Here is a 121,896-nt window from a genome sequence, read left to right as displayed (position 1 = left end):
CACAGAGACCAGAGCTGCAGTTTCAGGCAGTCGTGAGCTGCCTGACTTGGCTTCAGGGAATCAAACCAGCCCTCTGCTAGAACAGCACAGGCTCTTGACCACAGAGCCAGGCCTCCTGCTCCAGAGCCCTTCTCACAGATCTGAGCCAATGCTTTGAACAAGAACCAAAACCATGGCTGATAAAGATCTGGAAGAGGTGGGGCCATGTTAATCTACATTTTAGGATAATGATTTTGACTAATAAAATTATATAAAGAGCATCTGGCTCTTTGTACTTTTCAATAATTCATTTAAGTTTCCATTCTAATGTAAAGAACTACAGTTTTAATCTATGCCTCATCAATAATAGGCTACTTTGATCAAATTAATTATACAATATTAAATGACAAAAATCCCTATGTAGCATTAATTTTTAGGATAAATTACCTGTTTTAAAAGAATATACTTGTCTACTGGTGTCTTCTGTGGTGTCTAAATCACCGGAATGCTTCTGTTGGAATGCAAAGGTACTTAAGATATCCTGTGATCTTTACTCGAGGATGATAGTCATGATAGTAGTAGGAACACACAAACCTGAAGAAGACTACTATGCTGTTAGAAGTACATGTTTCTAATATAGAGGGCAAGACAGCACATAAACATCCCAATGCTACAAGAGAAGGGTGGTGGGACAGAAGGAAGGACCAACACAACAGTGAAATATAGCAGGGAAAATGCTAAAAATCTCTAACTTCGTGTAGCATCATGGTGACATATTGAGAGCTCCTAGAGGCTTGTGCAGACCTGCCCTGCCACCATTTACAGTGTCACTGTCATGAACTGGCTCTGCTCATGCAAGCTTCTTTCACTGGCAAACATTCTATGTTCTCAGCATCTTTGTTTTCCTGGGGTACAGTTTAGAGGAAAGAGCCACGCTGCACCTCCAAAGCTTGATGGCTGCCTGAGTGCTTGATGCATTGCATGGAACAGAGGAATGTCAGCTCCCCAGAGGAGCTGGAGTGAAAACGGCTGAGCCAGTGTTCTTGATGCACTCATAATCCATCTGGGGAAAGCAGGAGACTAAGGGGGTCCACCAGATTACTGAGAAGTTTGGGACAAAGGTTTTGTCACTATTTGGTACTCAAGTTCTGAAACTGTAAAAGCTGGAATCAAACAGATCCTGGAGCCACACTGATTCTGGTTACTAGGGGCAAACCAATGCATGGCTCCTTTAAGAGATGGGTTCCTGATTCCTACTAGCTGAGCAGCAAGCTTTTCTAAGAGCAGCTCAGTACAGTAATTCCATCTTCACCCTAGGGCACCTCTCCTAGGGAAAGCTAACTGAAAGCGCCTCGGTGGCTGAGAGTGAAGCTTCAGAGATGCTTGTTTGAATTAAGTTGAGTTACTGCATCAAGGGGAGCTGCAACAAATTTTGGACTGCTCATATTTGGAGTTGTTTGTTTAAAAGTCATTACAACTTGGACTGCTCAAACGGACTTCAGGACGGCTGATGAGCTATCTTTTTATCTAAAAGTTTCTTATCCTTCTCTCCTAAAAAAATCTTTAAAAGGTGGGCGCTGGCCTTCCTCAAGCCACACTATTATCTACTCTCCCAAAAGAACTACCTACCCTTCAACTGTCTCAGGTACAGCTCTAAGGGATCAGAAGAGTAAAATACCCATATGACAGTTACATATAGTGCTAACTGGTTACAGCACTTGCTGTCATAAGCAGGCTTGTTTCATTGTGTGTCACCCCCACATACAGACATTTTCATAGTCTAGGCTATTATTAACATTTGCTAATAAAAGGAAAACTTACTCAATTACTTTTAGTTAGGAAATAGACAATTTTTCTGTTCACATAATCTAGTCTTTATTAAGTCAAGTGACCAGTATCACAAACTCTGAAACTCTTAATCGTGGAGATCTGAACAATTCACTTCCTAATTATACCAACCGAGGGCAAGGTACAGTAAAGGGATTAAACTTTATTCTTGACTCAAGAAGAAAAAAACCCAAACAAACCAAAAAACAAACAGATGGGGCTCATGGGTAATATGAAAGAATGTTGTACAATCTTATAAGTATAATAAAACACAGTATATAATATGTATCATAAATACTCTCTAGGGACTGCAATGGATATGTGGTGCATGGTCAGTATACATGGATACCGCATAATGGCTGCACTTCAAGTTGAAACTTATTTTCATTTAACAACAGGGTACACATAATATATAAACTCAATATGCCTGGAACACAATCTTTACCACCTAGGAAGAAAGAACTTGTTCTGCATACTCAAAAAAGAGGTAAGAGATGAAATCATATGAAAAACCTGTTTAAAAATCAGTATATTTTGTTCATTAACTGACTCTGAAAGACTTGTTGGCCCCTGTTTTCACTGGAGACAGGACTGACATAGTCTAGTAATCAAGTGAACACAAGAATGTAAGACACAGCACTAAAAACAGGGTTTCTGAACTGGTTCTACAGCTGAGGGTAAACCACCAGCCCTGAACTGTATCTTTCATATCCCTTCAGATCTCAGAGAATTGTACTGTGTTGTGTGTTTGGAAAACAAAACCCTCTTATGAGAACAGATTTGTTACAAACAACGTTAGTGAAAGCCTCCATCTTCTAATGAAAACAACTACTACTAATGCTAACTCTACCTGATGCTTTCTGACAATAGATGGGACTTGCAGCAAAAAAAACCCTTTTAATTAAAGCAAACTTTATTTGTATTACAAATTCTATTCTGACATACTGGACCAAGAATATATGAGACCGTGTGTCTGAAATACTATGAAATGAGTTTTGGTTTATGATTCATAATGAATTTCAAAACAGTCAAAAGTATCTTTCTTAAACATTTGCTCAACTGAATATTTCACTGCACACTAAAGTAACATATAAGTTGGTTCTATAGCTTTTAATATTGTGTTTCAAATAAATTGAGACATGAAAAAGAGATAAAATATTCACACTAAACAAACTGTTGAATTAGTTTGTTTGAATTTAAATTGAATTTAAGGAACCATACAATTCTCCTTTGTTGTAGTTAGAGACACTATTTGGAGATTTTCTGGGGCCACTTTATAGAGTTAAAACAATATGAAAACCAAGTAATACAGTCAGTCCCACAAACATGAGAAAACCAAGTAATACAGTTAGTCCCAAAAGCTATGAGAAAGTAGACAAAACAAAAAACAAAGAAAAAAAAAAAACAAAACAGTGCAGTAAACATCTTAACTATTCATACAAACTCCAGCTCAATGGGGACATGGCCACACTATGGTTTATCAGTATAGTTTAAAGTTTAGAAGTAGAGGACACCTGAAATGAACAACCACATAGTTCCATCAGCATGGGAAGAAATGCCCTCCTTTTCTTCTACATGCTGGCTAAAAACGGCAGTGCTGACTTGTGGCTGGACGTGTACTCAGGAGTCCTTTATAGTTTAAGCTTTTAAAAGCTACTTCATTGTCACCTGAAAAGAATTAGGCAGGGCAGCAATTGGGCGTACTTCTCAACATACTTTCCAGTTTTTTTGTCTTTTTTTTCTTGGTTCAATATTTCAAAGTTTAGATCTGTCACATGAAGAAAAGTAGTTTTTTGTTTCGTTTTGTTTTTAAATCTTCTTTCATCCATGGGTATAGTTTATGGAAAATAAAATCAAGTGCAGAAGATTAATAATTAGTTATAAAGACCAGCATCATATGATTATCAGGCATAAATAATATACTTGTACTTGTTATGGCAAATTCACTCAGGACCACACAGTAGATTACCACATGTGGATCCTGGCATCTCCATTTCCGCCTCCAACTTCTGGGTCCACTGTAGATTGGAAGGAGGTGAAGGACTTCTGGGGCAAGGCTGACTGCTGAGTTTCACTATCATCTGAAGATGATGGCCTGACTAGGACACTGTATCATCAGTTCCAACACTCCAACCGTTTGTGCACTGCACCAGCAGTTCATCTGTTCCCTGTGACCTCACTGTCACCACCGGTCTGCAATTATTAAAATAAGAAGAAAAACAAGAACATGTTACCAGCCAGGTGATGCATACTCTCCTATATAGAAGTTGCCTTAGGAAATTTGGGACAAATAATGTTTATGGTTAGAAAAGACTGGAGAGGAACAGCAACTCATAGCAGTCCTTGGAGTCACAGGGTGACAAAGTGTGAGGGTATGAAGAGTCATGCTCTCACATTAACATGTGGTCTGTAGTCAGTAAAGGTTACAGAACGTAATTACTGGGATGTTTCATAGAATTAAGGGTTTCTGTTTCAGAGATGAAAAAATTGTGACAATGCAAATGAATGAAAACAACATTGCAACTGTCTGTAAAAGCATTTTAAAGCTATTTTTCTTTTTATTGAAAATAGTATTTTTCATACAATATATTCTGATTACTATCCCCCCACTCCCATCTGAATCCACACCCTTTCTGGCTCTCCTTAGAAAAGAAGTGTCTAAAGGATAGTAATAAAAAAACAAAGATAAGCAAAGAGGAACAGGACAAAATAAGCAGAAGAAAAAAAGCCAAAGAAAAAGCACAAGAAACACAAAGACACACAAGACTCTCATAAAAATATACAACTGGAAGGCTAATATATTTGCAAAGAACTTGTAAGAAAACAATAAATGGCCATCTACTGTTGTAAGGTATCTACCAGAGAAGACTGCTCAGGTACAAGTTCAAGCCAATAGGTCTTTATTAGCCTGCTAGAGACTGCACTGGGTGTTCAGGACCAGCATTCAGTCCTGTGTAGTTGGGATTATCTCCAGTCCCGCTCAGACCCAAATAAACACACAGACACTTATATTATTTAAACTGTTTGGCTTAATGGCTCAGGCTTCTTGTTATCTAGTTCTTATATCTTAAATTAACCCATTTCTATTAATCTTTAAGTTGCCACATGGCTTATGGCTTACTGGTACATCTTGCTTTTCATGGCAGCGGCAGCTGGCAGCGTTTCCTCACTCAGCCTTCCACTTCGCTCTGTATAAATAAAATGCTGATTGGCCAGTAGCCAGGCAGGAAGTATAGGCTGGACAAGCAAAGAAGTGAATTGTGGGAACAGGAAGGCTGAGAAGGGAAGGCTGGCCTGCTGTCCAGGGAGCAACATGTAACAAGCACACAGGTAAAACCACAGAACACATGGCAACATATAGATGAACAAAAATGGGTTGAGTTTTTAAGTGTAAGAGCTAGTTAATGGTAGGCCTGAGCTAATGGCCAAGCAGTTTTAAATAATATTAGCCTGTGTGCATTTATTTGGGTCTGAGCAGCTGCAGGAGCCGGGTGGACACAGAAAACCTTCAGCTACAGTCCTGAGTCTTTCTAAGGGTGAGCTTTTAAGCACAAAACCACATCCTGAGTTGGCACACCCCAATTAGCCAGAAGCCAAGAAGCACAGTACATCTAGGAATTTTCCCAGCACTATGGACTTTGAGGGACTAAGTCTTTGCTCTCCTTCTGGCAGGTGTTGCTGCCTACCTGCTGGGTTCCAAGGTCTGAATGGTATTTCCAACAGGGCATCAGTTGTGCTAAGGTCTGGGGCATGTAACGTTACTGATGGGAATGGGGCCTGCCCATCAGTTACTTTTTTCAGTATTACCACAGAAAACTGTCACTAGCAAATAGACATGTAACAAAACACTTTCCTCACCAACAGGCAGTTTTTAAGGGCATAGCCACAGCATCTAGCAGTCTTCCATGCCTTATGTCTCTTCAGTCTGGCCAGCTCCACGATCTCTAGCTGTATGATCAACATCTATGACTGGGACACCATGCTGCCAGTGGAATGCTCCATGCGTCTGTTTGTGTTCTCACCGGGCTGCAGGAAACGACAACTCAGAAGACCACACCACTCAGGGTTTGCTGCTATTCTGTCTTTTGAAACAAACAAACAAACAAAACTCAGTAATGTTTTTCTGTTTAACAGTATGATCTGAAACACTCTCTAAGTGGCCTCAGCATTTAGATAAAAATTCATGGTCTGGTGGGTGAGAACTAAGGGCTAAATCTCTGCCAGTGAACATGGTATCTGAAGTCTTCAAATGTACGCACATCCGTACAGTCAGATATTACATTAAAAAAAATTTCAAATAAAACTTTCTATACGTCAAGTTTTTGTGGCTACAAAGATATTCATTTGGAGTGCTAATTTTTAAAGAATAGTGACATTAAAAAGTCAATACATATAAAATTGCTTAAGGGGTTGGGAATTTAACTCAGTGGTAGAGCACTTGCCTAGCAAGCACAAGGCCCTAGGTTCGGTTCTCAGCTCCAGGGGGGAAATTTGCTTAAATATACTGTTTATCTACACAAATAGGATTCTAAGGTTATACCAGAAATATACTATAAGAAAATATTTAAGGAAACAGAATTATGCTCACAATGTATTTTAAGTAAACAAAGCAGTGTAACATGAATCTTAAAAGGTTTTATTAATTAAAAAAATCCAGAGCTGGGTATTGGGGTGAATGCTGAAAAGAACAGAGATACAGAATCAGCAACAGCTAACCTCACCTCGCCAATTCCTCAGTTGATCTCATTTCCTCAAACTGGAAGCCTCTAGTCCTCATCTGAATGGATCTCAACTGAACTGCCATTCAAAAGCTCTAGTTCCTGGTCCTCACGCCTTATATACCTTTCTGCTTCCTGCCATCACTTCCTGGGATTAAAGGTGTGTGTCACCATACCTGGCTGTTTCCAGTGTAGCTTTGAACTCACAGAGATATGGATGGATCTCTGCTTCCAGAATGCTAGGATTAAAGGTGTGTGTGCCACCATTTTCTGGCCTCTGTATGTAGTGGCTGTTCTGTTCTCTGACCCCAGATAAGTTTATTAGTGTTCACAATATATTGGGGAACATAATATCACCACAAAGCAGTATGAAAATAATGTTCTCTTATCTGATTACTTTGTATAAAAATATTACATAAATGCCTTAAAAACATGAATTGAAGACTTCTTGACTAGAGCATGAGATGTCTGTTGTCTTCCCATTGAAACAACTACAACTGCCCAAAGTTTTATTTTTTTAAAAAGTTGTGTGTGCTGTGTACATACATGTGTGTAAATAGGTCATGTGTGACTGACTGCGTGTGTACATGCATTTAGAAGCCACGGGTCACTGTGAAGCATTTTCCTCTACTGCTGTCTGCCTTCTTCCCTGAGAAAAGATCTCTCACTAACCCTGAACTTGTTATGTGGCTGGCTGGGGCTGCCAGCGAGCCCTGGCATCTGCCCACTGCATCACGCTGCCTGTACTGGGTTACAGTGTATGCACCACATGCCTAGCTTTTATTTTGTTGCTGGGAATCTGAACTCAGGTTCTCATGTCTGTCTATGCAGGAAGCACTGTACTTACCAAGTCAAGTCTGCAACCCTTAAAGGTGTTCTTTTTTTAAAAAAAATAATTTATTTATATTTTATATACATTGGTGTTTTGCCTGCATGTGTCTGTGTGAGGATGCCAGATCCTCTGGAAAAAGAGTTACAGACAGTTGTGAGCTGCCATGTGGGTTCTGGGAATTGAACCCAGGTCCTTTGGAAGAGCAGCCAGTGCTCTTAACTACCGAGCCATCTCTCAAGCCCCATCTAGTTTTTAAGAACCCATTTTTACAAAATTTTATGAAAACAAAAATTTCAATGCCTTAAAATTTTTAAGGTCATATAGCAAAACCAAACCAACAAAACCAGGCAAACCCAGCTTAACTCTCTCCTAGCCTTCCTTCTAGGTCATCTCCATTCCTGTGTGTCAGCTGCCTATCCCTAGAAACACTTTAACAGGGACCCTCAGTAGTCACACTGGGCTGGGACTCAGGAGATTCTCACTATCCTTCCTGTCCTCCATTAAAGTCTCTCCTGACTTACTTAGTCCTGGAGCAGCCTGCTTTCAGGAGCCCCTCCTCCTACTCCAACACTACTCACTGGGACCACTTCTGGGTGTGGACCCAGGGCTCCCCTAGCCCTTTATCCCTGTCTTTGTCCTGCTGCAGCCTGAGTGCAGAAGCCCACCATCTGACCAAAGTTCCATTCCCTGGGGATTCAGCCTTTTGGTGCAGACCTCATGCCCCAGCATTAGCCCTAACCACGCTCAGCCTTCCCTCCTAGCCCATCTCCATGTCCTTTTGCCACCCACTGACCTGCAGCTCTCTATACTAGGGACCCCACAACCACCCAGCCTAGGATCCAGAGGGGACATATGTAATCACCACCAAAAGACAAAAAGCAGTTATCAACACCAAGAAAAACTTCAAACATCATTAACTCCAGAAGTGCAAAGAAACGCAAACACAAATAGCCAAGACAATACACCTCCACCAGAAGCCAGTAATTATATTACAGCAGATCCTGAGAACTGCAATATAGCTGAAGCACTAGGCAAAAAACCCTACTGTAACTGAAGTACTGACAAGACAAACACTGCATGCAAAAGCCAGTTTCCTTCAGAAGCTGAGACAGGAGTAGAGGAGGATGGGAAGTGGACTACCAATCACGGTGGGTGTGACATTAAACGGGCCCTCCGCACTAGACTCCGACTTCATTCTGCTGAAGATCATGCTCAGTGTCTGGTGTCACCCTGGCCATGCTCTGTGACGACTGCCAAGGTCCTTCCTAGAGATGATTAAGACAGAGACCAGCTCATTAGTATCCGATTTAAACGAAACAGTCCTATGCAGGGGCAAAGGAGAGCGGGTGAATAGAGGCCAGCATGTTTCAGAAAGATATCCAACTCCAAACAAAAGTGCTTTTCTAAGAGCACCTAGGTCAGCAACACCCTGTCACCAAGAATCTATCTTTAGAATTGGGCACTTTCTGGAGCAGAAGGGAGGCCCTAGGTTGATAATAGCACTGAAAAGAAGAAAACCAAAAGACATTTTTACAAGGCAGTGTAGGACTGTACCAGGGACCTTAAAGGGCACAATTTTGCAGCATGAACTAAGTAATCAAGGCGGGTAAGTTCTTTTTTAAGAAGATACTAGAGAGAGTTATGATAACAACTGCCAATTACTTGCATGCAGCAAATGCTGCTTCTTGTCAGTCCTAGTAAGGAGTCTCTAGTGCTTAGTGAATACAACCAATACACCAGGGACACAACTTTGATGACCTAATGGTAAACTACTAAAAATATCACTCAATGCTTTGCAAAGGACCTTTCCAAATTTACTGACTATGGAAACAATGCTGGTACTCTTAAAGGATGGCTTCTCACATAAACTAAGTCTTAAATGTGAGATCACACACACACACACACACACTGCCTAAATTAAGCTAAATAGCTTAATAAAAAAATCTTACTTAATGTAAAATAGTTAAGTGTTAGGCTGGGGCTTGGAGTGGTGGCACACGCCTTTAATCCCATCAGTTGGGAGGCAGAGGCAGGCGGCTCTCCATGAGTTTGAGACAAACCTGGTCTATGTAGCAAGTTTCAGGCCAACCAGAAGTATATAGTGAGACTGTCTCAATCATGATGCCACCCAAAAAAATGTTAAGTTGGAACAGACCAAGAGAATCAAAGTTTTTTTTAATGACTTTGAAAATAATTTCCATTTATTATGAGATTTAAAGTAGTCATGTATATTCTTTCTAAGCTGTCACTACACATGTGAAATATGAACTGAGTAAGTTAAAATAAAGTACCTTACTCTTGACAAGCAAATAATTCACTAAATACTACTCCTGATACCCTAGCTCTAATTTGCCTTGTTAATTCAAAACCATAAAATACGGAAGAGAGGAAAAGGAGAATGAAGTCATGCTAGCAAGTGACAATGATGGCACTAACAGCACTTTCTGCTGCTGAGCAAATCCCCATTGAAGGCACCTTTACAAATACGCACTTGCAACTCTCTTTTAAAAAGCATTGAATAAACATATATAGTAACTTGGATAAATGAAAAACCATGGGAGAAGCACAGCATTAAGGCTCAAAACTGTGACTCAATGAAAAATAAATTATCTCTACATTTTCTGAAATAAACATATTTCTCCCTACTATCTTGATTTCTATTTGAAAGATGGAATATGTGCATCAGAGACATATTGGGAATGCAATGACAATTAAATTTTTCTATGTGATTTGATAAATACTTACATGTATTCTTGGAAGGCACTTAAGTCATCCAACTGAGTGCCAATGATGAGCCATGCCAACTGAGAGTATGCCAAGGAAACAGTGAAGAACATAATGGCACATCATGACACGGTTGTAAGAGCTGGCTCATGGTCTTGTTAGAACATGAATTTCAAGAGCTGCTAAAGAGAAGGACAATATTAGCAGATGAATGGACAATACAATGTAGTCTAAGCACACACCTGAATATAACTCCACCATTAACAGGAAAGATGTGACTTTAATGTATGGTTCTAGATGATGCATTTAGATTTACTCAACTCACAGGAAATAATAGTGAGTACAGAGGCTGGCACAAGGAGAGGATGAAAAGCTATGGCTAGCATATATGATTTCATGTTAGGACTATGGGAAAGTATGGTAATGCACTGGTGATTGTTGACCACCACGATGAACGTAGTTAATGTCACCGAATGGCTTAAAATATGGACAATGTAAGTTTTGCTATATTTACTGTATTTATTTATATTTACTATAATAACAGAAGAGTTACAACATGCTTGCTTTCCTTATTCAACCCACCAACATCTATCCTCTTGCTCAAACAGTATTTTTTGAGTGGCTACCTTGTGCGAGGAACTGTTGCCATGTGAATTTCCCTCTGGCCTCTTCCCTAAAAGAAGGGATCCTTCCCCTACATTTCTAGGTACAGAATCTATTCCTTTCTTCAACTTCACATTTTCTTTCTTTTCTTTCTCTACATCCTTTTTCCTCACTTGCTCATTTTACTATGAAGTAAAATTCAGATGGTTCCCAGTGTTAGTCTAAGGCTCCAGGCTCAGAGAACATACTAATGGCCTCTTACTGCATGTGTTAAAATGTGTAGGGTTTTATCTAACAAGAATCCAAATAACAGAAGCTGCCACATTCATAGGAGAGGAATGGTCACAGCATACCTGATGTAAAATATGGAGCAGCTTTGCACTGCCACCTTCTGAGTGACTTGAAAAAGAAAAAAATATTGAATCATATATGTTACCTCAACCCAGAAAAAAAAATACAGTGATAGAAACTATATTGTATAAGTGTACTCTCAGTATGCCAGATGCACAAAGATGGGCAAAAAACTTCAATTACCCTGAAAAAAAAAAAAAAGTCCCTCCATCCTCAATATCTGGTATATATATTATTACATAGTTACTATTGTAAGTAGAGAATAAAAACATGAACTTTATTGAGTAGGACTCATTTTTCCCCACCACTGTATGAACTCTATAGTTGACCATGATACTCATCCAATAGCATTTATGAGAGTTAGTCACTCAAAAGGGAACTACTAAGCAGTAAAACAAATCTACTGGATGTGTACAAGGCTGTTTGTATGCATTTGTGCATGTATGTATGTGTGCCTGCATTCACAAGCACGGGAGGTGATTCTATAACAAACAAGTTCAAATGGGAAAGCATGCTGTCTTTGTCACCTTCATGCAGATCAATTTCTACTTATTTCCTTTTTTTTTTTTTAAAGATTAGCTTTAGTTTGTGTGTATGAGTGTTTTGTCTGCACATATGTCTGTGTGCAACATACATGCAGTAGCCAGAGGTCAGCGGAGGCACCAGAAGAACTGGAGTTACAGATGGTTTTAAGGTGCCATGTGGTACTGGAAATTGAACCTGGGTCCTCTGGAAGAGCAGCCAGTGCTCTTATCCACTGAGCCATCTCTCCAGCCCCTTCTATTTGCTAAATATCATCTTCATTTGTTTTTTTTTCTTTTTAAATTCTTATTTTTCTTTATTTTTCTGACTTTCACACATCTGCTCTTCTCTTACTTCACCAAATAAAGAGACAGTTATGTGTACAACCTAAATCACACTAGCTTCTGAAGAGTAAGCTGTTAGGATCATTATTGCTACTAATGCTGATGTAATGCAAGACATAGCCACAAAGTTCTCTTTCATGGCCTATGTGTTCATTCTCTCCCAGGTGGACAGTAAACTTACATCGTATTTTTAAGTATGTGTATGGAGAGGCCACAGCATGTGAGGCGGTAAGAGGACAACTTGTGGGAGCCCTTTCTGTTCTTCATCATGTGGGTCTGGGGATTAGACTCAGGCTGGGAGGCTTGGCAGAAAAAGCATCTACCCACTCAGACACCTCACCAACCTCATATTATCTGTGTCAAAAAGATTTAATGGAAAATTATTCATAATCTATTTACAGGGTCACATGAATTTTAGAAAGTGGGCGGAGGCAATAATCACTGTCAAGAGGACAGCAAATAGAAGAAAAAAATGTCAACAGAGTAATGCAGAATTTCCCACAATTTCAAGGGGTCATTTTTTAGGACAGGGAGCATGGACACAAAATAATATGTGGCAAGATACACAAACCAAATATTTAAGCAGTTAACAATCAGGCATACTTATACATCCAAATGTATAACATGGTGTAACAAAAGGTCTGAAATTATCAAAGAAAAGTTTATAAAAATTAGTCTTTCCACAAGACCTCTGGAAGGAAGTGAGTTAGGACAATGCTTAGTTAAGTGACTTAGCTGAGGGGAAAATAAGATGAATGTCTATCAGAAGCCAGAGATACAACATCTGAAAGATGTCTTTCCCTGACACCATCATTCTCCCTTATGCTTTCTTGCTTCTCATACAGAAATCCTTGATGGATCTAACAATTTCTGTTCCCTGTGACATTCTACACTATGTCTCCTATAAAAAATATTCCATGCTGTTTCTTCTTGCTCTAATTTTACACTTTTTCACTTAAATATTAATTTTTATTATCAGTTGAAGAAAAAATTAATTTTGTCTCATGTTAAGATAAATATGAGCTCATGAGTTATTCTCATGATCAGTATGGTTGAGAGGGTACTGTAAACACCATGCATGTCATACTCAGAAAGGTTTCTTGCAGTGGTATTGTGTTCCCCTATTGTGCACGCTAATAAACTGATCTGGGGTCACAGAACAGCCACAATAATAAACATAGAGGATAGGCAGTGGTAGCACACGCCTTTAATCTTAGCATTCCAGAGACAGAGATCTACCTGTATCTCTGTGTGTTCAAGGATACAGCCAAGCATGGTGACTCACGCCTTTAATCCCAAGAGGTGAGCCTTTAATCCCAGGGAGTGATGGCAGAAAGCAGAAAGATATATAAAAGGCATGAAAACCAGAAACTAGTAGTATTTGGCTGGTTAAGCTTTCAGGCTTTGGAGCAACAGTTCAGCTGAGAGCCATTCGGATGAGGACTCAGAAGCTTCCAGTCTGAGGAAACAGGATCAGCTGAGGAATTGGCAAGGTGAGGTTGCTGTGGTTTGTTCTGCTTCTCTGATCTTCCAGCAGTCACCCCAATACCTGGCCTCAGGTTTGATTTTATTAACAAGACTCTTTAAGATTCATGCAACAGTTTCTTACAAAAATGAGAGTACTCACAGAAGTTGAAATAACTGAAATTTTGAATATAAACATTCACAATGATGAACCAGAAACTGTAATTAACATGCTTTTATAATACAGTACAGCTTTAAGTATTGTTCTCCAACCTATCATGATGATCAAAATATCCAAGCAATTACATAAATTCCTGATAGTGTAGTTTGAGAATCTAAATTTTCAGTATGTCTTCCACCACATAGTGAAGGATAAAGAAACAGAAGAAAATCTCACAGACTGCCAAGAAGAAATCAAAAGCTGTGATGTAGCAGATCACTTACACCATGCTGCCTGGCAATTCAACCAATAATCTACATTAAAATTAAGCCACAACAATGCATAGGCAGAATCAGGAAAGCCAGTCCATCTATTGTCCTTCCACTACAAGGGAAAATAGATGAGATCTCCATAAGCAAAATGGGGTGAGGGGTGGGCAATGGAGGGTAGGGCAAGGGGGATGAGAACAGAAAGGAATGGGATGGTTGAGCTGGAACAGGGATGGAGTGGGAAAGCAACGAGAACAATACCATGATGGAGGGAGATACCATGGGGATAGAGAGAAACTCGGTGCTAGGGAAGATGCCAGGAATCCCCAAGGATGGCCCCAGCCTGGGCTACTAAATATAGTGGAGAAGGTGCCTGAACTGAACTGGCTTGCTCCAGTAATCAGACTGGTGAATACCCTAACTGTCATCACAGAGCTTTTCTCCAGTGACTGATGGAGGCAGATGCAGAGATCCACAGCCAAACACTAGGCAGACCTCCAGGAGTCCAGTTGGAGAGAAAAGAGGGATTTTATGAGCAAGTGCATCAGGATCATGATGGGGAAACCTGCAGAGATGACCAAACCAAACTAGTGGGAACTCATGAAAGTTGGATCAATGGCTGTGGAGCCTGCATGGGAATGGACTAGGCCCTCTGCATGGCAAGACAATTGTGTAGCTTGATTTGCTTGGGGGGCCCCCTGGTGGTAGAATCAGAATTCATCCCTGGAGCATGAGGGGGCTTTTTGGAGCCCACTACCTATGATGGGACATCTTGTGCAGCTTTGAGGCAGGGAGAAGGGCTTGGACTTGCCTCTACTGGATGTGCCTCCCCCTGGGAGGCCTTGCCTTCTTGTGGGGAGGAATGGGTTGGTCGGTTGGGGGGGAAGAGAGGGAGGAGGGAAGAGGGGGGATCTCTGATTGGTGTGTAAAATGAAAACAAAATTTTCTTAACAAAAAAAAAAAAAGAAAGAAAAGAAAAAAAGCAATAACAAAAACCTGCTACCACAAGTTACATCAACCTGTTAAAAAATAATGTTGATCATCATCACTAGTTCCATGTAGGAGCATGGGCTATGAAAGAAGACTTCATAAGACCATCTACCCCAAAGTATTATTTCCTTCTTAGGATATGCATAGAACCTAAGATAAACACATACACACACATATAAACATATGCATATATCTTAGATCATAAAATACACGTGTGTGTATATATTTAATTCTTTGATTACTGTATAATTTTTAAATAAAAAAATTCATCAACAAATAAGCCTTTCTAAGAGCTGGATGGCATTCTACACTATGAGAAAACACAAGCCTTGGACTGAAGAATAGCATATAAGGTATTAGGCTACACTGTGGCATCTCTGAACACTATCTTAGTAGATCCTCCTCCACCTTCATCTCCTGCAGCCCCTGCTTCCCTCGACCTTCCTTAATGCCCCAATTTCATGTCCCATGTGTGCTTCAGCAGCACTCCAACCCTCACTTCTTAGGGACTGGACCAGTCACTCAGTTACGTCACATCATATTACAAGTGCAGAGTTGGCCTTGGGATAGTTTTCTCCCCTTCCCAGGGCTTTACAGACCACAGTACTCAGAACCTGCTGTGGTCTGAAATACTGTTTACAGCCACACTGATGGCACTGATCTTGTGTGTTTACTATAACTAGAAGACTTTTCTTGACAAGTTCCCACTGGAGAGATGTCATACTGAGAAAGTGAAATGATACACTTAATGGCACCATCTTATTAGCAAAATAAAATGCCCAGCTGCATAATTTGAAAGTTTCTAAATTTAACAGTCAATATTACCACTGCCTCCATTTCTGGACAAGTGGCCACACCTGGAGGCTGTCCTTTCAGAATTCATGTAAGCTCTAACATCAGCAATCAAGACAAGAACTGTGGTTAAATGAGAATCCCTCTCCTTTGTCAAATCTTCCATTCTTTACTAGTTAACTTTTGAAGTGTATTTTCAACAGAGCAATACTGAAAATGCATTACCTTGTGACAGCCTCAGAGTGAACTCAAGAGAAGAAAGTGATCTATGCATCTTAAGATGTGGCTCTGAATCTGTCAACCGCATCCAGAAACCAAGAAAACTGTAAAGTCATGGAGGAACTGCCTTGATTATGTTCATCCTTAAAATCTTGGGAGTGAAAGATATACTCAAGACATTCTATTGACTTTTAATTGTCACTTACCTGCCTATCATTCTCCTGTCCTGTTTTTCACAGGAATCATTAGAAAAAGCTTGACAGTAATTACAATGCACTTTGATTCATCTTAGTTACAACTGGCCAGCGCTGAGTTTGTGAAATTAAAGCAGAACTGAATTTAATGTAGAAAATTATGACAAAGTATACATATATATTATGAGACTATATTGAATGGTAATATATGTGTAATCCATGTGACTGATCTTCCAGTGTTGCAACATGATACTCAGTGTGAACTGTGAACCTTCCTTGCTCTGCTTGACATTTTGATCTACGGTAGATGCACTGTTTATCTAAGGTACTACACAGTTTATTTTGTTTACTGTTCACCATCCATCTCATTCTTGCTTAAAGCAAGCTGTGTGGGTAAGGGTCTGTGTTTCCCACTGATATGTCCCAAGAGCCAAAAACAGTACCTGTACAAATACTTTGTCTGAGAAATACAGGATCAATGCATCAGCAAATAAGAGTTCCCAGAGAAGCTAGTGAAGTGTGTCTATTTCCTTACTGTTTCCCAGAGTGGTCATGGTAGCATCATCAAAGTTTTTGAAAGAACTTTGTGTCTTGGGAGATTCTTAAACATGGGCAAACAACTGGGAACCTACCAGGCCCCTGAATTCTCTGACTGATCTGAAAGTGTGGCTGTCAACTGTGAATGGAAAAAGGAGGGAAAGGAGAAAGGAGTCATGAAAAACAATGGTGAACATACTGATTACCCCAGTAATGGTTAAAGGCAGTTGCTGGGGGTAGGGGTGGGGGTTGGGAAGGGGTGCTTTTTCTAGAAAGCTTACAGAATTGGGATGAATTTACACTGGATTAAGGTTCTTTTGAGCATCTGTATGTTCATGTGTGTGGGTGCATGCACAAGCCAGAGGTCTATCTTGGATGTCACTCTTCAGTGCCCTCCCCACCCCCACCCCAGTGTTAGGATTACAAGTGTGTGCTACTATGCCTAGCTGTGACCCTGAACTTGGGTCAACATGCTTCCTCAGTAAGCACTTTACCAGCTGAACTAGCTCTCCTCTATTTAAAATGTTGTTGTTTTATTTTGTTTTGATTGATTGACTGGGACTGTTTCATGTAGACTGGGCTGGCCTTAGATATGCTAAGTAGCTGAGGACTGAGGATTATGCTAAACTTCTAATCTCCTGCCTTCACTTCCCAAGGATAGCATCACAGGCACAGACCACCATAACCCATTTAAGTGGTCCTGGGGAATCAAGCCAGGTTTTGTGCATGCTAGGCAAGCACTCTATCAACTGAGCTACATCTCCAGCACCCTGGAATTAAAGTCCTCTATAAATCATAATATTCTTCTATCCGTTTGTCAAATACTCTTATCCCATCAATCTGTAGCTTCAACTCTTACCTTGCTATCAGCCTGGACCCTTAGTATCCTTTGTCAATGTAGTGGCAGGAAGGGTATTTTTCCCTAGTCCATATTCAGAATAGGACATGTCTAGACAACTGGTTAGAAATAGGAAGGCCATAAGCCTGCAGTACACACCTGACCCACAGAACAGGTTGATGTTGGTGTTGTACAATGAAAAGTCACTAAAAGTTGACTAGGTTTCTTGATCCAGCCAGATGTTTTCCAAAGCCAGCAATGTGGGCAGCTGGTTCCTCCCTACTTCTTGACACATTCAGGTAATAAATAGCCTGCTCCACTGCAACTGTTCTCCAGAGGTAACTCTCGTTCTCTTCTTCCACTCTACACAATTCCACTTGTGTAGATCCAACTAATTTAAAAGGACAAACAACAAACACAACCCCCAAAACAAAAACAGGCAACAGAAACAATAAAATCATCAGAACATTTGTGTCTTGTGTCAATTACAGGCACTAGTTTCCTCGTAAAATAAGGTATTTAACATAAATTTTTTCACTCTGGGTAAACACACATGATGATTCTTACTGAATCCTCAGAGTTACTTCAGAAATGAAGGTCCTGAGATTTAGTATGTCAATTTAGTCCCTAAAAGTATGAAGAACCCACACAAGGATGTCTGTTCACAGAGCCTGTGCCACTGAATCTCAGTCCCAAGGCTGCCTTCCCTGGTGTGTGACTCAGGGACTAGATGACACAATGTCTCCAGTAAAAATTACAGAGAACAGAGAAAGGAGTTTCGTTTTCAGCCTTTGTGTTTTCATATGAAATATAATGGTACTCACCTTAGAGGCATTCTGTGAGGAAGAGGAGATACTCTATCTTTGAACAGGGTCTGGCACATAGTAGGAGCTGTACAAATTTCTCTTTATCAATGATGTGAGATGAAGTAGCACATTGGAAAAGGCACTGCAGATTGAGGACATGCTCATGCTCTATAGGAACTAGGAAAAGGAGTGTTAGAAGAATCAATACCATCATTAACATGGAGACTACAGCTTTTGAGATCATTTAGTACCTTTTCTCTAAAACTAACTTTTGCTAAATTTCTGTCTAAACAACACTAAACAGAGTGTATACTGGGTAGTTGACATAATCTGGTCATCAAAAATATGTATACTGTGATGTAATTCAGATAGTTTCCATAAAATAATCTAGATAACCTCACAGAATCAAGACACATGGTTAAAAAGAGGACTTTGGGGCGGGCGGTGGTGGCGCGCGCCTTTAAACACAGCACTTGGGAGGCAGAAGCAGGCGGATCTTTGTGAGTTCGAGGCCAGCCTGGACTACCAAGTGAGTTCCAGGAAAGGCGCAAAGCTACACAGAGAAACCCTGTCTCGAAAAAAAAAGAGGACTTTGGCCACAATGCTTGCTCAGGGCCAATATAGCAAGAGGATACCAGGAGGCCCACTCTGAAACAGCCTGAGTGTTCAAAACTTCTTTGGATTGTCTTCAGTAATTTTAAGAATACATACCTTCATCTAATGCACAAGGTATTTAAAGCATTGGTATCAAAATGGACAAGCTCCTGCAGATATGCCCATGTACAAATATATACTCATTATCATTAAGCTTTGATATCAGACAAGTCCTCACCAACTCACACTTTAAGTGATTTTAATAGAAACATGTTATAGAGGGAAGGTAGCAGATGAGAGCTACCCAGTGCAGTCCTTCAGACGAAGACTGACACAAAGGAGGATGACTACAGGGACAGGAGGGCAGTACAGAAAGAAAGAGTAGTACACAATTAAGACAGAATTTGGTAGTGAGAGGCACTTTGTATTTGTAGAAGAAAAAACATCCTATTTTGACACCTGGTGACAGGGTAGGTGGGGAAGAATCTTCCTCAATGGAGTCTTAGGCAAAAAAAAAAAAAAAAAAGAAAAGAAAAGAAAAGAAAGAAAACCCTGACAATAGCCAGACACAGAATCTGGGGCTGCAAAAACAGTTTATGAGAAGTGTGATCTCCACAGAGAGTAAACATCAAGAAGGTGTTCCCTGCACTTTCTAGCTTGTGAGCCAAGGTGGGGAACCATATCCAGAGGGTGTTTACCTCATCAAACTCTACGGCTGGAGCAGGGAAATCAGTGGTCCACCTATTTTTCTGCCCTAAGCCCCAAGTCAACTGGGTAAGAGACCACACTGAGAACCATAGGCCCAGGAACCTGGTTTTGATTTGAACTGGACACAGGTCCATGGGACAGACATAGTGGTATGAATGAAAATGTGGATCAAACTGAGAAACACTGCCAGACCTCTAAGAAGAGGAACAATCTAGCCACATGTGGGTAACATGCGAAGGCTCAGTGTGCATGGAGAGAAAATTGCTTTGGTTGATCACCTCACCCACTCACAGTGCTCAGAGTAATCTGATGGAAACAGAGCACTATTCAGCCATTCTCATACTCATGTGCATAAAGGGAGAGCACCTCTAGTGAGAGGGACACTCCAACTGTCTTATGAATTCTGTTGCCTGGAGTAGCTTGGAGGCCGCTCATGCAATCACTGCACTGTGGATCTGCTGGGGATCAGTGCCATACATTCAGCCCATGTTTTGACTCAAGCACTCTAAGTAGGTAAGGCAGGGCTGGACTCAGCCTTCATATAGTTCTGTCTGGGCCTGAGAGATAAAATGACCCAGGTCCCTCATTACATTTATTAAAATTTCAAACTGAGAAGACTATGAGGGGAAATCCTAGCTTTTATCTAGATTTTAAAGGAAACCTTGGAAGAATAGATGATCGGGGTTGGAATCCCTGCAAGCAGCCCCAAAGAGAGTGGCACAACATATAAAGCTGTGAGAGTATAGCTGAGGCTTCAACTGAAGGTCCAGAACTTGGACATGCCAGGAATGTGGACCACATGTTAAGAAAAGCTGTGGGCAATGTGGTCAATGAGCAGAGCCCACAGATGAGGCCACACGGGCTTTAAAGAACACTATTGTGAAGAAGGCATGCTATGACCTCCTCCAAGGTTCTACAATCTCACTACCACAGGGTGCACCATACTCCAGATGGTTCTGGTCTTACTCTGGTCCAGTCATTTTTGCTATTCTTCTACTATTCTCTTTTGTAATGGGATGTTTACTCTGTGCCATTCTATCATGGAAGAATGTAGCACATTTTTGAGTTTCACAGAGGTAAACCTTTGCTTTGAGTCTGAGGCTTTGGACTTTTGAACAGTACTTGAACTGGCACACTTGGAGATAACAATTTATTTTTGCATTATAACATTGGCACGAGTGTTTCGAGGGTCAGAGGTGGAATGCTGCAGTTGGGATATCAATGGTCTCCCCAAAGGACTCATATACTCAAGACTTGGTCACATACCTTATGCAGTGTTCAGAGGAGCTTTGGGAATGTGACTCAGTCAAGTGGTCTCTTTGCCTTTATCAATATATTAATCTATTAGATGAAAAAACATCTAAGTACCCCATGTAGCGAAACTTGTATTTGAAAGAGCAGACTTCAAGCCAAAATTATTCAGATGAGATTAAGGTTGGTAAACACGATTAAAGGTATCAATCCTTTCAAGATCTGGTGTACTATGTTAGGTTCTTTAATAACTAGGAAAAGGACTGAATTGAATTTACAACTAAAGATTCTAAAAGCTCTGCCAGGCACTGTTTTGAGAATTGGTGGTACATGCCATAATCTTATGCAAAAATGTAGTAATGAACTAACATAGAACAATCTGTCATTTTTATATCTCACATAGTAGGAGAGTTTCAGTCAATATTTGCTAAATCATTAAACAGAGTGAATAATAAAACAGAATACAGGAGACTGGCTGCCACAAACATACCCAAAACCCCTTTCTCTCATTCCCTACAGTTAACCACCCTGTATCTAGACTGCCTAACTTATAAACAGCATTGGTGCTCACCTTCCAAGTTTGCTATGGAGATTAAATAGGTAGTGAGTCTCTGGAAGACCTAAATAGTTGCAAGGCACCTGCCAGACTTCCTGTAACTGGGACTCTATCACCCTCTGAAGGTAGAGCAGTAATGTCCACAACTTACCATAGCCCATTTCTTATATACTGGTAAATGCACAGCAGGTCCTAAAAAAACATAGAAATGATACCTAAATTATTCTTAATCTTGTACATTGAATTTAACACACCAAATGAACAATTTTCAGGGGAAAATGAGTGCTTTCAAAGTCATTTTCAAATATCTTCCAGAAGTCCTCCATTGAAGAAAAGAGGATTTTTCCCCCTACGAAGATATAATTTTAAGTGGTATTAAAATGCAGTATTTGCTGTATTACAAAAATTATTATAAAACATGTTGACTCAATTATACTCTATAGTTCTTATATGAATGGTGATATAAATTCAACACACAATCATTAGTGCATGGTGCACAATTTCGATTTGTTTAATGTTCTCATTCAAATTTCAAATTAATATTCAAGGTAGTTAATTTTTATTGATGAAAATACTACACTCACATATTTCTTAAAACCAGAGTTAAATGGCCCTTAGAAAAACCTCACACTCACACGAAATACTGATCATTTGTGTACCATTTCTACATAGCAGTCATACTATATATAATCTTGGTGTCACCCACTGTAACTATGGCTACACTACTGTTTAAATTACAATTTTCATACTTAAAAATTACTATTCCTGTCCATCAATGAATGGATAAGCAAAGCATAAAGCCATAAAAAGGAATGGATTATTAGTACACATTAGACATGGAGGTATAAAAGAACCCATACACAAAAGCCACACTATTTCATGATTCCATTTATGTTATGCCACAAATTGGCAAACCCACAGGCAGAAACTCTATCAGCAGTTCCCAGAGGCTGGGGAAGAGTCATTTAAAAGTGGACACCAACACACCTGGGGCTTCTTCTGCAGATGAGAGAAATCTGAGACTAGACAGTGATTTCAGAATGTGATGAACATGCTAAAGATCACTGAACTCTGTACTCTAAAAGGGTGAATTAATCTCAATTTCAAATTAAAAAATAATGTTCCAGTAAAGATCACAGTGTCCATGACTGTGATTAGGAGCCTAAGAAGCAAGTTCTCTAAGATGAAGAGGTCATATCAGGAGAATTTCTGGGCAAGGGAAATTAAAACATGTTCATTATATTTAATTTAGTGTGTGTGTAGGTCAGAGAACAATCTGTGTGAACCAGAGTTCTCTCCCTCCATCATGGGGGTACCAGAGATCCAATTCAGTCTTTGGGCTTGGTGGCAAGTACCTTAACCCACTGGGCCATCCTACAGGCTTGCTAAGGGAAAATGGAATGACATATTTAAGAGCACACTGAAGGAAAACACTGCTGTTGTGATTTATACATGTAAGAAAGAGCTTTCCAACAAACAAATTAAAATTTTTGCAAGAAGCCAAAATTGTCAGGTAACAATCATTCCAATGTTGTATTTTACACACAAATGCAGCCTTCCCTATACCAAAGCATCCAGCCTAGGAAACAACCAACTTACCTTTATTAAGGGTGATCTAAGACTCAGCTGGTGAAAATTTCATAGATGCTGTTTCTGGGTGGTGGTGTTTCAAGAAAAAAATGTACGCACAGGGATCTTGCTGCAAGAAACTGCCCGGAGGTGAAAATAATGGTCTGAAAACCAGTGACTTTGCAATGTCTCAAGAGGATGGTGATGCATATTCATCTTCTGACTTAAAGCAGATTCTCATAAGATGGACAGCACCAAGAGCTCTTAATTAAAGAAGATATTGTTTTGAGAGTGACACAGAGCTCTGGCATCCTCTGCAGGGAAACCTTTAGCTCAGAGGCCTGCCCACACTCTTGGCTGAAAGTCTTCATTATCTGTGCTTGTCTGAGGACTTATGATGCTTCTTTTCTTCCTTATCTCCAGAACTGTCCCATTTCTCTTTCTTTTCTACCTTTTCTTTATCATGTCCAGACTCCTTTTTCCCACTGGATATTTTATCCATCTTTTCAGGTTTAAATGAATCACCTTTTTCTTTGCCTGAGGACTTTGACTTATTTTTTTCCTTGTCTTTCTCATTTGGATAAGGAGACTCACAGGGAATTTCACTTTTGTGTTTTGAAACCGCCAATATTCCATTTTCATCCTTCCGCCTTTTGATTAAGTCTAGGGGCACTTCCCGGTCATTGTTTGAATAATCCCTTTTCCGCTCTTTCCTGTCCTTTTCGTCTTTCTTCTCTCTTTCTCTGGATCTTTCCCTTGACTTGTCCAAATCTTTCTTGTCTGTTTCTCTCTCCTTACTCTTGCACAATGGCGGTAGAGTGTGGTTGATGTAGAGCTTTGCTGAAGACTCCTTGAGTTTGACCAGACTGTCCTTTATTGTGGAGGAATGGGATGGAGAAGGGTGGGAATCAACCTTTCGACGTTTTTCTCTTTCGGGCTCTGCAGTATCTGTTCGGGAAACAGGGGATTTCAAGGACCCAGAAACTGGTGTTTTTTCCCCTCCTTTAACAGTTTCTTTTGATTTCATTTCCTTTGCTAAGTCTCTTTCTCTTGATGGCTCTTTCTCTTTTTCTCTTTCTTGAGTGGATTTTGATTCTACATTGGGGACGATGATCCTAAACTTCTCATCTTTAGCTTTCTCCTCCTTCTTTAATTTTTCCTTATCTTTGTCAGATTTAGGCATTCTTTCCTTGGTATCTCTTATTTTCTCATCTTTACTTGGCTGCTCTTCCTTGGGTTTTTCTTTATTGTCTTTACCAAGTACCCTAGCCTCTGGAATAACAGCTGGGGTCTTCTCTTTTTTCTCTTTTTCTTTCTCTTTCCCCTTTTCTTTGTCATTTTCCTTAACAGCTTTGGTGTTAGAGCCACTAATTCCATTGTTTGAATTCCCTTTTGGTATGGTGCTAGAAGCTTTATTAACAGCTTTCACACCACACTGAGACCTTTCCCGTGACTTGTCAGCCTCTTCAATACTGCTCTCATCTGACTTAGATGTACTTCCTATGGATGATGGCAGGCCACTACAAGGCCCATTTTGTACACTTGTAGCAGCATTTCTTGGAGGAGGATCTTTGTGATGAAATTCATTTTCAGGTATCATGTATGTCTTTCTGCTTTTCAGCTGCCCAGAGTAGACCATCGCTAGTGCATACAGGTCTGGCTTCTTTTCTTTCTCTTCTTGGCAGATCTTATGCACTCTTCTTTCCAAAGCCTGACCCAGATTTAAAACTTTGGGGTACCATGGCAGTATTTTTGTTAGCACAATCAAGATATTCCTGATATGAGTATATTCACCCGTCTCAAGGCAATGTACCGATGCCTTGGTTAGTTTATAATGCCATTTATGTACAACATGTCGAAAATTCTCATAATCTAACTGATCAGCTTTATTTCCACCATCAAATCCAGTTGCTCGTAATATAGTAAGGAATCCTGGATAGTTTCCACATTCCTTCTCATAGGTGGATCTGTCGCTATGCCACCGAGTCACAGTCTCTAACATGCAGCAAAGAAATCTCCCGTATCGACTAGCTTCATTTTCAGTAAAGCTAGCAACCATGTAAATTATGTCAGAAAAAACTCGGTCATAGCAGAGAAGTGTGGAGAAATTTGGAGTCTTTTGTTGATGAACCAACTCAACAAAATGAGCACAGTAAACAGAATCAATTGCTGAAAAAATACATCGAGGAAATATACACAACTGGAGAAACTTTGTGATGGTCTCATTTTTAGTGGATTTTGCTAAGAGCCAGTTGTCCTTTTCCAATTTCAGTCTCTGTAGCACTCGCTGTACATGCTCCATCTGTTTCTTTTCTTCTTCAAGAAGCTTGTCCTGGAGGGCAGTACAGCGCTCTTTCTCTTTTTTCTTTTTATTCAGAGGCATTTCTTGATTGTCGTCAATTGCTTTCATCTGGATCTTGAGTTTATTGACTTCTCGTTCATAGCTGGTGTGTGGAACTGCAAGGTCATACATTGTGAGAGACCAGAATGTGGTATAGAACTGAGGGCTGATGTCTTCCCAGACTTTGGAAACGTGTAAGGAGACCACTGCTTCATGGACAGGAGCCATCACCATCTCACATGATGTAATGTACTTATGAACTTTATGTTGCTGTTTACTTCCCTTTTCTGATTTCTTAAGTTCATCATACTTTGATGAAATATGGTGTGCATACATTGGCCGAGACAGAAAAAATGCTGCATCATGGGGTGTATGAAATTCATTACAAAGCACATCAATTGAAGGTACTCTCTTTATGTAGTCATCTGTGCTTAAATTTGATGCTAAAAATCCACCAAACTGTACCAAAGTATCATGACACTGGTCATACAGCTTTCCTACAAGTTTCAAATGTTTCTCTCCGCCTTCCTGAAAGATCACCCCATTCCTCTGCTGAGCCATAAGCAAACAAAGAGGAAGGGCAAGATCATGGTCCAGTAGTGCATCCTTCAATCTCTGAGAGGATTTTTTAGTGTTTCTTATCTGGCCAAAATATCCACCCTCCGCTTTCAGCTGCTCCCCACCAGTCATAGCCTCTAGCTGCTCCATTGTCATTTCTTCTGTAACTTCTATTCCTGCCATCTTTTGAACCACTTCTTTCAATATAAGCAGGTCAAAACTTTTGCCTGCCTTTAATTGATTGGCTACATACTGAAGAAGACCAGCAAGATCAATTGGGTATTTACGAAAAACCGCACCACAGAAACTAGCCAGACTCTGAAGCCAGCTTGAGATGGTTGTGTCGTCATGTTTCATTCTTTCTTTTTCTGGATTAGCTAATGCCTCGATGATACAGTAGGCCAAAACATCATAATTCAACGCAGTGAGATACTTCAATGAGTCTACCACAGGTGTTATTAAGTTATCATACTTCTGTATTTGTGACAAGACATAATCAAACAAAATGGTTGGATTGCTGTGGCTCAGTTTCCCAATCTGCCTTCCTGAAGGCTTCACGTTTTCCTTGGTTAGACGCTTCATGATGTACTTGGCTCTGTCTACTGTATGGGCTTTAACTTTTACTAAAAGTGGGTGACTGTGGTAAGTCTCATTCTTCCACTGGCCATATAAGCGGTATCTATGCTGATAAGGAAATGTTTTAAACATTCCCCATAGTTCCTCTGACATACACGCATTGCAGTCCATCAAAGAAAGAGATGGAAGCAGTACCTGATCAGTAACACTAAGCAAACAACTAAAGATAACTTCCATTTTCTCTTTATTTTCTTGTTTCCCATCAGACTGAAATTCCTTCATAAATGACTTGCCTATGCGCACAACCTTTGCAAATAAGATGGGATCATGGGAAAGGTGAGGACCAAGATAACAGAACATACTGAATATGTCTCTCCTTAAGTCCTCAAAGCTCTCTGCCTGCTTTGGTGACTTCTTGCTTTGTAAAGCATTGACAGGTGAGCCTTTAGCACCTTTAGGAACACCAACTCTTCGGTAAAGAGGCTCAATAGTTACGTGTATAAGATTGCAAATAGCAAGGGCTATTACTTTATGTGATGCTGCATAGTACGGAGGCATCCGATCCATAATACTCTGTGCATGCTGCCAATCACCAATAGTTAACAAGGCTTCCAACAAACCAAGTTTTTGATTGTCAGGTGCCTTCTCTACTTTATCATCTTTTTTCTTTTCTTTCTCTCGTTCATCACTTTTGTCAGAAGGCAACACAACCATAGTAAGTTTTCTAACAATGTGCTTAGCTTCCACAATTTCTCGTTTGTATTCATTCATAATGCAACTATCAGCTGGAAGAAGGTGTACATAAAGATCATCCAAATCAATAAGATTAAACTGCAGAAGTACTGCTGCAACTGTATACAAAGATGATGGAGTCTCACCATTTGGCTCCTGGTAAAACTTGAATTTGAATCCAAGAATATGACACAGTGTTTGTGGTTCACACATATTCATGTAGGCTTCTAATAAAGATATAAAGAAGTCATGGTGTTCTGGCCTACACTCAAACACTTCTAAAATGATATCCAAAACTCGATTGGGATCCAGATTAAAGCATCCTATTAAAGATTTGAGAATTTCTAAGATTAAATCACTAGTAATATTTCCAGATAAATCTTGCCCCAATTCAACAATAAGCTTGGCATAACCTTCATTTTCTTCTCTTAACAAATTGAACTTCTGTTGTTTATAAAAGAGTTTTGTCTTGATTTTAACTGACTTTTGATTGAACTGCTGTGATTGCTTAATAAGGCCTAATGATTCCAATGTTTCTGGATCCAAGCGTTCCTTTAGAACTGTGTCTGAAACTAAATATAAACATGCTAATACCAATTGTGTAAAGTGATCTCTCTTGCTTTTTTCTTCTAAACAATTCGTCTCAATGTCTAATATGCAGAATATATCAGCAAGAATAAGCGGGATATCTTCACGAAATTCACTGATGTCACTGAGAACATTTGATGCCTGTTCAGGCTTTAAAGTTCCTTTAATGACATGGTATGACAATTCATAGAGAGCTTGTTGGAAATCTCTACAAGCCAAAGTGTCACGGCTTTTACTTTCACTGAGAATCCGGCATAAACGCAAAAACTCGCCTCTCCCAGATTTCTCCCAGTTCTTGATCCACTCTGTGGGAACCACCACAGTTGCTGAGGCCATCGCCATCTTCTCTTCCCTAGTAACAGAGTCCCGGATGTGCAGTCCGCACTCACACTTGCTGAAGGTCTAAGGAGAGCTCGGCCCACAGAGAATGCTGGAAGCTGAGCGTTCTGAAGAAAGGGTTTTAGGGTTGAATTACTTTTCTGATTCAGGGACTGGAAGCTGGGAGTGCTGGAGGCACAGTGTCACAGTCTGCTGTCCGGGCGACTTTGTGCCCGCTGGCACACACACTGTAGGTCACTGCAACGAAGAAAGAGCCAAATAAACTTCCAAAGGCACGGCTCATAAGTTCCCTGCGCCAAATAACTCCATCCGGGAGCTGTCCTTAGTGAAGGACTGAGTACCGACCCAGGTTTTCTCTTAGCCTTACCTTCTTTCTGCATCATTTTTCTAGGTATCACAATCTCATTGGCTTATTCATATTGGCTTATGTGAAACAGCTGACTCCGACAGGCTAGTCAGCAGACCCTGCGACTGTCTTCAGAATCCCACCTAAGCCTTGGTAACTCCTCGTGCTGAACCTGTGCTTGATCTGCTTACTCTGCTAGGGGACCCTTCTCAGTTCCCCCAGGTGGAGTCTCCACTCCTCTTGGTTCTGGCTTTGAGAAATGACCCTTTGGTGACTACCACTTGGGATCCTTTGATTTCTGTGGGTTAGAGGAGGCTGAGGTTGAGTTTTCCCCCTTCTACAGTTTGTTCAACCATGCTTCTAGTGTTGGCCACGGCTGCTGGAAAATCTTTTCCCTGCATCCCGCCATGCTATTCTTTCTGGTCCCCCTCAACCTGGAGGAGGTAACTTCTCCAAGTGCCTCTCCTTCCCTGCTGGTTCCCTTAACTCTACCACATCTCTACATAAAGTGTTTTTCTTCAACTTGCTATAATTACCACTTTGGTTCATCATCATTTTCCTTTTGGAGGCTGACAAATACCCATTTGCCTCCTGTCTGCTAATCAAATCCTGGGTGGAAATCTCTAACCTAAGCCACAAATATTCAGTTCATACTGAGTGAACCGAGGAGGAGGCAGAAGACACATAGATAATCTAGAGTTAATCTGTCCCTCCAGAAGAGCTCCTAATAGTTCCAGGTATCTTGCCCATCCAGCTCCCATAAAGGAATGGACACTGCGTCCTCTGCAGAAGCATTTTGTAGACGTAGAGTAGCAGTTACCAACCTGCGGGTCACATAGTAGGTAACCCAACAGATAAGTATATCAGATATTTACATTATGATTCATAACAGTAACAAAATTACAGTTATGAAGTAGCAACAAAGTAATTTTATTGTTGGGGGTCAACACAACATGAGGACCTGTATTAAAGGGTCACAGCATTGGAAGATTGAAAACCACTGCTCTGAAGTCAATAAAAGAGTGAAGAGGACTTGAAGGAGTAAGACCCGATGAATCCTCAATGACAACTAAATGATTAAGATTACTTCCAATTAATGTAAAATGATAACAGATGATACTGGGGTTTCCTATGAGAAAATGGTTTTTAAAATAAAAATTTTTTTACTTCTAAATTTGATAGGTATATGCAAATACACAAATATATGCATTTTGTGCAGTGATTTTAAAATGTTTTATTTTCTTATCATACTTAGATTGGCATCTGAAATTCTCAGGCTCTATAGGGCCTTTCATAGCTTTCAGAGGGAAGGACAAATCTGCTTGGTGTGCAACACCCTCTGCTGCACAGCCAGAGAAGTCTCTAGCTTTGAAGGATGACTATTTAATAGACCTATGATCACCGTAAGTGACCTTAGACCCTGTCTTGAGTCAGGTTCTGACAAGTCCCAGATATCTATGACTGACAGTTCTACACAAGTCAGGAACAGCTAGACCACAAGTCTACAGTAGACGACAGTTCTATGAGTACTGGATTTGCATCAAACAGTTTCTACACCAGCTGTGCTCCATCTTGAATATCTGTCTCTGGGCTAATAACTCAATGTGTTGGTATTAACAGCTGTCATAACTCCTGAGGTTAACTTTTGTTACCAAGAAAGTGAAAATAAGATCAAGAGCTTTTATGAAGCCTAAACACAGAAATGTATGTGAATTTATTTGTATAGTGTCAATTGCAATGGAAAAGTTCACTTCTTTCATTCTGGATGGAAAAAATCCCACACACTCTAAACAAAATGTATTGTGAAGAACAAAGTGAGAGCATGAAATAACTTTAAATGAGGACCAAAAAGAATAATATTAAAATGTCAGGTAACAGACACAAGCATCACATACAACATTACTTTTTTTTCTTTATTTAACTCTTGTTTTAACAGTTGAATTTTCTTCTTTCCACAACAAAATCCAAAATAATACACACCAAAACACAGGTCATTACAAGCAGCATGGAAACTAATGCTGAACTAAAGCTACTTTCAAACACAAACACAGTCAATCACTTCAAAATAGCTAGTGTAGACTATCTTGTTACTATTACAGAGAGAATATATGTACAAATATTTAACAATATACAAGATAGTATAAAATTATATCTAATATAAAAATGGCAAATGATAATAAGAGATTAATGATTACAATGCATGGAATGTGAATGGATTAAATGCTCGTAAGATGACCAAGTTCCAGTAACAGGTTAAAAATGTAAAAGGCATCTCTAGAATTTTTGTAACATCATTTAAAGTGGACATTTATGTAAAAAATAAAGCAATCGTTAAAAAACAGTAAGGACAAAAAATTTTTTAAACAAGTTTTCTTTATATTCATCAGATAAAGAAAACGACCTACATCATAAAGAAAATGACCTACTTAATGAAGTATTAAGTTTAATAAAAATTATTTGATATTGGGGCTGGAGAGATGGTGCAGTAGTTAAGAATGCTGGCTCCTATTGAAGAGGACCTCAGTCAGGTTCTCAGCACCCATATCCATACCTATATTACAACTACATGTAACTCAAGCTCTTGAGGATCTGACATGCTCTTCTGGCCTCCTCCACACACCCCCCATAGAGACTCAGATTCATGTAAAAAGTAATAAGATATATATAAATTATTTTGTTATCATATAACAGTGATTTGACTATCATAAATTCTTAATATATTGAACAAAGCATCAAGACATATTTAAAAAAATATATCAAACTTCATACATGCTGAGGATCCCTAACCCCAAAGTAAGAGATGTGAATTTGATACAAAGTCTGAAAAGTTTTGTCTGATCAACAGACACCACGGATGAAAAAAATTACACAACACAAAACTCTATTTCATTCACAAAAACATTACAACACTGATAAAATGTTATTATATGTTACATTATATACCGTATATAAAGGCATATACAAACTTGGGTCCAATCTGTAAGATATATCAAATATATTAAAATCTGGGGAAACTCCACAAATATCCAATACTTCTGGTTCTAAGTACTACAGATGAGGGATATTCATTCTGTATCATACCAAAAAAGATCACTCATATCTTTCTTCAAGTATTTGTGGAAGATTTACAAAAACTGGTTATATGTTAGGTCACAATGGGAACACCAGGAAATCCTTAGGTTGAAAATCAACAGGGTAGACACTTTTATAAGAGAATGGTCCTAAGAAACAGACATATGGAAAACAGAAGACTGGAGAAATGAAGCTATACGTCAAGGACACCAAGGATTGACCCAATACCAGATGCTAGGAAGAGGCCAGAAAAGATTCCCCTCTAAGCTTAGGAGGTAGCAGAGTCCTGCTGGCACCTTAATTTGGACACTTAGCCCCCAGAACTCACACACAATTCCTGATAACCCAAAACACAAAGCAAATGAACTTCTCAAATACAAACAAAACAATGGAAGACAATATGCAAATGCTGTATGTTCTCAAAAGGATAATCAAGCACATATGTATGTTTTCATAAATATCCATGGTCCAAAGAGAAAAACTCAAATGCCATAAAAATCTGCAAAAACAAAAGCTCCAACATAACTTCATCTCAGAGTGTAGATCTCATTTCAAGAAATGAAGCTGTCACTGCACAGAAAATCAAATTTCTTTAGCAGCTTTGTGTTGTACCATATTCCACAGAAATGTGGGAGAGATACAATAAGGACACATATTTGAAGGAACTCTATGGACTAAATATAGCATATATGCTCAATAAGTCCATGCATTAAGTCAAGTAACTGCTAGGCTCAGTAGGTTTAGATGTCATCAACTTTCACAAGATCTGTGTATGAACAGGTAAGAACACTGCTGAGCAGGGAGAATAGAAATAGGCAATGGTGGCCACAGTAAGTGAGAAGCTCTGTAAGCCACAATTGTGACATATGTCAGCACCCTCTTCCCTTCCTGTGAGGATGACAGATACATGAAGCCACTTGGCAAGGCAGCGTGAGGACGTCTGTGTGAGTGGGTGGAGAACAGCAGCACAGCTGAAGGGCTGCTTCAGTCCCAGCTCTGACTCCAGTGTGGATCCTGATGGATAAGGATGATGATTTTTGTCTGGCCAGGAGTTAGACACCAAACTTTTTCCTCCTAGGCCACATATAACCTTCCTTTTTAAATTCACCTTCAGCAAAGAACTCTATGAATCAGTTTAATAAGAACCCTGGAACTCATTCTTCGTATTTGATCACAACCACAGTAAGGGCAGATTCCTTATCTTCCACTATTCCCCAAATGATGTCTAACTACTCTGGGATGTTTTCAGTAAGGATTTTTAGAAGTCAGTTTAGACAGAATCTCCCTTAGGCATTTTCTATTCACTGACCCCCCAACTCTAATTCTTAGCTATAAATTCCCTCTTGCCCATCCCAAACTTGGAGTCGAGCCTACCCACCCTCTCTTCACTGCAGACCCTACTGATATGGCTCCTAGACAACAGTCTTAAAAAAAGTCTACAGTGCTTTCAGCGGATACTGTTTAACACACTTTAACAGAGGACTCACACTGAAATGGAGAGAACATTTTATCCGGAAGCCTTTTGAGAATCATGAGATTGATGAGGTTGAAGTGTGTGGTAGTGGAATGCTAGGATTAAAGGTGTATATGCCACCACTTTCTGGCCTCTATGTCTAATCTAGTGGCTGTTCTGTTCTCTGATCCTCAGATAAGTTTTATTAGGGTACACAATTTATTGGGGACACAATATATCACCTCACCACATCTGACACCCTCTTCTGGCCTCTGAGGGCACTAGGCATGTATGTGGTGCCCATACATAAATGTAAGCAAACACTCAAACACATAAAATTTAAAGAAAAAAAAGCTTAATTAGCTGGATAGTATAAAACAGTCACCTTGTGGTACCCAAACCAGGTACCTTTCTAACAACTTCATTGTCCAAGAAATGACTAGAAGTTTTTTAATAATTATGTCTTATGGTGTCAAATTAGGTGTTCTTCAAAACAGCCACCAGGTTCTAGGATGAGTAACTATACAAACTGTGAGAAAAGACATCAGTGATCTTCTGTGGGAATGTATCAAGAAACTCAGGTTGAAAAAAGGCGCTACTTTTCCAATTTGTGGATGAAATACTGAAGCACTGAAAGTAAAATCTGGGCTTTCAAAAATGACTTTTGGACTTGGGAGACAGTTCAGTGGATGCTTGCTGCTCAGGCATGAGGTCCTCAGTTTGGATCCCCAGAACCCACATAAAAACCGGGAGCACACATCTGTAACCCCACAGTTGGAGGATGGAGATGGGTACAAACAGGCACACCTAGGAAGTTCACCAGCCAGCCTAGCCTAGCCTAAACTGTTATTAAGAGACCCCATCTCGCCGGGCGGTGGTGGCGCACGCCTTTAATCCCAGCACTCGGGAGGCAGAGCCAGGCGGATCTCTGTGAGTTCGAGGCCAGCCTGGGCTACCAAGTGAGTTCCAGGAAAGGCGCAAAGCTACACAGAGAAACCCTGTCTCGAAAAACCAAAAAAAAAAAAAAAAAAAAGAGACCCCATCTCAAAAATAAAAAACAAACAAACAAAAAGGTGGAAAGTGACAGCCACCTCATGTTGACCCCAGCCTTGGCAAGGAACATGTGGGTGAGCACACTTGCAAATACATGCATACATATATCACACACTCACCAAATTAATATTATAAAATTGGCTTCAGGGGATGGAGAGATGGCACAGTGGTTAAGAACACTGGCTGGTCTTGCAGAGGACGGGGATTCAATTCCCAGAACTTACACAGTGATTCACGCCCATTAGTAACTCCAGTGCCAGGGGACTTCATGCCCTCTTTTGATTTCTATGGGCAACAGGCACACATATGGTGTACATACACACAAGCAGAACACTCATACAATAAAATACACCAATTTAAAAAACAGTTTCCAATACAACGAGAAATTATTAATTTAAAATGATTAGTTTCTTTGCCATGCAGTGTATTTATGAAATATGGGCTCTTTCTGAATTTGTCCAATAAAAGGTGACAGTATTATGATTAACATGAAAAGTATTTGGGTCACATTAAGGAATTAATTCAGGAAATAAATGAATATCTCAATATGAAAAATGACAAACTAAAATGTCTTAAAATTTTAAGCAACAATATGGCAAAAACTTCTTTGCTATGGTTTAGTCTACTGGTTTTAGACCTATTTTGAGTGAGAGGGAAAAAAAGGAAGAAGGGAAACCTTATACTATTAGCCAATTAACATTTTCCTTATTTCCATCCAGCTGGTTCTGATATATAGGTATTTGGTATGTTTTACACACACAGCTCTCTATATTAGCAATAGTGTGAATTAAAATCGACCTATATGGTTTATTTTCATAATGCCAGAATCTTTCATTCAGATCACTGTCCTGGTCTGTTTTGTCATGTGTTTTCTTTTAATTTCTTCTGTTTTTTTTTACCTGTCAGTGGTTTTCAACTTTCCTAATGCTGAAACCCTTTAATACAGTTCCTCATGTTCCTCAAGCATAAAATTATTTTCGTTGCTACTTCATAACTGTAATTTTGCCTACTGTTATCAATCGTAATGTAAACATCTGTGTTTTCTGATGGTCTTAGGTGACTCCTGTTCAAAGGGTGGTTTGACCCCTGAAGGGGTGGTGACCCATAGGTTAAGAACCACTGATCTCTATGTCCTCTCTTGGAACTACGGAGCTTGTTGGTATCAAAATAATTGTTAAGAGTAGATGAAGCATGTGTGTACTTGAATGAGTTTTCAAGATTAAGACGTCTTTTAAAAGGCATCCAAAAGAATAACTCCTGCCAAATGTTTGAGCATATCATGGAGACATACCTAACGTTTGTTAAAAGCATACATAGTAGTATTTTCAGCACTCTAAACAACCAGTGTTCTTGTCTGAACATCTTGGCTACGTTTATTGCACTGCGTGAAGAATTAACAATAACTCCCAGTGTTAATTTAACACAGCTGATGTTCTGATTTTGCTTATAAATGTGATCCTGAAAATAGGTCCTACAGGTGCTAAATTTCTGAGGGTCAATACATCAGGCAAACCCAGAGACAGCAATACACACTCCTAAACGCCTGGTATTCCGTCCTTTTCTTGAACCTAAACTAATCTAATCGCGCGCCCCCAACCCGCCCCGCCACCCCCGTTCCCATCATTTCTACAACCTCAGAATATTACAGAAAAGTACTTCTAACAACAGTGAGAAGAACACTGAAACCGCTCCCAGTAATACTTTCAATCTCTTCACCCCTTTTGCTCCCGCTCCTAATTTTACTGCACCTGGGACACAGTTTCACTCTCCGAAGCTCACTGCCCGGACACCACCTATTGCCCGTCAGGTGGGCATTCTGTGTACTGAGTGATGCCAACAGGAGCCACCAAAAGCCCAGGCTTAGGAAGCGCCTGATGACACCGAAGTTGATGGCCTCCGCCTCCTCCGGGAAAGCCCGGGAAAGCCTCGGAGTCCCGGCTCTTCCCGGCGTGTTTCCGGACGGGTGGGCGTCCAGTCGCGGCCCAGCGGGATGGAGGCCGCTGCCCACGCCCGCCCGCCCGCTCGCCCTCCGAACTCACCTCCTCGCGCCCGGCCCACGTCGCCGTCCGCGGCCGTGTCGGACCCGCGCCTTCCGGGCCCGGCCGCCGGGAACCGCCTCGAGGCCGCGGCTCGGGAAGGGGCTTCGCCGCTCAGCGTCCACCAGACCCAGCTCGACGGAGACCCAACCAGACCCAGCCGGCCCGACGGAGCGACGCTCGTGGAGAGCCGGGCAGCAGCTCCCCGGCACCTGGCTGACGTCACTGCCGAGCGACAGCGGTTCCTCGGCGTGCCCTCTGCGCATGCGCGGCTGGACCGCGGTTAAGCGGGGGGCGGAACTGAACTGGGGTAACCTAGGTCACCTGGCCCTGAGAGCTTTCCTGTTAGAAAACACCTCCCTGATGCTGACTCTGGGGTCGCTCGCAGTTTCATTTGAAAGGGAATGCTCAATTCAAACAGTTCCGTGAAATTTCGGGAAAACCATGCGGTGATTTAACTGATGGAAGATCAGGAAGTGTGTTAAAGGGAGAATTCAGTTTACTTCTGCAAATATGCTAATGAGTCTCCAAACTACAAAACAGGCCACAAGCTAGGGAAGCATGACTAAAATTGTTCAGTGCACACAACTGCTATAAAGATTTGTTCCCAACCAAACTCTTAAAGCTATTTATAAAACTTTTTTTGTTTTGGTTTTTCAAGACAGGCTTTCTCTGTGTAGTTTTGGTGCCTGTCCTGGATCTTGCTCTGTAGACCAGGCTGGCCTTGAACTCACAGAGAGAACCCCCTGAGTGCTGGGATTAAAGGAATGCGCTGCCACCACTGCCTGGCTAAAACTAAAACTTTTTTTAATCTGAAGGACGCATGCATCTTGACAGAAACATGGAAATATTTTATAAAACTATTGGAAATTATACTGGGGTTATGGGGATATTGACTAGTTGTGGTTTTCTGTCATGGTCTCCATCGGCTATGAAAAGCAGAAGCTTTGATGAAAGGTGAGGGCTATACTTTTTTTTTTCTTTAGATTAAAATTATTTTTAAGGCCAGGAGGTGGTGGCACACGCCTTTAATCCCAGTACTCTGAGGCAGAGCCAGGCAGATCTTTGTGAGTTCAAGGCCAGCCTGGTCTACAGAGCAAGATCCAGGACAGGCACCAAAACTACACAGAGAAACCCTGTCTCAAAAAAACAAAAACAAAAAAATTCTTTTTAATGTAAAAAGACATTAGGGTTTAAACACACATTAAGATTTGAACTCATTTTGAAATTATCTCTGAAAATTACCATTTCTATTGCGATCTGCATATAAAATCATTGTTCATATATGTGTATATCCAACTGCTATGTCATAAAACAACAGGCAATAATACATAAAATCAAGTAAGATACGCATCTTTTTTCCTGACACTAAGTGTAGTTGAAAGTTTTCCTGTGTCCTGTCTGGTCCTGCAGCTGCGCAGACCTAAGTAAACACACAGAGACTTACATTACTTACAAACTGTATGGCCTAATGGCTTGGCCTTCTCGTTAGCTAGCTCTTACAACTTAACTCAGCCCATTTCTATTAACGTACGCACTGCCATGTGGCTTCATGGCTAACCGGTACTTTCACATCTTGCTTCTTTTGGCAACAGCTCACAGCATCTGTCCCACTCTCCTTTCTTCTCCTCTCTCTTCAGTTCAAATGTCCCACCTCACCTTATTCTGTCTCACCATTGGCCAAACAGCTTTGTTTATTAACCAATCAGAGCAACACATATTCACAGCCTACAGAAAGACATCCCACAGCAACTAAGTTTGTTTGTCTCAATAGTAAGCTCTGGACAGATAGGGACCTACATTTTTTTTTTTATCCACCATCACCAGGCTCTAACATTGCTTTGCACATAACAATAGGTACTGTATAAATGGCATGGCCATTCCCTAGGCAGTTGTTTCTATTTAGATACCTTTCCCAACTGTGAAAAAAACTGAGCACTTTTTTTTTTTTAGGGTAAATCTTACTTCCCCCAGAAAAATACCACTCAAAAATCTCAGCTTTCCTTATTCTTTATTTTTAAAATTGGTTCTTCCATAATTTCATACAAATATGTTCTTTGATCATCTCCCCCATTACCCTCTTTCATTCTCTTCCCCCTTCTTCATCTGTTCTGCCCCTGACTTTTATGTCTTTTTTGTGTGGCCCACTGCCATGGGTGGGAGATTATTTACTTCTGTTCTTCCAGCAACCCTTTAATGCTGACAGCTTGGTGAGAGCTATACTCACCTGCAAATTTCATGACTGCATTTTTCCTTGCAGCTGAATGTTATTCCATTGTATACATGCACCACATTTGTATTATTCATCTATCAGCTGAAGAGTATTTAGGTTGTTTCCATTTATTAGCTATTGTGACTAGAGCAGCAATGCACATTGCTGAGCAAGCATCTGTGCAGAACAATGTCAAGTCCTCTGGCCATACGCAGAGGAGTGGAGCTAGTTCATATAGTAGCTTTTTGAGCAATATTGGCCATGCTTGGTTTCTTGCATATGGTCCCCAGTTGGTAGAACTATTTGGCAAGGATTAGGAAGTCTTACCTTATTTCACTGAGGGGCAAGGAGGGGGTTTCTGAGGTTTCAATAGCACACACAATCACACCATTCCCAGTTAGCTCTCTCCACATCATGTTTATTAACCAGATGTAAGCTCTGAATTACTGCTCCAGTGCCATGCTTGCCTACCTAGTGCCATACTCCCCACCCTGATGGTCATGGACTCACCCTCTGTAAGCCCCAATAAACTCTTTTCTCTGTAAGTTGCCTTGGTCAAGGGATCTATCCTAGCACAACAATAGAAAGTAACTAAGGTAAATGTTATTTTCTCCTCCACTGTATGGGTGATAGATAAGAGCCATGTGAAACAACTCCACTCATTGTCTGCATTGTATCTTAGGGGAATAAAAACACATGGAACTGAACCATGCATGATTATGCCTAGGACATCATGCAGGCAAATCCTTTGTGGCATATCCCTGTAGAGTGTGCCCACTAAGTACCAGCTATCAGGTCTACAAGTTTTTCCTTACCCAGAACTCAAGAAGGGTTGCTTTGTTTACCATTAGTACAAGAGAATTACTGCCATTATTGGGGGGGGGAGTTGTGAATTGAGCATGGCACACTATTTCTCAGTGTTCCAGCAGCCAATAATATTAACAGTGTACCGACATACCCTTTCCGACATTTTCCCTCTTCCGTCTTTCTCACTCTGCCATTCCTATTACCTATATGTCCCAAATGTCTACCTGCCTGGAGTCTGTCCTGGATTATACTTCTGTGAGGAAAAGGAAAAAAATACTGTGCATGATGGGTTTTCTGAGAGTCTAAAAATGTATGTTTAGTGTAAAAAGTATAGAAATGTGTTACTTGTGTCCTTACTGGACACAGAAAGGAAGGCACTGCTGTGGGATGGTCTGTATGTCCCATGTGTTGCTGATTGGTCAATAAATAAATCACTGATTGGCCAGTGGCCAGGCAGGAAGTATAGGCGGGACAAGGAGGAGAATAGAGCTGGGAAGTGGAAGGCTGAGTGAGAGAGACACTGCCAGCCGCCATGATGAGAAACAGCATGTAAAGATGCCGGTAAACCATGAGCCATGTGGCAAGGTATAGATTAATGGAAATGGATTAATTTAAGCTATAAGAACAGTTAACAAGAAGACTGCCACAGCCATACAGTTTGTAACCAATATAAGTCTCTGAGTTTACTTGGTTGGGTCTGAGTGACTGTGAGACTGGCGGGTGTCAGAGATTTGTCCTGACTGTGGGCCAGGCAGGAAAACTCAAGCTACAATGCACTTTTCCAGGGTCTATGCCATGATAAAAAGCAACTCTTTCTTTCCATGTCAAGTCTTTATTAAGTAATATACACATTATTACAGTTAGGAAATTCTTGATTGTCCGAGAACCTTGGATATATAATATCTTAAATTATGCCCATTACAGAGAGGAGAATAATAGAAAAGAGATTAGGATTGGCCTTCCCAGGACCAAAGTAGAAAAATATATGAACGTATATGTGAAAGGGAAAAAAAGAAAATGAATTCTGTAAAATTTTACAAGTTAAATGAAAAACAGTATAATAATAAGCATCATAAAAAGATGTTCTAGTGACCATAATAGATATATGGCACATGGTCGATACACATGGATACCACATAATGAATGCACTTCAAATTGAAGTTTGTTTACTTGTAACAACATTGTACACATACATAAATACATACACACAATAACCCTGGAATGCAAACTTCAATACCTAGGAAGACAAAAATTAGCGTAGCATATCTAAAAGAGAGTAAGATAGACATGGTGCCATCGGCGTTAAGGGGACACAACATGCTTCGTGTCCGTAGAAGCTGCTAGAAAGGCCTGCCTGCTCAGCAGTTTGTTGGTGGTTTGATGTATCCTATGAAGTAAATAAATGCTTGAGAATTTAAAGAACAGCACTAAAGCCCAGGACTCTTTTCTACCTCTTCTCTACCTGATGGCTCTCAAAAGGCCAGGTTATTCAGCACTTTCTAAAAACAATTGTTTTAGTCTGGTGTGGTTACACATGCCCTTAATACCAGCATGTAAGAGGCAGAGAGCAGGTGGATCTCTGTGAGTCTGAGGCCAGTCTAGTTTACAAAGTTAGTTCCAGGACAGCCAGGGCTGCACAGTGAGACCATCTTTAACAACAACAACAACATATATTGAGATTTCTCCCATAAATTTAGTAAGACCCTCACCTTATGAAAATCATTGCTAATATGCAACTTTTAGCTGATCCCGTCTAATAATGGATAACCCCTTAATACTAGAGGCCCCTTACACGAAACTGAACTAAATTTGCATTATACATTTACATTCTGAAATATAAGATTAAGGATACTTGAGAACTACATTCTAGATACAACTTAAGTCAAACCTTTACTTTTACAGAGCTTTTATGCATTTTAAAACTTCCTTAAAATACTGCTTCACATGTACATATTTGCTCAATTAAAACTTCCATTGCATACTAAAATATTCAGTAAGTTTGTCTTATTCATTAGTTATTTTGATATTAGATTCAGTTGTAAATGAGACACACAAGAAAGAAAAACGGAGAAATTTCTATGCTAACAAAGAATTGAAAAGTCAAGTTTAGTGACATATTAAGGCTCTTCCCAATTCTCTCACATTTTATCCTATAATTTATCTTTTTGGCTTCTCTTACCAAATTTCCAACAAAAGCTAAATAATACAAAAAATAAATGATATGGTTAGTCCCACAAACTCAGAATATAATAGCAAAAGGGACAGCACTTAACATCTACCTCAACTGTTCATACACATTTTAACAATGGCTACACATCCATACTTTGCTTTGGAGTTCTCTCCTACTTCATTTTTGAGAAAAGTTCACCCCAGAAAGGTTGGTGAAATAAGACTCCTCTTTTAGAAGGAAGTTTGCAGTAAGCTCCCAAGTTACTTCTGAGTGGAAAGACATGTCTGGTTTTCCTTAACGCACTGTACAGGCCTGCCACTGCTGACTGCAGGGGCTGGACATGAACTCAGAGCAGCTTTTAAGACTTGGGTAAGGCAGCAACTGGGTGTACTTTCAATTTTTTTTTTTTTGTCTTCTGAACTCAGTATTTACATCTAGATTTCTCATATGAGAAAAAGTAAAACAATCTTCCTTGAATCATGGGTAAAGTTTATGTAAAATAAATTAAAAGTGCAGAAAACTATAACAATTAGTCACAAAGACCAGCATCATCACGTAGCCGGGCATATAAATACCGTAAATGCCATTGTCCTACTTGACACCCACCTCTTGGGATCTCAGGAACACACATACAAACACTCGTGGACTATTACACGTGGGTATTGGCACTTCCATTTCCACCTCCACCTTCCAGGCCCTCTGCAGACTGGGAGGAAGGAGGCCGGGAACTTCTGGGTTGAGGCTGACCGTTGAGTCCCATTTGTGTACCTAGACCATGACCAGTCTGGGATGCTGCATCGTCCGATTCCCAGCGCTCCAACTCTTCCCGTACCAGGCGCTCCATCTGCTCCCTGTGGATCTCACTGTCACGACCCAGCCTCTCATCCTAACAAGGAAATCAAAGACATGGCAGAAACCAGGGCACTGCATGCTGTTACATAATCTACACAGAAACTGAGTTAGGAATTTTAGTTGAAAAAAGCTGTAGTTATGTAAGAGACAGTATGCATTAACAGTTCTGAGAATCAGAGGAATAATTCTTCACTTAATTGTATCCCCCACTGCTGGTAGCACTCTCAGAGGGTGGATTATGAAGAGTCGTGCCTCCAGATTATTATTTGATCTAAGGTTACATAAGGAGGAAGACAAGCATCAGGTTAAGAGTTATGAAATGTGATGACTACCTTTATGCTCTACAGAATTAAAGAATGTTTCTGTTTAAGGAGAAAAAAAAATCTGAAAATAAAAGTGAACAGAAACAATATTTGTGAATTATGTAAATGTAACTTTAAATAGTTTTTATTCTTCTTCAATATTTCCAAATGAAAGGTGTCATGGGTGCCCATCTCTATCAATGAATACCTTGTCCACCAGTGAGCTGAGGCTCACGACAACTTACCTCAGCCACCCCATCCAGCAGCCGTCCTAACACCTCTCGCCTCTTCAGCTTGGCCCGCTCCATGATCTCAAGCTTGACAATGACAGCATCAATCTTAGACACTATGCTGCCTATGGAGTGCTCCATGCGGTCCACGCGTCTCACCAGGCTGCAGGGGACGACATGGGACACAGCAGGTCACGTCTCCTCGTCCTTCAGCCCACCTGACTCTTCCAATAGAAATACCAAGACCGTGTGAAACAGGAAACACTTTCTAAGGGTTCGCAAGACTTAGAGACAAACTGTTATAAGCTGCTTGTGGGAATGATAACCTCCATCCTCTTGCCAATAAAATTGTGTCTAAATGAAATTTCATATATGTCATTTTGTATTAGAATTCATTCACATATACAGAGTTGCTTTTCATAGCATAGCACTGAATAGTGGCTATGCTAAACAACCAGTAGGAGATCATGTAAATAAAGTACAATCCATCTATACAATAGGTGTCTAAGGTGACACCAGAAATTGTACTGTGTCATGTTTCCTGAAAGAGAATTACAAGTTAATAAAACTGTTAGAAAATAGGATGCTCTTTCAACATCTTGTTATTTTGAATGAAAATATTTAAATGCCTTAAAACATGTCAAATGGCAACAATTTGAATTCTCCCTCCCTGGCCCCTCTCCTTGTGATCCTAGTGACTGAAGAGTGTCTCACATACCAGGTCAGTATACAACCACTGACCGTGTGACCTGGGGACAACCTCTCAAATGCTAGTATAAGAATACTAGCCGGGCGGTGGTGATGCACGCCTTTAATCCCAGCACACGGGAGGCAGAGCCAGTCAGATCTCTGTGAGTTCGAGGCCAACCTGGTCTACATAGTGAGATCCAGGACAGACACCAAGACTACACAGAGAAACCCTGTCTCAAAAAACAAAACAAAACAAAAGAATAATAACAAGGGTAGCTGTTGAAAATTATTTTTAAAAACTCAATCCTTTTAAAGGTCTAGAAATCCTATGAATATAAGACAAATGAAAATCATTTATCAAAAAGGCAAATACAGAAAAGTGAGAGCTTGTGGCATTTAAAAATGCGTGACTAACATATCTTCAAATCATACTTTCCCCAGGTTTGATGAGAAACACTGCAAAGTCGAGACACTCAAAACGACAAGCAGGATCAACTCAGAGCTGCACATCTAGACATCCACAGTGAAGGTACAGAAAGATAAAGGCAAAGAAAGAATGCAAGCACCAAGAAAAAAGCTGGTTTATGATGCACAAAGAATTTCACTGAGCTGCATTCTCAGGAGGGACACAGCGCATCTCACTGAAGATAAAGACATAGCGAAAGGAGGCCTGATCTACTGAGACTTACTTGTTATGAACATGTATGCACCTAACAGCTTCAAACTACACTGAGCGGAACCTTCTTGAATTACAGGGATACATGAATAATAATGACAGAGAGGTGATTACCTCACTTTCAAAAGCAGATAGAAATAAACATGCAGAGCACCAACAGGAAACAGGAGACAGCAACTGACAGGCATCTTGAACCCTGAGGAGCAGCAGAATGAACATTCTCCTCAAGGACAGATCCTGTATTATGCCGTAAGATGTGTAAAACACTGCCACACACATGTAAAAGGAAACACAGACTCTAAAATTCGCTAAGATATTTTGGTTGGAAGGAACACAGAGGATATTAATGTTTTCTCTGCTTCCCTAATTTCTGATAATGAAGATCTTTCATGAAAAGAAAAATACTCTAAAACTTATTTGAAAGAAATGATATTCGTCACGAAGAGAACGTCTAACTCCCTGAGAAGTCGCGTCATCTCGTTTTGACCCTGGTCAACAAAGATGGGAAAACGTTTGTACTTACACCTGGAACTCTTCATAAGAAACCCCGCTGGAGATGCTGCCCCTTCGCCTGGAGCTATGCCCGCTGTCGTCGTCATCCTCCTCCTCAGAGTCATCCAGGCTTCTCGGGAAACTTCTGCTGCTCATGGGACGTGGTAAAGAGCTATGTTCCAAGTCCAGGTCCTCCTAAAGAATGTGGAGTCTTCCAGTGAGGGGCCAACATATCAAGACTTCACAAAAAACTTTACCAAGTTCTTGGGCCAGGAGAAAATGGATTGTCCTCCAGACTGATTTTCTACAGTGATTTCATGGATTGACATTTTAAAGCAAGAATAAACAAAGTGAATAGTCAAGCTACCAATGTGTAGGCTGAGGGTGTAGGGAGAGAGGAAAAGGAAAACAGTAATTAGTATATGGGGACACCGAGTCCAGTCATCCCCTAAAGTGCTCACCCTCTCTTTCTCCAAGTCATCTCTCATCTGTTGATGCTCACGTTCCGTCAGTTCCTGATCACCATCCTGGTCATACTTAGTGAATATGGCCTCAATTTCTGCATCCGTATGGCCTTTCCTGAAAGTTTTGAGAGGATTGAGGTGAATTTCTTCAGTACATGGTCCAGCCTGACCACTGAAACATCAGAACGCAGGAGGAAGGGAGACATAGAGCATGTTCCAGAAAAATACCTGCTTCCCCAAATGAAAAATATTTCTCTACCAGTACTTGGGAAGGAAACATCTTCTCATCAGCCACGGATTAACATGTACAATAGTCACTGCCAGGGTCTAGCAGTGCGGCCCTCACCCTTTCAGGTCCTGTCGAAGCTCATCAAAGTTCAACTTGCCCCCACCTTGCCGCAGACTCTCTGAAATATCATCTACAGTATTTCTTTTAAGTTTTAGTTTGACCAGTGCTTTTTGGTAGCCCTATTGAAAAGAAAAGAAAAAAAGACATGATTTTGTTTTTTATTCTCCTTTTGTCTTTCAGTTACAGTGAAACGAAAGTTCAGCACTTGGTAGAAGATGGCAATTCAAGAAAAATGTGTCCGCGAATGAGTAATGAATGTAATCTCAGTTTTCTATAAAACTTGTAGAAAACTCAGTATCTTTCAATAATTCTAAGGACCTTTTCCGTGTGTGTGTGTGTGTGTGTGTGTGTGTGTGTGTGTGTGTTTACATCTGAAATATAAAGTTAAATATGTATGTTTATATTTCAAACGTACACCACTATGAATTCCATAGCTGTTTGTTCCCTGGCATACAGGAAATGAAGCAGCTATGGGCTGTTTATTTTTCATACAATAGTAAGGAATTTTCTTATAGGTAAAAATATATTTTTTAAAGCCAGTGAAACAAACCTGAGGATTTTCAAGGAACTAGAGGCAATGCTAAAGAAACGCTCTAGTGATCAAGTATCTGCCAGTCATTTGTGAGTCCCGGGTTCATACCCAGGACTGCAGAAGTGAAGCAGAGAGAGATTTTGCTTTGTATGATAAGCAGGGTGATAGAGCTGAAATTGAGCAAAGTGGACTGAACAATCAAGAATAAAATTAATTGTTTTACGAGCTTTAATTTCTTTATTAAAACATTAAAAAATTACCTTGGTATGAATTTATTTATAATTCTATATTCAGTTGAATATTTATAGAAATATAAAACCAAGTCCAATATTTACTGAGGCAAGGAAACTTAAACTATTAAGAGCTCTGAAAACAAACGTCTTTAACTTCTTTGTAAACATATCCAGGATTCTGAACAGGGCTTGTCTTCTATGATGCTGTCACCTCCCTTAAATGTAAGCTGAACACACTTGCTATGTTGGTGAGTTATCACACCCTCTCTACAGATAGATCAGCTCCTAATATTTTTTATTTTTCTCATGTATTATTGAAAAAAAATTCTCTATTTGAATGATAATGGCTCCTATCATATCATATATTTAAATGCTTGGTCCACAGTTGGTGAAACTATTTGGAAAGAATTGGGTGTGGCCTTGTTGGAACATCACTGGGGGTGGGTAGGCTTTGAGGTTTCAAAAGCTCATACCATTCCCAGTCTCTCTCTCTCTGCCTCTAACTCACAGGTAAGATGCGAACGCTCAGCTACTGCTCCAGTATGGGGTCTGCCTGATGCCATGCTCCCCACAATCACAATCATGGGCTCAGCCTCAGGAACTCTAAGTAAGCCCCAATTAAATGCTTTTCTGATAAGTTGCCTTGGTTATGCAACAGAACAGTGGTGACTAAGACACTCTGCTAAGAGTTACTTTAACGTCACGTTATTTGCAAGCATCAACATATTTTCATTATAATGTGTATTATTTATTTGTTGATAAACTGATCTCAGCTAAATTACTTTAGCTGTCTGCCTGGATCCTTCGCACAGCGGCTGTGACTACTTTCGCACTGTAAAGTATTTCTTCTACAACCATGTTTCTTTATGCCACTGCTTCTCTGCTGTGTTTTTATCTTTGTTGGCCCATTCTCTTTTTCTCAGCCAGGCTTTTTACTTTTAAAAAAATATGTTTTTTTATTTATGTGTGTGCATACATGTGTGTATTTATGCACAAGTGCCTGTGGGTTCTTACAGAGGCCAGAAGGTGTCAAGATCCCCGAACTGGAGTTGGTCAGTTGTGAGCTTCCACGAGGGTGCTGGGAGCCAAATGCCAATCCTCTGAAAGAGCAGCAAGTGCTCCTAACCACTGAGGCACTTCTTCTGCTCTCCTTTGCATTAAAAGATACAGGCGGACAGGAGAGCAACACTACCTGCTTTGTGGTGTGTGAACTAAAGCAGAGCTGTGCAGTGGCCGGTCAGCAACAGAAGGAAGGGTCATAACCTGGCCACTGAGGAAGATACACACGTTACTTAGGTGGTCATCTGTAGACTAAACAGCTAACAGATCGTACTTTGTGCTGTCTCCCACAATATTTTGTGACAAAACAAATTTGAATCCTGTTGTTGAAGGCCTGATGTTGCATAACAATGTAATTGATAAATTGAATTTAGACCATAAAAGAATCCTCAATTGAATTTCATAAATATCAAAACTCTGCAATGTGGAGTACTTACGTGCTCTACTTTTAAAAAAGTAGTAAAACGCCATCAACTGTGGGGTAGAACCCAAGACAACGGCACTTAGGTTCTGTCCAAGGGACTTTATGTAACTGAAGTTTTCCCTTAAAGCAGAATTCACACACAAGGGGGCTTAACCTTGAACAGAAAAGCAGTAAAGCGGCGTTTCCACCCTACCACGACGGGAGGGCGTTGTCTGCTCTTATTTATTTTTATGTAAGTTTTAGTCTTTAAGCCCAATGAAGCCACAGTGAGAAGAACAAAGCACTTCCCTACCATTCCCTTCTAATTAATGATTACATGCTTGTTGAGAAGGTGTGAAGGAAGTCCTCAGCCCCCAAGCTGTGGCCTGATCGGGAATCTTTTCTTCCAGTTCTCTACACAGAAAGGCTAGAGATGAAAGGAGAGTCACTGCCCTCCCTCTGTCTCAGTTCAAGTGGTAACAGAGACAAGGGTGGAATTAGATGCGTGTGCCCCCGCGCCCCCCCCCCCCCTTTCAGTCTGTTGTGAACTCAGGACTCCGGGGCACTGAGTGATTAAGAACCAAACAATTATTTTAAAGTTGAATTTAGACCATAAAAGAATCCTCAGAATTTAAGTCCTAGCCTATCAAGCCTCTCACCAAAGGAAACATTTAAGTTATTTCTGAAATAAAGAGATCTACCCTTCACTTCAAATAATTTCAGCGAATCAGTGTTGATTTGGTAAGCTGATTAAAATAATGTTCCTTTTATGTAGGAAAAAAGTTGTGGGAATAGCCTACCTTTCTGATGAGGTCTGAGAGTTCCATTTCCGCTTTCTGCTGGGCCAGATCCGACTTCACTTCCGAGTAAGTATCATTGATGATGGCCAAAAACATGTTCTGTTTGTAAAACAGAGGACGAAACTCAAATATAATTTGAGAGCAGTCTAAACATTGACACATGCCTTTTCGTTCACCTTTTTACTAAAGCTGAATAATCATAAAGTCACTGATAAGTTTTCCTCTCATATTCTTTGAAGCAGTATTTCTCCACTAAGTCACACCAAAGGAAGTCTCACTTATAAAACCACGCTGTGCTGGTTGTTCTGTGGTCAGCTCAACACAAACTAGAGTCTCTTGGGAAGAGGAGCCTCAACTGAAAAATTGGCCTGTAGGGGAGTTTGTGAGCATTTTCTTGACTGGTGGTTGGTGTGAGAGGGCAATGGCCAGCACTAGCTATGGGCCAGTGGTCCTGGGCTGCATAAGCAAGCAAGCTGAAGTAGCCATGGGAACAAGCCAGCATGCAGCATAGTCTCTGGTTCAGTCAATTCCTGCCTCGGGTTCCGGTCTTGATCTCCTGCACTGTCTTCAGTGAAGGACTGTATGTAGCATTAAGGCAAGTAAACCTTTTCCTCCTCAGGCTGCTCTTGGTCAAAATGTTTTATAACAGAAGTTAGAACACATTTTTTGACATATTTTGCAAAGAGACAATAAAAAGCTACAAAGTATTAATGTATTTATGTACAGATGGTAGAATTATTATTGTTTTCTACTTTTAAAACACTGAAGTTACTGTGCAGAATTCTAAAGAGCTCTTCAAGTTTTAACAATCGAATTAATTAAACTTTTTCCAAGTTTTGTCATACATTCAGGTGAGGTACACGGAACATATTTTAAGAATTGAAATGACTTCAGTGACAGACATAGAGTAGACCCCGTATAAAGACCAAGGAAATCTTTGTGAAAAGATGAAGACTTCAGAGCCCATCAAACTCTTGTTTTTTGTTTTTTGGTTTTTTTTTTTGGTTTTTCGAGACAGGGTTTCTCTGTGTAGCTTTGCGCCTTTCCTGGAACTCACTTGGTAGCCCAGGCTGGCCTCGAACTCACAGAGATCCGCCTGGCTCTGCCTCCCGAGTGCTGGGATTAAAGGCGTGCGCCACCACCGCCCGGCTAAGTTTTTTTTTTTTTTTTTTTTGGGAAACTCTTGTTTTGATGGTTCTTGTCTTGGTGTGACTGGGAAGAGATCACCAGAACTACCAGGAAATCGGAAGAGATCAAAGGAGAAAACAAACAACAGCGCCCAGGAAGGACCGCAGAAGACAAACAAACCCCACAGTTTACCTCCCACTGTGTAACACAGCTGGGCTCCACAACAGCCAACCGGGCCAGTGTTAAAACAACTTCCAGGGCAGCCACCCTGTCAGACCTTCCAAACCAAACCCTCACACAACAATGAAAGGAAGCACCCTTGCACAGTCAGCTGAACCTTGTGTGTGGGCAACCTGGAATCATGAGCCCCAGAATCATCTAAAACCCAGGAAGGAAAACTTGTGATCTGGTGCTCTCTCAGGAAACCCGAGCTCACTCTTCAAGTGGAAACTTTCTGTAGTAAACTTCCACACCGTCCCTCACTTGTAACTCTTCCTTGACAGAGACATGAACCACGAAGAAAGGGCAGTCTAATCCAGCTTCCACCTCCAGCAAACACGGCATGGCCCACACATGTACGTGTGTACGTGTTGTGATAAGTGTGTGTGTGTGTGTGTGTGTGTGTGTGTGTGTGTGTGTGTGTGTGTGTGTGTGTGTGTGTGTGCACCAATAAGCGCACAAGCAAAGACCAGAGCAAGTGTCTTTTCTATTGTCTTCGTCTTATTATCTTGAGACAGGGTCTCTCACTAGCCTGACGCTCACTCATTGGCTACATTGGCTGAACAGCAAACTGCAGGAATCCTGGTGCCCAGAAGGTGGAGGGTGTTGTGCGGGCACAGGCAGCCTTTTCTGGCATTTTACTTGACTGCTAGAGATGCAAATTCAGGTTCTCATGTTCTCAGAGCAATCATTCTTACCCAATCAGCCATCTCCCAAGACCTTGTCTGACTTATTTAAAATATAATCATCTCTTTACTGTTTGAGATTATAATACAAGTGTTTGGTTGTTTATTGTTTTGCTTTTTTTTTTTTTTAAACAGCACCTCCCTTACCTGTGTACCAGGCTGGCCTCAAACTCACAAATATCTGCCTGCCACTATCTCCTGGGTGCTAGGATGATTTGGCCCACTTGTTTTAAGAATTTGTCCTGCATTTCTTTTCTCTTTATGTATGTGTTGGGAGGCAGCCCACGTGTGCTCACCCATACAGGTGTGTGTGGCAGCCACAAGGATGCCTTCCCACTCACTTCTGACTCCACCTGATGCATCCACATGGGGTCTTTCCCTTGAACGAGAGCTCCCTCATTTGGCTAGTCTATCTAGCCATTTGTTCAAGGGATCCTGTCTCCATCTCTTTGAGCTCTGGGATTGTATGCTGGCTGCCATGTCTGAACCATATTCATGTAAGGGCTAGGGATCTGGACTCGAATCCTTAGGCTTGAGCAGAAAGCATTTTACACACCCAGCCATCTCCCTAGCTCCTTGTTTTGCATTTATAAAATGGAAAAAGGAACAGTACCTCCCTTAAAAACTGCTTGTGTTGGTTAGTGAGACAATCCACACAGTGCTCAGGATAGGTCCTAACAGTGACAGTTCTAAGTGCTAATCATTACAGCTGCTGTCACTCACCAATGTCTACTTACTTTTCCTAACGTTTTCCCTCCCCGGTGGTAATGAGTATTTCCGTGAGTTTGCCACACACTTTCTCAAAGCACCTAGTAAATCAGCTCTGTCTCCTGTATGCTGTTTGTTTGTATCTGGCAACTGGTTTATAGCTGCAGAGGTATATTTAACTATGTCTGCTTTCCCCACAAATCCACAGAATCAGAGGAAGTCCAGGCTCTATTTTCCTTTTCACGGCTCCCTCGGCTGTATAACACATCACTGAATGCACAAACACTATAATTTACACTCTGTATGACCCAGACTATCTGTATAAGAATATAGTGGCTCAGGCAGTATTTATCCAGTGACTGATGAATGAAAATTAAGACTCTTGTTTTAGTGGAGAACTACACATCTCTATCAATTAAGGAAGACTACTGATTAATATTGGACACCAGAAATTAAAACAGAACATAAACTATACATAAACCCATGGGTGTGTGCTCCATTCTGAGCACAGGTAATTTCAGTTAAAATAAGGCTTTGATTTTTACTCTCCTTATCCAGATATCTAACATTTTATTTTTGCTTGCCAATGCTTAAATGATGGCTGCATATATCTTAGTCAAAGTGAATTAAAGTGTGGGTTCTGTGAGATTTCCAATCAGTAGACACAGGTGGTGGCTAGTGAAGGTTTTTGTGAGGCAGTCTGAGAAGCAATGAGAATTCTTTCACGTTCCGGGGTTTGATTTCATGAGAGGACGACAGCACCTGGATAGTAGGTGGCAGCGTCTAGTGTGGCACAATGACCAAGTTCTCCTTCGAGCACTTCAGTCTCACTGTGTCCTACAGGTGGCAGAGGACAGCTGAAGGGTCTGCCGCAGGATGTACCTCATGCTTAGAAAGATCTTAGCAGAGAGCCCAGAGCCCCAGAACCCAAAGGACTACCCATGTTAGAGGGAAACAAAGCCTTGTCAATCCCTACTTTTTCCTTAATCTGTAGCAGGAAGAGGTCAGTTAATGAGGTAAGTTCAAATCTGGCCACAATACTGGCAAAAAAGCAGGGTGTGAAAGAATGGACTTCTCGGGACCTTTTGTCCCATGAGTGGTTATCTAAGACTTAATGAGCACCATCTGCCGAAATGGGATACCTGGGGAGACTTCAGAGATGAGACACCTAAATTTAATCATTCAAACCTCCAGAAAGGAAAATCTGAAAGATGATAGTGTTTGGATGAAATATACCTTTTCCCTCAGTTAAGCTAACTTCACTTAATACTTTTTCACCAGACAAGTAGAATGTAGAAATGTTAAGAAAACCACAAAACACCTTTAAAAAAAAAATCTTAAAGTAAATGGTAAAAGTTGTTATAAATCAAGAGACTCAAAGGTATTTTAACATGTATTTTGGGAGCAATTGCTAATTACTGTTAGATTTACTTTTAAGTTTAATAGATGTGGATTCTTTGTAGGCAGTGTAGAGGCCTGTGGGCTATGAGAAGGTTGAAATATTATCTTAGCCTTGACATGTGATAATTCACCCAGCTATGACTCTTGACGTCCTATTTCTAAGTTGCTTTGTAAGTTCCTATTTTCTCAAAGAAAAGGCAGGAATGAAAAGTCACACTAGCAAGTGACTAAGAGGCAGGAGGTGACACTGTGCTGCGTAAGCAGGTAAGTACGTCCTACTGTTCAGGCAAACCACCATTTAGGAAATTGATAAATCTGCACTTGTAATTATTTTTATAGAAGTTAAATACATATTTATAGATGATCAAAAGACCATGGGACAAATTATTGTCTGAAAACTATAAATCAATGAAAAAAATAAGTTTTCTAGAATCAACATTTTTTTTTCTGTTTTCCACGTGTTTATTTGAAATGATGGATGATCAAGAATGAGAGAAAAGGGAAGGTGGTGATTTATGAGCACAAAGTTTAAATCACCTCACTATAAAAAAAATATACATATACATACCAAAAGAATGAAGAACATAAAGAACACAAATGTAGTGAAATAAAGTGGTCCCAACACTCGGTTAGCTTCCTCAATCTCTGCGAAGTTGATATCCCCCAAAATGATGCGGAACTGAGTGAAGCTAGGAAAACAAAACAGAACACAAGACAAAACCAAACAGTGTCCAGCTGCGGACGTGCACCTATTAAAGATGATCTCATATGCCGGGACAGTCTGGGAGGGTCCAGAGAGCTGCCAAGAAACCGAAAACTGTCGGCCTCTTCGAGAAAGGCTTGTTACTTGAATTGTCAATTGATGATGCCTTTGAGTAACATGGTTTCATATGGTATATGTCATTTCTACTTCATATCAAACCTGATTACTAGATGATTTATAGACTAAGAATATATAATCTGGGGAAAACCTGGTAACTCAAATCTTTATAATAGTCACACTTGGTCTGAAGTTAAAATATCTCTAAATAAAAACAACGATGACAAAACACATATTGAAAAATGGCCAAAATTGTAGAGTTCAAAGATCCAGTTTTCTCACAGTCACTCAAAGTGAGGTCACAGCAGCTAGACATTATCAGTGACATCATTTCCTTTTTTGGCTTTCCTCAACAACAAGATTAACTAGGGATCCCCAACCACAAGTCACACTAACTCCCGGTTTCATGATCTACTCTTTCCCTAATTACCAAGTAACTTTGTAAATGGCACATAACTGTAATTCAGAATATTGTGGGGTCTTTTTGTCTTGATTTAAATTTTTTTCTGGTATATTTGGGAACACTAGAAAAAGACTGAAGATTTGTAAACTGGTTTTAGTTTCTTCTACAATATTAGAAATATATTTTATCTCTTGGAAGTTGGAATTTAACATACAAGGCAACGATATGCAAGAGGAACGAAAATGCAGGCAAATGGCCTCCTTATGTGCGGAGAGTGGGAAGGAGGACCGAGCCCTCGGATGGAGCCCAGGGCTAAGCATGCCACCCATGTGTACCTCCCCTGCAAATGGCCATTTAAAACTCCCACCTCTGCTGGGTGTGGAGATCTTGGTCTTTGGAATAGTGCTGTCTTTCTATGGTGGTTCCACTCTATCTCACTACTTGAAGACTGCTTCCCTAAGAACCAACATTTCCAAACACCATGTTTTCTTTGGTCGGACAATGTTTGTAGAACAGGAATTCAATCTGTCTTTATTTTTAACATTTGCTAGTCAAATAGTGACAAGAATAACATTTTGCTGTTAGGAATGCTGTGAACTAATTAAACTTCATAAATTTTTAAAACATTATTTCACAATTTCATACATTTATAGAAAAAAAACCCTTTTGTTTCATCTCATAGATACTTACATACATTCCTGGAAAGTGCTGAAGTCATCAACTTGAGTGCCAAAGACAAGGTATGCCAGCTGAGCATATGCCAAGAAAATAATGAAGAACATAATGGTGAAACCAAAGAGGTCTTTGGCACATCTAGACATGGTTGTGGAGAGCTGGCTCATGGTCCTGTTAAAGTTGATGAATTTGAAGAGCTGTAAAGGCAGGACATTGTCATTAGATGAGTGAATGATACAATGTGCTCTTCATATACAATGGAACTATTCTATCATAAGAGGGAATGGAATTTGCTACTGGCTATGACATGAACTTTGAAAGCATGCTAAATGAAATAAGGCAGATACAAAACCTCAAATGTTGTATGCCTCCATCTGTGAGGCACTCTGAATAGTCAAATTCACTGGGATAAGAAATACAATGGAAAGCTGGGTGGTGGTGGCACATGCCTTTAATCCCAGCACTCGGGAGGAAGAGCCAGGCAGATTTCTGTGAGTTTGAGGCCAGCCTGGTCTACAGAGCGAGATCCAGGACAGGCACCAAAACTACATAGAGAAACCCTGTCTCGAAAAAAATCAAAAAGAAAAAAAGAAATACAATGGAAAGTTGATGTGCTGGGATATAGCATTTCCTGTTGGGATTACAAAAATGGTAATGTAGAGTAGTGATAGATACAACACTGTGCTGTGTATATTTCATACTTCTGAAGTATGCATATAAAATGGTGAAAATGATACTGTGTAATTTTGTTTATCATAGTAAAGAAAAATAGGTGAGAAATTATTCACTTTTTGTCTCTTTCAAGTGTAGGAATATCTATCTTGCCATTCAAAAAAGTGTTTGTTGAGTACCTAGCTCATGCTAGGTCCTGTCCTCAGGGCTGGGAATGTAACAGTGTAAAGTACTTGTTGAGTACCTAGCTCATGCTAGGTCCTGTCCTCAGGGCTGGGAATGTAACAGTGTAAAGTACTTGTTGAGTACCTAGCTCATGCTAGGTCCTATCCTCAGGGCTGGGAATGTAACAGTGTGAAGTACTTGTTGAGTACCTAGCTCATGCTAGGTCCTGTCCTCAGGGCTGGGAATGTAACAGTGTGAAGTACTTGTTGAGTACCTAGCTCAAGCTAGGTCCTGTCCTCAGGGCTGGGAATGTAACAGTGTGAAGTATTTGTTGAGTACCTAGCTCATGCTAGGTCCTGTCCTCAGGGCTGGGAATGGAACAGTGTGAAGTACTTGTTGAGTACCTAGCTCATGCTAGGTCCTGTCCTCAGGGTTGGGAATGTAACAATGTAAATACTGGTTGAGTACTTAGCCCATGCTAGGCCCTGTCCTCAGAGCTGGGAATAGAACAGTGAGCAGAACAAAGCTTCTGCCTCATGTTGCTCACATCTTAAATCACAGTCACAATATAGTAAAAACAAGTTTAAGTATGATCGATGAATAAGTAATAACATCCCCCAAAGGACTAAACCAGAAAATAGTTTTGTGCATCATTGTCATGTACCAAGTACCACGATGTAGGGGTAACTTTGGGTAACTGCCTTCCATCTTCAGTGACATAAATACTGGTATTTTTATCCCTAGACACCAGACCCACTGGGAGCCACTGGGAGCCAGCCGAGCCCGATTGAGAAGCCCAGTGAGCAAGTGCCAAAGGATCTGAATGCAGCCACGAAGACTGGAGCTCAGGAGGCAGGACAAGACATGCAAAGATGCATGCAGCTCACAGTAGAAGGCTGTGTAGGGAGCACATGGGAGTGAGCATTACAAGACACTGTTCCTGCCTGGAAGAATGTAATGATCATGTTTAAGAAGCAATGCAATAAATAAGAGAGCAACTGGAAATGCACATTAAGAGAGAAATCTCTGGAGTTTCACTTAATGGTCTTTTATAAACAGCTTCTGGACACAATAAAGATCTCTATAGGCTGTTATCATCAATATTAATTATTAATGAAATTCCTACTTTTTATTCACTCATTCTTTAGTGCTGGGTTGGAACCCAGGGCCTCCCATGTTCCAGCCAAGGCCTCTGCCACTGAGCAACTCCACCAACTCCAATTCCTACTAATTTTATAACAAAATGTGGTGTGTTGGAGATGGTCTCTCCTGAACGAGCAATCAATGAATGACAGCATGAGAAACTCAATGTGAGGTCCATGTTTTTGGTTAGCCCCAGGCCTTGCAGTGTCAGGGCTGCTGTTGGAAGGTACCCTCTCTGGAAGCTGCTTCTGAGAACTTGCTGTGATGGTCCTAAAACAGTCGCCATTAGCAACGTGTAGATAAAAATGTGAATACTGGGTTGGAGGAACTGAAGTTTCAATTATATTAAAAACTTCAAATTAAATGCACACTCTCCATGTGATCAGGAGCACAGCACAGTCCCAGAGCCTGGGCAGGTGGCAAGTCGGTACCTGCCTCAAAATGGCTGACATTTTCTGCATCTCCAGAATTCAGGCTCACTGTTCATGAGATGCCCTGTCGTTTACACTGAGAATGAGTGGGAAAGTAACTGTTCAGAAGAGCCTCTGATACAGCCTCAGCTGAGCAGAGCTTCCTCAGACCTGAGAAGGATCCAGGCAGCCAACATCGTCTCATCCACAGTTACAGGAAGGTTCACAGGAGCCGCCATCTACGTGATGTAAACGATGCAACAACCTTGGCTGGCCGTGTCAACCTGGCCAGTAAGGCAAATCCATGTCTTCCAATGGCCTGTGTGACTCATGCTTATATACATATATATACGTAAATATATAGTATATATTATATATAGTAAATATATATGCTATATATATATAGTAAAATAAAGAATATGACATAAATTACCTTGATCCAGACCAAAAACACCATGACAGCAGCTATATTGTTGAACTGTATTTGCCAGTATGCCACATGCTCGAAGTTGGGGAAAGAACTTCGATCTTCGAGAAACTGCAGCAGACCCTCTCCATTTGACATTCGGTAAATGTTAATTACCACAGCTACTACGGATAACTGGAAGACAGAAGATTTATATTCCTTACGTCACTTTAGAAATAGATAATCCACTCTAAAATGACTAGTTTTCACCACTGATATATGGATTGGAGGACTGACCATATTCCTCACCCAATAGCACTCATCAAAGGCATCAGCTAAAACATGAAAACAATATACAGCCTACATCCCCTTAGGGACAGAAATCAACTGAAAACATGTGCAGGTGTGTACATGGATGTACACAGAGGAAATCAAACAATAACAAGCTCAAATGCAAAAGGGAAGGCCTTCTTCCCAGCTGCCCATCGCAGCTAAAGAACTAGACTCACAGTCCTGTTTCTCAGGCAGGAGGGCTTCCTACTGAGCCCTATACCTTCTCCTGCTGGTGTTCATATTTTCTTTGCTCTTGAATGCTCTAAAAATATCAGCTGAAAGGGGTGAAGGGCCCTTTTGTTGTTTGAGCAAATCCAATAATCTTTTATTTAAATCTCAATTTATCATCCAGCCAAGATGTCTTTAATATAAAGAGAACCAGTATCACATTCACACATTGACTTTCTTTGAGTTTTCTTTCAAACTAGGGAATGAGAAAAGGAAAAGAGATCTTTTTTTGTGAGTATGCTTGTTAAATCACATTTTTTTCTTCGAAATTCTCATTTCTAGCTACAAAAACAACAACAACAACAACAACAAAAAAAAACTTTTCTCCCAAACCAGAACATGACCTTTAGGCTGTCTTGTATATCCCTGCATCTCTAAGAGCTGGAACACAGTTCAGGACCTGGGAGGTTATCTTTGTTAAATAAATGACTCGTTTTCACTCAGTGAAGCTAAGCCATCAACATTATTTGAATTCAGACTTCTAAAGTTTTTCTTTTTTTTCAGTAATTCTGAAAGATAATTGGCTAGGACCCACAGCTAGCTGACTGGTACCCGCCTGGAGGCTTCCGTGTGTTTGCTGGAGAAACAAAACACGGGGAACAATCTCCACGGGATTTTGAGATGTGGGTTTTTTTCAAGTGGCCTTCATTTTCAGCTGGATAAAACCCAAGTCCCGGCACTCTTGCGGAGCTTTCCTGACCCAGGGAAGCAAGCTGCACCGCAGGGCTGCTCTTCCCTTCAGAGGAGACACAGAAGCCCAAGCTTCTGGATCCAGTCCTGGAAGTACTTAGGTTCAAGTAGAATTAAAAGCTGGAGGAAGGGGCCGGGTGGTGGTAGCAGTGGTAGCGGCGGCAGCAGCAGCAGCAGCAGTGGCTGCGGCGCACACCTTTAATCCCAGCACTCAGGAGGCAGAGCAGGTGGATCTCTGTGAGTTCGAGGCCAGCCTGGTCTACAGAGTGAGATCCAGGACAGGTACCAAAACTACACAGAGAAACCCTGTCTCAAAAAAAAAAAAAAAAAAAAAAAAAACAAGCTGGAGGAAATAAACCTTCAAAGAGATGCCTGCACAATGCTATGGCTGCAGGGAAGGGAGCCACCTTTGACTTCTTCAGAAACTAACAGCCCAGGGGTCCCCAAAGTGTGTGTGTGTGTGTGTGTGTGTGTGTGTGTGTGTGTGTGTGTGTGTGTGTGATGCAGTTCACTGGTGTGGGAGGAGAAAGCCTGACATAATCTATGGGTGGGCAGGTGGTTAGAAAGTGTATTAGTGGTTTGAAGAGGTGAATAAGCAAGCCAGTTTGATATGAAATATGAATATGGACCACTGAACTATAATACTATACACTTTTCTTGATAGACTTTAAAAACATTTTTGTAACATGTACACACATGTTTACAGTTGATAGAGTAAGTAGAAACATTGCCAAATGTTAAAAGCTAGAATTCTATTAATTCGTATCTTTTTAATTCTATGCAGGTCTTTGTTTCCATGGCTATACCTGTTATACCTATACACACACCACAACTGAACACATTCAGTAAATTAGAGTACACAGTTAACTTTTTCACTGATTAGCATTTGAGATTTAAAATGTTCAATGTTGACTAGTTTGGGTAATATGGAAACTACTTGGCTAAAAAAAAAGTCTGTAATTGATTACTATATAGCACTTGCTTTTTTACAGTTCTATTCCCATCAACCTGAATATAATTAAATATAAGCTAAAAAGCAACTTTGTACCTTAAAGTTCCAAACATTGTTTCCTAGAATAATCTGAATGTATATGGTCGAGACTCTGCCATCACCGATACAGAAATATTCTGAAACATAATTTCCACACTTGTCTCTCTTGCTTTCCTTAGTACTAATTTTTTTTGTAACATTGCTCAGTATTAATACTTTAGTAGTGTGTGGCCTAAGTAGCTGCCTTGTCATATGTAACCATGTGATGTTACAAGAACACCGTGAAGGGGGGAGGTGCCAGCATCCGCTGGGTCTCAGGCTGTATTTTTAAAGGACGTTTATTTCAAGTGGAAGCACTTTCTGAAGCACACATGTACATGACTCAGTTAGGAGGGGGCAGAGTAAATGAGAGAGCCAGTCTAAGGATTTAATAAGCATTTCTCCATGAGAAGTACTTGGGAATGTGCCAAACACACACATTGGTCTTAAGGTCTAAGCCATTTTTCCTACTATTATTATCAATGGTGCTAATACCCCTGCTGCCATGCAGTACATGTCCACACGGTATTTGTTCCTTCACACATGAACAGCATGTTCTGTATTTTATCACAAATTCTAATGGGCAATACTTGATAAAGATTCAATACGTGGTTCACAAAGGCCTAGTAATTTTAACCTGGAGTGAGGAAAGACTACTGTCAGGGAGAGGGCTGACAGGAGAATGCTCATTGGTTAGTGCAGCCCTCTTGAGTGCCATCTGGAATGGTGGGACTGGGAAGCAAGGACCCGGGGCACAGCTGTGCCCAAAGACAGCTTAAACATATGACAATTAGGCACACTGTTACACACTTCAAAATACAAGAAGACAAAAGCACCTAAGCTGCTGAAAAAGGAAAAGCTCAGAAAAGTGAATTTTTACACCAAGGACTCTGGAAGGAGGCGATGGGTGTGACTGATGGACACGGTTTAAATTCTGTTCCCTCTGCCTGTGTGACAGGACTTCCAAACAACAGGATGTTTTCTGCATTACACAAAAACTTCCAGGCTGTTTCTTCTTGTCATAATTTGATACTTGCAAAAAAAATAATTTTCACTAGCAGAAAAGTATTAAAAAAAAAACCACCCCCCATAGTTTTAGTCTACAAATCTTATATGACATACCAAAGGCAAATTTAATTGCTAAATTAAATTTGTGTGATTAAGTCAGAGTTCAATAAAAACAACCACATTATAATCAGGAAGATTTCTCGTACAAAGTAAGAACTAAAAACTTATAACACAGACGTTAATATAAAAGCTTAGAGGATTACCAACACTCAAACTGAAGCAGCAAATGAACACGCTGTGGAATACAGACAGGAAATGCGGGAGACACCGCAGGGATGCCGGCATTTCCCTCCAACCTACCACAACAATCACAACATCCAGACAGTTCCAGAAACTCCTGAAATAGTGTAGTCTGTGAATCCGAATCTCCAGTATCTCTTCCACCACATAGTAAAGGATGAAGAAACAGAAGATAATCTCACAGGCTGCCAGGAAGAAATCAAAAGCTGTGACATAGCGGATCAGTTTTACAGGCTGGAACTGCCAAGAGGGCACCACGCCGCCTGTGGCTGGGAATTCAACCAATAACCTGCATTGCAAAAAGAACAATTAACATCACAATGTAAGATAGACCTAGGAAAGGAAGTACATCTGTTCTGCAATATGAGCTGAAAACCACTGCCACTGCAAGCTACCTCAAGCTGGGAAACATGTATGATCTGGGTGGAAACAGGGCATGCATTTCACAACTATAAAACACGGGGCTACCTCATTTATTCAGTTACTAAGTAACATCTAATCAGTCTTCAGTTTGCTAGTTCCCTTCCCTTCCCTTGAAGGCGTATATCCAAGACACTCAATACCCACCTGCTGCCTGGAATAGACAGTCCCTCTTTTATATTAACACAGCACTGGTTTTCACTACATCTCTAACTGAACTGTACAGGTTCATGGTGTGAAAGTTCAGTAATCCAATAAACAGAACTTGTGGGAAGGCTGGAAGGCTGAGTCAGGAGATGCCAGACCGCCATCCAGGGTGCAGCATGTAATGGCACACAGGTAAAGCCACGGAACACGTGGCAACATATAGATTAACGAAAATGGGCTGAGTTTAAGTGTAAGAGCTAGTCAGTGGTAGGCCTGAGCTAATGGTCGAGCAGTTTTAATTAATATAAGCTTCTGTGTGTTTCCTTGGGTCTGAGTGAACCAGGCGGGACACAGGAATTTTATAAGTGGCTGTGAGACCTTGGTGCCAGGATGAGCACAGGAAAATTTCAACTACAAGAACCACCTTCCACATAACTAGAATGTAGTTTCAAGAGCCCCCAGTCACATGGCTGGTATCACAATGCCCTCCCCTAAAGGACAGTGGCCAAACCTAGAACCCAAGCTTCTAAGACACACAGAAGCTCCAGCAGTGACCAGGTCAAACCCAGGACTCTGGAAAGTGGAAATTCTTGTCAATTCCCTGTCAATTTCCCTATTTGATGTCGAGCACCAGGGACAGACAGAATAATTCTAAAAGCAACGGGTGTCATTTCAGCCTTAGTGTGAACAAGGCAAGTGGCCCCTGTGTGTCAGAGTCCCTCTGTCCCACTGGGGCTCTGAGCTTCTTAACCACCTAGGAACTTAGAAAGAAATTGGAGTAATTGCCCTGATGGGGCCATCTTTGAATTCTAGGGATGATGCAGGAGAAAAAAAAAATTAAAAAAAAAAAAAAAGCAAAAACAACACACTGAAGACATCCTGAAATTAAACACTTTCTAGTCTGCCAGAGTTGTCTGCCTATTAGAATCCTCTTCAAATCAACACTGGGATCACTATGAAAAGCTTAATGGCAATTATAATCAATTCTCATTCATTTCTAATAAGAAGATCTACTTGGTCTAAAGAGGTTATGTTTATGTTCAGCAAAAGCTGATAAATATAAATACCGGCAAAGTCTAACTGCCTGTTAAATCAGAGTTAAATTTAATGTGAAAATTATAACAAAATCCTAATATTATGAGAATATACCCTGACTTCCTGTGGAAATCTACGTGCAGATGACCAACGTGAGTGATCTGGGGGTGTTGCTGATGTGGCATGTCGGGTAAACACTGACAACTCTTTTTTTTTTTATTTTGGTTTTTCGAGACAGGGTTTCTCTGTGTAGCTTTGTGCCTTTCCTGGAACTCACTCTGTAGCCCAGGCTGGCCTCGAACTCACCGAGATCCACCTGGCTCTGCCTCCCAAGTACTGGGATTAAAGGCGTGCGCCACCACTGCCCGGCAAACACTGACAACTCTTACCTTGCTCTATTATTTTATTTTAAATAGCACTCACTATTTACAATACTACATGACTTGTTTCTTCTGTTTATCTTCGCTGAATACAAGCTTTCCAAGTGCAGGGATCTTTGTTTTGTTCTCTGACATACTCAAATAGCCGAAAATAACAACCAGTACCCATACGTCCAAGAGCAGCTGACGGAAAGCAGAGTAAGGCCAGGCAACAGGACCTGTGTCACAGTTTCCAACAGTGGCCGGGGCAGGAGCAGCACAGCCTACGCCTGGAACTCGGGGTGTCCCACAAAAGCGGGGACACTCAGGGAGAGGAGCCAAGGTTGGGTGGCCAGAGGACTTGGTGACAGAGTGGCCATCCTTATAATGGCCGAAGATAATGGTAAAAACAAAAAACAAAAACAAAAAAAAAAACAAGCAAAACAACAACAGAAACCTACCTACAGTGCTTTGCCTGGACAGGATCTGGAAATGGGATAAACTTGACCAGATTTAAGGTTCTTTCCAAGTCATAACATTCCAGGATCTTAAATCCCTTCTGCAAATATCCGTTTTACTGAGTTGCCACCCCTCCCTTGGTCTCAGCCCTGATTCTTGGTACCCTCCCTTAGCCAGCTGCAAGAAGGGTCTCTCCAGCACATCTCCAGAAATGGCTGTGCAGATCACTACCCAGATAGAGGATGGCTACGAGCCCACGGTACACACCTGACCACGCAGAACAGGTTGATGTTCGCATTGTACACTGAAAAGTCAATGAAAGTCGCCCGGGTCCCCCGGTCCAGCCAGAAGTTTCTCCTGAGGCCAGCAATCTGAGCAGCCGTTTCCTCCCTGGTTCTGGAAAGATCCAAGTAATAGCCCGCTCCACTGTATGTGGCAATGATCCCCCAGTGGCTGCTCCCATTCAAGTCCTTTTCACTGGTGTAGACCCACCTAATTAAAACAAAAACAACAGGTCAAACTAGGGAAAGACTTGTCACAGCTTGGAAAACAGTTGCTGCCTGCTGGGATAACGTATGTATAAAAACGGTGTGCTTAGAAAAACGTTTCTATTTCTTTTCCTAGTGAATCCTCACGGCTACTGTTTGGTCTCAGTTTGGTAAGGAGGGCCCTGAGGCTTCGTAAATTTGATTTATTCCCGATGTGTTTGAGCTTAAGAGTCTAGAACCCACACTAGACCCATCTGTCCACAGGGCCTATGCCACCACGTCCTACCATACCTTTTCTGATGCCTGATTTGAGGTTTACATCCCTCAAAGGCTCCAGTAAAAACTGCAGACAAGAGGGACATGGACACAAAGTCACCCACTGTCTCTCCTTGCTTCCAATGACATGAGAGGACACCTGTCTTAGAGGTGTTCTGTAAGGTAGGGATGAGATATATTACGAACAGGGCCTGGCACAGAGTAGCTGTACCAATGTCTCTTACCAATGGTGTGGGACAAAGGAACAGCCCAGAAAAGGAATTGTGAATCTTTATGGCAGCACTCAGGTCCCACAGAGGCCAAAAGAGGGCATGACGTCACCCCCTTAAACTGGAGGTGCAGGTGGTTGCGATCCTCCTGGGAAGAATGCTGGGATCCAAACCTGTGTCCTCTGCAAGAACAGTCTGTGCTCTCAACCACTGAGCCATTTCTTCAGTACCCCTAAGTCTGCACTTTAAATAATTACATTCTAAACAAAAAACAGATCTGTAAGAACTACTAAAATGAATTACTGGATAATCTTGTTTGTCCTAAAAAGATAATACCGAAGCATCTTACAACCTCTAAAGGCTCGGATCACTTCATTTTCTTGGGTTATATGATTGACAAGTCAGTCTTTTTGAAATATGCATATAGGAACTAAACAAGGAAGAGAAGGTCAGAGACAAAGGACAACTTGACCCAGGCCTATAAGAAAAATCTTTCTGTCTGAGAAGGAAAAAAGAATGAATGCCACCCACTGGACACACGGCACAGACACTCACGCAGTTCCGTTTCGTGGTCCAAATGGAGCCCTGTCCTCACTGCTGACGGAGTAGACATCATAGCACTCTTTAATTTCATCTCTCAAGTCCTGAGGAATGGAGCAGGATCCGTTTCTGACTCTGAGTTGGCGTAAACGAGGCACTCCCAGCAGCAGGTTCTCATAGAAAATGAAGCTTCGGTTGTCCGCTTGCGTGTGGTTGCCCGTCTGCGCCTTCCAGTACAGCCCATCCAGGAAGGCGCCTTCTGTGAACTGAAACAAAGGATTCTGGATAAGTTCCAAACTCAGAGGCTGGCTGGCTTCTGCTTGGAGCATATGTATAACCCAAACATCACCAAGGCTTTGAGTAAGGAGAGCAATAAGCACATGCCACGTTGTCAGAAAAATCTGGGTCTGGATCTTGCTGTCATTTGCTAGGTGTGGGGCCTTGCATAGGAGTCCCTAAGTTGGGTTCCCACATTTGGGAAATTCATCTTTTTCTGGTCAGGACACCTGATACAATATCAGTGTATTCTGACTTCTCTGCTGAGACTAATGACTGAGAGAAGCATGTTTCATAAATACACAAAGACCATTAACTTTGCTTTCCCTTAGAAAAAACGCAACCCATAAACATATAATCCCACATAACCATAACTCTGGAATGAAAAGGTAAGAGTGTCAATTACCTTTTGTACTGGATCTTTTTCTACCTGGATTATTTTGCTACACGTGGAGTCCTTCAACCCTACCCCTCCTCTTTGTGGCTTGGTGTTTTTTATCATGGAAAGGTACATGTGAGAAGTTTTATGTTTGGACAAAAGGCTCTTCCTCAATGGAGAACAGAGGTAGTCATTTCTCCATGCATTACCATGGCATCCACAGAGACTTGTCACAACTGTGGGTTTTAACGACAAGTGCTCTTACATATTAAAAGGTTGCAGTGGCCCAGTTTTCTCTATGCCTGAAACCAAGAGCTCTGACTTCAGGGATTAATAAGAATTTCCCACATTATTTCTCCTGGGAGAAACAATAATTTCCTTTTAAATTTCCTCTCCAGTTTTCCAAGGTTCTGAGCAGCACACTATCTGGACTGGCTTAATCACTGTCCTGCGTTACTCAGTGCTTATTGTCTGCTAGTTGGAGCTCAGAATTGAAGAGAAGGCTAGGTTGAATTTTACAGTAGCGACCTTTGAAATGTGTCCACGTCTTATTAGGAGTTGGACACATTCTTGGAGCTGAGGGCACATGCCACTGTCAACAAAGATACAAATCCCAGAAAGTAGAGCAGTGTTTGACACCCAAACTGCCTACTTGGGACTTGTGTCACAGGACATTCTCAGTCATCATTTACAGAATCATGCATGACCAAGTGAACAATAAGCTATAATGAAGCAGCAATCATACTAAAAAAAGAGAAAAAAAAGTCCAGGTCTTTTCTTCTCCAGCCATGTGACCATACACAGGTAAGCACCCTGAATTTCACTTACCTTGTTTATAAACTGCGGAATGCATATTAGTATGTACTTGATAAGATCACTAAAGGAATTAAATAAAGATGTAAAACATTTTCTGTGCAAGGTGCTTTCAATGTCCTCAATAAATACCAAAAGGAACAGGAACTCTACAGAACTTAATATAACTCACGACTCCTGAAGATGCTCATGAGTTGAACTTATGATACCAAATGAGCAATTTTCAGAGACAAGGAAGTACTTTTAGTCATTTGTAAATACCTTCCAGAAGTCCTCCATCGAAGAAAGAGTTTTAAAGTTAGTCTTCTCTGTTTTAGACACTGGGGTGTCTATGAAAAGCTGTGACAATGTCCGCGTGTAGTAGTACACATTGGAACTCATCATGCCATAGGTCACTGGAACACAGAAAGAATCGAGTGAGCATCAAGGGGGACTCTACACACACATTTGCACAGCCAGCAGCTTCCATGAAGGGACTGTTCCTGGCAGGTGGACTTTTTGGATAGATCAGTGTTCACATAAGGTCATCTCTCACCTCTGCCCTTCCTCTCCCGCCATCTCTCCACTTACCTAAGAAACATGTAGCCTCAATACTGGCCTATGTGAGACAAAACAGGCCCAATACTGAGTACTGAACTGACTTCCAATGGGTGTTGCTTGGCCTCCTACTGTCCCCTGGATCAGCCCCTGCAGCTGTTGAGGCTGCTGTGTTCAGAAGCCGACACAAGCCTTGGTACCTCCTGAGTCTGCATTCATCTGTCCACTCCCCTACACCCCTGGCCCCTTCTTAGCTCCCAGATCAATTCTTCCTCCCTGTCCTCTCACAGCTCTGAGACGAACCTCCACTCACTTAAACACCTGAGACCTCCGTTCCTTTGTGCACCAGGGGAGACAAACCTATTGTGCCGCTGGAGCCCTACGCTCATCTCACCTGGATGTAAGCTGGCAGAGGATCCTCTAGCCTTGGCCCCAGCTGTGGGGAGACTCCTTACCAACAACCATATTGCTCCCTATTCCGTGGTCACCTACGCCTACAGTTGGTAACCTTTTCCAAGGGGCTCTCCTCCTCCGCTGGTCCCTTAGCCTGTCATGTCCTTACAAACGGCCCCTTCGTTTAACTTGCTTTAATTACTACTTTGGATTGCTATCAGCCTTCCACATGTCACTCAAATCCCGGATGGAACACTGCAATCCAGGTTACGGCCCCACTGTTAGCACCCACGGATCACAATGGATGGACCACGGAGGAGGCAGGATGATGGCTCAAAGGAGTAGAGTCTCATTGCTGGTCATGTTTCTTACTTTCTGAGTAGCTGTTTTTACTCTGCAAGCTTCACAACGAGAACAGCTTCATTCCTGTTCTGTAAGGTGTGATAATTAGCTACCCTATAGGACTTATGGGTGCTTTATAAAAATGGCTCAAATCTACTTAGTACAGGGATAACAGTCACGAAATGTCCAGTCATGCTGACTTTTCCTTTCTAACCGATGTGCTACAAAGCAGCTATTAGAAACCCGGGACTTCCGAGCCATCTAGGCAGCTCAGTAAGTAAAGGCAGTTATCACACATCCCTGGCAACCCGAGTTTAATTTCTGAAACCCACGTAAAGGTGAGAGGAGAAAACGGGGGTCTTTTGGCCTCCACATGTACACCACGGCATGCCTGCTTCCATACACACATCACATATACATGTGAAAATGAAAGCTTTTAGCACTTTAGCAAGTACTGTTTTATGCTGGAACTATTATGACCACAGGTGTAATGTGCTACTATGCTTTGCTAAAGACAAAAAGCTTCAAGAAGAAGAAATTTATTTTCTCTATCTTTTGGCCCCAGTGATGAACACACAGATTATTTCCTGATTCTGTAATAACTTTTATTAAACTAATTTTTCTTAAATGATTGGTAAACCTGTCACCCTTTCCCTTCTATTATCAAGCAGCATATCAAATTAAGATTATTAAAGAAGAAATGTAGTGATAATAATCCAACATGAGTGTGTTTGAGAGTTCATCTCAAGTAATCACTTAAGCAAAAAATTAACAGAAACCCACAGTCTGTGCACTTGTATACAGAGTATATTAAATAACTTCTAGTCCCTCAACCCGCCCTTCTATGATCTAATGTATTTAGAAGATGAACAACATTCTTCACATGATACCTGACCAACTTCCCACTCCAACACCAGACTGATCCTAGTTCAGCATCTGAAACTCTAATCCATTCAATGGGACAGTTATTAGACATGAGTATTAACAAGAAGTGACCTCTCCCTCAGAACAAGGGACTCATATGTCCTCAGAAAGTGTGCTGCCTGGCCACCTCACCTCCCTCAGAGGGATGGATAGAGGTTCAATGCCCTGGGCAGCAATGCCTGTGAATTCGTCAACACAAGGGACAAAGGAGATACAGAAAGGGGATGGTGGAAGAGCCTCACAGTCAAATAACTGATTAGGTTGGTCACTTTCAATTAGTGTGAAATTAGGTGTACTTTGCGGGTACTGGTTAATACAGGACATTCTGGGAGTGTCTTACCTACTGGTCACTGCTGGAAATGATTTGTTGATGGGTTGAAATTGTAGACATCACCTGGTATAGACACCACCTTGAAAGGTGTCCCCTTTGTCTCCCATTAGCCTTCAGACCAGATACTGGGTTTGCTGCTGAAATTCTCAGGAGCAGTATTAGCTTTCACGGCTTCACGTAGAGGGAAGCAAAATTCCACTACTTGTGTCGCACCCCCTGCTGGACATCAGAAAATGATGCTTCTAGCACTGAAGGACTAAAACTGTCCGGCCACCATGAACTATTTCTGAACTGTGTCAAGATATGGCTGACCCAGGTATCTGAGTGCGACATTTCCACATATGCCCAGAGAAGGAACAGTGTGAGTATATGTCAGTGGCAGCTCAGTTCAACATCAGGCAGTCTAGGTGAGAATTGCAGGCAGGCTCCACAGAGTCTCTGCCTCTGGGCTCACAACAGAGGGTGCTGGTGCCCCCAGATCTTGAATAGTTATAACTAACCTTCCGGGTGTGAACTTGAAAATGAGCATAATCACACTCTAAATGGACTGGGATGAGAACACCACTGTGTGAAATATATAAACTTAAATGGAGACTGGAAAGGAAGATAAACATACACTTATATGATACCAGGTAATGGATATGTAGGAATGTGCATGCGTGTGTGTGTGTGTGTGTGTGTGTGTGTGTGTGTGTGTGTGTGTGTGTGAGAGAGAGAGAGAGAGAGAGAGAATACCATGTACACATATGAGAGAGAGAGAGAGAGAGAGAGTATACCATGTACACATATTCCACCTGCCATTTCTTCTCTTCACCCCTCATTTTCCATTTTTCCAAAAGAAGTCAGAACAAAACACATTAATACACAGGCTACCCTTGGACACACTGGCACAGGAGAAAACTTCCTGAACAGAACACCAGTAGCCCAGGCACTAAGATTGACAATTAATAAATGGAACTGAATAAAATAAATTTCATGGAATTGAAAAGCTTCTGTAAGTCAAAGAACACTGTCAATAACACAAAAAGGCAGCCTACAAAATGGGAAAAGATCTTCACCAATGCCACATCTGACAGGGAACTGATTTACAAAATATATAAAGAACTTAAGAAAGTAGACATCACAAAAAAATAAAATAAACCAATTTAAAAAATGGGGCACATGCCGGGCGGTGGTGGCGCACGCCTTTAATCCCAGCACTCGGGAGGCAGAGCCAGGCGGATCTCTGTGAGTTTGAGGCCAGCCTGGGCTACCAAGTGAGTTCCAGGAAAAGGCGCAAAGCTACACAGAGAAACCCTGTCTCGAAAAACCAAAAAAAAAAAAAAAAAAAAAAAAAAAAATGGGGCACAGATCAAAACAAATAATTCTCAATACAGGAATCTCAAATGGCCAGTAGACTTAATGAAATGCTCAACATCCTTAGCCACCAGGAAAATGCAAATAAAAGTGACTCTGAGATACCATCTTACACCTGTCACAATGGCTAAGATCAAAGATACAAGTGACAGCTTATGCTGGAGAGGATGTAGAGCAAGGGGAACACTCCTCCATTGCTGGTGGGAGTGCAAACTTGTATAGCCACTATGGAAATCAATATGGTGGTTTCTCCGAAAATTGGGAATCAATCTACCTCATAACACAGGTATACCAATCTTGGGTATACACCCAAAGGATGCTCAATCATACCACAAGGACACTTGTTCATCTATGTTCATAGCAGCTTTATTCATAATACCCAGAAACTGGAAACAACCTAGATGTCCCTCAACCAAAGAATAGATAAAGAAAATGTGGTACATTTACACCATGCAGTATTACTCAGCTGTTAAAAAAAATAACACCATGAAATTTGCAGGTAAATGGATATAACTAGAAAAAATCATTCTGAGTGAGGCAACTCAGACCCAGAAAGGTAAACATGGTATGTACTCACTTATAAGTGTATATTATGTGCAAAGTAAAGGATAACCAAGATATAATCCATAGAGCCAGAGAAGCTAAGTCAGAGGGAGGGCTCAAGGGAGGACTACTGAATCTCCCTGGGAAGGGGAAATAAAATAGATATCACAGGTGGAGGTGGGGGGATGGGAACAGGAGGAATCAGGTTGGGGGAGGATGGAGGGAGAGAGTACTGAAAGAGACAACTGGAATTGGGGGCATCTTGAGGATAAGCTAGAAACCTAGTGCAATGGAAACTCCCAGGAATCCACGAGGGCGACCCTAGGTGATAGTCAAAAGACACAACTCTCCAGGTCAGCAGAACCCCTCAGTGTAAAACCCGAGAGACGGTGATGGGAAAGAGGCCGGCTTCAGCCCACAACTGAAATAATCAGGGCAAATTTTCAGATGATAGAAATGCTCTAAATCTGGACTGTGGTGGTTAAACCTCTGTACATTAGAAAAATAAATGACTCAGATGCTTGAGTGGACGGATCGTAAAGCATGTAAGTTACATCTCATTCAAGTTGTACCCTAAATAAAGCTTTCTTCTTCCAAAGGAAAAAGAAAAACAAACTAACATCATTTTAAAGCTTGTTCATGGCTATTTATTTTAAATTTCTGGATTTTCTCTGTTGGCAGATTGTGCTTTGCTACCCAAGATGATTACATTTCAGAGCTGCGGTCAGACCATTATCTTCATGGTAGCTATTAAACTAAATATTTAATAATTGTGGCACATCTACCATGCACCAGGAATAAACGATAGGTCATTAAAACAGAAAGTAATAACACAAAACTTAATTTAGATTTTTTTCTCTCAGCAAACATTCCTGGGTCTGCTCTCCTGTGAATTACACTCTTGAGAATATTTTCACTTTTTTTCAATCTACCAGCTTATTATAGGGAGTGTAAATGAGGGAGAGGGGTGAAGGTGCACACACGGGGAAGCTGCTCTTAACTGGAGCCACCTCTCGAGTCTCTCACCAAAGAACATTATTAAATGACTGATTAAACTCCGATTCTCTCCACGTACGAAGAAGACAGACTCTTTTCTGTGTGGCCGTCATCTGCTAAGCATCCCTCAGTCTACACTGGAAGAGGTAGGTTTCTTCTTAGGAGCTTTGTAAAAAGCCTGGGGATGGGGATGGCACAAACAGGCTACCTTGTCCCCATAAAAGGCCTCGGAGAAGACGTAACAGAGTTCTGTGCTTCAGGGCCAGCAAGATGGACAGCAGTTAAGGCACCGAACAAGCAGACCTAGTGGCCCGAGCTCAAGCTGGAACCCGTACTAAAGTAGAAGGAGAGAAATGACTTTACAAAGTTGTCCTCTGACTTCCACAAGAACACTGGTGTGCACATGCATGCATGCATGCATGCATGCACGCAAACACACACACACACACACACACACACACACACTTTAAAAACCCATACTTCAACATGCTTTGATTCAGGAGACATGATTTGCCTGTAACTTTTCTGGACTCGAAAGCCAGAAAGTTCCTGAGACGGGTTTTGAGCTACGGCTTCCCTCCCCTCCCGCCGCAGAGAACACATGAACACACAGAAGTAAGAGAGGAGGGATACAAACTAGGTCAGCTACGTTTCCCTTGAAGCCTGGTGATGGCTGAGGACTTGGAAGAAGCACTGCACTTTAAGGAAAGCGGTGACACAAACTGTCAGGATCAGAAAGGGGACTTCGGAAGCCATGTGCCAACAGGAGCCGTTTGGGGAGCACTGTCTCCTGAGAGTAAAACGTGGAAGTGTGACAGTCACTGATATGAAAGCTAACATCCAAACCCTTTGGCTGGGATTTTTGTATACAGCAGGTTTTTCTCGTGCATCTCACAGTGAAGTCGGTCACAGCTAACAATGAACTGGCCAGCAGAGAATGTCCCCAAATTCCAACCTGAACCAGAAACCACACTGAGAAGAAAATCGTTAGCTTGGCCCTCCTGTTGCTCACATACTTCTCAGTTATGATTATGACAGGCTAAACACCTTCAAAACATTTCCGTTAGAGAGGGGAACCATGTACTCACAGATGCACAAGACTATGAGGAAAAGGAGGTACGTGACCAGTTCCCGCAACACACTTTTAAGATATTTCTCTCGGTTGGTGTTGCTCTCTTCCATGAGTCTTGTTCCCCAGAGACCTTTAAAATAATGAAAAACAAACAAAACAAGGTCATCTTCCTTAAGAAATTTCACAAGTGGCAAAAGGAAAAATGAAATTAATAGTAAACCAGTTCTCATATGGAAATATGAATACATAAGAGTACTGCATGTGACTCAGAAGTCACTTCATTTAGTGTACACCGTGCTCCACCCCCCTCAAAAGTACAAAATCCAAGTCAACCCAGTCATTTTTATAACTTCTAGGACCATTAGCAAATATCTTTAAAAGTTTAGGAGGACGGAAAAGGAAGGCAATTTAAAAGATTTAGCAATTTGTGTCACATAGCTCTTCCTCCTGCTTGGTACGGGATACACCTGGTGTCCCCGCTGCTAAACTCAGCTAAGTAGACAGTGTGACTACAGGGTAAACCACGCTGAGGTCGCCACAGTACAAAATCCGAGTTGTTGCATCATTTCAATTTGGAAACACCTACTGAGCTTCTAGCATGGCGGCAGGAAGGCTGCTCTGGGCTCCTCTTTGTCCTGTAAGAAACGCAATGGCAACTGACCACCACGCTTAGCCTGTTTAAGTTTAACAGGTTTGTAAAGGGCCAATTACTATGGTTTTTTTTTTTTTTTTTTTTTTTTTTTTTTTTTTTTTTTTTTGGTTTTTCGAGACAGGGTTTCTCTGTGTAGCTTTGCGCCTTTCCTGGGACTCACTTGGTAGCCCAGGCTGGCCTCGAACTCACAGAAATCCACCTGGCTCTGCCTCCCGAGTGCTGGGATTAAAGGCGTGCGCCACCACCGCCCGGCCAATTACTATGGTTTTAAACTAACAGCAACAGCTCATGCGGCTCCTCTGTCTTTCGTTTGGGAAAAACGACGATCAGCAGCCATGTTCTGTGTTCAGCAGATGGAAAGTGTCAGTCTGGCGAAGTAAAGATGATGTAACCGTCGGAGAGGTTACTGGAGAGAATGACAGGTTTGGGATTCAGCCAGCAGGCAGTATGGTGACTGTCCAAGCCCCTGTTAATAAACAGTGTGGTCAAGTCACAATGCCAGATCCTTGGGAGAGCCTTAATATCTTCCCTAAAACACTAACTTCTCAATCCTTCCAGCTAGGCTATGAACAGACACAAACCTGGTTCCCATATGTCACCTGTCATTCTCTCTAGACCTTATCCCCTTCATTAACCCAAATTTAGACCACATTTGAGCCAGGAACAAGCCACAGGGAGAAAGGGAATTCAGTAAGGTTTTTCACATCGAGGAAATGAGGTCATCATTAAGCTTGACAGACTTTTTTATAACAACATAACAACACAAGAGCTCTACTCTATTAAATTTAGATATTCCATTTTCCTTTTCTTCCTTTAAAAAATTAGCATCTAAATTTCAAGGACACCATGTTACTCATCTCAGGTTTCACCACTCTGAGAGCTGAGCACAGTTTATGACCAGGTCTGCTGCTGCCAAGAGCTGGTATTTGTCAGGGAATTGCTCATGCAGAAGAAATGCAGCAAGCGGAATGTTTATTCATTGAAACTCTATCATATTCGAGGGTTTTTACAAATGTAGATGACATGGAAAATTACAAGTCAGGCTAACACTGCAGCCAAGGATGAGGCTCTGCAGCCCCGGGCACAACCGTTCTTCTGTCTCTGGGTAGAGCTCTCCTGGAGGCCAGGCCTACAGTATGTATACACGTGGTGACTGCTAGTCTCTTTAGCATCTTTACTGCTGCGTGGTCAGTGATTTTATTCCTTCCAATGGTTTATAGACAGCCATGCAGTAAGGAATAGACATAATTTCATACAAATGGTATTCTCTGACCTTTAAATAGAAACAGACAAAAACGATGTCAGATTTTTCTCTAGCCAAATTTACAATGAATTATGGCAATTTAATTCAATCTCTTAAAAGGAAATGAAAAGAAACATCCCCCTTTTCTTATCTCTATATGCTATCATGTATTTACTTTTTCTAAATTACCCTACCTACCTCCTAAATATTAACAATCTTTAATTGTCCCCCCCTACTGGGTATATATAAAGGTCTTAGGAGATTCTCAGAGACCCCCCTGCATCAGTGTCCTGTTGCAAACGACTTCCCCAGTTAGGCTGACAGGCAGGAGTGGTTTAAGGTGCACTTTACATGGCAGCTCAGATTCACATGCCCCAAATGAACGCTCTTTTCCCCCCTCTAGAAACGTCTTCCGATTTGAGCAAACGGCATCAGATCTGAGCTCCATCTCAAAGGCAGCTCTCCTCTTGTTCTTCTTCGCATGGAGTTGGTTCTGCAATTATTTTATTTTATGCGTTGAGACAGGGTCTCATTCTGTAGCGTAGTCTGACCTGAACTTTGTAATGCTTCTCCTGCCTCTGCCTCCTGAGTGCTGGGAATGCAGACACGCACCACCACATCAAGCCTGAATCTGTAACTCTGACGGCTTCTGTCTTTAATCTAGGCCTATACCATCACAGCCTGTATGCTGACTTGCGATTCTGGTCCCTTTTTTATGTGTCAGCTCTCTCCTGACCATCCATCCACTCACTGCATCCTCTACATTCTTCAGTCTGGCATATGGTTATACTAGTCCTGTCTGAAGTCTCCATTACTCCAAATGCCAACAGGAAAGAGTGTACCAGCTCCCTAATGCAACATTCAGGTCTGCTCAGCCTTGTTCCTGCTACTGTTCCCTGCCAGAATCCATCCCCGCTTCAAGTGTGGCTCACTTTGAATCCCTGTGAAGACCTTCACTGACCTCCTCGGGTGAGATAGATTACCTCTTCCTTGAGTTCCTCCCATATCCAGCGCTCGGCACTCTAACTACTGATTTGCAGCCATTTCCCCTGCTAGACTTGGAATCTGAGCAGCTTAAGATTTGGGGCCGTGTGTTATTCATCCACGCACGTCTAGGATCTATTATCACAGCAGCAATTCTCCACAAGTTTATTAACTACATGATCACATTACTAGTGCGACTTCATCACACCCTAGAGGGCAAAGACAGCAATGAAAATGGAAACTGTACAAAAGTTTGGTGCAAATGAAAGAAGGAAATGGAAGAGATGATGGAGGGTGCGGATTACAGCTAAAGTGGAAGTCTGTGTGTCCACATGTGGGATGCACAGGTACACACGGAGGCCCGAGGACAACCTCGGGGGCCTCTCCTCAGTCACTGTCTGTGTGAGGGTCTCCACTGCTGCAGTGGAAACACCAAGACCAAAGAGGAAGTTGGGGAGGAAAGGATTTATTAGGCTTACATTTCAGCATTGCTGTTCATCACTGAAGGAAGTCAGGACAGGCACTCAAACAGGGCAGGAATCTGGAGGCAGGAGCTGATGCAGAGGCCATGGAGGGGTGCTGCTTACTGGCTTGCTTCCCATGGCTTGCTCAGCCAACCTTCTTATAGAACCCAAGACCACCAGCCTAAGGATGGCCCCACCCACCATGGGCTGGCCTTCCCCCATCAATCACTAATTAAGAAAATGCCTTACAACTGGATCTTATGGAGGCATTTCCTCAACTGAGACTCCTTCCTCTGATGACTCTAGCTTGTGTCAAGCTGACACAAAACCATCCAGTACACTGTCCACCTTGGTTTTGAGACAGAGGCCTCCCCCTCACACACACACACACACCCCACCCCCACCACCTTGCCGGCCAGGAAGTTGCCAAGTGAGCTAGACAGCCCTGTCTTGGCTTCCCCGCTGGTGGGATTGGAAGCACATGTCATCACCACACACTCAACTTTTTAAATATCGGTCCTGGGGATCAAACTTAGGACGCTGCTATCTCCCTAGCCCAAGGGAAAGTTCCAGTAGCCAAATGTGAAGGGAAAAAGAAAAGAAAAGAAAAGAAAAAACTAATGAATAAGCCCCTCCTCCCATTGGGTTGCGGGGGGCCTTCTACTCATCAGCTGGGGCTGAAGGCCAGTATCAGCCCTCAGGTATCCTTGTTTCCTGCCTCGGTCACAACTAGAAGCTGGGTGTCCCTCGGCCTCTACCAGGCAGATTGAGCAGAATCAGGCCAGGACCTTCTGTAGCAGTCATGAGGAGGAAGGCTCTGGCTACCCTTTGGTACCATCAGGTTCTGGAGAGTTACTCCTGGTCTACGTGGCCACCACAGGCATAAAGTATGTCCACCACCCATGAGGACACAGGCCACAGTGATGCCTGTGAGTGAAGGGGTTGAGCACTCCCCTATATTTTTGGCGAAACCATGGCTCTGTCCTTAGGGAGGTTCCAGGAGGGAAGTATCTGGAGTAGTAACTGAGATAGCAGGAAGACAGAACACTAGAAAGGATCATAGGAGACGAGTCACCTGGGAGGGCAGCCTGCCCATCAGCTCAGCCACATCTCTCAGCAGTATTTCACACAGGATGGCTGAGGAATGGGTAGTGAGGAAGAGTTGAGAGCAGGTGCTCAAGATTGGGTGCCACGGACCCCATGGTAAGGAGACCAGACTCCACACTGGCTGTAAGCATCAAGTCTGAGAGACGGCCCCCAGTTACCCACAAGGTCTAGCCTAGGACCCGCCTCTGAAACATTTCTATACTGAGGTGCCGCCTTCAAAAACTGATAAGTCGCCGGTTGGCGGTGGCACACGCCTTTAATCCCAGCACTCAGGAGGCAGAGCCAGGCGGATCTCTGTGAGTTCAAGGCCAGTCTGGTCTACAGAGCGAGATCCAGGACAGGCACCAAAACTACATGAAGAAACCCCGTCTCAAAAGAAAACAAAACAAAACAACAAACAAACAAACAAACACACAAAAAAAAAACCCTGATATGTCGATACTTTGGAAAAGCTCCAAAGATCTCAAGAAAGTTCCAGGGAGCCGAGTGGGGTATTATTTTAACTGTAATCCTAGTAGTCAACTCCTGGAGGGATGAAGCAGGGGATGGAAAGTCCCAGGCCAGCTTGTACTGTGAGACCCTGTCTCAAAAGGCCAAAATTTTACAAAACACCCAAAACATGTCCATTATCAGGGAGAAGTTATGGAAATGGGGTGTGTGTGAGTGAATATGATAAAAATACACTGTATGCATGAAAGGAACTCTCAAAAATAATAAAAATACTAAATTTAAATTAAAAAACATGTCCCTCAACTAAGTAATGGATAAACAAAATGTAATTCACATACACAACGAACCAGGAGTCAGTCATCTCTAGAAACAAAGTTCGGGTGCACACTGTTGCAGGCAGGAGCTTAAAACCAGGCTACACAAAATAAGCCAGACACAGCAAGGAAAATTCTGATTTCACTGGCTGTGGATTTGTACATGATTATGAAAAAGTCTGGGGAAAAAACAGTTAAGTAAACCACACTGTTAGAAATATATCTAATGCCCACCGAGCTCTGGCTAAAATGGTAGATGTGATGCTGCACGAACTTTGGCACAATTAAAAAAAGAAAGTAGGTTCTTCCCCTTTAGATAAACTAGGAATTAGGATACACAGAGTCGATGATATGGTTAACTCTAAGTGTCCTGAAGAATCAACATTCAAAAAGTAGGAAAATATGAAAAATGGCTGACTGAAGTTAGGTATCAGCACGGCAGGTATCTGTCATAGCAAGAACAGCTTCGGGCTCCAACGCCTGTAATTAAATCCTAGTTCCAATAATTAATAGTTGTGACCTTAGGGAAGTCATTTAAGATATAAAAGCCTTGGTTCCCTCATCAGGAAGATGGTGTGAGGATAGCTTCTACAATATAGGGGACACCCTATGGACCAAACTATGACCATAAAAAAAGGCGTCAAGAGCACTGAGTACAGTGGGTAATTCATTGCCACTTCACAGGTTAGGGCACGGGGTCTCGGCCTCTCTACCCCTGACATGCCGGGTGGGATGGTGTACCTATTGGGTTAGGGCACGGGGTCTCGGCCTCTCTACCCCTGACATGCCGGGTGGGATGGTGTACCTATTGGGTTAGGGCACGGTGTCTCAGCCTCTCTACCCCTGTCATGCTGGGTGGGATGGTGTACCTATTGGGTTAGGGCACGGGGTCTCGGCCTCTCTACCCCTGTCATGCTGGGTGGGATGGTGTACCTATTGGGTTAGGGCACGGGGTCTCAGCCTCTCTACCCCTGACGTGCCGGGTGGGATGGTGTACTTCACAGGTTAGGGCACAGTGTCTCGCCCTCTCTACCCCTGACGTGCTGGGTGGGATGGTGTGCTGTAGCGGAGTAAGAGGCCACCCTGTGCTCTGTAAGATGCCAGTACCACTCTTGCCTTCTACCCAGCAGGTGCATCCCTCCTCCCATCCTGGGGTTGTCACAGGCCCCAACACATTCAGATACTTCCAAATATTCCTGAAGGGGCAAAAGTTCCCCTACGCACACTTGAAAACTTCCTATCTAGGATAACGCTTGGCTGGTGATGAAGGACAAATGGATTCTAGAGATTTAAAACAGGCCAAATTAATCAGCCACTGAACACAAGGATCATGAGCTGCAGCTAGGAATGGAGAGCCGTATTGGTTACCACTTTGATGTGGAACTATTTCGTACAGCCAACTTCAGACCTTTATAAACCTCCATAACCTTTCCAATAACTGAATACGCTCCTCTGTAGACCTCAAAAGGGAAGGCAGGGGAAATGCAAGTTAAATATGAGACAAAACAGTGATGGACACTTATCAAACAGTATACATCAGTGCCAAGTTCTGCTTATTTCAGGAAAACTAAGAGTAATCCTCTACATTATATTTTTCAGCCATCCTGACAGTATCATTATTTTTGTGGATTAAGAATTTGCCAGTGCAGCAGGAGTCACAGTAATGAGTGTCATTTCCAAGATGATGCCTGGGGCACTGTCATCAAATCACTCAGTTGTCCTTGCCTCCTCTGGTCCAGGTTTCCAACACCTCTTCACTGGTGGCCCCCCTGCCACACCTGCCTGGCTGCTGTCTCCCTGCCCGGCTATCAACCTCTGGGAACCATCCAGGATGCCAAGCTGCTGAGTCCCGTTCCTCCAGCATTCTCTGCTGCGGCTGAGAAGCCTCCAACTGCTTCTTACTATTTAGAGATACATTTTAATGGCCCAGTTAGATGCAGGGTACCCCAGAACGAGGCTTCAGACAGTCCTGCAACCCCAACTACTCACTGCTAAGAGGATAAGTCCATTCACTGTTAGTTATTTTACATTTCTGGTCCCTGTCCTTGGGAAAATAGTGATAGGTTACTGTAGCTTAGTTTCTTTTACGGCTGCTAGCAGAACGCCATCTTCATGCTAAATATTTAATACATGTGGCTTACTTAATAAGTCACAAGAATGCCAACTACACTTCTTCATAACAGAAATAAAATGTTCCAAATTTTCTATAATTAACAGTTTCCCAAGTCTGCTCTCCGGTGAGTTACACCTTCGATGGATGCACCATCCCATTATATTATTATTACTATTAAAGTTTATTAGATATGACCGAGGGAACAGATGCAGAGACGCTCAGGGCAAGACCCTGGAAAGGAACTCACAGCTACCATGGCCTCTCCAGTGCCCCCCACCTCCTCTCAGAACCTCTACAAGGTTCCCACCGATCAAGCCTATCTGTCTCATTGTGAGTTTACTGAAATTCTTCTTTAAAAAAATAAACATATATATGTCTAAATATAAAAGTATACATTTTATTTCATTGCCTCTCATTATTGAGTTCAAAGTTAAGTATATGACCAACTGCTCAAGCTGATTTAAAATCATGTGACTTTCCATTATCTATTAGCTTATAAGAAACTTTTATCTCACGTTGGTGAATGCTTTTTAAAAGCACTTCTTACATAGTTTAAAGTAAGAATCTGTTTCATACGGTTCCAGGCATTAAGAAAGCAGTAGTGTTTTCCTATTCTATTAATATTCTATTAATGTTACCTCAAAAGGATGCTTTGCTTTTCACAATGCCCCGAATCACATTAACTAGCACACACATATAAAAGTTGTGTAAAAAGGCACTTTCATCATCTTTAATAATCGTGAAACACAACACAGCAAAGATTTGCTGCCCAGTTTAGACACCTTCTCATTTGATTATTTCAACACATCGAGGGTTATGTACTGCCCATTTCTTTTCTAAAAGAAAACTTAAGGGTCAGAGCAGTTAAATAACATGTTCAAGGTCAAACAGTAGGAGAACCAGGATTTAAATGTAGGCCTGTCTAAACCACATTGCTTCAACATCTGGATAGTTTCTGTGCTGGACTGGGAATTGCAGACAGAGGAGGGGGGGACAACAAGAAATATCGGGATAAAACTCTTAAAGGTGGGGAGTGAGATAACTAGGTGGATGGGAGTTAGCAAAACCCTTTTCCACAGATGCCTCTGGTGGCAAAAGTTTGAGAACACGGGATTCAATCTGCTGTTGGAAAATCTGTGTCCTCTCCAGCCTTGTGGAGAGTTGTGTGCACGGAAGGCTGACACACGAACCAGCTGGTATCTGGAGAAGCAATCATCTTGTTGGAATGGCCGAAAACATTATTTTAAAACAGACTTCCAGTCTTTAAACACACACCGGGTAGGGGTAATGTTTTCTTTGCAACTGTTTAAGAAATACATCTAGAATGAGAAATGGTCAAAACTGCGTTTCTACAGGCGTTACTGTATTCATGTCGTCAACGTCTCTCCTCTCCACCAGTCCTGCCCATCTAAAGGCATCACTCTCAAAACATGGGTAACGCTGTAGGTCCCCTCCTAGATTAGTTGAAGGGACATGGCGCATGGCCGCCAAATGAAAAGCATGGGAGCTGGAATAAACTTGATCCTCATTTTGTGACATTTAGCAAACACACAGTTCCAACTATCATCAGTTGTACTAGAATAGTCTCTCTTCGTCCTCCACAAGCCCCAGATACTCCCGAAAACGGCTTTCTCCTATTTTCCCAAGTGTGCTAGCATCCTAAAGGGAGAGGGAGGTGCCTGAGGAATTCGCACCAACAAGGGCGCAGTGGAATTCCGCGCTGGGTACCGGAAATCACGCAAAGTGAGCGGAGGTGGGAAGGGCGCTCGGGAAGGAGGCGGGAACGCGGAGGACGAGGGTTCGGGCCCGCAGACAGGCAGTTCTCACCGGACACCGCGGGTCCCGTTCTTACCTCGCAGCCCGCGCACCAGCCTCTCGGCCCAGGCCACTCGGGGCGGCTGCCGGTCCAGGGGGAGGTGGCGATGCAGCGGGTCCCCGCCGCCTGCGGGGCTGGGACACGGCGCGCCCTGGTCCTCTAGCCGGCGCCTCCTCCCGCTCGGGTGCCCGGCGCCCCGGTAACTCCCCAGCGCCCGGCCGCGGGCGCCCGCCGAGCTCACAGCCGAGGAGGAGGCCGACCTGCGGCTGCCCGGGCGCCACTCCACGTCCATCTCCACCACCATCCCTCCTTCCTCCCCTTCCACCTCGTCGTCGTCGTCGTCCTCCTCGGCCTCGAAGCCCGGGTTATCGCGGCTCCACGCCTGCCTGGAGCACGACGAGAGCGGAGGAGAAGGGGAGGCCGAGGCTCCGGCCGGGGGGTCCCGCGCAGCCGCCTGCCGGATGCGCTCCATCTCGATCTCCAGGCCCCGCTGCTCCCGGAGGCCTCCCGGGACGGCCAGGCCGGCGCCCCCAGCCGCACCTCCTGCAGCCAGCCGGCCTGACCCGGGAGCTCGCGGTGCGGGCGAGCGCTTGGCATCCCCGGGCGGCTGCGGCTGCACGCGGTTGGAGTTCACCATCGCGGTCACTGGCGCCCCGCGCGCCCCGGAGCGGCGCTGCCCTCTGCCGCAGGAGCCATGTTCTTTTCTTCCCGGGGTCCGCCGCCTGCTCCCCGCCCCCGCCCGCCCCCTCGGCCCGCCTCCCGGGGCCAGGCTTCGCCTCGGCTGGCCTCAGGCGCGGGGAAGTGGCCCTGGCGGCCAGCGCGCGTCCCGCGATTCCCGGGCCAGCGTTCCAAGTGGAGCCGGGTCCCGAACGGCGCCCGCGTTCCTATGGGGTGGCTCGCGAAAGGAGGGAGTGCTTGGCCGGCCAGCTCCTCTGGAAAAGGAGTCCTGGGTTTGTCCATGCCTGCAGGACCTCGAGATAATGCTTAGGCCATGTCCATCCCCTGCCTAGGTTTACCAAGGCCCAAAGAGAAGAGTAAAGACTGTGATCCTCTTGTTGCATAGTGTGAACTGGTGAAATCTAGCTTGAACTGAAGTCTCCAGGAGGGCAAAGAAATCTATCCTTCATTTAAAAAACAGAACAGGTCATTAAGCCTGTCCCGCCTTGCACTTGGTGGTCCTCATCCCCGATTCTCCTGTTGATTAGGTGATTTCCCCTGTCTCCTCTCTCCAGACATCCTGAGGATGCCAAGGACTGGGTTTTGGGACTCGGATCGCTCATGCCTCCACCATTATCTCATTTCCGCTCCTGCTCAGCACTGGGATCTGAGGAACGGAATCCTGCCACAGGCCTTAGGTCTAGATGTTCATTCCTCCCTCCGCCCCAGCTGGCACATCCAACTTAAGGCTGTGCAGCTGGTTCATGCTGAGCCTCCTCCAAGCTCAATTTTCTATGGTGTCCCCATCTCTTTGAAATCCCATAACCCTGGTTGAGGCTTGTGCCTCTCTCGCTTCACTTCTAAGGCTTCTCTTAGGTTATTCTCATCCTCCTCCTCCTCTTCAGGTCCCTCACGTGTCTCCCTGTCATTTCTACCCTCACTGGTCTCCCTGATGAACTCTCTGCTTTTAATTTCCGCTGCTAGCGTGGTCATCCCACACTGGAGTGAATGATTCTGCCAGTTCCACCTCTCTTCTGCCATTCCAGGACTAAACCAGCCTCACCACCTTCTTTAGCTTCGGGGAAAAGACTGAACTAGAAACCTTCAAGAGTGCTATGACGCCTGTATTCTCCCCGTCCCCACTCTTGCCAGATTATAGGATCGGCCATGTTGATGCATAAAGGAGTCTATGGAATTCTAGCATAAGTGACACCTTTTAATTTCCGTAGTTTAGCAAATGTGCATGATCTGATCCGATGTTAGTGTGCTAGGCTTGTTAAAACAACCTACCTCATGCTGTGTTCAATAATACAAATATATTTTCTCAGAATAGGTTGGTTGGCCTCCCCTGAGGTCGCTCTTGGATTGCAGATGGCTCATTTTGCCTGTGTCTCCCCGCTGTCCTCCCTTGGATATTTTCTCCTCCTCCTCCTCCTCCTCCTCCTCCTCCTCCTCCTCCTCCTCCTCCTCTGCATCATAGTGATTACAGACAACTATAATTGTATGATTTAAATTTAGTTGCTTTGAGAAAGACCCAGTGACCAAGTATAGTCATATACTGACAAACTAGAACTTAGAAATTCAATGTATGAATTTGGGGGTACACAAAATTTAGTCATAATGGGTCATATAATACTTTTCTAGAATTTCAGCGATGCTCCAGTCTTTGTGTTTATACCACACTAATTCATTATCAGTACCATAGAAGCAGGCAACTGCAGGACCTGGGGGGAAGTTACTTCACGTGTGCCTCTGAAAATAGAAATAATAGTAACCCCTGCCTCGTAGGTTTGTAGTGAACAGGTGAATTGATACATGTGTCTAAGACCATCCCTTTCGGATGCTGTAACAAAATTACCATTACCACGTGGCTTAGAAACATTTACTTCTCACAGTTCTAGAAGCGGACGTTTCAATGCATGGTACTGGCAGAGTTGGTATGTGTGGAAAGTCCTTTCTGAGTCATAAGGCACCTCTTAGATGTATCTTCATGTGGTGAAAGGGACACAAAGCCTGTGTTGGGATTTGGATCTTAAATGTCCTTCAAGGTTTGTCTGTTAAAGGTTCAGTCACCAGATCATGATCCTGTTGGAAAGTGGTGAACTCTGTGAGGTGGGAGCCAGTGACATTAGGTCATCAGGGACATACTCCTTCTTGAAGGGCATGTGGACCCAGGTCTTTCCCCCCACCTCTCCTCCTGTCCTCTCCTCTCCTACCCTATCTTCTGGTCACGAGTAGCATTGTTCCACCGTTTTGTGTATGTGTGTGTGTGTGTGTGTGTGTGTGTGTGTGTGTGTGTGTGTGTGTGTGACCTACAATGGTATTCTCACTCAGAAGTCTAAATGTCTAAACGAACAGAGCTAATAAACCATGATCTGAACCTTCTGGAACCATGACCCAAACAATCTTTTCACCCTTCTGACTTATCTCAGACATTTTGTCACAGCCATGGAAAATTAACCCACACAAACTCCTTTGGCCTCATAAGACATCCGTCTCCATGACTCCCTATAAAGATCCCACCTCTTTCTACCATCCCTGTGACACTTCAGGATTTCAGCCTATGAATTTGGGAAGCATCAACACTCAGATTACATCAGTAAGGCGTATGGAACATTGCTGTATGCATGGTAATGCTGTGTACTGTTAAAGCTGTGTTTGCTCTTACGTCTTAATTATAATATTTATTTTTGGCCCACTACAACTGCTTGTTGGTCATCTTTGCGCCAGCTGGACTGTGTATTTGTTGAGAGCAGGGGATCCATGGCAAACTCAAGATGGTAGAGGAAATACTTCCTGAGAGTCCAGCGTGCATGAGACACACCGCTAGGAGCAGGAGACGATCTCTGAGAAACCTAGTCCTCATGGGGAAGAGGTCGTGAGCTGAGCAAATGCTGAGGCTTAGGAATCTCTAGTCACAGAGCTGGAGCTTTGGTTAAGGCTGGGGTCTCCCGACCCTTCAGAAGGGTTTTGCTGTTTGCTTGCCTTTGGGATGTTTTCCCCACCAGAAGACAGCAGGTCACTGCCGAGATGTGCTTTTCTCGTCTGTCCTCAGCATTTCTTGCTAGTACACGTGGAGTCCATTGGTTTAAGCAGGAGCGTCTGGGTGGAAAAGTGACTTAGTCAAGGAAGAATAGAGAAACCAATCCTTTCAATTACTTTATATTTACCTTGAATGTCGAATTCTGTGTTTTTACCTATATAATAAATGTATGACTTTAGTTAGGATGGAATAGGCAGATCCTTCATGGAGTTACAATCTCACTGGAGAGATCTTCATCCTGAGTTTAATAACAGCCAAAGGGGGACTTATTTAGTATCTAGCTAAAAGTGGAAGTTTCCAAGTCAAGAGGGGATTCGTAAGAGAGACTCCCTGGGCTGAAATGGGTAGGTAAAGCAGTAGGACCACGGGATGGAAGGCCTCAGATGTGATTCTGATAAACAAATCACAAAGTTAATAAACATAGTAATAAGTCTGTGTGTTTTTACAGTGTCAATACTTAAAGTGTGAGACATTCTTACTAAAATGACATCCTCACCATCAAAAGTAATTTAGATTGGTTGAAAATGTATCTAAACAAGTAACTTAGAGTTGGGTGTGTGTTTACCTCAATTTTACTTACAAGAAAAGTAATTTTAAGAGACTCTCTGCAGTTTTAATGCACAATAACTCAAGTAGCACCTGGTCCCTTTTGTACTGAATCTGACTTAACTTTAGTCTTGGCTTTCATGAGCCCAGGACCCCTCAGTGAACATGTTTCCTGCTCTTCATTCTTGTCTGTTTGTTAATGATCCCTTTCTGGTTTTACTTTAATGTGTTTATCCTTTACAGAGCAACTGGCTTTTGCTCAAACAAGGCCTGAGACTGTCAGTCTTTCTCCCTGTGGATGGAATGACTTCCTTTAAATAGTCAAACACCTACTTCTCATAAATTTTTCCCTTATTTAAAGTGGGAATCACAGAATTATATTTTTCTTCACCTAGCTACCACAATCCTATTGTATTATGGATTTCAGTAATCTAATACTGTGGGGAATGGATGCTGTTTGGTTTCTTTTTATCCTTGTGGTAGGCTTTCCTAGGGACACACTGTACAGATTCCACATTTAGTCTGAGTACTGCTGTAGAAACTTGTAAACAGCAGCCTTAGGAAGAGTCCAGTTAAATTTAACACACAGCAGTGTCCATCCATCCAATGTCAGCGCTGTTAATTTTGGAGGTTTGTTTACTGGTTCACTTTAATTTTCCAGTGAAAACTAGTGAGACAGAAACAAGCAAAGTACCCGTTGGTCTGGACGTCTCCACCTTCAATAGGAAGTCCAAAAGGAGTTCCTGGCATGTGTGGTGTTGCTTAGCAACTCACCAAACAGACATTGTTTTCCCTCATTTTCCCCCAAGGACTTATTTATTTAATAATACTCTAAGATAAATTTTTACCACTCAGCATCTGAAATCATTAGCAGAAAATCTGACATTTGGGCCATTATAAGAAGAAATGCTAACTTTTTTTGTAAACTTCAGTTCATGTCTCATTTCATTTCTCAAAAGGCAAGGCACAGATCTGTGGCATTCTTAGGTCTGGTTTGGGTTTAGCTTGGCCTGCCTATATCTGTAAAGGGTTAACTTGGCATTACCATTAGCTGGCACTGTGGTGGTAGTGACCTAACCCCTCTCTCTTAGTTTCCTATTCAGAATAATGAAGTTTAATATCTATTTCCAGATCTTTGTTGGAATTCAGATTGAATGCTAATGAAGGAATATTAACAAATTCACCAAACTTTCAGTGAATGCTTACAACATCAAGTGCCATACTGGACTCTAGGGACACAAAAATAAGGCATAAGTTCTGTTTTCAAGGGAAACAAATTGTGTAAAGAGACCACCTGCACACACCTTCAAATAGCTCTCGTCCCCTCCTTTTATACTTCACAGAAACTTGTGGGCCTTTCTAGACTCAGACACTCGGTTACCAACTTCTGACATCTTCCTTAGCTACAACCTGCTGTGGGATGTTCTGTATGGCAAATGTGTTGCTCTGATTGGTCAATAAATAAAACACTGATTGGCCAGTGGCTAGGCAGGAAGTATAGGCAGGACTAACAGAGAGGAGAAAAGAAAGAACAGGAAGGGAAAGGGAGACACTGCCAGCCGCCGCCATGACAAGCAGCATGTGAAGATGCCGGTAAGCCACGAGCCACGTGGCAAGGTATAGATTTATAGAAATGGATTAATTTAAGCTGTAAGAACAGTTAGCAAGAAGCCTGCCACGCCCATATGGTTTGTAAGCAATATAAGTCTCTGTGTTTACTTGGTTGGGTCTGAGCAGCTGTGGGACTGGTGGGTGAGAGAGATTTGTCCTGACTGTGGGACAGGCAGGAAAACTCTAGCTACAACAACCCTGGTCTCCATTGACTTGTTGGTCTTCCATGAAAACTTTTGTGTCATTTGTACCCCTGTCTGTCATCTTCCTGAGTCAAATGCATGCCCGGGGTAAGTAGGAGCCATGGCTTACTTCACTGGTGTCTGTAGCTCAGCAGCCCGTCTCTTTTTGAGTGATAGTGGTAATCAGACTTTCTGGGCAGCAATGATTCTCCCCTATTCTGAGTGTCAATGTGACTCAGAGGTGGCTGGCACTACCTTTAGCTCCAAAAAGTGAATCAGGTCTCCAACATGGCCAGTCAGAGTGTCTAGTTCCTTTAGCCCTGTGATTTATTTATGAATGGGTACAGTGGCCAAGTTTGATTAGTGTTACTCAAGCCAGAATGTGGGTTATTTTTCACCAAGCATTAAAAATGAACCATTTTTTGCCTGCTGGATTTGTGTTATAGTTCTAAGTCCAGACAAACTGGCAGCCCAAGTGTTCACACTCAGGGAGAGTGGAGCCAAGAGCACATATACAAAAAGTGCTTCAAACAGAATGAGAGGACCAGAAGCAAAACAAAATCAAATTAATGTTAGGGTGGCCATGTTATCGTACAATACACACACACACACACACACACACACACACACACACACACACACACACACACACATCTTATTTCATGTAACCCAGGCTGGCCTCAAACTTAGTGTGTAGCTTGAACTTCTGATATTCCTGCCCCCCACCTTCTGAATGCTGGAATTACAGGTGTGTGCCACCATACCCTTAATTCCAGCACTCTCCCTTAAAACATATTTCATCCTGTGCTGTCTCCTTGTTTTGTCAAGTGCAGATATATTTATCATCATTGTTCAAGGTGGGACTAAGAACGGAGCTATTTGAACTACTGTATAAGATTTTCATCTTAACTAACTATAATATATAATCATTTATTAATCATTTTAAATGAAACAGAGGCCACTGGAGAACACAATTTCCTGATTTGCTTGCCATGGCTTTCTCAGCTTGTGTTCCTTTTTTTTCTTAATTATTTATTTTTATTTTACTTGCATTGGTGTTTTGTCTGCATTTATGTCTATGTGAGAGTGTCAGATCTTGGCATTACAGACAGTTGTGAGTTGCCATGTGGGTGCTGGGAATTGAACCCAGGACCTCTGGAAAAGCAGTCAGTGTTTTTAACTGCTGAGCCATCTCTCCAGCCCCATTTATTAATAATTTATGAGCACTCTCTGGGCATGATTGCTAAAAGACTTTGAACTATACTTTCACCAACCCAGACTTTCCCAAAGGGTATGGAATCATTTTTCAAATACCTCTTGACCCCAATAGGAACAAGGATCTCAGCGTTCCAAGACCTACCAGACTTTGCACAGTGCTTTCTTCATGTCCTTCTAGTACAATTGTAGCTGTGAATGAGTCAGAAGGGCTGTCCCTGCCAGCAGTAAGTTTGCTATTAGGTTGCCACAGGAGTGAAACATTTAACCAACATTTAAAGTGTATGACATTCTGCCAGGAAATCATTGTATTTTAAAATAGATTCTAGAGTCTAACTCTGAGGATTTCTGATTCACTCTGTCTTTGATAGGTCATAGAAGTCTGCATGATAAGAAAGCAGAGTGAAACACTGAGAAAGAGCGTGTTTCGATGCCATTTGAGCTCCCAAGTCAGCACTTATTAAAGCTATAGCTTTCTACAGCTTTCCTTTTTTTTTTTTTTCTTTCAATAAAGGGTTTCTCTGTGTAACAGCCCTGGCGGTCCTGGAGCTCACTCTGTAGACCAGGCTAGCCTCGAAATCACAGAGATCTGCCTGCATCTGCCTCCCCAAATGCTGGGATTAAAAGTGTGCACAACCACCACCCGGCTGCCCAAGTGTTCTTTCTTGATCATGTGTAAAGTGCACATAAGCATCAAAGGAACGAATTACCAAACTACTTTTGAGGATAAGTATAGTCTTACATTCCCATCAGCTGTGCATGATCACTGTCTCCACATCCTTCACAGTATCAGACATCATTATTTGTAATATTATATTTGTCATTCTTATAGGTGTTTCGTGGTTGAATACTGTTTTTCTGAATACTGAATACTGAATAGATTGTTTTATTTGTGTTCTTGGCAGCACTGGAGATCGAACCTAGGGCCTTGTATGTGTTCTTCACATAAATGCTGGGCCTCTGGGCATTTGCAAATAACATGAAACATCTTTCTATGTGTTTATCATCTGTGTATCCCCTTTGGTGAATTGTCAGGCATATCTTTTGTCTGTTTTCTGATTGCACTGTTTGATTTGTTTAAAATTTTAACTCTTTAGAGTTCTTTACTACAGTATATTAATAATGAAAAGTCAGTTCTGGCCTGTGATTCATGAAACACGGCTTCTAAAACACTTGTGCTCTTCCCAGTGATAGGAGTGAGCTGGCTGGCTTGGACTTGACACAAGCTAGAGTCATCTGAGAGGAGGGAACCTCAACTGAGAAAACGTCTCTATAAAGATCAGGCTGTAAGCAAGCCTGTAGACATTCTCTTAATAAGAGATTGGGGGGGGGGCAGCCCGTGGTGGGTGGTGCCATCTCTGGGCAGGTAGTCCTAAATTCTTTAAGAAAGCAGGCTGAGCAAGCCATAGGGAGCAAGCCAGTAAGCAGCACCACTCCATGGCCTCTGTATCAGCTCCTGCCTTCAGGTTCCTGTCCTGACTTCCTTCAATGATGAACAATGATGTGGAACTGTGAGTGAAATAAACTTTTTCATTCTTTAGTTGCTTTTGGTTATGGTGTTTCATCACTGCAGTAGTAACCCTAACTAGGACAAGGAATGTTGCCTGAACGCTGGTGAGATGATGCTTATCTGGGGTTCCTGGATAGATTAGAGATGGGGCTGGCCGCTAGAGGAGCCAGCCATGATGAGGGGATCAGAACTCTCAGCTGTGCTACTTTGCCTCTAAGGAGGGCAGGAGTGCTAGAGAGAGTTCAAACGGCATTGATGGATGATTGCCTCAATTCTGAGTATACAATAAGACATTTTTTAGAAACCACAGAGTGTGTGTTCCAAGGACACTTTGCATATCCCACCCTCCACACACTTTCCCTTGTGTCCATGCCATTTAGCTGTCTCTGAGTGTAGGCAGAGTTTTTCATCTGGACCAAGATCAGCCCTGTTCCACCAGCCACTTCCCAAAAAACCACCCAGAGACTTATTATTAATTATAAATGTTTGGCCAGTAGCTCAGACTTATTACTAACCAGCTCTTACAACTTAAATTAACCCATTCCTATTCATCTATGTGCTGCCCCCAGGCTTGTGGCTTTTACCTCTCCTGCATGTCCTGCTTCCTTTCCATCTACTTGGCGACTCCTCTGGCTCTGCCCTCCTTCTTCCCAGCATTCTCTCTGCCCAAAAAATCCTGCCTACCCATCAGCCAATCAGCTTTTTATTAACAATGAGAGCAATACATATTCACAGTGTGTGGAGATTGTTCCACAGCATCTGAGTTGTATTTTTAACAGCAAATCAGTAAGCATAGATATTTTCTTGAGTTCTGTAAGTTATTTATTGAACTATTGGGTATGACTATGGTGGCAACGGTAATCCCTGAATTTGTAATGAAGTTGGACATGATAATAGAGACTTAGACCTTAAGCATGGTGAGTGAAACAAGTGCAGTCCTGTGGTACTGAGTCCGTTGTCCTGTGGGATCTGCAGTACCGCAGGGTAGTTAGTATGAGAAGTGGTTGATGGCATGGCTACTGCACAGCCTAAGGACTGGGTGTTTGTGGTCTAGATCCCTTTGTAGGGTGTGCAGTGGACAGGCTTTCTCCCTGCCTGCAGTTTGTCTTCATCCTTTCATCAGGACAAAATTTTAAATTTTGAAGATGCCCAACTTAGTTATTCTTTCTTCTTATGGCATTGATTCTAAGGTATCTGCTTAGTTTGAGGTCTGAATATTTTCTCCTAATTTATTTTATGGGAGTTTTTTTTATAATTTTATAGTTTATATTCCATAATCCACTTTGAGATTTTTGGTTTTTTGTTGTTGTTTGGCTTGGGTTTTTTTTGCTTGTTGGTTTACTTGCTTGCTTTATGTTTTGTGTGAAGTGTGAGACTTAGGATGTGGTCTTTCATGTTATCGTTGCATTTTTCTGTCCTATGAATGTTCAGTTGCTCCAACAGTGCTGCAAAGACCATTGCTTCTGCATTGGAGTGATCTTACTCCTTTGTCAAAAATTACTGTGTCATCTATCAAGACCTACTTCTGCAGCCTCCAGTTTGCTACATGACCTGCTCCTCTGTCCTTCTACCGACACCATACAGCCTTGATTGTTGTAGCTGTGTAGTAAGCTTAATACCATAAGGAGCTATGCTATTGAGTATGTAGCAAGCCAAAATAAAATGCTATTATTTACAATATTATATTTCTGTTATATAAAATTATAATATTATATTTACTTACTATTTATAGTAGAGATTCTTAAGGTCTTTATGTTCTCATGTGAATTTTAGAATATATTTCACTGTATATCCAAAAATTTTGGCTGAGTTTTGATATGAATTGCGTTAACTTTCAGATAAATTTGGGGAGAATTGGCCTGATATGAAGATATTGAATCTTCATATCTCTCTGGTTTTCTTCACTAGATCTTACAACATTCATCATTAAGTGTCTGCACATGCTTCATTGGGGTGATGATACCTGTAGCACGAATCTTAAATGGTCTTATTAATAAGAGCAAACTCAGAGCCAGGTATTGGGGTGAATGCTGGAAGATTGGAGAGATAGAACAGGCCACAACCTCCTCACCTTGCCAACTTCTCAGCTGATCCTGTTTCCTCAGACTGGAAGCCCCTGAGTCCTCATCCAGATAGGTCTCAGCTGAACTGCTGCTCAAAAGCCTAAAAGCATAAGTAGCTAAAAGTTCTAGTTCCTGGTCTTCATGCCTTATATACCTTTCTGCTTTCTGCCATCACTCCCTGGGATTAAATGCTCACTTTCTGGGATTAAAGGCGTCATCATGCTTGGCTGTATCCTTGAACACATAGAGATCCAGGTAGATCTCTGCCTCTGGAATGCTATGATTAAAGGTGTGAGTGCCACCATTTTCTAGCCTCTATATCTAGTGGCTGTTCTGTTCTCTGACCCCAGATAAGTTTATTAGGGTGCACAATATTTTGGGGAACACAATACCACCACAGGTACCTAAATATTGACTTTTTTGGAGCAATTGTAATGTCAAATGGCATTCATTTTTTATTTTGTCTCCATCTGTTTGTTGTCAGAATACAGGAATTCAACTGAGTTGATCATGGGTCCTATGATTTTAAAAGCTGGTTCTAGATGTGTTTATATAAATACTGATGCTGGTTGGTTTTATGTCAACTTTACACAAGCTGAAATCATCTGAGAGGAGGGAGCCTCAATTGAGAAAATGTTTCTGTAAGATTGGGCTGTAGGCAAGCATGTAGGTCATTTTCTTAATTAGTGATTGATGTGGGAGGGCCCAGCCTACCATGAGTGGGGCCATCCCTGGGATGATGGTGCTGGGTGCTATAAGAAAGCGGACTGAACAAGTCATGAGGAACAAGCCAATAAGCAACACCCCTTCATGGTCTCTGCAAACCAGGTTCCTGCCTGGTTTGAGTTCCTGAGTTGACTTCCCTCAATGGATTATGATATCCCAATATGTAAGTCAGATAAACCCTTCCTTCCACAAGTAGCTTTTGCTAATGGTGTTTCATCACAGGAATTGTAACCCTAGCTAAGACAGGTATGGTGGTTTGCCTTTTTCTTTTACATGGGATTGCAGTTAAGAGATTGCCTTGAGTCTCAGAAGAGACATGGACTTTGGACTTTAAAATGGTGCTGAGATTGTAAAAGGCTATGAAGACTTTTGAAGTTGGACTGAATGCATTTTGCATTATGATGTGGCTACAAGCTATGGGGGTCAGGGAGTGGGAAGAGGTAATATGAGAGAGAATGACTTCCATGTGCCCACACCTCTGCATACTTAGTCTCTCAATTCTATTTGGGGAGGATTAGGAGGTGTGGCCTTCTTGGAGGAGGTTTGTCACTGGGGGTGGGCTGTGAGGTTTCAAAAGCCCATGGCAGGCCCAGTCTGCCTCTCTCTGCCTGCCAATCAGAGTGTAAGCTCTCAGCCCCAAATCTGCCTGCCACCATGCTCCCGGCCATAATGACCATGGACTCACCCTCTGAAACTGTAAGTAAACCCTCAATTAAATGCTTTCTTTTATCAGACTTGCCTTGGTCATGGTGTTTCTTCTCAGCAACAGAATAGTGACTAAGACTGTCTTAGAATTTCTATCCCTTCCTGTACTCTCCCCCACCCCTGTAAGGTCTCACAACTCAGCCAGCCTGGCTTTGCACTCACAGTCCTCCGGTCTTAGCCTCCAGAGTGCTGGGACTAAGGGTTTGTACCACGATGGTCAACATTTCCTAAATGTTTTCGACACAGACAACAGTATCATCTGAAAATGGAAACGTTTCTATTTCATGTTTTCTAGGCTGCGTGCTTTTCATTTCTTTTACCTCGTTGCAGAGAATACAATTTCTGGTTCTACATTAAGAATGAAGAAATAGACATTCTTCCTTGTTGCTAAGGGAAAGCACTCATCCTGAAGTATTTATCCTTAATAAAATTAGTGATGTGTAAGATGGATTGCTAAACAGTCTTATTAATAAAAAAAATCCAGAGCCAGATATTGGGGTGAAAGCTGAAAGACCAGAGAGACAGGACAAGCCACAACTAACCTCACCTTGCCATCTCCTCAGCTAGCTGATCTTGTTTCCTCAGACTGAAAGCTTTGAGTCCTTGCCCGAATGGCTCTCAGTGAACTGCTGCTAAATTAAGCCTCTAGTTCCTGGTCCTCATGCCTTGTATACCTTTCTGCTTCCTGCCATCACTTCCTGGGATTAAAGGCGTGTGTGCTTCCCAAGCAAAGACATAAGATCTCAAGTGCTGGGATTAAAGATGTGTGCCACCACACCTAGCTCTGTTCCCAGTGTGGCCTTGAACTCACAGAGATCCAGAGGGATCTCTGCCTCCCAAGTGATAGAATTAAAGGTGTGTGTATGCCACTATTTTCTGGCCTCTATGTCTAATCTAGTGGATGTTCTGTTCTCTGACCCCAGAGAAGTTTTATTAGGGTACACAATATATTGGGGGGCACAATGTATCACCACAGCAATGTGTTTTCAGAGATGCTCTTTGAGGTTGAGAACATACTCTGTTCTTTGTGTATGTGCACGTGTGTGCAGATGCTCAAGTAGGCCAGAGGGTGATGTAAGGTATCTGCCCCAGGTGCTCCCCACTTTATCTTTCACTGAACCCACTGATCACCTGACTAGACTAGTTGGCCAGTGAGTTCAGGGAATCTACCATACTCCACCCTTCCCAAGCTAAAGTTACAATTGTGTTCATCCACACCTGGCTCTTAATAAATGGGTATGGAGATCCAAACACAGGCCTTCATATTTATGCATCAGGCACTAGGCTTCCCATGTGTTCTTTTGGGTTTTTGTTTGTTTGTTTGTTTTTGTTTTTCCAAGACAAGGTTTCTCTATATAACAGTCCTGGCTGTCCTGGAACTCACTCTGTAAACCAGGCTGGCCTCAGACTCTCAGAGATCCACCTGCCTCTACCTCCTGAGGGCTGAGATTAAAGGCATGTACCACCACTGCCCAGCTGTGTTCTTATTTTTTTAAACTGCTACTGTAGGTAGAGTTTTCCTGCCTGGCCCACAGTCAGGACAAATCTCTCTCACCTGCCAGTCCCACAGCCTTTCAAACCCAACCAAGTAAACACAGAGGCTTATTTTGCTTACAAACTGTATGGCCGTGGCAGGCTTCTTGCTAACTGTTCTTACAGCTTAAATTAACCCATTTCTATTAATCTATACCTTGCCACGTGGCTTGTGGCTTACCGGCATCTTCACATGCTGTTTGTCATCATGGCAGCTGACTCAGCCTTCCACTTCCCAGCTTTATTCTCCTCCTTGTCCCGCCTATACTTCCTGCCTAGCCAATGGCCAATCAGTGTTTTAATTATTGACTAATCAGCAACACATTTGACATACAGAACATCCCACAGCACTCCCCCCCCCTTTTTTTTTAAAAAAAAAAAAGGAAGGTTTTAACCTTAACAAAGTAAAATTACATATAATTTGGGAATTTGGGCGTAGCTTCTCTTACTACTTCCTGCTGGAGGGGGGCGCTGTATCTTATGGGGATACAAAGAAAATTTTAGGATCATGGAAAAGTCCATGAGGGTGTATCGTCTGAGCCAGTTGCCTTCAAACCATTCTGGATGTTGGATCATCTGGGCCATGGTGTCATCGGAGACCTTTCAGGGGGTCTTGGCTGGTCAAACCTGATGTATCTTAATCTGGAACAAATCCATAGCCTTTGGCTTTCTGTGGGAACAAAAGCAGAAACTCTTTTCCGAAGCAACATATCCTTATATCCAAATTTTGAAGTCAAGGTACCTTTAAAATATACATTTTGGCATAACTCAACAGCTTTTACAATCAAATGTTTTTCTGCAGTTAAAAATCCCAAAGACAACACAATCCAGATTCTCTGTGTAATATTCATCTTCACGTGGCTTATTTTTTATATTAATTTTACTGTCTCTTTAAAGACTTTATTTTTTAAAACTATGTATTTATTTCTATAACTCTATATATCACCTTTTTTGTCTCTTTCAAGCCTACGTATCTTTTACACACATTGTAAACTATTACATCTGAATCTGTCTTATTGTGAATCTATTGCCTTAAACTGCAGCAGCTGTGGCTGCTGGATCCACCCACCTCAGCTTCCCAACATGGCCATGGTTTACCGCCAGCTCTGGGAGCTATCGGGGGTCTATGCTTTTAGCCAAGCAGCGTGTAGCCCAGAAACCTCCCCTTTTGCTCTGCACCAGCAAAGGCTAAATCCACTATGCAGCTCAAAGTGCCACTTGCAAAGGCCTCATTCCCGCCATAGGCAGGTGGAGCACGCACGCTAGGAACCCACCAGTAGCTCAAACCAGCAGCTGCCGCTCATTTGAGAGAGACAATTAGGAACTGTTTTTAGCTCCGTTTTAGAATCTTTTCTCAGGTTTTTAGGTGGAAACTCTTGCCACCACGTTGGACGCCATTTGTAGGTAGAGTTTTCCTGCCTGGCCCACAGTCAGGACAAATCTCTCTCACCTGCCAGTCCCACAGCTTTTCAAACCCAACCAAGTAAACACAGAGGCTTATTTTGCTTACAAACTGTATGGCCGTGGCAGGCTTCTTGCTAACTGTTCTTACAGCTTAAATTAACCCATTTCTATTAATCTATACCTTGCCACGTGGCTTGTGGCTTACCGGCATCTTCACATGCTGTTTCTCATCGTGGCGGCTGGCAGTGTCTCTCTGACTCAGCCTTCCACTTCCCAGCTTTATTCTCCTCCTTGTCCCGCCTACACTTCCTGCCTAGCCAATGGCCAATCAGTGTTTTAATTATTGACTAATCAGCAACACATTTGACATACAGAACATCCCACAGCACTGCTACTGTATTTATTAGATTCTTTATATCACCAATGCCATCATATGACTTTTCTTCTCTAACTTACTGATAGAAAGGGACACATTGCTTGGTTTTCAAACACTGAACAAGCCTTGCATATCTGTCCTGGATCCTACCTGGTTAAGGGGTACGTTTTTTTATGTTGTTGGATTTGATTTTCTGACATTTTGCCTAGGACCTCTGTGCCTGTGTTTATGAGAGTTATGGGTTTCAGCGTCATTGTGTATGTGTGAGTTGCCTTGTCCGCATTTAGTGCTGGAGTAACACTTGTCTCATGAATGAGCGAGACAGAATGCCCCCCCACCCCGTCTTGTGCTTTCTGTAGGTGACGATGGAAAATGTGTGCTAATTCTTGGAATGTCTGGTAAAAATTTCCAGTACAATTATCTGGATCAGGAGTTTCTTCTTCAGGAGTTTTGAGTTACAAGTTCAGTGTCTTAAGTGGTTGTTAAGGCCACCCCCCTACTGTAATCCTGACCCCTGTTATCCTGACTGAATTGAGAGTTAATAGCCTTGGGAAACTATTTGGTTTCTTCTAGGTTGATGAACTTATGAGCACAAAGTTGTTTAGAATTGCATTTATTTTCCAGGGGGCTGTAACAGAGTTCCACACACTGAGTGGTGTAGAGCTACAAAAATGTTCTGTATCAAATTCTGAAAGCCAGGAGTCTAATATCAGCATGGTGTCAGTGGGGGCATATTTCCACGGAAATCTGTAGAGGTGAATCCTTTTCTTCTCCCAGGACTCAGGAGCATCATTCACTGCCTCCGTCTTCATACCCCCTCTTTTTATAAGGTCACCAGCCGCTCTGGGTTAGGAACCCACTCTACTTCACTGTGACTTCATTTTAGTGAAACCAATTACGTCTGAATTATACCTGAAGGACTTTGCACCTGAGATGTTGGACATCAGGATTCCAATACATCATTCTTTGTGGAAGATTCATCTCATTGCACTGACTTTCCCCCGGTACTTTTAAGTAGCAGCAGGGCCTGTGTGACTGCCCCTGTTTATTTTCTGAGAGTAATGAATTGGATCTTCTCAGGTTTTTTTTGTTTTTTTTTTTTGGTTTTTTTTTTTTTTTTTTTTTGGTTTTTCGAGACAGGGTTTCTCTGTGTAGCTTTGTGCCTTTCCTGGAACTCACTCGGTAGCCCAGGCTGGCCTCGAACTCACAGAGATCCACCTGGCTCTGCCTCCCGAGTGCTGGGATTAAAGGCGTGCGCCACCACCGCCCGGCCGGATCTTCTCAGTTTTTATCTGTGCTTGTCTTGCTAGAACATTTTAAATTAATTTGTGGCAGGACTGGTATTGTACCCCAGGGCCAGTGTATCCAGGGCAAGCACTCTACCTCTGCGCTATAGCCCCAGGTAACTAATAGTTTAGAAGAAGCAGCACGTTTTATTATGTCACATGACTGCCCGTTTTGTCCGTCTGCTCTTGTCTACTGTTCCTTCCGCCCACAGTGGGTTTGCTTCTAGTTTCTTGGGGTTGAGACTCAGATCATTGTTTTACCCCGGAGGGAGACAGTGCAGTTCTGAATCTGGCTGTCTCCTGTATGACATCTGTGCTTTGTCCCTGTCTTTCCCTCGGCCCGAAACAAGGCAATGCATGGTGAAAGTCAAGCATCAGAGCATGTATTAGAGTAAGGTCCCCGTGTCCTCACTCGGCAGAATGTGGATGCATTGTCTTCATGCAAAACTTTGGGAGTTTTACTCAGCAATATCCAGATAATAACTTCAAAGTGTACCTTGACATGTGTGATTCTGGTAATGCCGCACCATTAGGATCTTACGCTCAGGCCTGTCCCTTTAGACCTGCCCTGCATTCTTCTCTCACTGGTACCTACCTTGTGCTTCTTTCCGTGAGACAGGTGGGTAGATTCAGCCACCTCAGCGTTTAGGGTCAGTTTATCTGTAAGTTCCTATGTATACATGAATGTGTGTGTGTGGAGGGGGACGGTCTGAAGAGCAAACCTATGACCTTGCTTATGCTGGGTAGGAGAAAAACTGCATACGGGTATTTCCTCACAGTAGGAGGAGTGGGTTAGTGAGGCTGAATGTGAATGATAGGCAAAACTGAAGACCATCACATTTTTCAGTTAACTCTTTCCTTCAGAACAGTTGTGTCGTATTCGGACAAATCACTTCTTGTGCAGTGAGCCTCACATTCATTAGTGATCATTTCCTGAGTCAATTTTTAAAGTGTGATTTATGAAATTTTTTTCTAATTTTATCATTCTGTCTTCATGTTTTGTTAGTGAGTGTTTGCCTATTAAGAAGAGCAGTTCTTTTATTCTGACCATCTTTCAGTACTGTGGCAAGAGACTAGAGACAAAAAAAAAAAAAAATGCCCAAAAAGTCCTGTTGTTTTCAAAGGTGCGAGAGGCAGGAACTGAGTAAACAGTCTGTAAGAGGATCATGAAATTTGTACCGGTGCTTTTGGAGCATGTGTTTCTCAGCTTACTAGCCCACTCCCATTCTTGGAAATATTTCCCCCTTCTTACTAAAATGTCCATTTTTATTTCTAACCACGTGTCTCTGGTCCAGTTCTTTGCCCAGGGACACAAGAACCTGAATACTTAAGTAGGTGCCTATGGGACTCAAATCCTCATTTGAAACAGTGTTGCTAGATCTAATAAGATTTGATACAGCTTGTCTTAATCGCATACAGCTTGCCAGAACCCATTACGGCCACAGCCACTTCTTTGCTTTGCTGTTGGCCCGATAGAGACCCTTCAAGTCTGCTCTTCGGTTCCTTGCATGTGACCTCATCTCATCTTTAGGTGCTTGTTTTTAGTTTATCGGACAAGGCGGCGTCAGATCCTTGAGTTAGCCTTTTCCCGGTGATCCTGTTCAGTTGCCAGCTCAGCATCCTTTCTCCGCATCCCTTGCCTTTGATCTGTGATCCTGGAGATGGGCCCAGCAGCCCGCTTGCTTTGCCAGCTGGCACAATGGCACTTTGTCAGTAGAGGGCACCGGAGGGACACTGCAGAACTGGCTCACTCTGGCTGTCCCTGGTGTCCTTGTCCTTGCTCTTAAAGCAAGGCTGCCAGTGTCTTTCTCCCTCAGCTGCCCTGCCAGCCTCGGTATGTTGGATGTCTTCTGAAAGCACACTGTTAGGCAGTTTCAGCCCACCAGCTGCCAACCAACGCCAACCAGCTGCCAACCAACCCCAACCAGGGGTCACCAACCCCGACCGGGGGTCACCCAGCAAGCTCATCAGCTCCTCTGCTGGAGTGCACCTACCACCTTTGTAGTGAAGAATTTTAGGGAGGAGCCCCTTCTGTGCGAACTGTCCCTTATATGGGTACTCCCATCCCTATCGTTATCATTAAAATTGTCTTTTGTCTTCTATTAACACCTTATTTCTGGTAATTAATTTTTTGGTATCATAGTCTCCCTGTTCGGATTAGTCGTGAGATTTCTGCCCGCTGTGTAAACCCCATCTAACAGAGAAGCAGAATGGTCTTTGAATTGTACCAGAACTCAAAGATGTGATTTGGGGTTTAGGCTGCAGATGCCCTTGGATTTCAGCGTGTGATGACAGGAAAGAGGCTGCTTGAATTCCACAGCATGTGGGGATGACACAACTAACTTGTGACCTTTGGGGTTGATTGTGATGGCGTGCCGAGGGAGGCAAGTACACCAGGAAGCTATGAGTCACTTCAGTTGACGACTGGTGTCTGCAAGGACAGTGATATGGGGTATCGGACATCATCTCTACTGTACAGTAATTTTCCACATGCATTTGGGCTTATGCCTGACCTTCTTTCCTGGATGTTTATATGCCAGTATCGCAGTGCTTCTAGTGTGTCTGTGTGTGTGTGTGGGGGGGGGTAAGTAGGACAAATCCTTCCTTATTGCTGTTATTTCTTTTTAGAATTTTTTCATTATATTCTTATATGTTAATTTCCATATCAACTTAAAAGTTAGCCTGCATAACTCTAGGGGAAAAGTTTCATTTTATTTATTTATTTTTAGGAATCATTATTTTGTATTTATGTTGTGTGCATGTGTGCTTGCATGTGTTTATGTGGACCATGTGTGTGCAGTATTTTCAGAGACCAAGAGGGGGCAGTCACAGGCGGCTGTGATCTACCTGGTCTAGGTACTGGGAACCAAACCCAGGCCCCTAGCTTTACTTTTTATGGAAATTGTATTACATTTTTATATTACTCAGAGGATCAGCATATTTATGAGGATTAAAAGTCCGATAAAAATAAACCCTACCTATCCTTTTGTTCAAATGCTTTTCTGGTTTCAAGATATTTTAATTTTGAAATTAAAATAGAATTTTATCATTTTCCCTTCCCCTTTCCTCCCTCCAACTTTTCCCTTATACCATCCCCTTATTCTCCCTCTCTCTCAAATTTATGGCCTCTACTCCTGGCATTTTTGCTACATATGAGTGGTGTGTGTGTGTGTGTGTGTGTGTGTGTGTGTGTGTGTGTGTGTATTTCTAAATATATAAGCATAATCTGCTCAATCCCTATGTTACTTGTATGTACATGTTTCAAGGCTGACCACTTAATAATTGGATAACTAATTTAGAGGCTCCTTCCTGGGGAAGATGATTTCTCTTGCTTTCCGTATTCCTTAGTTGCCTGTAGTTCTTTGTTTGGGGTTTAGGCACCATGAAAGTTCCCCCTTCCATGTCAGCGTGTCTATTAGTGCTGTCCTTGTTCAGGTCTTGTGTAAGCAGCCATGTTGATGAGGCTTCATGGGTGTAGCTTCTGACATTTCTGGGACACACATTCTCAGAGCAGATTTCCTGGTCCTCTGCTTCTTGCCATTTTCCACCTTCTCTTCCTCTGTGATCCCTGAGCCTTGAGTGCAGGAATTACGTTATAGATGTATCAGTTAGCACTGGGTACCACAAGTCACTTATTTTTTGTGTTTTGATCATTTGTGGTTTTCTGTAAGGTCTTCATCTGTACCAAGAAGATGTTCCTTTGATGAGAAGTGCAATTTATAATCATCTGTGGGTATAAGGACAAATATTTAGAATGTAATTAGGAATTATGTTGGTTTAGTAAAGCAGCAGTTGTAGGTTCTCCTACAAGATCCATGGTTTCACTCGCCCTGGTAAATTGGCTAAATTTCTAGTACTGGGCATGCTTTCCTTCTTGTTGAATGGGTCTGAAGCCCAAGGAGAGAGATATTGGTTGCTGCCAAGATACACATGCCACTGTTGCAGCTTAGTTGATATCATGTCATGTTGATTGTTGCTTCAGTCCATAGGCATCACAGCTGGGTGTAGCTATTGGTTGCTTCCCTCCCTTGGAAGCTTGCATGGCACCTTCTGGCCGTGAAAGCTAGTCCTCAGGAAGGAGGTTTTCAGGTCAGATCCAGTTCCAACCCTCTGGATCTTGTGCCTGAAGTACATGGTATCTTCAACCATAGGGACTTTATCTTCAACCTCTGGAAGGCAACTAAGGACAACAATAATAGCCTATAAAGTTTTGGTGGTTTCTTGGACAGCCCTGACCAACAGCTCAAAAGAAGGCTTCTCTTGTGGCTTTTGATTGACAGTCTATAGCTCTTGCAGGGAGCATTGTCAGCCCAGATGGGAATCTTTCATTTAAACTCTATTTGTATATGTATACATAGACATATATGTAGTACATGTAATTTTAGGTCAGTAGATAATAATATGGCTCCTTATGACCTTTACAGACATCTCATTGTTATTTTACTTCCTTCTTCTGTATTTGTCTCGCCCCCTCCCTAATCAAAGCCCACCCATTTTCCTCTTCACATCACGGGTACCCTGCTATTCTCATCTCGCTGCTCCCCTGCACCCCACTGTACATTTTTACTGTCCTGGTTTCTGTAGTCACTCCAGGCTATATTCACATCTGAATATGTGGAGCTAGGAACCACAGGTAGGAAACATATAGTGTTTGTTTTTCTTGATCTGGATAATCCCCTCAGTGTGATCTTTTCTAGTTCTACCCATTTACCTGCAAATTTCATGACTGAATTTTTCTTTAAAGCTGAATAGTATTCATCTATCAGTTGAAGGGTATTTAGACTGTTTCCATGATTTCTAGAAGGAATATCTAGTTTCAAAGGCTAAAGACATGTGTGCCACTTTAGTCCTTCTGAAATTTCACATTTGAATGAAATTGAGAAGAAATTTGTTTTCAGCTGAAACATCATATATATATATATATATATATATATATATATATATATATATATATATATATATATATAAATTTTCTTACCTAAGAATGACCAGGATAGCTAGAAGACCTACATAAGTCAGAAAAGCTATACGTTTACTGAGCAAATTAATAGATAATGATAGAAAACATAAAAAATGAATTTGATTGCATCCAGGCTTTTATTATCTTTTACATTAGCTAGTGAATGTTATAATTAGGTGAGACTATTCCATAGGAGAGCCTTGTGGTTCTGTCTGCTATTAACTTTCAGGTCACCCTTGTTCCACTGATCACTAAAACCCTAAATGGCTTTAACTACATTGGGCAAGTTCATTAAAATGGTTACATTTTAGAAATTGCAAAGCAGTTGTGAGAAACCAATAAGGAATAATTGACACCACCAGACTTGCTACATTCAGGGTATAAGATTTATTCACACCAACAAAAATAATCACAACAAAATGTACACTAATTATAAAAACAAAAGATTGTAGTGACATAGACTGTTATAGTTTCTCTTTTAAGCGTGTGAAGGCATTTTGCTTGTGTCTACATACATTTTATTCATAAAAGAATAACGATCATTAAGATGCAGTAGAGGTTTGCTTTTCTTCTACAGAAAGAGCAGAGGCAAAGTGCTGAAGCTTTTAGGTTACAGGGTGTTTTCATGAAGCAACAAACTAAGCTAATGGCTCATAGTATTATCTGTGTCCTTCTCCACATGCGTATATCCACTAAACTGAGAAATAAGCAGCTAACATTCTTGCTTAGCCCTCACTAATACTTTTTCTTCTTTTCTTTTCTTTTTACTAAAAGCAAAGTAAGGAACTGTGGTTTTGCCTCTTTTTTAATTGACCTCAGAAGATGAACTCTCTATTTCATGAGAAACGTAAATTTTCAGGTTGTTAGTGTCTTCCTTACTCTTAGAGACTGGAACTAGCTTATCTTCCTGGCTGGCTTTGGAACTTTCCTTGCTGTCAATCACGTCAGACAGCTCAGTGCTTTCATGACTGGCCTTCTGTTTATCCTCCTGGGATTGCTCATGGCTGTGCGTTTCCACACTTGGTTCATCCAGCTGACTTGATTCATGACTGGTCTTGCCAGAGGGCACGTTCAGACGGTGGGCAACAGGGATGACCTTGAGAGCATCATCCAACTCCTTGCTCTTCATGTGGGAGGTGAAGTCCTCATCTGTAGCATCAGGATACTAAACCAGAGCAGATTGAAGAGTTATACAAACAGCCAGGAACAATAGCATTATAATGCTTTATCTCTCACTTTTAGGTCAAACTGTACTAAATATTTTTAAAATTTTACTGAAGAAGAAAGTGCACCAGCATTTACTTTGTACTTTCCCAGTCACCATCATGTCAGCCATTTCTAGTTTAGTATCTATATCATTTATGTCGGTGACAAAAACCTGTAGGGTATTCTCATAGTCTCCTTAGCTCTGATCTACATGAAAAGACATTGAAAGTTAAATTGTCAAATGAATAGTGAATAACAAGACTGAGTCTAATTCAGACCCTTTGATTAAGCTCATTATACTTGTGATTTTTAGGATTCCCCTCACACACTTAGCTTCCAAATATGACCATTGTATTTCACAGATAACTCCCTGCAGTAGTTATTGAACTAACATAAATGGCTATTAAATATTGCTTAGAGGCTGAATTTAGAAAGATGGAATTGTGTGTGATAGATAAAATTAAAAAGACACACTTTAAACAAGACCGCCAAAGTAGGGAAAAGCTCTGTATTCAAAGGCCATAAGGCAGACTTTAAATAAATGCACAGTGCTTGGTGAACAGCAAGTGAATTTGTAGACTTGGTTTCCTAGAAGTGAGCTCAAGCCATAGTCATTCCATGTATCTGACAAGGGATTTACCTGGTCATCAGAAATGTGGAACTTCCTGGACTTTGACTGCAGTCCATAAGCCAAACTGTCACCTCGGCCATCAGGGATGTCTACTGTAGGGACAACTGGAGTGAAAACTTCTGTTTGTGTGGTAACGTCAAAGGACTCATCGGACTCATCAGAATGGTGAGAATCATCAGGATGGTCATCTTCATCAGATTCATCAGAGTCCACAGAATCCTGGCTGTCTGCATGGTCTCTGTCATCATCATCATCATCGTCATCCATGTGGTCATGGCTTTCATTGGAGTTGCTTGGGAGAGTCTACATCAAAATCAAGATGGCTCAGTAAATTACTGCTTGGATTTTATACTGTGCTAGTTTTGTTGAAATATTTTAATTTAATTTCAAGATCTGTACATTTACAGTACATTCCATGACTTTAAGGTGATGAAGTAGGACTCTTACTTGCTTTTTAACACAAGAATAAATGAAATAACATTCTGAGGCACTTCTTTGGCTTCTTAATAAAACGTTATTTTCTTAGATATTTTCAAGTCAAACTTATAAATATAATGTTCATATTGATAACACATTTTCCCTTGTAAATAGCATACATTATTAATTTACCAAATTCAATGAGGTAATAAGCATAAATGCTAGATTGACTTTTTATCTGAAATATAATTTCCTAAGATATCAGATCACCTGTACCTTAATAAAGAGATTAATATCTGTAATCTCCTCCCTGTTATCAAGGATAGTCAAGAGATGACTCTGTAAAGCATGGGTACACAAGCTGTAGCCCAAATCCATATAGCTAACTAAGGATTAAAGTCTATTAAACTACAAGTCTACAAATCTATAGCACTTTTTATCTAACTTTCCTTATCAGAGATTATCTGTATATTTAAATTGAACCTTAAGGGAAAATTTATCTATTTGCTCAGCAAATAGGAAAGAGTACTTATCAAATAATCTTTAATATTAATGACAGAAACATTTTAAAGTAAAACATCTTGGCTTTGTTAAGCTCTGATGATCTGTTTACCAAATATTAGTTAAAACATCTTTAAACTACCTTTTAAATTACCTTTCATACCTTCTAAGAGGCTTAAAGTTTCAAGCAACAGGCATGAGTAGACACTTCCTGTAACACTAGACTTATCTGAAGAACCTATGTATTTTGATGATGAATGAATGCACTTCCTTTCTTAGCAAACTTTGGAGTGGAGATTCACTGGGATGCTTGCTAGTGGACTGACAGTCTGAAGGCAATGATGCCATGGCTTCCTCCAGATCTCTAACAGTGGGTCTCAGTGAATATGAGAACTTACGTCTTGTTTCAAGGCATCCGTTTCTTCAGAGGACACGACATTCTGAAGAAGGAAGGCCACATATTAGCACACACCATACATTTCAAGATGCTTTGTTCCAAGTTATTCTGCTCAGTCTAGAGCAGGTCACATTATCCAGCCTGACTGAGGGTTTACAGTGGGACAGGCCACCATGCACTGGTCCTCTAGACACTCATTTGCCTAGAAGTAGGGAGACCCTGTATGGCTTGATTAGTAGCTGTCGATCATCATTGTTTAGGGGTTTTTGTTTGTTTTATTGTTGTTTTATCATTTATTTGTTTTGTGTGTTAAGTGTTTTGCTTGCATTATTAGTATACTGTGTGCATGCAGTACCACAGGAGATCGGAAGGGGCAGCAGATCCCCTGGAACTAGAGTTGCAGAAGGTTGAGTACTGACATCTGGATGCAGGAACTGAACCCAGGTCCTCTGCAAGAGCAGCCAGTGCCCTTAATGGTTGTGCCATCGCTCCAGCCCTGTTGTTCAGTTTTAAGAAATTGAAAAACAATACCTGTGGGGCTAGGAGGTTTTGCTTCTGAGATGGGTCGGGCTCCAGCCATGTGGCTACAGCATCTGAGTGTTTGCTGTAAAGCTATTTAAAAAAAAGTGTGCATTTGTCATTATTAAAAAATAAACACAGGGATCTGTATGCCATAAGCTTATAAAATGGCTATGTTTCCTACTCCTTAAGAAAAAGCATGGTATATACTCATACTTTCATGCAAAACTTCAGAGATTATAAAAATATGACTTATTTTTTATTATTGATTCATTTAATGGCACTCTAAGTAGCATTTACTATGGGGCAAGCCTTCTTTCAAAGTGATTTATAAATATTGGTTCAGTCCTTTCAGCCCCTTATGAGGTACACATCAGTATTTCCCTGATAATACCAAAGAAGAAGCCAAACCACCGTGTGGCTAGGCAGTAAGAAGTGGCGGAGCCGGCGTTCGAACCCTGGCACACTGGCCGTCAGCACCCGCCAATGATTTGCTTCCCTAGTCTACCTCCGCTGGATGAAGTTTTCTCTCAGGTTAACATCCTTGATTACTACTGATCCCACTGCTTTCTCTAGGGACAAAGAGGAATTCTCTAAGGCAGTACTTCCCAAGATGGTGTCCTTAGCCCCAGACAGCTGTTTAAGTTGTAAGTTAACATTAAATTGAATGTAGTTAATTTCAATATAAATTAAGATAAAAAGCAAAAAACTCAGTCTCTCCGTTGAACTAGCCACAGTCTGATTAGTCAACAGTCACTTCAGTCTGGCGGTTAGCGGATCGCCATAAATACAATGTTAAAGCCATTGCTCAAAAATCCTATTGCGCCAGGCTGCCAGTGGTAGAAACAGAATAGGCTGTCCCTTGGGGAAGGCACTCTATCGGGAAAATTATTATGCTAATTCAGGAAGTGCATATTGTCCTGCATAAGTGTCCCACGGTCGGCTGTCACTTCACAGACATGTCACTGAGAACAAGCACCCTCGGGACTCTACTCATCCCTTGCACAGTCACCTGAGCGGGGGTGAGTAGGGAACTGAGCTGTTTTGCAGCATGTATGGTTTTCTCACAGACAGCTCTGCACAGGACTGCTACGTTGGGTTGTTAGAGAGGCTCGCTGGAGGAAGGGGCTGCCGCTGTACCCAGATGCAAAGGCTGCTGGGTGGGGTCACTACGTGTTCTCATATACGCATAAGTAGATGACATTTGTCACATGGCGTAAGTTAAATTTATAAGGTAAAGAATGTAATATGAAAAGTATATATGCAAGCAAAATGAATAAGCTCAAAAATATTCAATAATCTTAACATAAATAACTAGTGTTCATCTTTAGGGGTATATTCTTAAAGACTTTTGCATATTTTATTCTTCTATGTTTGTGAGATTCTAGAAAACTGACTTTTGAGCTTTTCAACTATATCCTAAATACCATTTGATGACCTATACTGTTATGTCTTTAAAAAATGCATTCCTGTATTTTAACATACTTATTTTATTCTGTTTTTAAAGTAGCAATTATTGCCTCTCTCTTGCAGGGAAATGCTAATTTTCCTATTTTGTTAAATTGTGATTCTACACCTACGTTCTCAAGTCTGTTGGAAAACAGACAGGCCTGCCCACACCATCTTACACACCCCACTTACAAACACCTCCCTGACTGTTGTTAGGAAACATCGAAGCTGCAGTGACCCCCCGGCAGCTCTACCCTGGCCTTTGCTCATCTGGAACTGAACTCTGTGTGCCTTTTCCTCCAAACTCCCTGGAACAAGGCCCGTTTGTGTTTGGCTGGCACATGTCTGTTCACCTATTGTGGAGGGACAGCTAACCAACGCTGGTGGTCAAAGAACTGTAATAAGTACAGATGTTGGTTTAGTGTTCTTTCTTGTTTAGGAAAATGTGGTCTAAAGTCCGTTGACCAGCACAGCAGATTCAAACAGCACACGCAGACTTTCTCTTCATGGTGGGCTTCTTCGCAAGTGTCTTGGGTGGTGTTGTAAATATTATGGTCGTACGAACAGCTCGGGCCAACATCCGAGTGAAGTTCTAAAACCAGCCTCTGTGATTTTCTGCTTCTAGGAAAGCATGTTGACTCAAGGAAAGAAAGTCACTCAGGGTGCTAGGACCTATTTTATGTAAGCTGCAATAGCCTGGAACGTGCTTTTATTATATTAAAAATCTAATCATAAGGGGATCTGTAAACAGTGCCCTGTTTGGTGCTGCCTCTGTCTAGAATAGGGAGTCAGTGAGTACTTTGAAATGAACATGATTATGAAGACCAATAAAATGGCATCAGATAAACACTGTTGCTAGCGACCTCTGCAACACTGGCCTACATTCTTCAGTTAAATGATCAACCCCAAGTTGCTTACCAGCTTCTTCTCGGAGCTGCCAGAATCAGCCACTTTCACCTTTAAGACAGGAAATAAAGGGGAAAACATGCATGAGAGTGTGCCCAAGCTCATTTACTTTTGAGAATTTTCTCTGGGCTTCAGTTGTACTCACCGGGAGAGAGAAGGCAATGCCAAAGAGGCAGAAGCAAACCACTGCAAATCTCATGGCTGGTGGTCCTGCAACAGATTTGTGAGGAAGTGTGACACCCTGACAGGTTCAAACACACCTCTCCACACCACAGCCAGGCCACTAATAAATTATGGAAATGTCATGTCTGTGTGTAAGCTTTTGAGTCAACATTCCTGTGCCTTTTCTTTCTCTCAATCTCTCACCGTTAGCAAGGGGTAGGGATGGGTGGGTGGGGGCAATTTCACAGCTTCTGTTTATCCAAACTTTACATCTGGAGTCTCAGAGCTTATGTTACCACTATCAGATGTCTCCAGCTCTCCACACCTAAGATCAGTTTCACAGTGCTCTGGTAATTAAAACAGTGAACTACGGTGGGAGTACTCTTTCCGAGGAAGAAAAAGAAAACAGAAGAAGAAGAAGAATAAAAAGTTGCCTTTCCATTTTTCCAATTTGTATTTCAAATGTGATATTTTTTAACTTAAAAAAAGAGAAAGGGATACAAAGACAAAATAAAGATATCTTTGAAATTGAGTAAGATATTCCATTTGCAATGGAAAGCATTGAGAAGTCAATGACTTTTCTGCACATGATAATGAGTCCACATGTTATCACATGAGCATCTTAGTTAAAAATTGAAAAGCCAAGTGTAGAAGCTAGACATTGAGAATTCCTGTCCCAGATGAGCTGGTTTATTAAAAAATAACAGTACCCTACTTTAATTGTCTCCACAGTCATCCAGCAACTTTAAAATGATATAGATATTTGTTCCAAAGAGAAAGAACTTTACAATGTGTGTGTGTGTGTGTGTGTGTGTGTGTGTGTGAGAGAGAGAGAGAGAGAGAGAGAGAGAGAGAGAGAGAGAGAGAGAGAGAGAGAGAGAGATTGGTAGCAGTTTTCTCTCCCCTTTAGAGAACCGATTCAATTTATTTTTAACTTCACATTCCACTCACTTTGAAGATACCTGGAAGCCTGCAATGTATCTTACCTGGTTATTCAAAAAGCCTAGAACAGTGCAAGTCTGACTGGCAAGTGCTACAGTTAAAAGTACGTTCTTTGGACTCACCCACAGAGTTCAGCAGGAGAATGTGCAGCCTCACCCGCCAGCTTACCTTGGCTGCCTTCCTCCGAGAATGCCGCAAGGGACTGCAAAGCCTAGGATGCTGATGCCTAGCTCCTCTGTCCTGCTGCTGACAGCTCGGACCTCCCAGGATTTAAATGCTGCTCCAGACAGTCTCCACCAACCCAGGAGGCGGAGTGATGTGTCATGAGGTTTTCGCCACTGCCCGGCCCACCTGCTCCCACACTTCCCCCTCTGGTTTTGTGGTTGAAAAAAAAAAAGGAGGAAAAGGAAACACAAAACATTACTTACATACAATGTCATTAGCGACCCTTTTCATTTATGGGATGCATTTAGAATCCTGGAAGAGCACTCAGGTCCACAAGGAAGGGAAGGGCAAATCCTTCTCACAGAGATTTCATTTATAGTTGCTGGATTAGTGGGAAAACATCAATGGGGATGAAAGGGACCGGGATGGAGTCTCTTTCTTTGGACCTAAGTTACAGGTAAAGGCCACATGGATATGCCATTTGTCTCTTTTGGACTTCTGAAGGCTGGAAAGCTGCTGTTCCTGCAGGCGGAGTTTTGAGACCCCCCACTCCACCCCTTGCCTTTGATTTCGATTGCTCAGGTTGGCTGGGGTACAGTGGCCCAGGCTTGGAATCCCAGCACTCAGGTGGACCATTATGAGTTCCAGGCTAGCCTGAGCTACATACCATGTTCTAGACCAGCTTGGGCTACAGATTGAGACCCTCTCACAAAAACAAACAAACAAACAAATAAATAAAATAGAACAGACAACAACAACAAAGATAAAACGAAGACAAAACAAGACACACAGCTCAGTTTTGACACTTCAAATATGCAGAAGCATGCCATTTAGACAAACCGGTTACACAGTGACCTTGAAATTCCACTCATGCCTGTGAAGTCATGCCTCTGGTGACCTTTCAGAGATATGAGTCTCTGTGGCGCTGTCGGAGCAGCTGGGAGGTGATGGCCCTGATAGCCCTGTAAACTGCATAACCGTGGAAAACACAAGAGGGTGAGTTACTCTAGGCAGAGGCTGCCTAAGCAAGCTCTTATGGGTGAGGGCAGCATGGCTGCTGGGCCGGGAAGCTGCAGGAGCCAGACCTAGGCTGTCAGTCATTCTGTCACCAATGCCCTGTGTGACCTTGAACGAGTCACTCAGCCTTTCTGCAGAACAATGGATTTGTTCATGGACAGTTAACAGTACCTGAGGTGTTGCAACGCCCCCCCCCCCATTTTAAAGACTGTATACACTAACTATTGCTGAAATCTGCAGCAAAGGCGAGCAGCCATGACTTGTAATGTCTGTACATTGGGATGATGGCTGATGTAAGAGATCTTTAAGCCGTACACATTAAAGGGTAGTCTAGATATCTCTAAAGACAGAACTTCTATTTGTGAATTGTCCTTTTTGAGTTTTATTTTCCAACGTGTATGAAGTTGGCAACTTAATAAGAAAAGCAAATTTTATTATCTGTATTAACAAGACTTTACTGAGGAGTTAAAAGTAGATAAAATTCTGGGTGAAGCAGAACTGCTTTAAATATTAATATTCTCCTGCAGTTACTTCCTTTCTTCCCTTACCTGAAACAGAGAACACACTGCTTATTATGTTACACGGCCTCTGTAAGGGCTCCACAGTAACTGAGACTAAAAGGTAGGTCAGACCATAACTGTATTAGTTGTCAGCCCTACCTGCCAATTATTGCTTCTGATATGAATCTAGATTACATAATCCACACGGTTAGAATAAGAAGTGCAAGGCTGTTTCGAGCATTTGGGTTATCTCTTGATGGATGTATTCTAAATGGATTGATAGTGTTAATTTGAAGGTCATTAGCACATGCTTTATTAAGGGGTTACCTATGACTATAAAATATAAATCACACAGGTTATAAAGTCATAAAAAGAACTTTAGGCTTCTTATTTCTGCTTTTAAAACCCCTTTTCCCCTTTAAGCACAACACCCGCATGAGTCTGTTGTGTTTTCAGGGTAGTGAAGGGAAATTCCACAAATCCTAAAAGCAACAAGATGTCCACAGAGTTCACTGCAGTTTACCCTGTGCCCGCAGGAATGATTCAGCACGAATTAGGGAGGTATAGGAATAGATTTTGCTGGAGCTGCGCCACCTCCAGCTGAACCATATGACCCTCCCAGGACTCTTCTCTTTGTAACTCCCAAGTGCCACACGATGGCAGCATTTCTGGAAAGGTGACAGCCTGCAAAGGCTTCAAACATTTTCTGAAAGCAGCAGGGGAGAACGTCCTCAGAGACCAACTGTATACACCGACTTCCCGGAACGCCAAGTAAGGAAGTGTTTCCCAACAGTGACCAGTTCACAACCAGGGCCAGGGACCCTGAGAACTAAAGCACCCCTGTTCTGTTCTGTTGATGCCTCCAGCAATCCCAGGTTGACACACTCCTCTGCTTCCCTTTTCCTACACTCATGCCCCGAATCCAGCTTTGTGAATTCAAGGTTCAAGAATGTCTGAGCCCCTAGTGTTGGGAAGATGAGGCAGTTTGTGCAGGAACAATCCAGCACAGCAGGGAAGGACAACGTGCCCTTCTGACTGGAGGAGGCGTGTGCCTTTGCCTTCTGAACTCAAATATGCTGCTGACATTTTCTGAGTGGGATTTTCCAATTGTTAGAATCCACACATTAAACAATTTAAACCCGCGAGTGGTATCTCTTGTATATCCACATCTCGTTCTTAGATGACTTTTGGTTGACAGGACCAAGAGTTTAAAATACTCAAATTCCCTGTAAATCTTGCCAATGAAAATAAAGAAGTTTTGTTGCAAAGAGTGATTTGTGATCTTAAAATGTAAACACTCTAATAAGTTAAATAGAAACATATAAAGAATATAATTATTCTCTTGTTTACATGAAAATTCCCACATCACTGGAAAAGTTAGGTGCTTAATGTCACCTACATTGAAATGACATTTTATTATATTGACATCCATCTTATTTGGAGGCTGCTAATTAGATTCTACCTGGTCTATAGCTTTCTCAGCTCTACAGCTGTTCATTTTGTCCCTAAGAAAAGGTTCCAACGTCTTGGAATTGTCTTGATGGCATGACTGATCTGTCAGAAGCCCATTCTATGGAAAAGGGACATTATTAATCAGAGGTTGAAATTTTTAGGTTTAGACCTGAAATTAGGTTGGTTTACAAACACCATTAAGAAATAGTATAAATCCTTTTATCCTATTGTTTAATAACATAGACAACAAAATTCACCTCCTGAAAAAGTGGTCTTATAAGGGTAAGCATTAGTTTTGAATTAAGATAAATGAAAAAGTTTCACCTTCAAGCTCAAGAAATGTTACAGAGTTTAAAGAAAAATACTCACTGACTCAATTATTTTAATTTCCATGTTTTATTAGAACGCAAACAGGTTTAACTGTGAGATATTCCTGCACATATATTGTTTGACTTCATTCTGATTCTTTCTCTTCTCCATTTCCCTCTCTCATTCTCTTGGCCCCTCTTCTTGGTTCTCAGAGTCCTTCTGTTCAGTTTCATAATAAGTAGAGTAAATTCCATCACACTCCCTTCATCTTATCTCACTGTTTCTTTTAAAATCCTTCCTCTTCTCTCATGGTTCCCTTTCTACTTTCATATCCAACACATAAACACAAACACACACACACACACACACACACACATTCACTCACACACTCCAACATACACAAACACACTTGAACACATACAAACACACTCACACACACTCTTGCACATACTCACATACATACACACACATACACACACACACTCACATACGAATTTAAATCTATATTTGAGTGTTTTTTTTCTTTTAACATAAATGGTCTCTACTCCCATCTATTTTTCTATGACTATCATAATCTCATTCTTTATAACTGAGTAAAATCCCATTGTGAATTTATGCCACATTTTCTCTGTTCATCTATCTATTGATAGACACGTAGGTTGGCTCTATACTCTGGCCTTTATGAACAGTGCAGCAAGGTACTTGGATATGCAAATGTCTTTGTGGTGTATTAATTTGGAATCTTTATTATATTTATGGATTGGGTATCTATAAAAAAAAAAACAATGATCCACATATGAGTCTGGTTTATTTTGATTAAGATAATTATCTCCACTTGTATCCACTTTGCAGCAAACTACATAATTTCATTCTTTATTGGTAAAACACCATTCCATACACATAACACATTTTTTTAACCATTCGTGTGTTGACAGATAGGTAGACAAGCCCATAACTTCACCACTCTGATCAGTGCTGCAATAAACATAGGTTTTAGGTACCTCTGTGTTGTGTAAAGTTGACCACAGAGCTAGAAGTAGCATAGCTGTATTGTATGGTCTTTCTGGTTTTAGTTTTTGTTTGTTTTGTTTTTCGGGACAAGGCTTCTCTGTGTAACAGTCCTGGCTGTCCTGGAACTTACTCTGTAGACCAGGCTGGCCTGGAACTCAAAGAGATCAGCCTGCCTCTGCCTCCCAAGTGCTGAGATTAAAGGCGTCACCATGACCTGCTAGTTGTTTTTGTTGTTTGTTTGTTTTCCTTTTTAGAATGCCCTGTGCCGATTTCTATAGTGAAATGGTTATGCTGCTGTACATTCCTCCAGCTGTGTATAAAGGCGCCCTCTCCCCCACGTCCGTCAGCGCTGTTGTTGCACTGCTGTTACTTGACTTCTCTCTGAGCTGTTCTAATCAGAGTGAGATGGAGTCTCAGGGTAGTTTTAATTTGCATTTTCCTGCATGCTAAGGATGCTAAACATTTTTATATGTTTATTAGCCATTTGCATTCAACCTTTTGAGAACCCTCTACTTCATTGTTTTATTTATTGACTGACTTGTGTGGTTTTATGATTTTTAGTTTCTTGGACTCTGTAAGTAGCACCCAGTGTGTGGGCCCCTTGGAGTGGGGGCAAGTATTGTGTATTCTTACAGCGAGGGCAGGATAGGGTGCTGGTCCTGCTTGTGTGGGCTCTCACAGGGTGAAGTAAGGACACCCAGTGGTCCACTCTAGCCTATGACTCATCAAGCTCAGGGAACACTACAGTTTTGACTCAGATTTCCCCCTCTATTTAGAAGTATTCTACAGCCAGATCTCAGAATGTCTTTCCCAGGTACTTGTTCTGGGTTCCCGGAATGAGGTGCCCAGCGAGGGAGGAACCTGGTTCACCTCTAGAGCTACCTTGCTGATGACTCAGCAGGAATCTATTTAAAAGGACCTTCCAGCAGGAATCTATTTAAAAGGACCTTCCAGTAGGCGGTTCCGCTTGAGTGCTGGGGGGAGGGGAACAGGATTTTCCCAGCACTGCTCCTCCACTCCTCCTGACCAGAAAGGGGCTTTCATTCTCTCTCCTCTCTCTCTCTCTCTCTCTCTCTCTCTCTCTCTCTCTCTCTCTCTCTCTCCCTCCCTCCCTCCCTCCTCCTCCTCCTCCTCCTCCTCCTCCCCTCACTCCTTGCCTTCTCCTCATCCTTCTTCCTAAGGGTGCTTAGGATTGAAACCCAAAGAACCAGAGCCAATCAGCCTGACTTGCTTCCTATTCTACACTGAAATAGTCACACGCTCTACCACTGAGCTACAGTTTCAGCTCCTAATATTTATTTACTAATGTGTCATTATTCACACTGGGGATACTTTAATGTTTTTTTAAGCGGTGGGCCCTTTAAGTAGATTTAAATAATTTTGTTCTCAGATGACATCATACTTATCCTGATGGAGCTGGTTACTTATGAAAATAAACTAAGATATTTGAAACTGTGCAGTCATTGGGGTTAGGGGGTGTAGTTAAGAAGGGAATTCCAGGATGTGGACAGAGAGGCTAAAACAAAGAGCCCTGTGGGATTGGACTCAAACAAGAAGTCTCCTTTCTCATCCAGCATCCATCATAGGAGCAAACAAATCTATACCTATAGCAATAATGATGCAGGCACCGGTAATCACAGATATTCTGAAGAGGGAAGTTGCTGCTTCAGACAATAAGATAAACATCTGGCAGCCACAGGCCCTCATTTGTGCAGAAATCTAATTGTAACAATAGAACAATGACAGATGTTTTGTAGAATGTATGAAAGGAGAGAAACGTTCTATGAAATCAGCTTATGAGAATACTTGTTAAAATCTGATGTTTAATTGTGGGTAGATAATCCATGATATGTTAATGTAAAAATGTGTCGATTTCAGTGTAGAAGAGAAAAAGAAAACTAAGAGCAAAGAAAAACGCTGGACCCTGGGAACGAGGCTAAGGCGAATATTTTCAAACTCCACTTTGCTGGAGCCCTTTGCCTGCTGCTGTTCACTGTTGAGGAATCCTGGCATTAATGTCCCTCTCCCGGACACATGCGTGACATGAGTAATCTGCAACACAGGTTTGATGTCTTCTTTAGTGCTTGAATCTTTAATAAAATATAAGTTCCGTGATACGTTTCTGCAGCTTATATGTCAATATTTATTCAGTGAAGGAACAAATTAATCTTCTACCATAAAAGTATGTTATTCTTAGGCAGGTTAAATGGCTCCAGACGTTTTTCTGTTGCTTTCATAAAGTCTCATCTTAAACATCTCCTCCAGATCTCACTAAACGTAACTCTCACATTCCCCCCCCCCCCCATTTCCCACAGGATTCTGTTCTCTGATAGACTTGATATGTGTTATTTTAAGGTCAGTTTCAGCTCTAAACTTCTATGATTTGTGTTTCTTAAGTTCCTGGAAAATACAATATTAACATTACAACACCAAGAGCAATCAGGTTGCTGAAGTAGACAGCAGTTAATAGACACAGACCTTTGAGTCACTAACAGAACAGGAGCCAGCAGGAGGCCGAAAAGCTGAGATATTTATCTGTAGTAAAATATCATGCATGCTTTCCTGTACTTTAAATGAAGATAAAAATAAACGAACATTATTATACTAGTAAAAATCAAGCTATGTTTTTATTTTATTTAACACACACTATGTGTTGTGGTGTGTGTGTGTGTGTGTGTGTGTGTGTGTGTGTGTGTGTGTGTGTGTGTGGTGTGTGTGCTGTACATGTGGAGGTCAGAGGTCAACCTTGGGTGTTACTCTTCCAGAGCCATCTACCTTTACTTACTTAGCCATCTTGCAGGCCCCTAAACCGTATTTTTAGAAGCATGAACTCACTCAACAAACGACTTCACTGCCATCTTCTCATGTGCTGGGAACGATTCTCCTAACCTCCACAATATAGATTTTCTAGAGGCATTTTCTCAATGTGGGTCAGATTCAGTCACACCATGAGTAGGAGATTGAAACCAAAGAGGCTGGCTTGTTTCTTTCCTGGAAAAGGGAGTCTGTGTGTGGCTTTGGGGGCAGTTTTATTGCCAAACAGATCAGGCCTATCAAGCCTGACCATAATCTGAGTTGTTTTTAGATCTTTGTTTTCCACACTCACATCCTCTTCATTTCCAAGCATCGTGGATGTGATGTTCAGACAACCTTTTAATTTGTCTTTGCATCCAGTGAAATTGTTGGAGAGTTATGCAGAATGAATTTTTGTGACCAAATGCTATGCTCTTTCTACCCAGGCTGCCCTTAAAACCTTTCTAATGCTTTTCTTTCTATAAATATTTCCCCATAATCACGGGGATCACAGCATTTACTTCTCTCTGGGGTAAGAGAGAGCAACCCCAAACCCACTTCTGCTTGTTCAAAACTGAGGTATTCAAAATAATAATTATAATACTGACAAGTTCACATGTTTCATGGGACTCATCTATCGTACAGAATTTTTTAAGTGCACATTATGTCAAATATTGCTAACAGCTATCTTAATTTGGCATTTATAACTTGAACGTTTTTCAAATTCTTATACTAGAAGCCACGTTCTATGCCCGTCATGTCTATTTATCGAATTGACTCCCTTCTTGAAAATATATCGCAGGAAATGGCAGATGGCTCAGTTAATTGCCTTTAAAGCACAAAGATCCAAGCTGGATCCACAGAACCCTCCCTGGAAAGAGAGATGAACAAAGAAATAATAAAGAGAAAAAGAGACAAAAACAAAGCCAGCCAGGTGCACTTGCATAGGCTTGTACTTCTAGCCCTTGGGAGATAGAAATATTTGTATTTTTAAGATTCACTGGTTAGCCTAGCCTGCTTGGTGAGATTCAGGCCAGTGAGAGACCCTGTCTCAAAAAAAATTAAAATTAAAAAATACACACATACATACATAGACAAAATAATAAAGCTTGAAGTTGTCCTTTGGCCTCTACATGTGTGCATACTAACACATGTGCACACTACCACACATGTGCATACTGCATTATATGTGTGTTGATGAGAGAATCTCATAAAGAGAGTGAATAGTTTTGTCTGGTAAGCTCGTATCTAATGCAAATGAAAAACTTGTTGGTTTTTCCACATATCACATAGGAAGCTCATGACATGCGAGGGTCATGAGCCACACAGCATGAGAGAATGTCCTTGTACACGTGCTGGGAATAACCAATTTGAAGCGTACTATTTCTCACACATCATGGGCTGATATTAGCTTCATGCTGAATGCATAGGGGGATGATCTTGAATACCTTTCTTGGCCCTGCAAACTACAAGTGAATGGTTTATATTTTAACAGGTGCCATAGAGAAACACACATTCTGTAGTCAACCTTGCATTACTACATCTGAACCCCTTCTAGCATCTAACACAGTGACAGTAGCAGGAGCAGCTGCCGTACCAAAGCGGCATTGTCTTCAAGGTCGTGGGTGGAATGTGACCCTATCAATCTGAGGCCATGCTTTCCAGCCTTCCTGACATCTAGATGTGATTAGTTCTTGGCCATGGGATGGGTTTCACTCTCAGAAAGAAGCACCTCTAATTGTCTTCCTTATATTCCTTATGGTTTGTCCAAATGGGAGAATTTGGAAGCATTTTTAGGGAGCCCAGTGGCAAGGACCTGTCTTAGGTTGTTAGCTGGCTGTGGACCTTGGTTTGGGTATCACATGACTAAGATCCATGTTTCTCTTGCCTTGAGGATCTGACATCTACTGGGCAGAATGCAATCCTGGGATGTAATAGTACTCATCTATAGATTTGGGTTTGAATCCTGTGTCACTAGAATCATGGGACTAAGTTATGTGACCAAAATGTCATACTTTCATATTTACCACTGTTTTTTTGTTTTTGTTTTTGTTTTTGCTTCCTATGCAATGTTACTAATATGCTAACTAGAATCCGGTTACCAGATCAAATATTGTGTGGGTGGTAAATTCTAGGAAACCTGAAGAAGTATTTTAGAACACTCTCCCACCCTAATGTGGGGATAACCATAATTAGAGGAAACGGCAGGCTAGGCCAGAAGCTGTTATGGTTGGGAGCTAGCGTTGGACCCTTTCCTGTGTATTTCATCGATATCCTCTGACCCTTGGGGGATTTTGGTCTGTGGATCAGAAGTTGGCCAAGGGGTTAGCCAGAGTTCTCAGCACAGGCTCTGAAGATCTTCTGTGTGCCTCATGGGCAGAACTGCTCCACCCACTTGTCTGGGCTGTGGAGGAGGTGGAGGCTGGGCCGGAAAGTGGCTGCTTTTATTTTTTTTCTGCTTTTAGCCATTTCTGCAGCTCCTTAGACTTGGGTTTCGTCTTTATTTTTGCTTACAGGAAACTGGCTGTGGCTCTTTAATCTCCAAGAGGATTTCAAGCATGTCTTGTTTCAAGTTCTATCTCTTAGGAATCCACTTTATACCTTAAAGATCTCGCATCCTGAAGTTAGAAAGAGAAAGGTAAAGTTCATTTAACCCCTGCAGTTTTTGGCTGTCATGTAAATAAATAAAAAGCATTTTGCTTTTCCAGTTTTGAAAACAATAAAAATTCTATACAGTACACTTGTTTTTCTAAAACATACTATTTTCACAGTGCTTTTATAACTTGAGGCAGCTGTTTTTCTTATGTCTCTGACCTCTATCATGAGTGTCATCCTCATAGGCAGAAGACAAGGCTAAGCTCTGATTCCACTACCCAAAGAATGAGGGAACACATGGCTGGCTCTGTTTTAGCTCTACAACTCAAATTCTAGAGGTACAAAAATCATGAATGTAGACACAGATAAAAATTGTGATTCAAAGATGAAAGACTGTCCTCAGCAGGGTCAACTCAGCAGATTCAGGAAGCCACAGTGGAATGGTACTGTAAGAGAAGGAGGTTCTTCTTGGCCGCTGGATGTTTTCTAATCTGGGTATACTTTTAATTGGGTGTCAGGTTGAAAGACTTCAGCTTCATAATCCCTTTGTCTTTACCAAATCGTGGTGATTCTGGTGTGCAAGCAGAGTCAGCCAGGCCTCGGGACAATCTGTCTACATAGGAATTTTGTAATAAAATGTGTGTTCGGCAGGTTTGTCGTTGTTATTGGTGTTACTATGAAGAATAATTGAGTAAACCCCAACCTTTAAATAAAAAGCTCACAAGACTCATAGTTTTGGGGGTGGGTCAAGGGCATAATGCCTATATCAGCATAATTGTGACACAGAGATCTTTCTATGATGGCGAAGTATGACAGATGACAATAAATCGATGGTGTCATAGTGTGGGACATGGCAATGAAGAAAGTGTGTGTGACAGCAATAAGTTATATCTTGAACCAGTAAGCCAGAGACAAACTGGGGGTCTCATAATTCCTTTTAAGGTCACATCCTCAATGACCTACAGACATCCCACTTTAAATAGATCTACCATCTCAACACTTCCACATCAGGGACAAAATCTTCAACATATTCTTGACGGATAAGACACGTCTGACTAAAAGTACCCTTTTATTAGAAGATGGCCACATCCTCCAATTATATATCAGCTGTAACAGTGGGACTGAATTATCATGAGAGATCTCCCATGGTTTTCAAAGCCATAAATATTTAGTGCCTGGCCCTTTTCAGAAAAAGATTGCATCCTTTTGTTCTGAGTGAAATATACACTTTCTTTTTTATTTATCTGGGTTTTGTTTTCACTTTCATGTGTGTATGTGTGGCATGCATGGATATGTAGAAGTAGGTTAACATGTGTGAAGGGTACGTGTGTGTGTGTGTGTGTGTGTGTGTGTGTGTGTGTGTGTGTGTGTGTGTGCGCTGTGTCTACAGGTCAGATGTTGGAGTTGGGTATCTTCTTCCATCACTCCCCAC

At 41.8% G+C, this 121,896-nt stretch overlaps 3 protein-coding genes across 16 annotated transcripts; all 3 read right to left on the bottom strand.

Annotated features, from left to right (window-relative positions):
- Positions 1 to 1,811: 1,811 nt before the first annotated feature.
- On the bottom strand, positions 1,812 to 36,165 carry LOC128108689 (THO complex subunit 2-like). Of its 12 annotated transcripts, none has more exons than XM_052735586.1 (9): positions 35,945 to 36,165; positions 22,878 to 28,218; positions 21,430 to 21,470; positions 18,188 to 18,346; positions 17,523 to 17,754; positions 10,102 to 10,262; positions 8,497 to 8,621; positions 5,665 to 5,888; positions 1,815 to 3,999 (listed from the first exon to the last, which is right to left on the bottom strand). In XM_052735586.1, exon 2 carries the CDS (start codon positions 27,982 to 27,984, stop codon positions 23,218 to 23,220), a length of 4,767 nt encoding a protein of 1,588 aa, XP_052591546.1. In that variant the 5' UTR covers positions 27,985 to 28,218; positions 35,945 to 36,165; the 3' UTR covers positions 1,815 to 3,999; positions 5,665 to 5,888; positions 8,497 to 8,621; positions 10,102 to 10,262; positions 17,523 to 17,754; positions 18,188 to 18,346; positions 21,430 to 21,470; positions 22,878 to 23,217. The 12 variants fall into 12 exon arrangements, 11 of the variants coding, with proteins under 11 accessions (XP_052591546.1, XP_052591545.1, XP_052591543.1 ...); XM_052735585.1 differs by having other exon boundaries at positions 10,102 to 10,259; XM_052735589.1 differs by lacking the exon at positions 17,523 to 17,754 and adding an exon at positions 11,037 to 11,082 and having other exon boundaries at positions 1,816 to 3,999.
- Positions 36,166 to 39,772: 3,607 nt separating this feature from the next.
- On the bottom strand, positions 39,773 to 86,049 carry Pkd2 (polycystin 2, transient receptor potential cation channel). Its single transcript, XM_052735578.1, has 15 exons — positions 81,712 to 86,049; positions 72,549 to 72,662; positions 66,300 to 66,433; positions 64,586 to 64,836; positions 63,325 to 63,549; positions 60,698 to 60,926; positions 57,076 to 57,243; positions 54,268 to 54,449; positions 52,923 to 53,043; positions 48,213 to 48,311; positions 45,183 to 45,304; positions 44,834 to 44,951; positions 44,404 to 44,567; positions 42,530 to 42,677; positions 39,773 to 42,016 (listed from the first exon to the last, which is right to left on the bottom strand). The coding sequence occupies exons 1-15, from the start codon at positions 82,310 to 82,312 to the stop codon at positions 41,780 to 41,782; spliced, it is 2,913 nt and encodes a 970-aa protein (XP_052591538.1). The 5' UTR covers positions 82,313 to 86,049; the 3' UTR covers positions 39,773 to 41,779.
- A 17,811-nt stretch (positions 86,050 to 103,860) lies between these two features.
- On the bottom strand, positions 103,861 to 110,921 carry Spp1 (secreted phosphoprotein 1). Of its 3 annotated transcripts, none has more exons than XM_052735574.1 (7): positions 110,791 to 110,919; positions 109,664 to 109,728; positions 109,531 to 109,569; positions 107,176 to 107,256; positions 106,646 to 106,687; positions 105,339 to 105,632; positions 103,861 to 104,657 (listed from the first exon to the last, which is right to left on the bottom strand). In XM_052735574.1, exons 2-7 carry the CDS (start codon positions 109,715 to 109,717, stop codon positions 104,298 to 104,300), a joined length of 870 nt encoding a protein of 289 aa, XP_052591534.1. In that variant the 5' UTR covers positions 109,718 to 109,728; positions 110,791 to 110,919; the 3' UTR covers positions 103,861 to 104,297. The 3 variants fall into 3 exon arrangements, with proteins under 3 accessions (XP_052591534.1, XP_052591535.1, XP_052591536.1); XM_052735575.1 differs by having other exon boundaries at positions 110,745 to 110,806; XM_052735576.1 differs by lacking the exon at positions 107,176 to 107,256 and having other exon boundaries at positions 110,791 to 110,921.
- Positions 110,922 to 121,896: the final 10,975 nt, after the last annotated feature.

Source organism: Peromyscus californicus, unplaced genomic scaffold (assembly GCF_007827085.1).
Source record: "Peromyscus californicus insignis strain IS unplaced genomic scaffold, ASM782708v3 Scaffold_13__1_contigs__length_99412109, whole genome shotgun sequence".
Taxonomy (NCBI): domain Eukaryota; kingdom Metazoa; phylum Chordata; class Mammalia; order Rodentia; family Cricetidae; genus Peromyscus; species Peromyscus californicus.
Note: the sequence above shows the minus strand (reverse complement) of the source record. Positions and strands in the feature narration are given on the sequence as shown.

Bases quoted from the DNA above. Each gene is read 5' to 3' on its own strand.
- Pkd2 (XM_052735578.1), bottom strand. From the start codon at position 82,312: ATGGTGAACTCCAACCGCGTGCAGCCGCAGCCGCCCGGGGATGCCAAG. The intron at 72,663-81,711 runs GTAAGAACGGGA...ATTATTTTAAAG, and splicing joins GCTGGTGCGCGGGCTGCGAG to GTCTCTGGGGAACAAGACTC. The intron at 66,434-72,548 runs GTGAGTACATGG...TCTGTGTTCCAG, and splicing joins CCTCATAGTCTTGTGCATCT to TGACCTATGGCATGATGAGT.
- Spp1 (XM_052735574.1), bottom strand. From the start codon at position 109,717: ATGAGATTTGCAGTGGTTTGCTTCTGCCTCTTTGGCATTGCCTTCTCT. The intron at 109,570-109,663 runs GTGAGTACAACT...CCTGTCTTAAAG, and splicing joins GCATTGCCTTCTCTCTCCCG to GTGAAAGTGGCTGATTCTGG. The intron at 104,658-105,338 runs GTAAATCCCTTG...GCTCTGGTTTAG, and splicing joins TCCACATTTCTGATGACCAG to TATCCTGATGCTACAGATGA.
- LOC128108689 (XM_052735586.1), bottom strand. From the start codon at position 27,984: ATGGCGATGGCCTCAGCAACTGTGGTGGTTCCCACAGAGTGGATCAAG.